This window comes from Vipera berus (assembly GCF_964194415.1).
Source record: "Vipera berus genome assembly, chromosome: 5".
Classification (NCBI taxonomy): Eukaryota; Metazoa; Chordata; class Lepidosauria; order Squamata; family Viperidae; genus Vipera; species Vipera berus.
In genome coordinates, this window is record NC_138207.1 from 50,032,359 (window position 1) to 50,133,656 (window position 101,298).

At 38.3% G+C, this 101,298-nt stretch overlaps 2 protein-coding genes across 2 annotated transcripts in view; one reads left to right on the forward strand and one right to left on the reverse strand.

The window, feature by feature from the left end:
- The window catches only part of ITPRIP (inositol 1,4,5-trisphosphate receptor interacting protein), a 19,608-nt gene extending 6,775 nt beyond the window's left edge, over positions 1–12,833 (reverse strand). The window contains exon 1 of the mRNA XM_081329920.1: positions 12,577–12,833. The gene's annotated coding sequence lies outside the window, so the exon portion shown is untranslated. The remainder of the gene's footprint in view (positions 1–12,576) is intronic.
- A 12,443-nt stretch (positions 12,834–25,276) lies between these two features.
- On the forward strand, positions 25,277–93,917 carry CFAP58 (cilia and flagella associated protein 58; the record flags this gene model as incomplete). Its single annotated transcript, XM_081328565.1, has 18 exons — positions 25,277–25,330; positions 27,013–27,294; positions 31,885–32,033; positions 32,889–33,045; positions 33,984–34,178; positions 36,873–37,010; positions 38,858–39,017; positions 40,135–40,217; positions 41,367–41,558; positions 47,645–47,806; positions 51,383–51,529; positions 57,752–57,892; positions 59,578–59,801; positions 62,287–62,398; positions 62,789–62,893; positions 90,224–90,343; positions 91,873–92,006; positions 93,797–93,917. 18 exons carry the CDS (start codon positions 25,277–25,279, stop codon positions 93,915–93,917), a joined length of 2,676 nt encoding a protein of 891 aa, XP_081184691.1.
- Positions 93,918–101,298: the final 7,381 nt, after the last annotated feature.

Here is a 101,298-nt window from a genome sequence, read left to right on the forward strand (position 1 = left end):
TATGTAAAGAACTAGATAAACCTGCTCTTGCAGATCCTGAGAAACAAAAAAAACAAACAAACCAGATTTACTTGTTATATCACTGGTATGCTGGATTTTCCTAGCGAAATGATAAATTGCAGAAGACTCGTAGACTATTACAAACTAAGCTACCAGAATTCTAGAGGCAGGGGCTTGCAAACTACATTTTAACAACAAGCAGATGGAATTGGAACAAAAAAAATGAATATTGCCTATTGCGATTATATGTATTAGATTTTTATATAATAGGTGGAAAAAAGGAAGTTTTACCAAGAATTTAGAGAGATAGAACACAATGATATAAATTTGGTATTCCAGAAAAGGTCCTGAAGGATGATGACCTTTTAACTGATCACTACCAAAAGCATACTGATCCAGGGTGAGGCATGTTAGTTGGTGGCTTAGAAAACAAGGACAAGAAATGTATGAAATGTCTGTGGATGTAGGTTGTGTGTAAATTTAAATAGGGAATATCACAAGTGAAAGATTATGTGTTCAAATTCAGCTGCTTGGAATGGTGCCTAAGTCTATCATCTGCCTAGCTAATACAGCATTTTAAGTTTTTTTGCATTACAAAAATATTTGGTTCCTTTATATATTTGTGTACTTTCTGAAACAAAATGCTTCACTCTGCAGTGTAGCAAGCTTGGCTTGGGATTATACTTTTAAATACAAGCAACAGCCAAGGCAGTTCAACAATTATGACTTGGGATTCAGTCTGGGGAGATTTAAGTTCAGATCTACTCTGTCACTATAATTTCACCAAAGGAACTGGCTAGTTGCTAATCTCATACCAGCCCACCTCATCTGAGGAAAATCAGATGAAGTACTGGTAAGTACAGAAACTTGAAATCCTGGGCAAATTATGGAATATAATTCACAAATATAAACAAGAATTAGGCCACCTTTGCTTTGAACATATAATAGTCCAAGAAAAAAAATACCTGTTCCTGGTTTGGGATAATTTTCATAAGAAACTCAGGAAAAATTAGAAACGCAATTTAAAGGAGGGGTCCCCAACTCTCGGTCTGTGGCATGCCAGAAACCGGGCTGTGTAAACAAGCAAAGCCCCATCCATGGGATGCAAGCAGCACACAAAACCACACCTCCTCCGGTCCACCGAAAAATCTCTCTCCAAGGAACTGGTCCCTGGTGCCCAAAAGATTGGGGCCCTCCAATTTATAGGGCAGATATCTCTTTCTCTCCACCCAATGTCAATGAGGATTTTAAAAATTAAGCTAGAAATTACAGTGTCAGTCTGCAATCTTTATCTGTTTACAAGAAATCTCCAGGATTTCCTTTTCTGGGCTGTTATTAAAAATAGAACAGTATGCAGTGTGCATGCATCGAGAAGCAAATATAACACTGCCAGTGCTATCCTCTCTGAGGCATTGTGATCTCAGACCTGAGCAAATAGATGTGGCTTGTGATTAGGAAGCACTGTGTCTAATTAATAAGATTATAAAATGATTTAAATGAAGATTAGAAGGCAAATTTTCACAGTAACTGAAATTATTTTGGGATACAGCTGTGAGAGACAACGAATATAAGCTAATATTTTGCAAGTGACTATCAACCTACATTCATTGAATCACACAGTATTATCCTGAACTAATTTTAACAAAACATAATTGTACATAATTAATATGTGAAAAACAATGAACATTTAAACAGGTCTAGCAGTGGCCCTTTACAAACATCCCATGAGGCGGATGTAACTTTTTGCCATAAATGGATGATGAATTTTGATGTGTACATGAAGGTGCTTATAGTTCTGGTAGCTTTGATGGGCAGTTCTGGTTTTGGATGTAGTTTTGGAAAATGGAGACTACCAAAGAGCAATACCCATAGCAATCCCAAGACGACTATTAATTAACCAAAGAACTTAGGAAAATGAATTGGTTGAAAAGATGTCTAGATTAAAGCTGGCAGAAAACCAAAAAGAATGTGACTGAGCACTGGTAAAAGCTTATCTTAGAGCCTACATACCGGTAATTCTGAGAAGTGCAATGAAGCATCACTTATTTCTCTACACTCTTGCATAGTAGTCTTTTCAATTACGTAGGCTCTTTGAGGGAAGAATGAGCAGAATAAGACCTTGAGGCTCACTGGGTGGTTTTGTAGATTTCATGATGGTTAGAGTTATTTACATTTGCTTTAGGACAGATGAAAGTTGTGCAGAATTCAATGTAGTGTGTCAGACGTGATCTTGAAATGCTATCTGGGATTCTGGACTGATAAAGTGGTCAAGGTTTTCTGGAACAGGGTTGTCTTTTCTGGAACATCATTTATAGCTTGGATATGAGGTGTTTCACGTTCCTTTGGGCACATAGATGGTGTAATGGACAGAAGAAATAACCCTGAGGTACAGGAAGAAGAGCTGAAAACCAGGCAACAACAGATAAAATATAACTGACTCTGGGATAGAAATGTAATTTGGGAAAGCATTTCAGACAAGACTCTTCTAGTCTTCAGGTAGGTAAAGAGAGGGAGAAGCACATTCAGACTGGCAAGATTCTATTAAAAGGTAAAGGTTCCCCCGCAAATGCGTGTTAGTCATTTCCAACTCTAGGGGCCGGTGCTCATCTCCGTTTCAAAGCCGAAGAGCCAGCGCTTGTCTGAGGACATCTCCGTGGTCATGTGGCCGGCATGACTAGACACCAAAGGCGCACGGAACGCTGTTACCTTCCCACCGTAGTGGTCCCTATTTTTCTACTTGCATTTTTATGTGCTTTCGAACTGCTAGGTTGGCAGAAGCTGGGATGAGTAACAGGCGCTCACTCTGTTACGTGGCACTCGGGATTCGACTGCCAAACTGCCAACCTTCTGATCGACAAGCTCAGCGTCCTAGCCCACTGAGCCACCGCATCCCTAAGATTCTATTACTATAACCTTATAATAAAAGTAGTGTTAAAGTGGGAGAAAGACAAATAGCTATTATGTTTTTCCAAATAGAATGAAATTTATGACCTTAAGAAATGCATGAAAGGTGCTAAATTTCATAGAAATGAGAGCAAGCTTTTTCAAATATCAGTTTTATGCATACTCTTGTCACAGCAGAATAAAATGAAATCTGTAGTATTTCGATTGCTCTATGTTCAACAAATTTCATATATGGAGAATAAAAGGCTTGTATAAAATGTAGGGATAGTTGAGTTAGGTGGTGTTGACTGTTGGAAGGGAGGGTAACAAGCTAAATAACAATTAGGTGGACAAAGGGAAAAATTAGGTACTTCTGTTTGCTCTCAAGAACAAGGCTGGGACTGGGATAAATAGTAGTGATCTGCTCACAAGGATCACTCTGATTTAAAGATACCGTATTTTCCGGCGTATAAGACGACTGGGCGTATAAGACGACCCCCAACTTTTGAGATGATTTTCATGGGTTAAAGTCTTATACGCCAGAAAATACGGGTAAGTAGGAAGTCAGGGCTGCTTCTCAATTAGGTGAAGGTTTATCAAGAGCTTTTGGCCTCAAGATCAGCTTTGCTCTTCCTTGTCTAAACCTCATCTCCTCTCGCGTTGGCGCCCCCTTCTACTTCAGCCACACGCGCTGGCTGTTTCGGCCAGGAGCGACGAGCATTGTGGCCCAACACTTCGGGAAGGCACCAGGTCTGAAAGAAGGCGGTTCTTTCCGTAGGTTAGTTAATGAACAGGGCGGCGGAGGGCGGTGGTGAAAGAAACGGGCTCAGCCCTGCACCGCAAGTTTGAGATTCCCTCAAAGAAAGCCCCGAGTTTCCAAGTAACTAGAAACCAGAAGGAGCGCTGCGTGGCACTGAGATCGAGAAGCCCATTTACCCTCCCCTGCATTTTGCTGTGCTTTTCTAAAGTTTTCCAAGAAAATGCAAACTCGGGGTTTTTCCTCCTTTCACTTGCATAGGTTATCGCTGGAATATACAGAAAGGGGAAAAAGAAATAAAGGGGAAAAACCCCGCACATATTATAATATTTATTTTTCAAAAGGCTGCCTTCTACTTCAGGGCGGAGGGGCGACCCCGGGTTGCTGAAGCCCCAGCGCCAGCTTTCTGCTGCGGTCTGCCTGTCGCAATTCCCGAGCTGCTCCTTCCCGGGCGGGTGTTGCTGTAGGTCTGGCCACGGCACCACGCCCTGAAGTCGAACTCCCAGGGTCGGGTGAAGCTCAGCTCCGCGCAAACATGTCAGGTCAGCCTCCGCCTGGCTTCCCGTGCTCCCTTGAGCTCTCGTGCTCGCCGAGCGCCGGGGGCTCGGCACGTGCTTGACTCCTGCTCCCTTCCAAAAAAAGGGGGGGTCTGCTGACCTAGGATGCCGGTAAGCTGGAGCCTCAGCCTCGGTTGGGCTGGTCGGTTTATTTATGAGAAGGCCGTCTTTCGCCATTCTCGAGCGCTGGATTTGTCCGTTTCCACTAATGTCTCTGCTCCCGAGGATTTACTATTTTCCGGCGTATAAGGCGACTGGGCGTATAAGACGACCCCCAACTTTTGAGAAGATTTTCATGCGTTAAAAAGTCGTCTTATACGCCGGAAAATATGGTATTAATAGCTTAAGAGTGCAGAACTCTTTCTTCATGGTATTTTATATATATGACAGAAGCTTTCCCCCCCTTTTTCAGTATGACTACAGCATTGTTTCCATTTGCAAGTGGAGTTTTGCAAATGCCCATATATGGAACAGAATGTATTTGCCACAGCATTCCATCTTGAGTACAGTATATGAAAATTGATTTCACAATCTTTTAACTTAGTCTGGAAGTCAGGCTTTAGCCAGATCCAGTGCACAAACTTAGCAGGATGAGAACAGCATTCGGAAACAAGCTACAGCTCAATTCTGCTGCAGGCAGAGAAAGCCATATGCCAAGAAAACAGCAAGACAAGCCTGTAGATACCTCCTTAGGCAATGTACCATTTTAACAAGAAGTGATGTGGTGTCTAAATGCTCCATCAGCATTCATCTCTGAAATTAAAGGTGTGGTTAATTTCCTTGTGTATAAGAAGTATGATGCATAATCCCCTTAATCTCAGTGATGACAAACACAATAAGCTTGTTTAATATTTGTTAAGTCTGCCTGTGCTTGCCAATTGGTGAGTAGCATTAGCTAGACTAAAGCATAATCAAATTATACTCCCAATTGTGGGGTGTGTTAGAAAGAGGGTGGCAGTAAGCACATGCTCTATAGTTCTTTATTTGGTTTCTGCTCTGCAGTGATTAAGCTGTTCAATTTTTATTCCGCTGCTAATTTTGAGATAGGAAAAGGCCTTGAGGATTTGTTTTGAGACCATAAGGGTCTATTTTAATTTTTTCTCCAAGCTTTTGTGTATTCCTAAGACATCTGTAAAGGGACAGTGGCTCAGTGGGTTAGGACGCTGAGCTTGTTGATCAGAAGGTCGGCAGTTTGGCGGGTCGAATCCCGAGTGCTGCGTAACAGAGTGAGCGCCTATTACTCGTCCCAGCTTCTGCCAACCTAGCAGTTCAAAAGCACATAAAAATGCAAGTAGAAAAATAGGGATCACTATGGTGGGAAGGTAACAGCATTGCGTGCGCCTTTGGCATCTAGTCATGCCAGCCACATGACCACGGAGACGTCCTTGGACAAATGCTGGTTCTTCGGCTTTGAAACGGAGATGAGCACCGGCCCCTAGAGTTGGAAACGACTAGCACGCATGTGCGGGGGAACCTTTACCTTTACCTTAAGACATCTGTTGCAATATCAAGAGAGAGGTAACATTTGCAGGAAGATCATAGACAGCAGGGCTGCAATTTGCCCATTAATGGTGCACAAAGAAGCAGTTTTTGCAACAACAGGGAGATCCTTGTAGGGATGTTGCTCCAGCTAGGACTGTAAACAGATTGCATAATTTTGGTTCCCTTTGAATGCTCTGGTGATATTGCAGGATCCAATCTTCTCTCTAGCCAAGTTCCCTGAAGATGGGCTCCAGCACAGTCCAAAAGCTTGGAAGAAAAAAAAAACCTCTGGTCCCAGGGACCAACTCACATTGGAACATGCAACATTATCCTGGGACATGTGTATTCACCTTCATTCTCTGCTGATAGGTTTTTTTTTAAAAAAAATCTGTGATGAATGTATGTTAAACTAAAGAAATCTTTATAGCAGAAACAAAACATTTCAAGATTCATGCATTGGCAGTTGATTTTAAATCAAGTATGATTTTAAACGATTAAAATTAGAGCGGACTGGAGACATTAAACTTAAGAGTGGAGATTGCTGTAATGAGTTGGTTGCTGGTATGCAACTGAACAGAAAACGTCTGGATTAAAAAAAAACTCGCAACATATAAAAATCTTGAGAATTACAAAACATTTAAACTTGTCAAGTCACAGACTTAACTGTACCAAAATAAAGGTTCTCACTGTCATAGGAGAGGAGAAGGAAGACTTTCAAACAAGTGTTTACATGAATAGGATTATAGCAGAGAGTGTAAAAATAGTATAAAAGGTAAAGGTAAAGGTTCCCCCACACATGCATGCCAGTTGTTTCCAACTCTAGGGGCCAATGCTCATCTCCGTTTCAAAGCTGAAGAGCCAGCGCTTGTCTGAGGACGTCTCCGTGGTCATGTGGCCGGCATGACTAGACGCCAAAGGCACATGGAACGCTGTTACCTTCCCACCGTAGTGGTCCCTATTTTTCTACTTGCATTTTTACGTGCTTTCGAACTGCTGGGTTGGCAGAAGCTGGGACGAGTAACAGGCGCTCACTCTGTTACGCGGCACTCGGGATTTGACCTGACAAACTGCTGACCTTCTGATCGACAAGCTCAGTGTCCTAACCCACTGAGCCACCACGTATAGTATAGGTAAGCATAATTTAATGTTTGATTGATATAGGACTGTGTGAACTGAAACAGAGGATAGGATTATTTTCATACAATCAAGATACAGCATTACTCTACATACAGAAAATGTGTTAATATTAAGGGTGAATGTTAATCACACATACCTATTTAATCCAGTTATGTGAATTATTTAAGAGAAATAAAAAATATTCACATGTTTTGTATAACCTTCCTGACATACTTTTTGTAAACCTCTCACATACAGCTTTCCTGAATAAATATACTGTAGTATATACTTAGAGGTCTGGGTTAAATTTCCTTACACTCTTTGTTATTATCTGATTTTTCTCAAATGCAAAAAAACGTATTTGGCATAGACCGTAAAGAAAATGATCTTGAGAGACACAGGCAAGAAACATTACATAAGCAAAGAGGTATTAAGAAGAGACTCAGGCATGATCTTCCCTTATTGTTTGGGATATAAGAAGGGTGGATAAAAGTTTGCAAGACTCAATTACTATACTGCGCTCCTTATGGCATCTGTTTCCTGATGTTGTCTACATCAAAGAGCTGACATTTGGTAAACAGGTTTCCCAGTTGTGTATGAAATGGTTGAGATGCCAATTATGAAATAACAAGAATCCATTTCTTTTAACACTGCAAAGTTAGGTGTTTTTTTTCTAGCAGATCAGCATGAAAAATATATTTGGCAGTGTGGTCACATACTGTACCATCCCGATACTATATATATGATCTGCTGTTAAAGGCTTAAAAAAATTGCCTGATGTTAAGTGTAACTTTAGCAGGCACTTCTGCCCACACGGCTAAGCTATAAAGGAAAGCAGGGAAGGAGTTTGCCACTTGCTTCCTCCTGAGTAATTGAGTAGTCGAGAATAGATTTCTAGAGAACAGTGCAGAAAACCTAGTAGGTTTTCTCCAGGAGTTGTGGGGAGGATACGGTAGGGATTCTGAAGGGAAAAAAAAGTTTCAAAGCTATACTTGTGCCCTTCAGAGCAGATAACCAATTTCATCCCAAGTATGTGTGCAATTGCATGTGTCTCCTTTTATAGCAAGACAAAAGTAAACTGTAGTTAGGAAACTAAAGAAGAACCAAAGCTTAGGCATGTCCTCTGTTGGAACACCCAAATTCTACCCAACAGATTCTTTTTTTCAATTATTTGAAAATACCTGGAATTTTGTTGACCTCCTGGTGGATGAAGTATGGAAAATTTCTGGAAACTTTACCTACCTTTGAAATTCATCAGAGATCTGGTGCAACAGGGCATTTTTGTGGTAGTTGCTGAAGGAGATGGCTTAGACCAGGGGTGGGGAACCTTGGCTCTTTTATGACTTGTGGACTTCAAGTCCCAGAATTCCTGAACCATGTTGGCTCAGGAATTCTGGGAGTTGCAAGTCCACAAATCATAAAAGAGCCAAGGTTCCCCACCCCTGGCTTAGACTGTTACAGCCACTTTAAAGCTGTAACAACTGTTGTACAGCATCTGTTTTTCACCAATGCTGGAGGTAGAATAAGAGCTATTTGTTGCTACAAGGAGATGCAGCATTTTTTTAAAAAAACTTTCCAGATAAAAAGTATGATAAATCATCTTCAATCTCAAAAACTCCCACTGAAATTATCCATTGAAGGGGTTTTTTTTTGTTTCAGACATATTTTGTTTTTCATCATCCTGAGCTTTTATTAAGATTTTGGGATCAATAGAACTGATGTTAAGTAAACAGAAATGAGAGATTTTTCTCCTTCTCCTCTCCCCTTTAAAGAAACTTGACTGTTGAAGAGTGGAAAAAGAGGCACTGAGTCAGATGTGTGACCAGCAGTTCCACAAAGTCCCCCCCCCATTAATTAAAATTGAATCTGGATGGGCAGTTCTATTTCTCTACAAGGAAGACATGTTTGCATACTGTCAGAAGGCAAGTAAAGGAAAAGTTGCATCAGCTCATCTCCATCTCTGATTAGGCACTACAGACAGCCTGAGGAGCGTAAAATGAAATATTCTAAAATGAGGCTTAGTTTCTAATCCCTGCTTTCTTCTCCTCATCTTTTTCCTTCAGGAACAGAATTTTAAGAATAGAAAGAAGGAATTTAGGACACTGACCACTCCCCCTACTCAGTGTAGACAAAAAAGACAGAGGACGGTATTGTACAGGTGTTGAAATAACAGTAGATACCTAGGCATTCCTGAAAGGAATTATGGCCTAATGGTGGACATAAGAAGGTTTCTGAACTCCATTACAATGAAGCTATTTGTACACAACAAAATAACTGCACATATATGCAGTCTTTTAAAAAATAGTCCAAAGTAGATGCAACAACTTTCTAATGTCATACGTTTCTTTTTTTTTCATTTTTGTTTGCAAGAATATCATGCTATCAAGTTTTTTTTTCTTCACCAACATAATAAATGAAACTCCTTTACATTTGCAGATGAAAGGGGAAGGGGTGACTTTCAATATTTCCTCCTTTTTCCAGCATCTGCCACCACTTCCAGTCACTTCCACAAATTTTGAAGCAGGCGTTTTAATTAATTTATTAAATTTATGCAGTATTATTTCTTCATCAAAATATAAGGATATTATGCAATATCATGATCTTTTTTTTAAAAACTTGGTAGCAAAGCATGTTGCCCTAAAGACCACTGATTGAGACTTTCTCTCAAGAAATTTGCACAAATATAATAAAAGGAACTTTCCATTTCTTGAGGGTTGCCAATTTCTTTATCTATCTTTTTTGTTTATTTCATTACTAAGCTCTGAATAGCTTAGTGACTCCCACTTTTTTTAAAATGTGGTACTAGAATTTGGCCATAGGTCTAAGGCAGGGGTAGGCAACCTCGGCTCTTTTATGACTCATGGACTTCAACTCCCAGAATTCCTGAGCCAACATGGTTCAGGAATTCTGGGACTTGAAGTCCACAAGTCATAAAAGAGCCAAGGTTCCCCACCCCTGGTCTAAGCCATCTCCTTCAGCAACTACCACAAAAATGCCCTGTTGACTCAGCATTTTCAGCATTGTCTTTCCAACATTTTTACAGTGACTGTAAAACTTACTCTAAAACTTATTCTTCAAGATCCACATATAAACTTGTCTATAGATTTCTTGATCCATAAAATCTATTGGATTACAATCTCTGTAAATCCTAACTTCCACAACCTGTTTGGGCTGGAGTATTATGAACCTGATGGATTGCAAATTTGGAGTCTTTTGGTGAAAAAGCTGTGTACTTACTATGTGTGTATTATTCCTAGACTGATACATGAAATTTGGTATCTATAATGCACTATAATCTATAATCTCTTAGATCAATATCACTGTTAAACCCAGTGCTTTTTTGTAAAAAAAAAAAAAAAAGGTGCCGGAACTCACACACGTCATACAACCCGCCTTGCCTACCCTACAAGGTTCCATCCAAAAAAGGTGCCGGAACTCAGTTCTGGGCGTTCTATGACAAAAAAAGCCCTGGTTAAACCAATGTGATTTCAAGGGAATTGTAAATAATCACAAATAAAAACAAGAATTCTGATTACTACATAAGAAGTGGTTCATGTGGTGATGATGCCAGGTTTAGAGATGGTGACACAGAGGACAGCTTTATTTTCAAAAGGATCTCAAAAAAGGAATTTAATAGCAATTTTGAATTCTGAACTATATTTACAGAATGAGATGGTTCCCAAATTATGGGTTAGCATTATTTAGTAGTTCATAAGGCTTAGCAAGGAACAGGCAATCTTTTCCATTTGACGATTACAGTTTTTTTAAAAAAATTAACTGGCTGTAGGGAGGGACATCCATGACAGGCTAACATCACTGGGAGGTTTGGGGAGAACTGGGGTTTATTAAACTTTTAAATAAGTGACCTGTGCCTTGCAGACCTTTGAGCCTGTTTCTACCCTTATTTTAATTGAGATAATTCACTTAAAAAAATCACAGTGCCAATGATATGCCATTTTTTTCCTGAAGTTGGCCATGTAGTCTCAGACTAGATGCTCCAAATTGGGTCTATGAGAGCACAGGGCTTATTGGCTGCTCAGTCTAAGCTTAGTTTATGTGGAAACCAACTCCATGTATCCTGCCATGGCTGTATCTAAGCAAGTATCTATTCTAGTGCTTTTCCCACAGTACCAGCCAAATGCTATGAAAAAGCCTGCAAGCAGAGTGTTTTGAAAGACGAACATCATGTCTAACTTTTCTTGTATTTTGGATCATAGTTTTCATAGCCTGTGATCACTGGCCATTCTGAGTGATGTATACATTATCCCAAGTTGCCTAATTCCATGTGACATTGAATGCAAGTTCCATGCAGCTTCCATAATTAAAACCATGGACTGACTTCATGAATTTGTTCAGCCCTGTTTAAAAGTACTGTACTCTGAGTTATAGAGGAGTAATAGACTTAGAATTATATTTGTTAATTCAATCTTAAATATGGCATATACTGCTAGGTAAGCATGCACAGTACTGCAGGATGTATTTTCAAGGACCAAAACTTTACAAAACATAAGTTACAGGCCAGGCACTTAAAACATATTTTTCCAACAATTGTTTAGATTACAACTCCTAGAATTTTCAGCTAACATGAAGAAAATCGGGTGTGAGATTTGGAAACGGTGTTATAAAATACAAGCTAGAAGAACAGAACACAACTGAGTTTGTAATGGGGAGAATGCTTCACACTCAATGTTGAAGTCCTGATTTAAAGTACATTTTTACTTATTTTTCTCTATTACTAAATTATACATTTTAACAATTTATCTAACCAAATACATAACATGTGGATGCAACACAACTGTCACAGTCATTTTCTCTTAGGGCACATAGCCAACTTAGATGGATTTCTGGAGTGGGGCTTTGTAGGATGTCTGGTGCCTATTTTACTATTTTTTAAAAGTCTGGGCAAAGGCCTTTTGCTTTTAAATTACAAACTAATCTAAACTGTCTCATGTTACAATTCCTTCCATGCTCTCTTCTCAGATGCAATCCTTATTGTTTCTTGAGGTCTTACTCCCAGGTGCTGGTAGAATTACAGCCTTGTGTTTTTATTAGGATTTATTTGTTTTTACTCTTAATGCTTGTTAATTTGCATGCTGCTGTAAACAAGCCTGGAATTATTTGGCTCAGGAGAAGAATAAAATAAATTGTGGACAATTTAGCAGTTTAATAACAGCAGCAAAAAAGCATCCAAAGCACTTGTGTGAATAGAAAGAGAAAACTGAAGAGCCTCGTGAGAGGTGAACATACTGGATAATCAGAACGTGGTCCATTAAAAAAAAAAGTTTTCGGTATCCATCAGCAAGTTGAAAAAGTCAAGTCCCTAGAAGGAGGAAAGTGCAGTGTGGGAAATCATTTTTTTGTTTTTTAAAAGTACCTCAATTTTTCATAAAAGTTTGAAGGGCCTTTCCTCTTCCGTTCCCTATTCTGTAACTCGTTCTCGCCGGTCCTTTCTTCGGACAACGGAAAAAAACCGGGGCAAATTTGAAACTTTTTTCCCCCCGACCTCATTTAGCTACGTTCGAGGGCTGCGAGCGGAAGGAAGGAAGGAAGGAAGGGAGGGAGGGAGGGCAGAAAAAAGCGTAAAAGTGACTCCTATGTTTAGCAGCGAAAAAGACTGCGGTGGGGGTGGGGATGCATACTCTTCATAAAGTAAACGCAACCAGCAGACTACTTTGCAGCTTGCATTTTAAGAGGCAAAGTAGATGTCCAAAAGGAAAGGAAAAACTAATATCTTAAATGAACAGTTATTTTCTGCGGCAGAGGAGTAAATGCTGTACTTACTGCGTCCCGCAACAAACGTTTTACTTGACTAAACAAGGACCAACAGAGGCCGCTTTATCTGCTTTTTCAAGCCAGGTTTCAGCCTTCGACTTTTCGTGCCGATTACGATCAAAACCTCTGTCTGAAAGCACTTCCTTCTTCTCCGAGCATCCTACACGCCTGTTGCTTTTAGCTACGGAGGTAGAGTTACTACGATTTTTTTTCTTCTAGTTTACTCATTTCCTGGAGATGAGCTTTTTTTTTTCTCTCCCTCCCAAAAACTCTCTCCACCCAACGGAGAAAAAAAGCGGCGCGTCCAACTTTCTGTAGAGTCCCAGGACCTTCTTAAGGTGGTAGTAGGCGGTGTCTTAAACACCACACCGACAATTGCCAGCTTTTTCAGACTTTACTTTTTTGCCGGCTGGAGTGCAGAGCAGAAAAGACTAGCGGATTCTTAGCAGACACTTTCCGAGTAGGAAAGGACGTGGGGATGGGCGGGGGAGGGAGCGAGCGGATGGTGGACGCCCTTAAATCCCGCCCGTTGTGCAACACGCGAGGAAGCAGCAAAGCAGCAACTTTCCGGAGTTTGCTCCTCGTGGGTTTTCTAGTTGTGGAAACTGTGTGTAACAAAACCTCCTCTGTGCAAACTTCCTTGTGCGATTGCCATGATTTTTCTCTCTTTAATATTTGGCCTTACAGTTGCCTGTTGATAAACCTGAGGATGCTAAGTTGGCTGCACATGTTCAAAATCCCTGGGGGAAGGGGGAGTCGAGAAAACAACAGAGCCCTGTGGATCAGCCCAATATTTTGTTCCCATGATAACTAATCAAATACATTGGGGCCAGGACTTTCTTGAGGAGCACATCTCCTCTAATTGTTGTGATAATATTGAGGAACTATGACCAATACTCATTTATAGCTTGATCCTCCAAGGCGTTATTTAGCTGCTTTAAAAGCTTGCCAAGTTGGCAATCAACCAAGGCTCTCGTCTAGAATAAAACAGTCTATTTCTCCTGTTTCCTGCCTTGCCTGAAGTCCCACAGGAATCTGTGCCCATGGGAGTATATGCAGCCAAGTGATTATGGTTTGATTAAATATCCGCTGTTAAAGTAATTCTGCTTAAAGATACTATGTGGCTCACCAACCTGGAATTCATATGGACTCACAAATTTTATGTCTTATTTATTTATTGGATATCTAGGCTGCCCACCTCCAGAGTGCTGGGCAGTTTAACTACTGCTAAGAAACAATACGATACTATACTACCATGTAATATTATACTATTATTACAATGCTGTCTATGTGTCTTGTCTGTCATCATCTTCTGGTGTTCCACAGACATAAAGCTTTGGATCTGAACTCTTACCCACTACCAACACCAACTGGAGAACTGCTGTAACACCATGACCCTCTTTTGGTTGCCAGTCCAGAAAAATACTATGATAAACAATATCAAAAAGCCACTGAGAGATCAAGGAAAGTCAAGAAGGTAGTATTACTTCCTTCCTGGCCATGCCATAGGCTATTGATAAGCATGAGCAAAACATTTCAATACTTTATACTGATGTGAATTCCAACTGAAAAGAGTCTGGGTAATACATTACTTCCAGGGCCTGTAACCGATCAGCTTCTCATCAACCTTCCTCAAAAATAGGAAGTTGGAGACTTGATGAAAATGATTTGGAATGGTTAGGTCCAGTGATAGCTTTTTGAAAAAGGGACACACTGCCATCTCCTTCAAGGCCAACAGAGCCACCCACATACTCAATGGAGCGGATATGACCATATAAAACAATATAAACCTCTTGGGCAGCCTTCACCACTCAATAGGGACATAGTCATGTCGGTGTTGACGGGAGGGCAGAGATCCGCCCCAAGGCCTCTCGTTTGTGGAGTCCCTCAGGGGTTGGTTCTCTCTCCCCTCCTGTTCAACATCTATATGAAGCCGCTGGGCGAGATCATTCGTGGTTTTGGGGTGGGGTATCATCAGTACGCTGATGATACCCAACATTTTTTCTCCACCCCGAACCAACCCAGTGATGCCCTCACCGTGATGTCCCGTTGCCTGGAGGCGGTCCGGGTTTGGATGGGGAGAAACAGGCTTCGTCTCAATCCTGCCAAGACTGAGTGGCTGTGCATACTGGCATCTCAGGTTGACCAAACTATTCCATCGTTAACAATGGGGGTGAGGTGTTACCCCCCGTTGATAGGGCTCGCAACTTGGGTGTCCTCCTGGATTCACGGCTCAGTTTTGATTACCATATAGGAGCCGTGACCAGGGGGGGCTTTTGCCCAGGTTCGCCTGGTGCGCCAGTTGCGACCCTATCTGGACTGAGATGCCCTACGCACAGTCACTCATGCGCTCGTGACCTCCCGCTTAGACTACTGCAACGCTGTCTACAGGGGGCTGCCCTTGAGGACCACTCGGAGGTTTCAGCTGGTGCAAAATGCAGCCGCGTGAGTTGTGATGGGGGTTTTCCGTTACTCCCATGTAACACCTCTGCTCCGCGAGCTGCATTGGCTTCCAGTTGCCCTCCGGGTGAGATTCAAGGTGCTGGTGATGACCTATAAAGCCCTAAATGGCTTGGGTCCGGGATATTTGAGGGAACACCTGCTGCCGGCATCAAGCTCCCTTCGTCCTGTGCGCTCCCACAGGGAGGGCCTTCTCAGGGTGCCGCCGGTCAAAGAATGCCGTTGGATGACACCCAGGGGGAGGGCCTTCTCTGTGGGGGCGCCTGCCCTTTGGAACCAGCTGCCCGTGGAGCTTAGGACTGCCCCCAACCTTCGATCATTTTGCCGAGACCTGAAGACCTGGCTCTTCGAGCTTTCCGGCCCAGGCTGAGTTTTAATTGGGGGTTTTAACTGGGGTTTTATATTTTTTTCCAGGGACTTAGTTTAATCTTTTTAAATTGCTCTTAATTTTTGTATTGATGTTTTATATACCCTGTAAACCACCCTGAGTCCTTCGGGAAAGGGCGGTATATAAATTCAATAAAATTCAAATTCAAATTCATGTGGCTGGGTTAGCAGTTCTGAAGATCTTGTGTACTTCCTTAGGACTGGCAGGATTACACTATTAGCCAACCAACCAAGCTTATGCTTTTGCCAATCTGAGTGAATCTGAGTAAATCTGAACAACTTTATCTACCAAACGTCTAGAACACGGGTGTCAAATTCACCACATCACATAACTTGTCATGACGTATCACGACTCTTTTTGCATTGCCAGCAATGGGGTGGGCGCAGTTTCAGTATGATGAAACCAGCCCGTGGGCTGGCAGTTTGACACCCCTGGCTAGAATATTTTCACCATGGCAGATTGTCCTACAATTCTCTCCAATAAGAAATAGGTGGCCTAAAAAGAGGCTGTTGGTTCTTCCATTTGGTTGGCAGTGTTTTCGTTACATAAGGATCCCTGTTCAGAATTTTGCAATGAGGAAAACAAGCAGTCAAAATGTATTGCCAAACACTCCTGTGTGTTCCCAACATATAAGTGTGCATAGTATATATGTATGTAGGTAAATGTTATCTGAATATAGCATATAAATCCTCTGAATCATGTTTTATAAATATATTTTTCAAAGTTCTATATTGAGAGCAATACATTTACATGTGAAATTGGTGAAATGTCTCATTTCTGAATGTATATTTGTATTGGTATTGAGGAAAGGGTTTATTTACAAACTAACTTCAAAGGCTTAGTTAATGGGTGTTGCATGTCAACAATTGATTTTCCATTATATACTACGTTTTAGCAAAGCTTTTTGATTTACTGAGGTATCCAAATTCAAAATACTATTTTTAGTAACAGAAGCATAGGAAGTTACAACATTTGGGTTGAGTGCAATATATGAGTGCATATGTGCGCAAAGCCTTGGATTAAAATATTCTACCTATTGTACAAGAACTGAGGGGATGTAGTGCATATAAATTCCTTCCTCCTATTTGACTGGCCCAAAGTCATCCAGTGAGTTTCTGTGGATCTGAGTCTCCCTGATAGCAAACAAACCACACAGGCCATTTTAAGTAGATCATTTTGAGCTGCAGTTTAAGAAGTGTGGTGGACTAGAAATATACATTGGATCATTCTGATTTGTAAAACTAATAACAGAATACAGTGGGATTACTGTGTTTTCTTTCAAAGCAACAGGTAGGTAACAGTGCACCTCTCCCATCCTGAACTGTAGTATGAGGGGAGGCAGAATGTTTATATAAAACCCAATTTCTATCCCTGAAAGAATGAAATACTTAGCTATTTAGAATTTACAATTATTTTTGGGCCGAGGCTTACTATTTGACCTTCCTTTGCACACTGCACTTTAGCTAAGGTTTATGAATGGCATATTAGGAAAATGAATGAAGCCAAACAAGAATGTTTTTATTTAATCTAAGTATAATTATAAGCAATTTTTTCAAACAGATCACACTGATTGTCATCTAATATTTTTCTTCTGCAAATAAAAAATTACAATTTTTGGAGAGATTGGTACGATTGGGGACTACATAAGAGCTCTGGTTTCAAGTTGTACATCACGTACGTAAACTTTTATTTACAATCAAAGATCAAACACCCATTTCCAAACACTGTAAAGTCCAGCAAGAGCTTGTCACATTCATGTTGAAAGATCTTGTGTTTTCAAGCAGCTACTCTGAAGTTGGCTATCCTGAGACTTTTGTGATACTTTACATCTGAAAGGTGCAGAATGATGGAAAGGAGCAGAATGATAAAAAAAATCTATTATTTGTCTGGGTGCAGTACAAGATTAATGTATTTTTATCAAATCTTGTAGAAAAGGAAGTATAATTAAAATATGTTCTCTCAGAACATAAAGAGGTTCTCTTGTCCAGGAAATTTTTTTAATTTACCTTGTATAGATGCAGATGGGAGAACATTATATCAAGCCACAAAGAGCCCTTTTAAAAATAATTGTAAATGAAGACTTCCAGGTAAGGACTGATGGTGGACTAGATGTGTCTGAAAGTAGTTCTGTGAGCAGAGAGAGTGTTTGGTGGAATGGTTCTGACAAAAATCTGTGAGAATCAGACATGATTGAGCAGCAGAAAAAAAAATACACAAATGTATTATACAATTGTGCGGTTACACAGTTTCATGTGCCTAAGGTCATAGATTTGAGTGGGTTTGCATTTAGCTGGCTCAATTAACTGTGCAATGGCATGGGTGGCCAATTGGCTTCCTAGAGTAGTGACATACTTTGGCATCATGAGCGAAACCATCTCAGATATTATTCTAGAAGAAAACTACAATACAAACATATATCTTTGTATCATAGTATCAAAGGCTAATATCTACGATCTAACTATCTTGCAGAAGTCTATTGACTTTGACGGCTTTATTATTTTTTTTACTGGCCTCCTCCATATGTGAGAGCTATGTCACCCTCCACAACACTGTACAATGGTGCTTGGGAAATAAGGCATGGAGACTTACTGCCATTTTCCCCTGCCCCAATCCTTCCCAGCTGTTCCAAGGATGGCAGTATCACCCTTCCCAGTCAAGGTTGATTGCCTAACCTATTTTTCCTCACTAGAAAGAGAGAAGGCAGTGAAGGTGGAACAAAGAAGGGAGCAACAGGGTAGTAGATACATGTGGTTTTTCATGTTCTCTCTTTGGCTACTGGAGAATACTAGTCAGAAGAAGACGGAGAAGCTGAGGATAATTACTAGTTGCATCATGAAAACGTTGCTTGTAGTGGCTGGGCTTTGGAAGAAGATCTCAACTATGTCAGTATGTTCATTTCCTTACCGTAAAAGCTCTGCTTGACTTCAACAATATTTATCCAGTTCCTAGGACTATCCATCTGAAACAAGTGACTCTGGGCAACAATAATAAAATACCCAGCCAAAACAAACAAACAAACAAACAATTGACAGCTGAGAACAAAACAACAACAAATCAACTATTGGTATGAATACAATCCAAATATTTCAATACTATTAATTTACAGGCTCCTTCAGCTTCAAGTCTAGGATCACAGCCAAATATATACAGTATATAACTCTATTTTAGAATTTCATACATAGTAAATTGCAAGAGCCTTGGTGGAGCAGTGGGCTAATGCCTCCTTAAGTAACACCAGCTGCCTGCAATTAGTGCAGGTTTGCATCCCACCAGGCTCAAGGTTGACTCAGCCTTCCATCCTTCCGAGGTAGGTAAAATGAGGACCCAGATTGTTGGGGGCAATTAAGCTGACTTTGTAATAATGCCGCTTGGGGTGTGTGTGAAAGCCCTAATAATCAGGCATATACATAGAATGAAGGCTACTGCTAAGCTTGTAAGCCGCCCTGAGTCTTCGGAGAAGGGCGGGATATAAATGGAATTAAAATAATTTTAAAAAATGAACACTTATTTATTCACTAAAGCTCAAGCTTCCCATCCCCTTTCACCAACTGTTGTCCTACAAAGAACCTTGGGGGCTTTTGCTGCCTGAACCTCTCTGATGCTGCTGAAAAGTTGACCAGTATTCCTTCCAGTTGGTCAGTGAAGATGTGCAAAAAGCTGTGCTCCTGTCAGTGACCACTAGTTGGCTTCCTGTATTTCTTCTTCAGAGAGTACAAGGACCACTGTGCTAGGCTTTCAAAGCCTTCCCAGATCCACTGGAGAGGATGGAGGAACAATGGCAGAGTCAGGGTGAAATTGTCCATCATGCAGATTCAGAGGAAATGCTACAATATTTTATAAATCCTCTTTGTTGTTTTGCCTTTGAACAAGCAGTTCAGTGGAAACAATTTGTGCTGTTGTTGAAGGCTCTTCCAAGACTGACTTTTTTCCTTATAATGAGACAACATTTATTTATGTTCACATTCTTTCCAAAGCTTTATCTCAAGCTTTTCCAAAATGTATTATATTTATTTGATTCCATCGTTGGGAGACCTGCACAAACCTTTCCCTTTCACTTCAGTGAAACAATTCTATTAAAAATAAAGTGGTATCTTTGCATAATCTAAAGGTATTTGTAAAGATGCATATAGATATGAGATTCCTGATGATGACTTCTACTTGTTGCCCTTTTAAATTACTTTTTTATGTTTCTGGTCCCACTGCACATACATAAATTATTACAGAAATTAAATTAGAAGAGTACCTTCAATAGGCAAAACTGGGAACTCTTCCTCTGAAAACACCCACAATCATGGTGTTACAATATGGTCTTGCCATCAGTTTGCAGCTTTGTGTATATGAAGGTGTACAGATTAAGCAAGCACCAAAATAATAAGATGGAGAACAATTTATATAAAGAAAGTCCTATGCACCTGAGATTTTAGTAAGAAAGAGTGAGGAATAAACAAGGTAAAGTTAAGCATAATTGCTGTCATTTAATGGCTACATAGTGCCACCTAGTGCATTTCTTTATTATAATATGGCTAACAAGGGAATAATTTTTTCCTACAAGTTATTTATATGTAGATGAAATTAGGGTGAAGTTTTAGTGTTTCATTGTTTATATCTGGGAAATGGCCAATGAAGCCTCTTACCTGGTAGTTCTTTCAATATTGCCAAATTATATATGTTATATGCTTAGCGTAAAACTTCTAGATGTATCATCTGAATTTTGTTGGCCACATTTGTGCTATAAAGTATTGTTAATATTTGGGATATTACTTATAATACAGTAACCATGTAGCAGTTTATTTCTTGAGGCTTCACAGCTTGCATAACGTTTCTACATGCTTCATTTTATGCTGGACATAAAGATTTACTTCATTTTCACACTCCTAGAGAGTTCCATTTTCTCAAAAAGGTTGTATTTTAGGCTTGAAGAGTGAAGAAATGTAGAAAAATAAATCTCATCATAAGCAATGATTGTACTATCTCTTTTATGTGCATATGTTTTTATTTTAATCTGAAGCAAGAATTCTTATTAACTGGGCAGCTCTCAGATTTATATGGTATAACTTCCAGAATTCCTAGTCAACATGGCCATGTTGGCTGCTAATTTGGGGAATGATACCCTCAGTTGTAACGTCTAGTGGGCAATGGATTTGAGAAGGCTGCTTCAGATTGATACTAATTTAGTATGATTTCCCTATATTTTCTTTTCAGATGAAGCAGGGTAAGATGTTGATTTCAGTACAGTCCTTGTGTCACCTACATAAAATCAGCAGAAGCTTGCACAAATTTATGACCATAGACTTGGTTTTTTATATAGCCATTATTTAAACCAACAAATTCATAAGTAGATGAGATAATAAATATTGCAAGAAACCTCTGCACAGAAGTAATCACCAAAAAAAGAAAAGCTCAAGTAAGTAGTTGGGAGTCTGCCTATAAATTGCACAAATACATACAAATAAAAAATGTTTCTTTTCATAGAAAAACTTTTGAGTCTTTTGGATTTCAGTGAAATTATTTCCACTGGATTTAGTTTTATAAAGTACAAAAGAGGTAAGAATAGTTTTAATAATTCTTTTAAAAATGAAAAATTAGAGAATATATGAAATAACCAGATTCTGGTGGTTATAACATTTATAATCCTAAGGTATACAATAGTTCACAAATGTTAATTAGAACCTGTTCCAGAAACCAGTTATCCTCTACTCTTAAATTTAAACTTTTTAAAATGGATCCCCCCCAAAGATTAAGGGTGATATTGGATCCTATGTTTTTTCTAATTTCCTGGCTCATGTCTTCTGCACACCCCATTCACTCCAAAATGTTTTCTTCCTTCCTCACAATTTTTCCTCCTTCATGGGAAATTTTTCACTAGACTTAATAAATCTATCTACTGCTTAGGATTCCTTGTCTGTCTCCCTTATCCTATTCTGAAACTTAATTTGCTCTTAAGATTTGGGGGGGGGGTTATCTTAATAAAATATGATGGGAAGAAAAAGACTCTTAAACCTATGTGAATATCATTTGCTATTTTCCCTTATTTAATGTTTGACATTTGGTCATTGCATCTTAAAGAGGAGGATATTGAGTTAGAAAAGATGCAAAAAAAGAGCAACCAAATCGATTAGAGCAGGGGTGTCAAACTCGATTTCATTGAGGGCCGCATCAGCATTGTGGTTGCCCTCAGGGGGCTGGGTGGGTGTGGCCTGGGTGGGTGTGGCCTACTGGGTGGGCGTGGCTAAAGTGCGTATGGCCTACTGGGTGGGCATGGCCAGCTCTACATCGTTCACATCAAGGGTGCCTAAGGGGGCCTGGGCAGGAGTGGGACAGATCTGAGGGTCTCTGGCAGGAGGAGGGTCTCTGGGCCAGGGCCAAGGCAGTGGGGGCCGTTCCCTGTTTCCAGGATGGCTTCGTGGGCCACATGAAACCACTTCGCGGGCCGGCTCCGGCTCCCGGGCGGAGGAATGAAGAACTACAAGAATGAAGAACTACAAGAAAAAAAACACAACAGCAGCAACTAAGGTCTTTATCTTGGATGGTAAAAAGAAGACATGACAGAAATGTGTAAACTCAGAGGTAAGATAAATAAAATGGATAGCATTCCCCCACCACCACCCCAGTGTTAAAACTCATGGACATCCCTTGAGACTAATTGCTAGGTAGGCCAAACAAGTTTGACAAAAATGAATGCTTTATTGCCATAGAAGTCATTAAACTAGCATTTTATTGTCAGTAATTGTGATAAGGGTAATCAGTTTGGAAAATCTTAAAATGGTAAATAAACGGCTTCGCGGAGAATCAGGATATTAAGGGCTGCTAATAATGAAAGCCTTTAACTACCTTCCGAATCGCAGGTAACCTTAAAACCTGGATGCGGGGGAGAATGGAAAACGGCTGTAACTCTCCAGCCCAGCCAGGCGGGTGAGCTGCCAAATGCACGTGGATCGCTTGCGACCCCGAACGCGGGAGCCCTTCTTATCCCAGATACATTCCGTACAAGCGTAAAGTTGTTTGGTTCTGGTCGATGTGAATCAGGTGCTTCGATTATGCACGGACATACGGTTGCCCACCCCATTTATAAGGGAGGAACTTGCAGGATCTGAGCCCTCTCTGCCTAGAACCCTTGGAATAAAAGCAACAATTCTTTCGATGCTGCGGCACCCTTTGCCTAACCACAGGATGTATTTTATTCGGTCATTTTCGTAAATGCCTCCCTTCCCCAATCCTAGGGGCAAGCACACCACATTATCAGAAGCAAACGCGAGTATGAAGCAGGAAATAAATAATAATAATAAAAAGCAGAATCTGAATGGGGATGGGTGCACGTGGCGTAACAGCCAGCTTCTCCCTCCCTGCTGAAGGAAAGCGGCCCAGCGCCACAGTCTCTTTCCCTCCTCCCACAAGCTCCAGCCGAGCGTAAACTAACCCTGACGTGTCCCACCAGGGGGCGCTAGAAGGAAAGGAGAGAGGGGAGGGGAGGTTGCTAAGAGACGGGAGCGCGGCCGCGTACACAGCTGCGGAGACCCAGCCGGGAGACAGGCTTTCCGCCCGCCTCGGCCGACGGACTCTCTCTTTCTCCCCCTCACGCGCCGGGGCTGTCTGTCGCCCCCTCCCTGCAGACATGGCTGAGGTGAGCTCCGGTCCAGGCAATGCAGCCTCCTCCATTTATTTCCCCACATCTTTCCTATCGGCAGAGTAAGACTCCCCCTTCCCCATGCTGTCGTTTATTAAATTACTTTCTGTCGCCTCCCCCAGATCTCGCCCTCTTTAAGAGAGCGGGAGCGACCCATCGAAGGCAATGAAGGGTAGCCTTGGATACCTCCCAGGTTGCCTTGTGCCGCTCAGCACATGGAAGAAAGATCAGTTTTCCTTTATCGGTTGCATCATCTTTACATCACATTGTGGATTCACTGACGTGTTTTTTTAGAAACTGGAAAATGTACAGCTAGTTCTCGACTTACAACGGTTCATTCAGCGACCGTTCAAAGTTATAACGGCACTGAAAAAAGTAATGTATGACCATTTTTCACAGTTACGACCTTTAAGGCATCTGCATGATCATGCGAGCAAAACTGAGATGTTTGACAACTGATAAATATTTAGGATGGTTGCAGTGTCCCAAGCTCATGTGATCCCCTTCTGCAACCTTCTGACAAGCAAAGTCAATGGGGAAGCCAGATTCACTTAACAACAGGGTTACTATCTTATCAACTGCAGCGATTCACTTAAAAATTGGGGCAAGAAAGGTTGTAAAATGGGGCAAAACTAACTTAACAAACGTCTCACTTAACAATAGAAATGTTGGGCTCAGTTGTGGTTGTAAATTGAGGACTACCTATATTCCCCCCCCACACACACACACTCAGCTGCTAATAATCCTTGATTGGGTCAAGCTTGCAATAGAGCTATGTAAATGAATGGAAAAGATAGTCATGACTAATTGGAGTCAATTGGGTTAAGATGGGAGCTACTGAAATGGAATAAATAAAGTTCTGTTTATTTTAATTTGCAAATTTATAACCCATTTCCTTAAAACAATCTTCCCAGAATTCAGGGATGGACAAGTCAAAGTCTGCACACTATTGTTCATGTACTGTAAATCACAAAAATGGATAATTTAACTATAATGGGATTATCTCATATATTAGGGATAGTATTTTTTTCTGTTAATTGTCCCAGAATAAGTATACTATTATTTTTGATCTGTGCATTATTGGTCCACACCCAGTTCTTCCTATTCTTTTTTCTTGACCAGTATCATATACTAGAAATCCTATTGATAAATTTCTCCAATAAAAGTTAATTCAACCTAGACTATAATTCCCACCAAGAGTGAGAATAAGATTCCCTGAGAATTTCTTTTGTAAGGCTTCTTCTTACTAGTGAATTAGAGTCCTACCAACTCTACAAAACAACACAGACATTAAACTTGCTGCCCCACTGGTCTGTATCTTGCCAAAGTGGTATCATCTGGGAAAGATATCTGGTTTTTTCTCTCTGGTTTTGTTACTTTTTTTTCAACATGTCACCAGCCAGATTTTACCAATCAAAGGACTGCAACAAATATAAGTTGTTTTTCGCTTTTATGCTTTCTCTACATTAGTCTAGTTTGTCTGCCCCTCGAACCATACCTTATTTGAGTATCTCCCAAATTAAAATGATGTAAAATAAAATGTTTGGAAAGGCTCCAAGGTAAAAATAGTTAAAGAGAAATAGTAGATAAACTTTGCCCCACTGTAGAACCAGGATGGTACTATATTAGAGTATGCCAAAATTGACTAGCTGGTGGGAAACATCTCACTTCTTGGAACAGTAATGGAAAGTGACAAATTAAAAAAATATATATAAATAAGCCACAGCTCAGAGTGATTCAGTGTCTCTTTATTCTTTTCAGAGTGCATTGATGTATAGAAGAATTGCTACATTTTAATATAAATATAATTTCAGAACTGTGTTAAGGTGGATTAATTCAAATTTGTTTATTCTTCTTCCACAAGTAAAATGGTGAAAAATCTGCTGATCTACTCTCTTCTTAAATATGAGATAAATTGGGGTTAGAAACAGATTTTAGCTACAAAAAACTCAGGAAAATGAATATTAATGGAGTGGGCAAGTGCTTGGGGGAAAAAAGGGTATTGCCAAAACTGGTTAGTAAATGGAAAATAGGAGTCATGTACAAGCACCTCTGTTTATGCTGCAGTTTAGATCATGTGCATTGCTAACCAAAACTATCACAGGTCAAGTAACCTCATTCTAAGATAATGAATGACAAAGCATTCTAAATTTTAGAAACCTTAGATTGTGGTTAGATAAAATTAAAAACATGTTTTTTATGAATACAACTAATATGACGTTAAGACTATTTTGGTCATGGTCTGCGGAGGAGATGAAATCATCCCACTGGGGCCAAAGGAAGAAAATAGGGTATTATCAGGAAATGGTTTTGTTGTGAAGTACAGGCATTAGTTACTCCTATTGATTTCATGCTTCATTCTTTTCTGAATGCCTCTTAATCATTGTTTTCCATTCTGTTTTCCATTTTATAACTTGTTATATTTCTAATCCTTCAGATGTTTATGAGTTCCATCAGCCTGGACCAGAATGGTCCAAAATATTTAGAGTGCACTAAACTGTTTGCTTTGATGGCCTTTGGTTATTTCCAAATTTCTATTTTCTCACTATAGTAATGCTTTTGCTGTATACATTTGTGACTCTTTTTTTAACCATGCCACACTTTTCTTTCATATATTATCCTTCCACATTGATTAGAATGCGAAATGTTTAAAACTAGTTTAGAGCAGTGGCATGTACACAGGGGAGCAAAATAATCAACAGTGCAGACACAAAATGGCCAGAGCTTTGATTATGCTGAAGACACCACCATATTTTCTTTTTTGATGCCCCCTGTGGATGTCATGCACCTATTTATGACTTTCTTTCTTATGTATTCAGTATACTAGATCTTCCTCATTCAGTTAATTACTTCACAGCTTCTCTCCTTTTTGTTCTTTATTATTATTGTTTCTTTTTCTTTGTACCTCCCCCCCCCCGTTTCCTAGTCTCTAGTTCAAAAGAAATCCCTGAATATTGTTTTAATCCATTGTATTTTTTCCTTCATTTCTCCATTCTTCCCCCCCCTTATTTTATATCCCCCCACTTCTTTCATCTGAGTTTGTGCTCTTTCTACAGGGATTGCTTTAGATGAACCCATTTCCTTTTGCTTTTTGCAGCAACTGTTCTATGTTATAAACTTTCCTTCTGCCACTCATTCAGCTTCAGTCTGTGCTTTTTGATACTCTGGGCTAACCTGGGGACTATAAATCATGTTTTATGGTCTGAATAACAGGGATTGGCATGAATTCAGTCTGGAAAAATAAAACAGAAGCAATTGTAGTACTTTGCTTAGCCCACAAAAACTTTACTTCGGCTTGATTTCCTTCATATTTCCCTGTCATCAAGTAGTATATCATAAACAAAATACCATTAAACTTCAAGCTTTAAGAATAAAAATAGTTTTATTGTGGGCTATACGTTCAGTACAGATACAAGGGTACAACATGAACAATTTTGTTCATATCTAAAATTATAAGAATGAAATAAGAGGGAAGAATGAAGAATTCATATAGGACATAGAGGAGAATGAGGTAATCATTAGGGTTAATTTGGCCTTATTTTAGAATGAACAAATTTACTAGAACTCTAAAGGGTGTTGTCAGAGCTGGAATATTATTTACATCTAGAGCAATGTATGTAGCCGTGCATTTACCTAACATTAACTGTTGAAGAAATAATTACTTAGTAAAAAAAGAAGCTTCATGAAATGTATGATTTTATATATACTAAGATGAATAGATATAAAAAGATTAAAAAGATATATGCCTACTGGGCATATATGGGATGTTTTGCTTAACTGTAGAACTTTATTATAAATGCTGAAATTATATTTCAAATATTTACTGAAAGGCAAATGTTTAAAACAAATTTTTAAAACATTATTAGAGCAGACTTTCCATAATCACAGAGGATACATAATTCCTAATATGTCACCATTCTAGGTCAACATATTTTTGGCTAGTATATAATGGTTTTGCTTTCCTCTTCTACAGGAAAGATATGATAAGCCTGTAATAGAAGAAAATGTCTTTGAAGCTTTGGAGAAAGACTTCCAAGAAGTCATCAGTGAACTTACAGGAGATCAAAGCCTGGAGAAATTTCGTGTGGAATATGAGAAGCTCCATGCAGTGCTGAAAAAGTCCTATGAGAATGAAAAGCGTCTCATGGCAAAATGCAGGGAACTGAATGCAGAGATTGTGGTGAATTCGGCTAAAGTGGCTACTGCTCTAAAGCTCTCTCAGGATGATCAGACAACAATAACATCACTGAAAAGGGTAAAATAATCTTAATTAACAAATAGAGCAATGTATCAAACAATAGAAGGGACGCGGTGGCTCAGTGGTTAGGACGCTGAGCTTGTCGATCAGAAGGTTGGCAGTTTAGCGGGTCGAATCCCGAGTGCCGCGTAGCAGAGTGAGCGCCTGTTACTCGTCCCAGCTTCTGCCAACCTAGCAGTTCGAAAGCACGTAAAAATGCAGGTAGAAAAATAGGGACCATTACGGTGGGAAGGTAACAGCGTTCCGTGTGCCTTTGGCATCTAGTCATGCCGGCCACATGACCACGGAGACGTCCTCGGACAAGTGCTGGCTCTTCGGCTTTGAAACGGAGATGAGCACAGCCCCCTAGAGTTGGAAACGACTAGCACGCATGTGCGGGGGAACCTTTACCTTTTATCAAACAATATATATTCTCTGGTGAGAACAAATTTGTAAAATGTATTTCTATGATTTTTGGTTCTCCTAAAATGATATCTAATAGTTTATATTGGAACTGAGATCCACCTTATTGATCTCAGCTTATGCATGTCGACTGAATATTTAATTCAGTTATATTATGTCTAAGAGAATATAGATATTAAAGCCAGAACAATAATTTGCGGTGCTGTACTATTGATTCCAAAGCACTATTAAAAATATATTTTGGTTCTGTTGTCTAAACTGTAATTCTGAAGGATTGTGATGGACCATTGCTTTTATATGTCTGAAATGGATGAACTTCCAGGAAAAAGTGAAACCAGAAAGCCCCAAAGGTTTTTTTTCCAAGAAGCAACTGGACTTTCTTGTCTTGTCTTTTTTTTTTAAAGACATTTCAGTTCTCATCCAAAAAGCTTCTTCAGCTCTCACTGGATGATGGGCTTTCGTACTTTCAAATAATACGGGAGTATGAATGGATTTCCAGAAAAATTGCAGATTACAAAGCCTGTGCCTTTGTTCAGCAGTGAAGGGACACAGAAAACATCTTGCAGAAAGCAAAGCTCCACAACACAGTCCTTTCAGCAGTTCCAAGAAGGCTCCACACCCATTTGCACTACTCAGATGACCCTGAGAACCCAGACAAATCCAACAACTATCTGAAAGAATGCAAATGATCACCTGTCTACAGGGAATATAAATCCTTCCATTCTCCACTATCCAGTCAGAGCTGAAGAAGCTTCTTGGATGAGAAGCGAAACGTCTTCAAAGAAAAACAAGAAAGTCCAGTTGCCTCTTGAAAAAGCACTTTTGCGACAATCATGACCTGGATGACATAGAATCTCCATAGACAAAATCAGAAAGCGTTTTCCACATTAGTTGTAACTTGAATATATTTCCCCAGATTTATTATTCCTTGCTAGCTTTGGCATTGATCCTTATAGGTCTATTAGCCTAATCTGATATGGAAAAAAAAAACTGCCTTGAAAGAACTTCATTGTAAATGCAGTTTCCTGAATTTGGCTTTAAGTCAGAATCAAAGGCAATCCTTTTGGTAAATTATCTGATGCCTGTGTGATCATAGGTAGTCTTTGTTGAATTTATTTATTTATTTTATTTTTATTTTAATTCCATTTATATCCCGCCCTTTTCCGAAGACTCAGGGCGGCTTACAAGCTTAGCAGTAGCCTTCATTCTATGTATATGCCTGCTTGTTAGGGCTTTCGCCCCCCCCCCCCCAAGCGGCATTATTACAAAGTCAGCTTAATTGCCCCCAACAATCTGGGTCCTCATTGTTGACAACATTTCAAAAAGCTTATTTATTTATCTACTAAACAAACAAAATTATATTAGTGCTGAGTGAGAGAGACTTATGTTCTGTAATATTCTGGCCATCACAGCTTTCCATGGTCAGGTAATGGCCTTCAGTGAGGAAGTGGGCAGGAGGTCACATGACTGTGGGACATTGCAATGATATGGGATTTGCCTGATAAAGACAACAGGGAATGTCACAATTCATGATGGAATTGCTGGTCCCAGATGCCACCATGAACCAAGGACTACCAGTAGTGCTGTGATAATTCTTCCAAGCATTTGGCCTGGGTACTGGATGAGCCTGCCTATAACATTTTGAAATTGATTGAGTGTGAGCTGGTCTTAGTCATGCCATGCTTTTTATATATTATGTTTCATCCTGTTGGTCTATGTTTTTGAATTGAATCCTATGTTAGTTGACCAGAGTTGTAACTGTAACCCAAACACATTGATTAAACAACTAACATGCAATGTTCAGAAGCAGGATATGCAAAAGTGCACAGGAGAATAAGCAGATAGGGAGTCACTCATACCTTGGCCATCTCCTGTTTGGATTATGGCAGTGCACTCCACATAAGGCTACCCTTGAAAAGTATACAGAAGCTTCAGCTGGTACAGAATATGGCTGTGTGGTCAATCTTGGCACCTAAGGAATGGCACATGTAACACCTTTACTGCATGAGCTGCATGGTGCCAGCTTGCTTCTGGGTCTAATTCAACTTGTTGATTATGATCTTTAAAGCCCTACATGGCATGGGGCCACGTTACCCACAGAACCATTTTCCTCTCATTACATCAGACCGTCCCACCTCATCATGACTCTTTGGCATATAGCCATAGGGCTGGTTAGCATCCTGAAAGCCCATGTTTTAATTAACTTTTAATATTAATTTTTAATCCACAGTTGCCTTTTTAAATTGTAGATTTCATATACATTTTTAAAAATTGTTTTTACTTGTAAACCACCTAGAGCAGTGATGACGAACCTTTTAGAGACAGAGTGCCCAAACTGCAACCCAAAAACCACTTATGTATCATCGGGTGCCAGGTGGGCGTGGCCCATTGGGTGGACGTGGCCCATTGGGTGGGCATGGCTGCGGTGGTAACGGCAGACTGGGTGGGACTAAAAAGTTCAGTCAATCAATTCCAACTTTGTGAGATCTTTTTTTCCCCGCAAGAAGTTGAAATTGATTGATTGATTGAACCTTTTTTTTTGCACACGGCGGTGGAGGCCTAAAGTAAAAAGATTTTGTAAAGCCCAGCTGAAGGCCTAGGACTGGGGCAACAGCACGCGTGCCCACAGAGAGGCCTCTGAGTGCCACCTGTGGCACGTGTGCCATAGGTTCACCACCACAGAACTAGAGTCACTCTGTGGGGGAGATGGATGGTTTTAAAAATTTGATAAATGAAATAAAAATACAGGTAAAATAAATATCAATTCACAGAATCCACTATAATACTGAGTTAAAGGTGATCAAGAATGGACACTTCAAGTAAGGATTTCACATTAAGAAAACTAAATGTTAAAGTAAAGATTTATGAAGTTCTGCTAGTTCACTGTTTATTGCATTTGCATTTGTGAAGATTTGTGTATTGTGTATTTGTGTATTGTGAAGATACTGTAAATATAGTAGTTCTTCCCAAACCCTCATCCCTCAGTATTTGCAGGTTCTAAGCAACTTTGGTGTGGCTTTGAATCATCAGGATTTCCTTTGATCTGTTTTTCATCTGCCCAAATTAGACAGCAACTGATTATTAAAACATTCATCTATTTAACCATTATCAGTTATTGACTACATCTTATCACTTCCTGGGGATGTTCAATGAATAAACCTCAGGAAAAAATAGATGTTATTTCACCATAGAATCATTAAAACAGATCTTGTGAACTGTTTTATTCTCTTATTTGGCCATGAAGTCAATTTATTTTTCTTTTAAAATGTTATTCTCAAACTCTTTTCCCTCAAGGTAGATTGTGAAATAGAGCTGTGAGGCATAGCAGGCAATGTAGCATAAGGCCATAAATACAGAATGACTTTGTTTTCACCTGTCTCTTAAACAGACCTAAAAAACAAAACAAAACAAAAAAATCCATGAGGAAGCAAGGTTTCTGCAATTTAGTGGTATATTGCTTCTGTGTTGTTGCTGGCATCCTTTGTTAGTCAAACCTACATGTAATTGCTGAGGTGTATTAAAATCTTAGGGATGTGGTGGCTCAGTGGTTTAGGACGCTGAGTTTGTCGATCAGAAGGTCGGCAGTTTGGCGGGTCGAATCCCGAGTGCCGTGTAACAGAGTGAGTGCCTGTTACTCGTCCCAGCTTCTGCCAACCTAGCAGTTCGAAAGCACGTAAAAATGCAAGTAGAAAAATAGGGACCACTACGGTGGGAAGGTAACAGTGTTCCATGTGCCTTTGGCGTCTAGTCATGCCGGCCACATGACCACAGAGATGTTCTTGGACAAGCGCTGGCTCTTCAGCTTTGAAATGGAAATGAGCCCCGCCCCCTAGAGTTGGAAACAACTAGCACGCATGTGCGGGGGAACCTTTACCTTTATTAAAATCTTTCCTAGAGTAGCCCAGAGTTTTTATACTGCATATTTAGCTATCTATCAAGCCATCTGTTTACATATCCCTAAAAGCTCTGTTCCAATGGATTTTAGGTAAAGCTCAGAGACTGACATAAATAAATTAAAAATAAAAAAGTTACAAAATTTCTTAGTGTGGAATGTTGAATAGTATCACTGCTACTATAACTATTATGGAATCTAAATATGAAATCATTTAAGGTGGAAGTTAAAGAATTGTTGTGATTTTCAAGTTAAATACTGTATGATATATAACTTTTACTGTTTAACAATAGGAGATTGAAAAGGCTTGGAAAATGGTGGATGCAGCATATGAGAAAGAACAGAAAGCAAAAGAAACCATCATGTCTCTTAAGGAGGAAATTATAAACTTAACTAAATTAGTAGAACAAGGATCTGGATTGTCACTGGGTCAAGAGCACAAGTAAGTTGGGTCTATGACAGATTCGAAAAGATTGTTATCCATGATGTCTTATTCTTATAGAGGCTATATGTATTAACTTATGCATATTATTATGTAAATACTGCCCTCATTTTAGATATGTGTATTCAAAACTATATTTCACAGCCTTAGAATGGATAATGGTTTGCAAGTAAACCTGTTTGTAAACTCTGCTATTTGAGACCATAAATAGGGGATGACATAAATAGATGATAATCAAAATTTTCCTCTATAAAGAAAAGTACAGTAGTGCATTACTGAGACTATACCCCTGACAGTAGAATTCAAATCAAAGCAATTGTGGTAAAAAGCAACACACAGCAACACACTAACTATCTTTGTTTCCTAACCTTGTGATATTGCTGCCATCACACAGTGCAGAAGAAACAACACAAATCTGTTCTGACTGTGGATAAATTCTTCACTGCCTCCTTTTTATGGTCAGTCAGGTTTATTCTGAGATTTCCTCCTTTCTGCTCAAGTGATCACTTCTCTTGCTTCATTGACCTTAGTTCCTCATGAAACCAAGGGACCAACATTATACTGTGTAAGGAAAGAAAGTAAATTGATCTAGTTATTATCATGTTCGATAAACAGGCCAAATTTTCAATAGTAGTGCCAAAAGGGGATATAGGAAAATTTTCAGATGCATTGAAGAAACCATTTAAAGTTATTCCTTGCACGGTCCTTGTGGATGTTTTTAGTAACTGTATCACATATGTAATTTAATTAACAATTGGAAGGGGTGATCAAAGTGGAATAATATACCAACGAATTTTGCTACCTAATTATTTTCTAAGAAGCTTCAGCTCAGATTAGAGATTTGTTTTCTTTCAGCTTGCGGGAGTTGTTAAAATTTAAAGAAGAAGTAACAAAAGAGAGAGACCAGCTTTTGGCAGAAGTTGTAAAGTTACGTGACAGTGTAGCTAATATGTCAGATCAACAGCAGGAGGCAGAAAAGACCAGACTGGAAGCAGAATCTACTATTTCTCAGGTTTGTGTAATTGTGTTTCTTTAACTAGATTGCTATTCTGTCTTTGCATTTTACCTTTATTAGCTGATAACTGTTGCTTCATTTCCTTTCTTTTTCTGGAAGCTCTGTGGGCGGATGTCAAGAACAGGGCAATGCTTTACTTTTTTTCTACCAACTCCCCCTCCCCCCCCAGATTTGCAGTAATCTGAGAAACCTTTTTTTTATTACATTTCAAATCTTCCTGTTTGAGTAGCTGCAATTCTTTAGTTTTCCATTCTGCCCCTATTACCTTTAATGATTTGTTTTGTTTCCTTCTAATTACCATTCTCCAACCTGAGATTTCTGGGTGAGGTACAGGGTAATTGTGAGTTGTGTTTTCATAATGTACACGATTTTTCTCACATTTCTCATATGTCTCAGTTTTTCTTTAGTCATTATCATGGGTTCTTTAGTTTCCTCGTGAAGTTTAATGCTCAGCTATTCAGTGTATTAGCTATCATATATATACTTTTCCGGTGGGGAATCTCCTTCACCCTGCTGTTACCACCCTTTTTAAAGAAGAACCGTGATTTAACAAAGAGAAGGTTGAAAAGCATACCTTGTTTCATGAATTCATTTGGATTCATTGGCCCCACCATGGTTGTTTAGAACAGTATGCCTTTCCTGAAGGAAGTTTGTGTGTCAACATTTCCAGTGAAGGCAGGACATTAGAAGTTCTGTCATGGTTGAAGCCATTAAGAAATCTTGTAAGTAAATATTTCTGAAAGGATCTGGGTCACAGTGGGTCACAATTTGTCTAATACATTATAAAATTCCAAACATATTTTTTTTACAAAAAAAATGAGTTTAGTTAAGGTATTTTTAACAGGTTACTGTAGCATTAAAACAATCCAGTATTAATATTTCCCCAACTACAGGAGAAAGTACTCTTAGAATTTTTGTGTTTGGTGCTGTTATAGCTCCATCAGGAAATCCAGATGCGTCAAAATGAGGCTTCACGGGAGACACGAAAGAAAGAAAAAATGGAAAGAGAACTGAAGCAACTTCAGAATGAATTAGAGTACAAAGTGGCTGATATCAAGACAATGCAGCAGGGTTTAAATAAAAGTAAGGAGGAGCTCCTGAAATGCGAACAGCAACTGAAGGAACAAAAGGTATTTTAAAAGATTCTCATTAACACACATTTTAAGTTCTTATACCGAGACCACATTTAAAACATAATCGTTTCTATCTTCAGAAAAACAATTGAATCGTGGATGAAAAGCATGGCAGAAATTTCAGTATTTCTATGTATGTTTGCCCAGGGTGGCTTTAGGATATGATAGTGGTGGGAAAAAAAATCAGTTGAAATGCTGCTACTTTTGTAAGCAGATAATATTGTCAGATCTCAAGGTGTTTTTTTAACATCTAGTGTTTTTTTTATCTCAGACTTAAAAGTATCTTCTGAAATTTGCTGATTTTTTTTCAGGCCATTTCCCCTGGTGCTGCAAAAACCTTATAGGGGCATTTTTAGTCAGCAGCAAAAGAACTTTGGTAATTGTAACATATTAATTCAGTAGAATGTTTCATTAAAATCAAGCAATTTAATAATAATAATAATAATAATAAAGTTGGAAGGGACCTTGGAGGTCATCTAGTCCAACCCCCTGCTCAGGCAGGAAACCCTAAACCAGGGGTGTCAAACTCAATTTCATTGAGGGCCGCATCAGCATTGTGGTTGCCCTCAGGGGGCCGGGTGGGTATGGCCTGGGTGGGCGTGGCCTACTGGGTGGGCGTGGCTAGAGTGCATATGGCCTACTGGGTGGGAATGGCCAGCTCTACATCGTTCGCGTCAAGGGTGCCTATGGGGGCCTGGGCAGGAGTGGGACAGATCTGGGGGTCTCTGGCAGAAGGAGGGTCTCTGGGCCAGGGCCAAGGCAGTGGGGGCCGTTCCCTCACTGTTTCCAGGATGGCTTCACGGGCCACATGAAACCACTTCGTGGGCCGGATCCAGCCCCCGGGCCTTGTGTTTGACATGTCTGCCCTAAACCCTGTCCAGTCTCTTCTTAAAAACTTCCAGTGTTGGAGCATTCACCGCTTTGGAGGCAGGTTGTTCTACTGGTTAATTGTTCTAACAGTCTGGAAGTTTCTCCTTAGTTCCAGGTTGCTTCTCTGCTTGATTAGTTTCCATCTGTTCCATCTGTTTATTTTGAAGAAAGGGAATCTGACTCATTGGAGAATGTTGTGCCTAATAAAATTAGTGCAAGGGTCTATTTAAAAATTCTGGGTGATACCAGTTAGTTTTGATACAATTGTTTTCAGGCATTGAATGATGCTACAGATACTCATCAACTCGCAACCATTCATTTAATGATGGCTAGGAGTTCCAGTGATACTGAAACAAGTGACTTATAAACTGCCCTCAAAATTATGACACCCCCCCCATGGTCACATGATCATGATTTAGGCATCTTTATAACAATTGCAGCATCCTGTGGTTATGGGATTACAATTTGCAATGTGCTCAGCTGGTATCCAACAAGCAAAATCAATGGGGGAAGCCAGATTCACTTAATGACTATGGTAAACATGGTCATAAAATAAAGTCCGTTCACCTGATGACTCCTGTAACAACTGCATTGCTTAGTGACTGAAATTCCAGTCCTAATTGTGGTCATAAGTCGAAGACTACCTATATATTCCCCACGTTACCATGCTGCTCTGCATCTAAAATGTACTGTGCATAGTCATTTTCAATTTAAAACAGTAATGCTTGATCATCCAAATTCTTTCCTCACAAAAATATAAGTTCTTAATTAAAGATATGCAAAGCAAAAAAACAAAACAAAACAACACCCTATACCAGATGCAAGGTGAATGTATCATTTTTATTTCACAAAATAGGTTATATTTGTTTTAAACAGGCTGGACTGTTTTTTTTTAAAAAAACTAATTATTCAGATTAGGAATTTTCATTTTTGTCTAGCAGAATGGAAAATTGCATCTTACACTTTCTAATGATTTACTGTGATTTTGTATTTTAATATACTTTGTTGATGTGCAAGCTTAGAGAATATGCATATCCAATTATATTCATAATCAAAGTTTCAGGGTAAAAATGCTATTTTTTTAGTAAAGTTGGATTAAAGTTGGGAGGAAAAACTAGGAATGTGAGTACCATAAAACAGAAAAATTGCTGAGTCAATGCCTGCTTAACTCTAGCATCCTGTGTTTCCCTATTACCTAACAAATTGCCTCTAAAAATCCCACAATAAAATATGAGAGCGGTAACTGTGTGAAAATGTTTCCCCCCACTTCAGGAACGAAGATTTGATCCAACAGGTACTGTTAAGCCATTTTGTCTAGTAAGGTACCATGGCCATATCGCTAATGATAATGTCTTTTTTAAACATTTGTGGCCATTATCATGTGTTAAAATTTCTGATTACCTGTGTCCTAATTGGGTCTGATGCAATTGTACCTGGATCTGTTTGCAATGATATTACTGAGCAAAAGACCTTTTTCATTAATATAAGATTGGCTAAAATTCATAGCTCCTTTTAAATACTGCTGATTAAAACCATTTGGCTATCCTGTTCATTTATAATAATTACAGAAAATGTACACTTTGTCTTACAGATGGGAAACTATCATTACAATATTTATCCTTCAACTAATTCTAGAAAAATAATTATACCCACAGTGTTACTTGTTAGAAGCTCTATCCCTGCTACAGCTGTCAAGCAATTATCACATATCTCATCTATTAGATTACTGTTATGGTGATAAGTGGCATGTAATAAGCAAACTGAGTTTACTGCAAAATCTGATTACAAAGAAATTAACTTCTTTATGCTGTAATCTTGCAGATTCTGAATGAAAGAGCCACAAAAGAACTAGAACAATCTACAGCAAGAAACACCAAGCTTCAGCTAGAGAATGAGCAACACAGTTTAGCCATTGAACAACTAATGCAGGAGAATCAGCAGAAAACCACTGAACTGAGGGTACGTTCAGGACATTATCCAGAATAATGCCAATTCTGAAATTACAATATAATCCATAACAGATTATTAGTATTTGCAATTAATATATTTCAATATTTCATCTTTGATTTTTGTTGAACTTCAAAGAATAGGTTTAGAAAAACAAGTGAGTGTGAGGAAAAGGGTTTCTTCTTTCTCTCCCCTGTAAGCTGCTCTTTACACAACAGAAATATGAATTCACAAATTAATATGTGTACTTTGACCCTGAATATAAGTATGTATAAGAATTGTTTGCATAACAGTGCATACTATTTTCTGTAACTTGCTCTTTAAATTACCGTCTCTTTTCTATTCTGTGTTGTTCTCTAACTGCTTTCTGGTTTTTATTTGATACTAATTTTTTTTGGGATTCGAAATGTTCATGTCTGAAAACCTTGGGCAATCTTTTTCCAAAGGGAAACTCATAATACTGCCATTCAACAGTACTATTTTATCTAATCCAGCCAGAAACATCTGCATACCAGCTCCTTTCCAGCTGATCTCATTTGTTTTTATATATTGAGGGGGAAAAACAAAAAAACCAAAATAACCTCTTGGTGGATTGGTTGGTGAGTGTACAGTGGGAAGGGATTAAATTGAAGAGGGACTCTGGAAGCCCCCAATTTTGCTTCATTATATATTATAATTCATGTTTGTTTTCCTGCTGGTAGATGTGCTTGGTGAAAAGGAAAGGGAAGCTAGGAAATCCATGAAAACTATCCCATAATAAATCAAAAAGGACAGCACTACTCTTCAGTTTCATTGCTGAGGTATAGTAGCTATGGAGGCAATACAAAGTATCATGACATACTTTCTGTTGACTCAGCGATGGAGAAAACATTGACACAGCCATGAGGAAGTACACTCAATTTGTGATCAACTAGCATTCTAAAATTTTTATAACAAGTACTGTTATCAAGTTAGTATTCATCATGCTTGTCTGTATATTCATTTTCTCTAAGCAAAGACTTTTGCCTTTGTTAAATTTGATTCTGTTATTTTCAGCCCACTTTCTAATTTATCAAGAATGTACTGTATTTGTATTTCATAGTCTAGGGCACTCACTGTTCAGTCCAGGAAAATGTGTTTAAGTTAAGGTACCGACAGCATGCCCAGGCCTAACCAAAGCATCTTGTCTCATTTGCTAATGTCCCTTAGTTGAAATACATTTTAAGGAGGTGCTGAAAGTCGAACGTGAGTGTATAGAGAGACCTATTCGGCTTTGGATTTAAATGCAGGAATATCCCTACTGATAACGTATTTAGGGGCCAATAGGATGGGGGGAAATGTAGATATTTAATTTGGCATATTATAAACTCATGCATTCAAAAAACATGCTGCTTCAATTTTTAGTGATTGGCAGTATGATCTTATGAATGCCTGCTTCAAAAATAGGTCCTAGGTTAAATGAGATATGTTACAAGGCAGATATTTAGGACTGCTTCGTGATTTCTTCCAGGCCTTTCTTTTACTGTAGTTATTTAACTTAGCAGAAAAAAAATGCTAGAGAAAGCTAAACAGAAAAAATAATGTCTAGCAGTTCTTTCCAGTTGCCCTTAGATATTGATGGATGTAGTGACAAATGTTTCCTGTGTCATGAGGTCAGTGAGTTCAGAGATTTGTTTCTTTATTTAAATAAGAAAAAAAAACTGTGAAAAGAAATTACGAGGGATGCAAGTTATGCCTTAGATATTTTTGGAAGCTTATTATAATATTGTGATTTAATATTATCAATTTTTTCATTTTCCCAATTCTACAGAGTAGCAAATGGATCTGATAAAATTTATATTAATTATTATCTCTATTTTTTTTTCACTTGTCTTTCCTAGACAAAAGAAGATGAAGTGTCTCAGATGCGTCAGGAGATAGGAAAGCTAACCAAAATGAGAGAAATAATGCAGCGAAAATTGCGTGTTGTAGAGGAGAACAAAACCCAGGCAGAATGTGAAAGAGACACCCTTAAAAATCAGATAGCTGGACTGGAAAAGGGTAAGAAGCAATGATCTAATTTTTGTGTGGTTCTGTTCCAGTTTCTCCTTTTTACGTATTGCCATCTAAACATATGATGATCTGATCTGGATTACTGCATTCAGACAAAATCAATCCTTCCCTCCAGCTTCTTAATATTTACTTGCTTCAAATCACTGTACACTGTCACTTTTTAAAGGAAACATCCATTGGCACCAATGCCATTTTTTAATAAAAAAAAATCACACAGTGTAATTATGGTTTATGTCTCTTGCCTGCAGACCCATTGAATGTGTTCATGTGAAGTCATCCCCAGAAAGAAAGAAATAGGTTCTGGGTGGAAGGATAACAGGCTTTGAACTGAATTTGCCCAACATGAAGTGGCTTTGTGGGCTTGATAACTCTAGGGAAGTTATAGTGCCCTGCTCAGAGTATGTATATATATATATATATATATATATATATATATATATATATATATATATATATATATATATATATATATATATATATATATATATATATATATATATATATATATATATATATATATATATGTATATATATATATATATATATATATATATAAAACAGCAAGCTAGCATAGACAATGATAGTCTGGGCAAAGATGGGCATGTTTTGATAAACTCAAGTAACACTGTTGCATTACTAATTGGCTTGTGAATGCGATTCAAGGTATTAACTGCCATGACCATACGTGGCTCTAGACTTGTTGTCTGAAGGCACACCTTGTGTATGCATCTCTCAACATATAAAGTAGGGTCAATTCCCCATTTTTACATGATAGGGCCCTGGTGGCCAGTATTCTTGGCGGGCATCCCAACTCTTTGGACTGAAGATTCCTTGTGGCAAAGAAATGATCACTTTCTGGAAAAAAAAATGAAGTGAAAAACTGGTGGTGAATGATGAGTTGAAAGAAATATCTTGGAAGTATGCAAGACATCCCAGCCTTGAACAAAGGCACTCTACAGTGCAACATTTTGTTATGTTTGTAAAAGGGAGAGAGGGGTAGTGAACATTGAAACAAGTCTGTTTTTTGTAAAAATGCAACAGTTCATTTAGTTATAATTTCTCCATACAATTTAAGTACAGAAATCATTTTTTTCTTGTACTTTAGAACTGGAAGCTGCAAAAAAGCAATCAGAAGTTGATAAGAAGGCTATAGATGAACTTGTGAGAGAAAGGGACATACTGAACAAGGTAAGTACATACTGTATGTCTGATTCTGCAGTTCACCTAAGTATCTGATCTTTAGTTACTTTATCTGTTTTTTAGCTGTTATGCTGTCAAACAAATATTAAGCTCTCATATATACATACACAGAATAAAACTGCATATGTTGCATAAATTCCTATGCTTTTGAAAGCATTAATGATAGTGTTTCATATAGATATGGAAATCATAGTGTCTATTTCACAGGAAACTGATGTTTATTTGCTGAAGTGTACTTGAGGAATTGATACAGGATTAAAAATCACCATGATAGTAGTTTAAAATGATAACAGTGTGAAAGATACCAGGAAGCCTAGCAATGGTTTTATAATTGAGGGATACTATATTTTAACGTAGCAGAAGATAATATTTTGATTGGGTTACTCCTTTTACCTGCTCCAGTTGGCAGGAACATGTAAATAACAGCTTTCTTAGTGCAAACTGCTTACTTTCATTTTTTTTCTGGCCTTGATCCAAGACAAGATATCAGTTCCACTTCACTCTTTCCTCCCCTTTTCTTTTTATACTTCCACTCCTCTTTACATTGATTAATTTATCTTTTTATCATTAGCAGAAGAAATCTCCCCCTCCCTTAGCAACAAGGTCCATCTATCTAGATATGATTTTTATCTCTCATCTAAAGATATTCTCCTTCACGCCACAACCTTTATTTTCTGACATGGATAAATTACGGTACATTCTGTTTCCAATAGAAAGGAATATCTGTAGCTCATGGTTCCACTGTGGATACATTGGGTAATTTTACCTAGTTAACTGATGTTACCTAGATGTTACCTGGATAACTGATTATGTTATTTAGTTGGATACTGAAACATCTGCAAGCAAGATGAGAGAACACTAAGGATTCCACATGGAATGATATTTTTTTCTGACTTATTTGGTTATCTCCTTGCACTTTTTTATAGTTTTAAAATTTACCACATGTTTACTAAATCTACAGTATCTTCAGGCTGTTTCAGATATACATGTGTTTTGTAAGAATAGATCTCCGGTATGAGAGTCAGTTTGCTATAGCAGTTAAAGGCATTGGTCTAGAAACCATACAATGCATAATTTGATTCTGAGTGTCTGGCATTATTAGGCTTTGCTGCATGGATTTTTGCATTTTCTTTTCAGAACTTACTGAAGGCTGCTAGCGTCACTCAAAAACAGATGAACCTTGTTAAGCTCCATGAACAATCCAAGAAAAACCTAGAAGAAGAAATTCAGAATTATAAAGATGAAGCTCAGAAACAGAGGAAGATTATATTTCAGCTGGAGAAAGAGAGAGATCGTTACATTAATGAAGCTGGTGATCTCACACAAAAGGTAGGAGAAAGCTTTTTGAAAGATACACTTAATTCTGCGATTCAATTTTAATTTGGAATTTAATGTGGATTTTATTTCATTTCAATGGTCGTTAGAATAAAAAGCTTTTAATAAGTAACTTATTTTGATATCTGTAGATAGAAATCTGAAAAAAGTGGGGTGGGGAAACCATAGATAAAGTAGCCTTTCTTAACTTGATGCCCTCCAAGTATATTGAAACCACAGGGCTGTGCTTGGTGGAGATTCTGAAATTGTAATGCCAGAGGATGGAAGTTTGGGAATGCACTCAATTGTCTTTATAGGATTTCATACACTTAGAAATTTGTAAGGTATAGGAATTACATTGACATTCTTCAATTACATCATCAGAACATTAATTCTAGAATGGGAGTAAATTAAAATTAATAAAAATAGAATAGAATAGAACAGAACAGAACAGGTCTTCTAGTCCAGCTCCCTGCTCAAGCAGGAGAGCCTATACCATTTCAGACAAGTGACTGTCTAGTCTCTTCTTAAAAAGAAAATTGGTATCTGCTTGTGACTTGAGGTGAAAACTATTGGAAGAGTAGAAAATTCTGAATATTTGAGTATTTCTAAGGAACAGGTATTCTGAGAAGGCTGCATGGAATTTTGTTAATTAGCAGACGTGTAGGAATGGAAAATTAAAAATGTGAGGTCCCAGGGTAACTAGTAAGTATTATGAAATCTATTCTCCTTCACACACAATTATTTAACAGGGTAAAGTAACTTTCTGCATGAATGGATTAGAGTGCCACCGAAATGCATATTAACAAAAACTTGGTTAGTCTTATTAATGCCAAGAATATTTTCGTAGCTTATTATGAAACCGTTTTCTCCCCCTTTTTTATGTCACTAAAAGCACAATTTCTCCACAGAAAAGTACCCTAGTACCATTCAAAAATAGTGATATTCTAAACATTTCTTAGTTTCTGGATAGTGCTCCTCTGTGCTGTTAGGACAAATAAGTTGTAAGAGTACATTTGGCTCTCCTTGTAGAAAACACGACCCTCCAATTCTTTCTTTATAACTCCTAAACCCTTTCTTTATAGCTTTTGTCATTTCATTTCCAGCCACCATGAAATTAATTCACTAAAAGGCTAGCCATGCCCTTTCAAATATCAGCTGCAAGACAACCAGCCTGTTTCAAAAGCTCTGCAATCGCTCACTCAGCCGATTATGCTTCATCCTCCACCCTCTTTTTCTCTGCTAACCAAGTATGGAAGGTTACCGATTACATGGCATGTAATTAAGGCCAGCTCCATAAGGGCTTGTTGTGTTACAGAAGATAAATTGATGAATAATAAAATGGATAGGAAAAGGAAGCTGAAAATATGTTTTCTTTATGGGGAAGAATAGTTAGGTGCTGATATTCTATCTCCTACTTATTGCTTAGCTGAATAGCTTCCTTTAGAACTACTTCTCCGCTAGGTAGAGAGAATGGATTTTGCAGGAAGGGAAGAGTTGCCAGATGGCAGGATAAGAGAAGAGTAGAAAGGTGGCTTATGATTTCATTGGTTGGTCAGTTTTGGATTTAGGAAAACATATGTGTGTTCTATTCAAAATATAGTGATACTAAGCTCACAATCATAACAATAGTCTAGGGCTAGGCAATCACTCTCCAAATATATGTATTGTGCGACCCAAAGTTATGTGATTTAAAGCAAGTATATCAATGGACGTTTTGACCGAACCATTTTTGCTGGAAAGAACCAGTAATCTTATCATTTGATTTTATGTTTCTCAAGTCGCATTTGCATTAGGCATAAAGTTCTACATGTTTAAATTAGCAGACTTAGTATTGAAGGGTTCTTGAATAGATTCAGCCTGAAAAAGAGACTAAAAGGACATAATATCAAAGCCTTTCTGAACCAGAGAATGTCCAATGAATACAACAAAAAACTGTTGTATTTGTTTCACTTTGTTTCTTTTTTTGGTATTTTTCCCATCAGCACACTAATTTGCTGTCAAATATAGTTTGAAATATAGGATTCTCTATATTCCCTAAAGTAAATCAGGTAGAGTTAAGAGAAACACTACCATGGATAATAACTTGTTCAGATTACTTGACTACAGAATGAATGTAATTTTGCTAATAAGAGATTATTTGAGAGACACAGGGACCACTTAAATATATACTTCCTTTTGAGGTAGCCAAAAAGAAGTCATCTTTTCCTGCTGACTTCAGTTTCAAAGAAATTAATCATTTAAATTTCCTTTGAAGGGGGATTATTTTAATACTGTGATTTGTGAATATTATATAATGTGCAAAATGATTACCAAGAGTTATTATGAAAGAAATAACTCTAACTATGGTTATTTTTCTTTTTTCACACACAATGGGTTTGTAATATGATGATAGCTGTTTTGACACAAAATGAGTCTGTTTTGAACCAAAATGAGACTGCAGATTAGTTACCAAAATAAAGGATATTTAATATGTAACTATTATAATGTACAGAAAAGAAGATATAGTTCCTTATTATCTTTTGTTGTTGTTAGCTGTGAAGTCATGTCCGACCCATCGCGACCCTATGGACAACGTTCCTCCAGGCCTTCCTGTCCTCTACCATCTGCTGGAGTCCATTTAAGCTCACACCTACTGCTTCAGTGACTCCATCCAGCCACCTCATTCTCTGTTGTCCCCTTCTTCTATTGCCCTCAATCTTTCCCAGCATTAGGCTTTTCTCCAGTGAGTCCTTCCTTCTCATTAGGCGGCCAAAGTATTTGAGTTTTAGCTTCAGGATCTGGCCTTCTAAAGAGCAGTCAGGGTTGATCTCCTCTAGGACTGACCGGTTTGATCGCCTTGCAGTCCAAGGGACTCGCAGGAGTCTTCTCCAGCACCACAGTTCAAAGGCCTCAATTCTTTGGCGCTCAGCCTTTTTTATGGTCCAGCTTTCACTGCCATACATTGCAACTGGGAAGACCATAGCCTTGACTATATGCACTTTTGTTGACAGGGTGGTGTCTCTGCTTTTTAGTGTGCTGTCTAGATTTGCCATGGCTTTCCTCCCCAGGAGCAAGCATCTTTTAATTTCTTGGCTACAGTCCCCATCTGCAGTGATGATGATGATGATTATCTAGATGGGACCATATGACAAACTGTTCAGATGTGAATAACAAGTATTACCTCAAAAGTGCTTAGTACAATATATTAACACACTATATATTGATCAGTTATTAACACACAATTAGATAGCATAAATTTAATTCTAGAATAGAATCAAATTGAATTTGGGCCATGGCAAATGCATTTGAAAAGTAGTAACTCATGCCAGATGCTATACTTATATAATTATATATCGGTTCAAAATAATTGAGATATTAATAAGTTTTTGCTCAAATATGCAGCCCTTTAGTTCTTGCTTAAATACCTAGTTAACCATACTTGCCTGTTGGAAATTAAGTTTACCAACCAAAGCAATCTGTTTGCTTGATAACAATAGTGTCTTTATTGTGATAATTTAGGAATATTGGTTAATAAGAGACTTCTTGGTTTAATTGTAGCTTGCAGTGAAAGGGGCTATTTTTGCAGGAAAAGCTACTTGATTATATCTTCCTTTGTTTTGAAACAGTTTTATGAATGTTATGGAATAAAATATTATCCCACTGCAGATATGACTTGTAACAAAACCTTACCATGAAGGAGAAATCACTCTACTAAAGCAAAGTGAGAAAATTTCTTCCAACCTATCCAATATCTCACACGCAGTGAAGATAGCTGCTGTTGGATCAAAAAAAAGAAGAGTTGAATATTGGAAGGGAAATACAAGTTTTCATGAAGTGGGTGAAAGTGACAAGAAGGTGACAAACAGCGGTGCATGTAACATAGATGTGTGTGTGCTCTCTATATAAGAAATAATTACATCTCTACAGAAATAGAACACAACAATGATGAAATCTGTAAACTTGAATGCATTTGGGTCAGACCAACCTATCAAAAATAGTGCCATAAAAAACAGAATAGAAACACAAGTTAAGATAGGCAAAAAAATGGTAAGTGAGCACCTGTCTAGCCTAGACAAGTTCAAATCACCAGGACCAGATGGATTATACCCCAAGGTTCTCAAGGAACTGGCAGATGTGATCTCAGAACCACTGAACTATATTTTTCAAAGATCCTGGAGCACTGGGGAACTACCAGAGGACTGGAAAAGAGCTGATGTAGTTCCCATCTTCAAAAAAGGAAAAAAAATGGATCCAGGAAATTACAGATCTATCAGCCTGACCTCAATACCTGGGAAGATTCTGGAAAAGATAATCAAACAATGAATCAGCGAGCACCTAGAAGCAAAGTCATTACAAAGTCATTACAAAGTCATTACAAAAGCCAACATGGGTTTGTCAAAAACAGATCATGCCAGACAAATCTTATTGCATTCTTTGACCAAGTGACAAAATTAGTGGATCAGAGGAATGCTGTGGATATAATTTACTTGGACTTCAGTAAGGCATTTGATAAAGTAGATCACAAACTACTACTTGATAAGATAGAAAAATGTGGGTTAGACAGCATCACCACCAGATGGATTTGTAGCTGGCTGACCGGCTGTACTCAGTGTGTGTTCCTCAAAGGAACCGCATCTACATGGAGGGAAGTGTGTAGTGGGGTGCCTGAGGGCTCTGTTCTGGGCCCAGTGCTCTTCAACATCTTTATCAACGATTTGGATGAGGGGATAGATGGGGAACTCATCAAATTTGCAGATGACACCAAGCTGGCAGGAATAGCCAACATTCCAGAAGACAGGCTTAAGATACAGGAGGATCTGGACAGACTTGAACACTGGGCACTATCTAATAAAATGAAATTCAGTGGTAAAAAAGTATGGTTCTACATTTAGGCAAGAAAAAAACAAATGTACAGGTATAGTATAGGGAGTACCTTGCTCAATAGTAGTAACTGTGAGAGGGATCTCGGAGTCCTAGTGGACAATCACTTAAATATGAGCCAGCAGTGTGTTGCAGCTGCCAAAAAAGCCAACACAGTGCTAGGCTGCATTAAGAGGGGGATAGAATCAAGATCACGTGAAGTATTAATATCACTTTACAATACCTTGGTAAGGCCACACTTGGAATACTTCATCCAGTTTTGGTCACCACGATGTAAAAAAGATGTTGAGACTCTGGAAAGAGTACAGAGAAGAGCAACAAAGATGATTAGAGATCTGGAGGCTAAAACATATAAGGAACGGTTGCTGCAATTGGGTATGTCTAGTTTAATGAAGAGAAGGACTAAGGGTGACATGATAGCAGTGTTGCAATATCTCAGGGGCTGCCACAAAGAAGAGGAAGGCAAGCTATTCTCCAAAGCGCCTGAAGGCTGGACAAGAAGCAACAGATGGAAACTAATCAAGGAGAGAAGCGACCTAGAACTAAGGAGAAACTTCCTGACTGTTAGAACAATTAACCAGTGGAACAACCTGCCTCCAGAGGTGGTGAATGCTCCAACACTGGAGGTTTTTAAGAAGAGACTGGACAGCCATTTGTCTGAAATGGTATAGGGTTTCCTGCCTGAGCAGGGGGTTGGACTAGATGACCTCCAAGGTCCTTTCCAATTTTACTATTATGATTATGATTAATTTAAATTTGTCCCTATTTAATTCAAACATAAATAAATAGAATTGTTGTGGTCATAGTTTTTCATTTCTAGGAAGCTGTTATATGCGTGTGTACTCTTTCTCACATAATGGTAAAGAGGACAACTCAAGACATTCCAACTGTTTTTACTACAACTAAAAAAGGGTGCAAACCATATTTCATAGACAAAAATACCTTTTAGAAAGGATGATTTTTAAGTTGGAAAATGATAAGGGAAGCATCCATTGTATTTGTCTCCCCCTTTAAAAGAATTCATCCTCAAGCTATATCTTCCTTATTGGACACAAAGGTGTTAAGATATTGAATATGAAATGTTGACACTGGGAATGGGCTACTCATTCACAGTCCATGCTACCTGATATTGTTGCTGTATTGATAATGTGATGGGAAGCCCTTGTAGAAATCAACTTTATCTGTCCATAGCATATTCTATATGGTGTTAATTTTATTATTTCTGATTTCTGTAATAGGTCCTTCATCACATGGAAGATATCAAACTACGGGAAATGCAGATTTTTGACTACAAAAAGAAGATAGCAGAGTCTGAAACAAAATTAAAACAGCAACAAAATCTCTATGAAGCTGTGAGATCAGACAGAAACCTCTACAGTAAAAATTTAATTGAAGCTCAGGTACCAAAAAGCATTTTTGTTGGCTTCTTTCTCCTAATTTTGGTTTGAGATCATATTCTTGAAAGAAGTTCAGTGCTAATGTGATATTTTCCACATTTTTGTTTTTCTTAATTATACTAAACATACTAAGTATCCCAGTGGTATTTATGAAAATAAGTTTTTGTCTAGATCAGGGGTCTTCAAACTTGGCCCTTTTATGACTTGTGGACTTCAACTCCCAGAATTCCTCAGCCAATGTGCCAGGCTGAGGAATTCTGGGAGTTGAAGTCCACAAGTCATAAAAGGGCCACGTTTGAAGACCCCTGGTCTAGATGCTATCAGAGGATAACCTTTTGCATATGTATTTAAAGACAAAAGGACAATGAGATCCACATTGAGACAGATTATGTGTAGTTCCAGGGGTACAGTAGTGTTACTGTTAAGTAGTCTTCCAAAACTGATCTGGAGATTTATAGCAGCAAATGAGAGGACTGTTTGCCAAATGTTTGGCATAGGTGAGCATTAGCTGATTTATTTTTTAGAAACTATATTCTGTCAAATACCTGACATTAATTTTATGCAGCTGTTCTTTTATGGAGTATTTTGAGTATGGACCCAAGGCTGCAATGTCTCCAGTTTTCATCAGAATTGTTCAACAGGTATTAATGCATATTAATCTAATGCATATTATCATGCTACACATTTTTTTAAAAATTGTCTTTACATAAAAAGAGTTTCTAATTTTATTATATGTAATATTTTTAGATATTGCATATCTGATTTCTCTGAGAGATTTGTTTTCACAAAGAAACAGGTTTTTTAATTCAGTCCAAAAACAGCCAAGAATTTAAGGGAATTTCTCTTCAAAAGCCTTACATTTATTTCATTAAAAGTTGACTGTCTTAATCAATGCTGGAAAATTTCTTACCATTCTATTCAAAAGTAAAACTACATCCATTTCTCATTTTCCTATATTACTTGGTGAGTTATTTTCTTATTCAAAAAGGAATGAGGGCCTTCCTGATAAGATGAAACTGCTGGTCTTACCTACCATTATCTGTTTTTGCTGAATGCGATGCTCTGAAAATGATACATGGTGTCTTTAAGTTTCTGAACCAAATTAGACATCATAGAAAAATAAAGATTAAATCTTAGGCAATTCAGCTAGCTGAAAATCATCTTTATCATTATAAAGCAAAAAAGTACATTTTTTTCCTCAGCTCTTATATTTTTCTACCTGTCATTGCTTCTCTTGGTTGATATTACAATAGAAGCCATGGAGGCAGCTATTTTTATGCAGCTATTGCAAGGAGTAAGAAAATAATTTAGAAAGAAAGTCAGCAACTGCCAAATATAACATAGAAGCCCTATTTAAATTAGAAGTAAGTTTCAGTTTTTATATTATTATTATTATTATTATTATTATTATTATTATTATTATTATTATTATTATTATTATTATTATTATTATTATTATTAATTAAATTTGTATACCGCCCTTCTCCCGAGGGACTCAGGGCAATGAACAGGGCACATATAAATAGAAAATACAAAAATTAAAAAAGAATTAAATAATCGCCCAGATAAAACAATAACAATATAAAACCCATTAAAAACCCTAACATCCCCCATCAGGCCAGGCCAGCTTGTTCAAATAAATGGGTCTTCAGACCGCGTCGGAAGGAGCGAAGGTCCGGTGCTGTCCGGAGCTCGACTGGCAGCTGGTTCCATAAAGCCGGAGCGCCCACAGAGAAGGTCCTCCCCCTGGGGGCCACCAGCCAACATTCTCTGACCGGAGGCACCCTGAGGAGGCCCTCTCTGTGGGAACGCACAGGGCGGAGGGAAGTTGACACCGGCAGCAGGTGGTTCCCGAGGTACTCCGGACCCATGCCATGTAGGGACTTAAAGACCATTACCAGAACTTGAATCTCACCCGGAAGACAACTGGTAACCAATGCAGCTCGCGGAGCAAAGGTGTAACATGGGAGTACTGGGAAACTCCCAAGACAACTCTCGCGGCCGCATTCTGTACCAGTTGGAGCCTCCGAGTGGTCTTCAAGGGAAGCCCCATGTAAAGAGCATTGCAGTAGTCCAGACGAGAGGTCACGAGCGCATGAGTGACCGTACACAGGGCATCCCGGTCCAGATAGGGCCGCAACTGGCGCACCAGGTGAACCTGGGCGAAAGCCCCCCTAGTCACGGCTACTATATGGTCTTCCAGAGTAAGCCGTGAATCTAGGAGGACTCCCACCATAGAAAGAGGTGGGATATTTTGAATCTCTCCTACCTGTGCAGAGTAATGGGATGTCAGTGTCCATTGGGGACAGAAGGAGTGGTGCTCACCTGTACTTTCTTGTGGTAATGAATTGGTCTGGTGTCAAAGCTGTTTGCCTTTGACCTTGATTCCCTCATGCCATACTTCCCAATTGCTATTGCAGGAACTTGCATCTGCCATATTTTCTTTAAATTAAAGCCTTGGGTACTGTATGGATTTTCACTGATACAGAGTTTTATAGATGATAGCGTTAAGAATCTACTCATTGTAAAATACCTGCAGCATTTCAGAAGATTGGTTATCATTTGTCATTCTTATGTAATAGTTATTTTACAAATGTTTCATTTTACTTAAAATGCCTTTTGAGTAATACTAAACTCATTTTATAAGGCTGAACACTTGACTTGTTGCTCTAAATTCATTTTAAAGAGAGGTTTCTTTGTAAATAATAGTGTCAGGACCCACCCCAAACCACGTCTTAGGAAGACAAAAACTCTTGGAGTCAGTTCTAGTCCAAAAGGAATCTTTACTAGGACATGCTTGGTTGTGGGAATACAGGACAGGACTGACTCCAAGAGTTTTTGCCTTCCTAAGACGTGGTTTGGGGTGGGTCCTGACAGTAGACAGGACTTAGTATTGTTTTACAAATTGAAATTTTATAAAGGGTACCTGGTTCAACCCCCCTTCCCTCAACCCCATTTGGTCAGCCCCCATCCTTCTACTTCGTGTCATCCCTTTCGTGGGAAAAAAGGAACTTCGAATCTTTATGGTTATTGCCTTCTTCCTCTCCAGACTTAAAAGAAACACAAGCCAGATAACTTCTTCCTCTCCCCCTCCCTTTTGATCCCCCTAGTTCAAAAGGTTTCCTTGGTCTTTGAAATAACCTAAGGCAGGCTGAATCCACATATGCTCCTCCTTCCTCGGGAGATGGCAGAATCCATAGGGGGGGGATAATGTTTTAAACATACATTTATGAATGTGATATAAATGGATTCTGACAAATAGCAAGTGAAAGCCCTAGTATCAATTTGCTTCAGCCAGCCACTTTTTAAATATTTTTTTTCCAAAGGTTATGGGAAAGGAAAAATTTCAAGCTGCAGTCTATACTTACTGGGGGAAAAACGATAGATAATACTTCAGTTTTTATCAGGTGCTACACAAACTAACACACGAGTTGCTTTTATCTGTTCCTCCTCTTTTTTCCATTGACTTAACTTGGTAAATAGGCAGAGATGTGGCTAGTATTAGAAAAATTGTATGTTCAGCTCCACCTGTATTTATACAAATATTACCAGTAATGAGCACTGGCTTTCTGTACTTAGGATGAAATCAATGAAATGAGAAAGAAGTTAAAGATCATGACACACCAGGTTGACCAGCTGAAAGAAGAGATTTCTGTCAAAGAGGCAGCCCTGGTGAAAGTGCATCTGGATCACCAGCGGATAGAAAAAGAAAAAGAAGCCTTAAAGGTAAAGTACTGTCAACAGAAAAAATACACCCGAGGTCCCTAGAAATAAAGGATCAGTTTAGGTGTTGTGGCCTCCTTGGAAGGATGTTTCTTGGATCACCTGCCCTACTGCCACTCTGTACCTGCACATGGTATGTCACCATGTCTCCTACTTTTGGTGGGCTAAAATTGCATTCATATTATAAGTATTATGAGAGCGGGGGGGGGGGAATATAAATGAATGGAGATTAGGAAATAGAAAGGACCGTAACGATTTGTTATCTTTTTTTCTTTCTGAACTTTTTTTTTTACTACATGCCTTCTTAGTAAGGGCTTTTCAGGTTTTCCATTTCTGATCTTTAATGGTAGATACAAATTTTGGGTGAAAAATCTGGCCCTCTGTAATATAAATTCATATGGCTGATTGAAGCATGATATAGCCCCATTCTTGCTAGTGTAATCCTAGGTCCTAAATTTACCAGAGAGTTAAGGGAATTGCCCATCAAGAAAAATGGCTAGTTACAAGATTGGTGAAACAATACATTGTACGGTAGTTATGTTCAAAGGAAAAAATGAAAGAGAACATGAATATAAAGCTATTATAGTAGGTGAGCCAATTGATACCTTATTTCCTAAACAGCAACTTAGTTAGTTGCAGAGAAATCTGGGAAGAAGAGACTCTAACTTAATTAGCTTCCTATAAATGAGTTCCAAGATAATGGTGATCTCAGATGAACCTTAATGATAACTTAATAGTGATCCCTAATCATTAAGCAAAGCTAATCAATAAGCAAAGCTGTGAATGCTCCAACACTGGAAGTTTTTAAGAAGAGACTGGACAGCCATTTGTCTGAAATGGTATAGGGTTTCCTGCCTGAGCAGGGGGTTGGACTAGATGACCTCCAAGGTCCCTCCCAACTTTTTATTATTATTATTATTATTATTATTATTATTGTTATTGTTATTGTTATTGTTATTGTTATTGTTATTGTTATTGTTATTGTTATTGTTATTATTATAGTTGTTGTTGTTGTTGTTGTTGTTGTTGTTATTATTATTATTATTATTATTATTATTATTATTATTATTATTATTATAAATGTACATTCCATGAATGCATTTTCATATTTGAGTTTTCTACCTCTCTCTTTAATATTGCCATTATTACAACATTCTCTAAGTGAAACTGGTTTGCTAGGGGGTGAACTGATGTAACATATCAAAGAACAGTATTGACAAATATATTTGCAAATAATATTTTTAGCTGAATATGGCTACCTTTTCTTGCTTGAGTTATTGGTCCAGCTAATCTAGATATTGGCTAATTTAACTGGCAGCAGACCTTTGGTAATGAATTGGTCTGGTGTCAAAGCTGTTTGCCTTTGACCTTGATTCCCTCATGCCATACTTCCTAATTGCTATTGCAGGAACTTGCATCTGCCATATTTTCTTTAAATTAAAGCCTTGGGTACTGTATGGATTTTGGCTACCTTTTCTTGCTTGAGTTATTGGTCCAGCTAATCTAGATATTGGCTAATTTAACTGGCAGCAGATCTTTGGAATCTGAAGAGGAAATTTTTCTAACACTGCCACCTCATCACTTTTTGGTGGCAGACAAGGGCATTCCTTAGGTTTTGGTCAATGTGGTCAAGATAGATAGTAGTAGGCGCCCCTTTATTATTTATTTATTAATTTATTAATTTTATTTATATACCGCCCTTCGCCCTTCTCTATCAATGTGCATTGATAGATATAAACAAGGAGTATAAGTTTCATATATGGTTGAGATTGTCATTTGGATGTCTCCCACAGATGCCCACACCTACAGATATAACAGGTTAGAGTTTCAATTCTTCCATTGACTATTCTATTTTTTTTAATGGGAATTGCTTGAGAGATTTTGATTGGTGAGATATATAGATCGATAGATATAGATATATAGATATAGATCTTTGGCTTATTCTCAACAACATGTATACACAATATGTACAGTGCTGAGCTGGATTCAGAAAAGTAAATCCCACAGAGTTCAGCAGAACCTGCTTCCTTATTTTATCAATTCAGTTCAGTTACTAATTACTATCTTGCTGTCGTATAGTGTCAATGTTGCTGGCAATTTATACACAATTCTTTATAAAGTAACCTTTTTTTGCATAAATTTCTGTATCTAATGCTTTCAAGACAGCTTGAGGAAATCATTGTTTAATTGTTACCCAAAGAGATTAATCTGAGAATAAAATGAATTCAGGGGTTAGAATCATGCAGTCAGACGATGCTAAATTCTGTGTCTTTCGCTAAAAGAAATCATTTTCTACTTTTCTTTTTTTATTTATTTGTTATTTTTATAAATAACTCAAGGTGGTGAACATATGCTATACACCTCCTCCTCCTCCTCCTCCTCCTCATTTCCCCACAACAAAAACCCTGTGAGGTGGGTTCAGCTCAGAAAGAGCAACTGGCCCCAAATCACCCAGCTGAGTTTCATGGCTAAGGTGGGATTGAATTCACGGTCTCCCGCTTTCTCATTTAAATGTATAGTTTTCCACTGCTTTTCAATAGCAGATTTCTTCCTGAGCAGCAGAAATGCCTTTGAATATCAAATAGTTTGAACAGTGGCAGGCTGATCTTGGAGCATATTTAGCAGAAAAGAAGATCAAGGAAATAAGAGTGCTGATTGAAGACAAGGCAAAACCAGGAAATAAAAAAAGTTTGGAATTGTGGATTTTGAAAAATTGATTATGTGCATTCACTTGACTTTGAGGTGACTTGTTTAATGTTGATAACTATTTACACTTGTCCTTTGAAAAGCTATATGGCACTACTAGTAATATATTAACTACAAGTAATATATATTAGAAATGAAATATTTTAATTACTAATTCCCTGTGAATGTTTGTGAGAGGTATTCCTGCTGTTCAGGAAGAAATTTGCTGTTGAAAAGCAGTGGAAAACTATACATTTGAATTAGAAAATGGGAAACTGTGAATTCGATCCTGCCTTAGCCATGAAACTCAGCTGGATGATTTTGGGCCAGTCACTCTCTGAGGTGAACCCACCTCACAGGGATGTTGTTGTGGGGAAATGAGAAGGTGTGTAGCATAAGTTCAGCACCTTGAGTTATTTATAAAAATAACAAAAAAAAAGAAAAGAGTAGAAAATTATTTCTTTCAGCAAAAGACACAGAATTTAGCATAGTCTGACTGCATGATTCTAATTCAGTCCAATTTTCTCCATTAAAGATTAAGAGAAACATTTTTAAGCACATTTTATTTTAAGACTTTTATTTTCAACAAAAAGGAAAAATCTCTTTTTTGACATTTTTTGGGGTTTGTTCTCTTTTTGTTCATTTACTGTTATGGGGTTTTCTGTCTTTATCAGCACCTTTACTGTTATTACAGGATATCAATAGAACTTTATAAAAAGGTAAAGAATGGATTCTCTACCTGCCTGAGAGTTGTTATATCAATGATGGAGAAGGCATTCAGAGCTTCGGGTTGCACAAAACCTGATAATGCAAGGCTGCGTTATCATTATGGAGTCATCTGCCAGCAATTTGATATTAGCTTGATTGCTGTTCTCTTTTACTGCTTTATCAGTAATAAAAATATCTGTGGTCTACCACCATTAGTGACTGGCTTGAAGGTGTGTACTTTGATGAGAACAGAATTTCTGCTGAATGCATTGTCAAATTAATATGTTTAGTTCTGCATTGATCGCAGGATTCGTGGAAATTTAAGAATAGCTGTTTACTGTGGCAAAATTGTATTGATAAGGGTTTAAGATTTTAATTTTTTGTATAATCAGCTTAAAATTCTGGAAAGGAATCAGGATATTTTTTATCATAAGCTTTGCATGTTATGTATTTGGAAGTTTTATGGCTGTATCTTCCCTTTCATAGATGTAGGAAGAATATTTCTTTGCCTGTAATAGCAGATGACATACTTTCATATGAGGAAATGATAATATTGCCTTGCAAGTATTCACTAAGGCAGGGGTGTCAAACTGCCAGCCCATGGGCTGGATGCATCACACAGAAGCTGCGCCCACCCCATTTCCGGCAATGGCAAAACTGTCCTGATATGTTGCGTGACGTGACGTGATGTCGCGAGTTTGACATGTCTGCACTAAGGGAAGATTTGCTGAATATAAGAAACAAGCCTATATTTTTTGTTGCTTTATATTTCTTAATACAGGTAGTCTTTGATGTTTCACCAAAATTGGGACTAGAATTTGCATTACTAAGTAAGATGGTTGTTAACTGAGTCATCCAATTTTAAGACTTTTTGCCACTGTTAAGTGAATCACTGTGGTTGTTAAGTGAATCACATGGTCGTTGAGCATTCTCCCATTAACTTTGCTTGTTGGAAGCCAGCTGAGGTCACAATAGGCGATCAATCACATGAACCTGGGATGCTGCAGCTGTCGTACATACATGCCTATTGTCAAGTAGCTTTGCTACTTTTGGAAGTGCATGTGACATTGCCAGGGCTTTTTTTCTCATAGAACGCTCAGAACGGAGTTCCGGCACCTTTTTTGGATGGAACCTTGTAGGGTAGGCCAGGCAGGTTGTATGACATGTGTGAGTTCCGGCACCTTTTTCTTTTACAAAAAAAGCACTGGACATTGCAATACACATTGAAAAGGGGTAAGGCTTGCCTTGTGATGCAATATCTCTGCTTTTATCGGGCTGATCCTTTTTGCCCCCATTGTGGCTGATTGGTTCACAGAAGTAGAGAATTAATTAACATCAGCGGGTCAGATGCCTGATACATCTAAACAGAATTTTAAATGTGTGTAAGGAGCACATTTTATTTTGTCTGTTGGTAATACTACTGAAATGTTTAGGTTGATCTTTGGAATATAGGTACAGCCTGACTTGTTGATGCTATTGCTCCTATTCACAGTTTTCTCTATTATAGAGCTAGACCAGCCTTTAGATTTACCAGAGAACAATGAAGGGGATAGGACAACATTGGTGTGCAAGTACAGGACCTCTCTGGACACATTAGATTGAGCACAAATTGAAGCTTACTTAAAAACATGCTCTGGAGCAGCAAAAATATTGTTGTAACTTCATCTACACATAATGAAGTGGTGTTGCTTTTCTATACTGTGTGGTATTTCTTTCATCAATATGTTTTATAGGAGAGCTGAAATAGTTGGTGGGTTGCTATACACAATTTGCATCATCCTTTGAGAATAAACTCAGTGAAATCTACCTTGACACAGACTCAAGTGCTAGGGCAGGCGACAGAAATGTAATCTCAGAAACTGATTATATTTTGGATTACCTTCTTTCACCTTGCAGATATCAAATTGTAAATTGAAGTCTGGTGTAAAGTAGGATATAAATTGAATTAATCTTTCCAGAACTGTCACATGGATGTGTCAGAATGACTGGGGAAATGAGGTCTATATTTAATACCACTTTTGTCCCCTCTGCATTATTAAATATTTCAGAATGAGACTAGCCCCCTGGTTAAGGGACATACTTTATGCCTCCTTCTCCTTGTGTTCAAACAGTAGTTGTAAGACCTCATGCTTCATCTGTATACTGCATGTCTTTAGTTGCTATGGTCTATATAACAACAAACTGTTTGTAACCTACATGCAACTCATTGAAGCAGATATAACTGAGTAGTAGTGTTCAAGTGCATTGTGATACTTGTATGTTCTCTATTGCTTTCTATTCAACATAGTGTATGAACTTGAAACATGACCTTAACTGCTGCCATAATTGTGAACTTTTTCTAAAAGAACTGACATCCTTCATTATTTAGAGAGCAAATAAAGTTTTATTATTATAGTTTCTGTCTGATTTATTGTTAGTTTAAAATAAATGTTAAATGGTTATAATTTTACAAATAACACTAGGCACTGCAGCATTTATTTTATTAATATTATATTAATTATAGTTTTCATTAGCAACAATTCTGGTTAGGTTTGAGTTGACTGGTTATTTCTGCATACGATAGATCATTGTATTTATCTGAATTTATTACATATTTACCTTAAATCACATATGTTTCTTCTCAGTAGGGCATGCAGTACAACATTTGTTCATTGTACATTTGTCTAATAAATGTCATTTGTTCTTGAGAAACAGCTAATTGAATCAAATAAAGCAGGAGAAGACAAGTAAGAGTATGAGACTGTGTCTTTAACAGTTTTAAATTTCCAGATTTATGAAGTGGAAAGATATTAAAAACACCATTTATTTTCCTCTTTCTTTTGTTTCTGTCAGGGTGAACTGCTTAAAATGAGACAACAGGCTGTGGAGACAAAGCATTTTATTGAAAAACAAGAGGAAGAAGAAAGAAAGCTCTTGAAAATTATTTCTGAAGCTGATTCAGAAAGATTAAGACAAAAGAAGGAATTAGATCAAGTAGGTTACAACAACAAAAAACGTTAATGTCCATGTAACCTAGGTGGAAAGTATTGCACTAACCCACTGAATGATATCTTTGGGAAGTAGAAATAACATACTAAGTCTAATTGAAGGTCTAGCCCGCTGAACACTTGGCAATACATTCCCAATAGTGTATTGATGATATGTAATATTTTGAAGTTTTACATTTTTGCCACTGAAGATGTTATTTATTTATTTATTTATTTTATTACATTTATATACCGCCCTTTCCCGGAGGACTCAGGGCGGTTTACAGGGTAATTAAAAACCAAAAATACAAAAGTTAAAAACCAAGTTTAAAAAAGATTAAATTTATCCCTGTATAAATAAAACCCCAATTAAAATAAATTAATCCTCAGCCTGGGCCAGAGAGCTCGAAGAGCCAGGTGTTCAGGCCCCGGCGGAATGAACGGAGGTCGGGGGCAGTCCTCAGCTCCACTGGCAGCTGGTTCCAAAGGGCAGGCGCCCCCACTGAGAAGGCCCTATCCCTGGGTGTTACCTGCCGGCAATCTCTTACCGGTGGCACCCTGAGAAGACCCTCCCTGTGGGAGCGCACTGGACGAAGGGAACTTGATGCCGGCAGCAGGTGTTCCCTCAGATATCCCGGACCCAAGCCATGTAGGGCTTTATAGGTCATCACCAGCACCTTGAATTTCACCCGGAGGGCAACCGGAAGCCAATGCAGCTCGCGGAGTAGAGGTGTTACGTGGGAGTATCGGGAGACCCCCATCACAACTCGCGCGGCCGCATTCTGCACCAGTTGAAGCCTCCGAGTGGTCCTCAAGGGCAGCCCCATGTAGAGAGCGTTGCAGTAGTCCAAACGGGAGGTCACGAGCGCATGAGTGACTGTGCGTAGGGCATCTCGGTCCAGATAGGGTCGCAACTGGCGCACCAGGCGAACCTGGGCAAAAGCCCCCCTGGTCACGGCTCCTATATGGTCTTCAAAATTGAGTCGTGAATCCAGGAGGACGCCCAAGTTGCGAGCCCTATCAACGGGGGGGGGTAACACCTCACCCCCCATCGTTAGAGATGGAATAGTCTGGTTGACCCGAGATGCCAATATGCACAGCCACTCAGTCTTGGTGGGATTGAGACAAAGCCTGTTTCTCCCCATCCAGACCTGGACCGCCTCCAGGCACCGGGACATCACGGCGAGGGCATCGCTGGGTTGGTTCGGGGTGGAAAGAAAAAGTTGGGTATCATCAGCGTACTGATGATACCCCACCCCGAAACCACAAATGATCTCACCCAGCGGCTTCATATAGATGTTGAACAGGAGGGGCGAGAGAACCGACTCCTGAGGAACTCCACAAATGAGAGGCCTCTGGGCGGATCTCTGCCCTCCCATCAACACTGACTGCGAGCGGCCCAGGAGATAGGAGGAGAACCACCGTAAAACGGTGCCTCCCACTCCCAACCCCCTGAGACGCCGCAGCAGGATACCATGGTCGATGGTATCAAAAGCCGCTGAGAGATCTAATAGGACCAGGACAGAGGAGCAACCCCTGTCCCTAGCCCTCCAGAGATCATTCACCAGCGCAACCAATGCCGTCTCCGTGCTGTATCTGGGTCTGAAACCCGATTGGTACGGGTCCAGATTTTTTTTTGAATTTTTTTTTTTATGAATAGTAAAATTGTGCCTTGGCTGGTATTATTTGCAGGTTATTAGTGAAAGGGACATTCTTGGGAGCCAGTTAGTTCGTCGCAATGATGAATTGGCTCTTCTGTATGAGAAGATAAAAATTCAGCAATCAATTCTCAACAAGGGAGAAACGCAGTATCGACAAAGAATAGAAGACATCCGATTACTCAAGTTGGAGATAAAAAAACTTCGGCGGGAGAAGGCAATACTTGGCAAGAGTGTGGCTAATGTGGAAGAACTAAGGTAGAAACAGTGTGTGTACTTACCTAGTGAGTCCAGGCATAATGCCAGGGATGGTTTCTTTTCGCACACAAGAGAGATTTGTATTGTCATATCAGCTATAGTATGTTAGAAAAGGATTTGCTTTCGGTGACTTCATGTAATATAAATTTAAAACAAATCAGTAGTGTACAGAGTATGGAAGATGAACTTTGTGGAGATATAAAGAATCTGCTGCTTAGGCAAAAGGGCTGAAATATTTTTTGAAAGTCCAGAACATCTGGATAATATTTGGAAGCAGCTCAAACACCTCTCTAATTCATTGAGATATAAGGAATATGAGGAGGTACAGTAAATCAGAGTTGAAAGTTATTATAGCCAACTCAAAAGTAGTTTTAACCTTCCTCCTAGATTTACTTACATTGTTGGTAGACCTAGCAAGGCTGACAACTAGTCAGGAAATAATGATTTAAGAGAAAATTTCTAATAGCAAACTAATTCCAGTTTCAAATATTACCTTTTGTTTACACTACTGGCAAATAAACTTGATAAACAGCAACAGGAAGGTGTAACAATTCAGAGAATTACTTGGTGGGTGCTCAGTCTACATGTATTAGAAAGGAACCATATTTATGAGTTTATTAGACAATTCATAGAAGATTTGATTTATTCTTCACAAATTATTATATTTTTTTCTGTTTTCCTCCTTGTTTAATTTAGAGGTGATATAATGGAAGGAATTGCTTAATTTTAACTGCACATAATGTTCATCTAACAGCAGAGTTTTAACAACGGGTTGAATTTATCTCGCTGCTCAGGATCTACAGGGAGGAAAGACTATACTGTGGTTGATACATATTTTGTTGCTTTGACCTTTCTAAAGCCGAATTACACTCTACTTCGTATAAAGCAACTCTGTTGAATTATTAACCTTAATTGTAAGCAAGATGTATTTTTTTAATTGGCTAGTAACTTGGAGATGATAACTAGAACTTATCATCTACGTAGTTCTAGTACTTTCTTACCCTGTAGCCAGTGTGTGACTTTCTGCCAGTCAAACTTTCTGAGCCTTAGGAAGGAGAGAATGATAAACCAATTCTGAAAAATATTTTGAAAAATGGGAAAACTTCATGGACTTGTCCATGTAATCCTAGAAATCAAGACTGATCTGAAGGCATGCATGCACGTGTGTGTGCGTGCACACACAGACACAGACACACAAAACACCTCCTCTCTACAGGCTAAGGTGAAAGGAATGAGTTTCCAGGCAAAAGGGAAAATCTGTAAGGAAAGCAAATGAACCTTTTGCTTCAGAAAGCCCATTCTAACCAGAGGAATTAGATATTTAATTACTATTAATTAAAGTAATTATGTCAAGTCTACAGTCTAATTTATCTGGACAGATCTAGAAAAATAAGTTCCATGTCATCCTTGAACCAAATTTCAGTCTCTGTACAAGAAAAAAAATTAATCTTTTTGTGATCTCTGAATTTTATCAGATTCCCATTTCTTGTTACATTTTATGTTTTCCTTTTTAATCAATAACTTTTTATAGATGGCAGAGCAATGGCATTTTGGGGTCTAACTGAAGCATTCCATATGCATTTTCTTGTGAATTTTCTGTTTACTACTGACCTAAATAAAGACAATTCTGTAATTACAATGCTGAATATATATGTATTTTACAATTTCTCATTTATAAGTATGGCTGTGGTTGTATTTTGTTTAAACAGTTGTTTTTTTAACCTGGGTGATTTTAGTCTGCTTCCAAAGAAAAATGGGCTGAAACTTCTAGTTACACACCTAGATAATTATGTGACCAGGAGGTAGCAGTGTTGAAATTGTTTCCATTGTAAGATTTAATTATCAAAAATGTAAGACAAATGGTGAGAGCCCTCTGTCCCACAGTAGCCAGGGTTAAAGGGAGAGTAAAGCAGGTAAAGTGCCTCCTAGAAGATAATTGGTGGTAATAAAAGCTACCAAGCCACTACGCAAAGTAGTAAGTGGGGCTAAGGAACATCGGGAAAGAAAGTTTGAGATCTACCCTATGAGCATAGCTATTTTACTACAAAATCCTAAGTAATATCTGCAGATTTCAATATGTTTTTTTGCTGTTTTGTATTTCATTTGTTTTTGAAATCAGAGTGCTGATATCCCATTGCTTAATTTAGAAAACTTATGTATATATAACAGAATAACACAGTTACAGAGTTGGAGGAGTTTTATAATACCATTATTATACCACTATTTTCAGATTCTCTACTTTTCTCTTGAGAGAAGATCTGAAAATAGCATAATAAAACTCATTTATAATAATTGGTGAAATTATTTTATTTCAGTAATTGAAACTTCTACAAGATATATCAAGATCAGTAAAAATATTTCAGAAAGCATGAGAGTCAACGCTGGTTGTACCAATGTCTTTTAGGAGAGGAGAGAGCTAAACATATTTTTAAATATGAGCTCATTAACTGAGTTCATGATACTTATATTGAATCTGTTTTTGAAGGCAGGAAGTTTATCATATGCAGAAGGAGTTATTGAAGGAACGGACACGCTGCAGAGCCTTGGAAGAAGAGCTGGAAAATCCAATGAATGTTCACAGATGGAGAAAATTGGAGGTATAATTAAATCCAAAATACCTATAAATTGATAACTGGTTAAAAAAAGAAGAAGAATATAAGACATTTGAAAAATGGATCTTCCAACACTCTATTCTGACTCTCGGTATTTTTCTGCTCAAGCTTTAAATATATTCCATGTGAAGACTTCACAATTGCTAATCTAAGAAGTAGAAATTTCATATGAACTATCACCAAGTATCTATACAAACTTGTTTTTTCTGCCCAATCTTTCTTATGACAAATCATAAATAACACAATTAAAGTTTCATTATTCTTAACAGGTTTTATTATATTGGTGTGGAAAGTATCTATCTACACCAACGCTATACTGTATGCAGAAAGTCATAGAAGTTACAACTAATCAAGGAAAATATTCCTCTTGTGTAGGCCAGTGACCCAAGTACTTATGAGTTGATACAGAAGATACATGCACTTCAGAAACGACTTATCAGCAAGACCGAAGAAGTTGTTGAAAAAGAATTACTTCTCCAGGTACGTTTGACATTGAATGCATCCAATATGCTCTTTTATATTGTGATATTGTATTCCAGATTATAAAAGGCATTTTTTTCAGTAAATGTACTAATGTTTTGTATAAGTTTGTATTATATATTAACTATACCCACACACTATAACTAATAGTCTTTTTTCAGTAATTTTATTGACAATTATATTAAACAAGTAAAACTAATATAATAACGTGTTCATCTCCAACAGATGAAGTCACTTTAACACTGTCTCTTAAAAGTCAACCAAATAGTTCTTCATTTCAAATCTCATCCAATTTTCTATAGGTCCATCTCTAAATTTTCAGCATATCTCAATAATCATCAGAAGTCCAGCAAGGGTTATAAAAATAACCATTCAGTATTTATATCTCCATTTTCATTTACAAAAATTCCCCTAATCCCTTTTTCAAATAGTAACAGTTCATGCCTTTGTAAACTGCTTAGAGCAGGAGGGTCAAACTGCTGGCCCGCGGGCTGGTTTTGTCATACCGAAGCCATGCCCACCCCATTGCCGGCAATGCAAAAAGAGTCACAATATGTTGTGACACATCACGTGATGTGGCGAGTTTGACACCCATGGCTTAGAGAGTGCTATAAAGCACTATGAAGCAGTATATACATCTAAGTGCTATTGCTAAATGCTATTCTCAGATAAACAAACAAAAAGCAATTAGTACAGTATCAGAAGAGTTAAGTGGATTGTTGACTTTATCCTGGTGTGAAATGTTTCTTGCTACAGTACTTTTATCATCATCATCATCATCATCATCTTGTAGTTCATTTGGAGGATTTGCTTTGGTGATTTGAATAGTTCTGTGGCTAATTTATTTAGGCTCCGAGTAAGAGATGAAGATTTAACATTATATGTCTTGCTATATCTCTATGATGGCTCACTATTACAGTTCTTTAGTGCATCTTTTTACTTTAATCTATAAAATGAAATTTGTTTCTTTCATCAGGAAGCCAGTGTTGATGGAATATAGTTTTGTCTCATACATTCCTTCTTAAATTCAAAAACTACCTGAATATATGTGTTAACAGACTATATTGTTGGTGAAATATTTCAGTAACTGTCTAACTAGATTTTTTTCTTTGTTTTATTAGACAAGGACTTAGGATGGTAAGGGAGAGTAATCTAAGGGTTTTTCTGTAATTACAACCAGTAAATGAACTGAATGCTTTTAAATGCATTACAGTACCAGAAATGAATAGAGAGGCATTTGCAATGTATGTTAAATCGTGCATAACCATTAAAACCATGGATGATTTCCAATGATTAAAAAGAGTTTTGATTTTAGGAACAAGAAATCTGGCGATCTCTGCCCTATACCGGCATTCTAAAAATCACATTCTGATTTTCAGAAATGTGTAACAGAATAGCAGAAAAAGATATGCCCTGCAAAATAGAACCGAGTGTAACATTTTAAAGGTATATAGGGGAACCTATTAAGATTCAGAAAGATAATTAAGAATTCTCTCAGGATTTCAAATCTGAGTACATATAGAGTGCTGAGAAATTGTCATTTCAGTTCAAATTCTCCATTTGGCTTTTCTTTATACTTTGTGAATCTTTCAGTTTTTGGACTTTAATAGGAATGTCTTATACATATATCCTAACAGCCCATTGAGTTTAATGGCACCCCAATGAATGAGTGGGGTGTCATTAAACTGCCATTTTGTATACTTTTTTTTATACTAGAAAGCCCCACTGAACTCAATGAGATTAAATTCTGAAACATTCATAATAATGCATTCTAGGAAACAACAGGGATATTATTAATGCATCCATAAATGTTTTTTCATTAAATGCAATTAGTGAATCCTAATTATTGTAAAAAAGAGTTTCTTTGATTATGTTTTTGAGTCAGTTTTTGACTCCTGTCAACTGCCTAAACTAGTCCCTGCAGTTTTCTTGGCAAAGTTTTTCAGAAGTGATTTGCCATTTCCTTCTTCCTGGGGCTAAGGGAGAGTGACTGGCAGAAGATTAACTGGCTTCATGCCTAAAGTAGGACTAGAACTTACTGTCTGCCAGTTTTTAGTTTGATGCCTTAACCACTACACCAAACTGGCTCTCCAAAAAGATCTACTACATGTAATCCCCTGTTTATGAATGGTTACATACTGAGACAGTGTTTGTAAATCTACTTTCTTTGCAAGTTCAACAGGTAAGCAATATTTTGCTGTGAGGCAGCCAGTCTGCAGCACCTGTCTGCAACTCCACCCTAAAGGGTCCCGGGGCAGGAGGGAGCAGGAGGGGTTTCATTTTGGGCTCATGAGGTGCAAGGGAAGCTGGGCCCTTCCTGCCTTCTCCCAACTTCTGGGTGTGGATAGGTTTGTTCATATTGGCAAAAGTTTGCAATTTGAAAGTTTGTTAATAGAATAATGTCTATATTTGCTTTTCAAAACCAACATCTGCATCTTCTCCTTTGTGGGACAGGCAATTTCCCAAACGTTCCTGTTATTTGGAAGGAGATTTTGATATAATTAAAAAATAAACTAACTCTCTCTGATCTGCAGAGTAATTACAGTAAAACAACAGAATAATAAAACACCCAACAGAGTAATTAAAGCATCCTGATTCTGGTAATTCTTAACATTCAGTGTGGGATTTGTGATTTGCAAGTTCTGAAATGTAGTCATTTTTTTCTACAGTTATGAAATAAAAAATGTAACAAAAATCTTATAGTCTAGAGACTCATTATGCCATTACATTGCTTATGAGTTTTTCATGAATGACAATCTCCTCAAACAACCAATTGAAGTAAAGGTTACTATTGCTTACATTGATGTTAATTGTTTGGAAATCTGATTACTGACAATTGTAGATTATATTGTTGAGTCCATTGGGATTCTACCCCTTAAATAATAAATAAAATATTCTTGTGGCAGTAGTTGCTGTTAAAATAGTACATAGAAACATGTTGTAACCCAGCCATTTCTGCCATAGTTTATAAATAATTTGATTAAAGCCCTTGTGCCTATAGATAACATATTACTGTCTTTAGCTATGATTCCAACTTGACTTTCTCTCTCAGGAATTGTACTGTGATTATAGGAAAAATATCCTTTTCTTTGATAATTTCTGTTATTCCCTAAAAGTTTTTGCTATGGGTAAAGGTGATATATGAAAATAAATGCTTCCCTATATACTTAAGTTGTAAATCGTATACATTTGCTATAGGAAAATCTGCCATTCCCCGAAATATGCACATTTTAATACATCTTTCATTGTGGCTGGGTCAGTTTAACTTACACACTCTCGGGTGCTTGGGTAAAAGTGAAATTATTTTACCAGCATGGTACCTTTATTTTTTTCAGAATACTTTAAAACAGAGACTGTCTGGCCCAAAAACAAGCATGACACATGGTGATTCTTCTAAGCTGAGTTCTTTATTGTTTCACACCTACTGTATAGACAAAATCTTGCCAGACTGAGCACTTTACTATCTGCATCTATAATATATTCTATGAACTATTAGGGAAGGGCTGTTTTCACTTTTTTTCTTTCACAACTAACATTTGGACTGAATTGCCTCTTACTCCACTGGAATGTACCCCTCCCTTCTGGGAATTCACCTCTTTATTATATTCTGTCACAGAGACTGCTACAACTTCATTAGAGGTTGTTCAAATATCTACTGTAGCTTTCTGAGCACTGGGAAATTCAGTGGATAAAGAATAAATATAATGATCTCATCCAGTACACTTTAGCATTTGGAGTATATGTTTTTATATAATGCTAAATAGATTTGATGTTATTCATAAGAATCATTATAATAGTAGCTAATTTGCTGCACACAACAATAAGATGTTGAAAGGAAAATATTTAAATATAAGTAATAAAACATAGCCTTAATCTTTATTCATTCAAGTCATCTCTGAATTTCTGTTTATAGCATATTTCATACCTACGTGCTGTAGCTCTGTTTACTTTGAGTAATTGCTATGAGCATGGATCTCCTGGAAGAACTGTTTGTCCCTCAGGAAAATGCTTTTAGCACAGGACAAAAGGTTGAGGAAGGACTTTGCAGCTTGCTTCTCTAGTGATTACTATGAAGAACAGAAGGATAGAAGAGCTACCTTTGTTTTTTATTTTCAGCAACTAAGCAATTAGTATAGTTTAATTTAATAAGTTCAGGGAGAGTTGAAAAATAAATTAAAACCTGTCTCTTTTTCCTTCTGCATAATCCTGTGATAACATACCCATCTTCCTTAATGGCAGACATATATATTTATAAAGCTTACACACAAAATAGACTAAAAAAAGTAACCGTTTTATACTTTTTATTTAATTGACTGCAATGCATTAGAGTGCTATGATGCATAATGGGGATTATTTAGTTTTTATTTAGTTCAATTTACATGCCACCTATCCTCTAGGGGCTCAAAATACCATTCATACCGCTAACTCCTCTGATTTTTCCCCATAGCAAGAAAGTTGGATAGATTGGGCTAAGAATGAGTAAGTATCCTAAAGTCAACCAGTAAGCTTCCATGATTGAAAGTAGACTAATCTAACAATTTTACTAGTAAAACACACTGTCTCTTTTGTGTGGAAGAAAAGCATTTACTCTGAACACTTTGAATTCTGGAAGTTGTAAATATTGTTGGAAAATGTAACAGTCACAATAAAGTAGTCTATAAGGTACTAAGGGCTCTAGGAAGCAATGGTATACTAGAAATATACATACAGGCACAGGGAGGCTAGGAACAATTTTCTTCTACTTCCTGTAACCACAGACTTCCTGTATGCCAATATGTATGTTTGATTTGACTCTGACTTTTCACTAAGTTTATTATGTTTATCTAATTTATCTTTTACCTAATAAAATATCCCTGATGATGTTCTGGAAAGCCTTGAAGACCTGGCAATTTATTCAGACCCTGGGTAAGATGGATGGAACTCCCCTATTTTTCTTTGTTGTTGGATTGGCATTTTGTGATTAATTTATATATATATATATATATTTGTCCTTTTTTGATTGACTAATTTTTGAGGATCTAAGGTCTCTTCCTCCATTGAGAAAACTGTCCATTTATTCCAATGACTTTACTTGTTTTCACATTTGCCATCCCATAACTGCTAACTTTATTAAAGTGGTGCTGCTCATGGGGAGATGCATGTTCCATGTATACTGGATACAAAGAAAGATAAAACATCAACAAATATATAGCATTAGAGTCAGGGTACAATTGGACCACAGCAATGCACAGTTTAAAACACCATTGTATCTATACCAACTCACAACAATTAATTTTGACAAGTTTATATACATTAGTACAGTTCAGTATTATACCATCAGCACAGCTGGAGGCAAAATTTCTTAGAATCTCATATACAGATGGTTTTGCCCTTGTAAAAATGGTAATACTGAAACACAAATTCATATTCTGTTATAGTGTACTATTTCTGTTGAGATATACAGTATGCAAAGGTACCTCCTGACATCTCTTCAATTTCTGAAGTGGATTGAAGGATTTTATATGAAATTTCTACTAGCAGATAAGGACTCCAAGTTAACTCCTGGCATTGCAAAGTTTGTTTTTGCAATTTGTAAAGCTTGTATATGGCTGAACAACAAAATAATGTGAGCATGGTTGTATATTTTTTTATCCTGTACACTTTCTTTTTGATGCTCTATCTTGTAGCTCTATTTTGTAAATTCTTTTAGTAAGTTTTATTTAGTCTGGCTGACCTGTAATGAAGAATTTGGTTTGATCAATAAGGTTGGATGAAAACTACATGTTGATAACTCTATAGAGGATAAAGACAATGTGAACTTCTGTAGGGAAGAGGGCAATAAAACATGGGGTCTATTTTCAGGTCTGGTGTCTTATTAAGGGTTCTTTATAGGCAGCCAAACTTTAGTTCTGACTGCCAATGCAGGGCTTTTCTGCCATCTTCTGCCTATATTTTGTTGTCCTCATGATACTCGTTTGATTAATATTTTATAGCAACTTTTTATCAACTTGTCAACTGTTGATACAGAAGGGCATGGAATTATTGCAGGAAAGACATGTAAAGGGTATATATAATTTGCAAAAAATAGCGGCTGCTGAATGGTGGCATGTAAAATATTACTACATGAGAACTAAACACAGGAAATCTATTGTTCTATTGTAATACATATCAACATATAAAAGCAGCTATAACTTACATTTTGGGAGAGTTTTGGTCATACTAATAGATGACCTGTGGTGGAGCCAGGATGGAGTTGTGCATCCATCCTTGTGCTCCTTGATTTCATAGCCACTTTTGATGCTATCAACCACAGTATCTTTCTGAGCTGACTCCTGAGCTGGTTCCAGTCAATGTTAATTGAGGAGGAGAGATCATTCTCATTCCTTTGTGCAATGCCCCAGAGTTTTACTCATTCTCCCCTTATATTTAACATCTACATAAAACTACTGGGTGAGGTCATCTGCCAGTTTGTGGTTCAGTATCTAAACATGCTATTCATACTCATTTATCTTTTGGATCCAGGCCAGCCAAGTGAGGCTGTCAGGTTTCTGGCCCTGCGCCAGGAGATGGTATAATTTAGATGTCTGAGTTAGTCTTACCAAGATCAAGTAGGTGTGGGTGTTTTGGCCACAGAGATCTTCTTTGTCTCCTATAGATCTAGGTATTCCATCTCTGACTTTAGATGGAATTGCAGTACCCCATTCAAGAGTGATGCACAATTTTGGGGTCCCCTTGAATGCATAGCTCCTGCACAAGAAGCAAGGGCAACTATGGCCAGGGATGCCTTTGCACAGCTGTATCAGTTGTGCCTTTCCTATTTGGGAACCTTCAGGCAGTCACTCATGCCGTGATAATCTCATAGCTTGACTACTGCAATGCAGTCTACATGAGGCTGCCCTTGAAGACCACCAGAATCTTCAGCTAGTCCATACTTGGCATGCCTATATAGCACTTCTGTTTCATGAGCTGTATTGGTATGCGATGTTGACATTGCATGAGGGGAAGAGATGTTGCCTAGGGAACGATCAGATGAGAGAGGGAAGAGCCCACAGTTGCTGAATAGTGAGCCTTCCCTAATTTATAAGGCTGTTAAAAGTGATGGCAGGAGATTTGTACCTTCAGACTTGCAAGATTCTGTTAATGTAGCCTTATAATAATATAAAATGAGCTCATCTGGCCATTTTTTCTATCTGGTTTATCTGGTAGGGTTGACATCTTCCAGATGTGATTCAAGATGCTGATTATTACCTATATATAACATAGAACCTGTTAGTTGAGGGACCAGTTATCTTTCCAGATCATTTCAAATGGCAGAGTTGGCACAATTAAACATATATTGTATCAGTACCTTGGAAGTGCATTTTGTCTGTAACAGTTCCTGCACTCTGGAATGAGGTTCTCCCTGAGATCTGGATGATGCCCACTGGTGACCTGAAGCGGTATGAAAACCTGGGCCTTCTATTACGCCTTTAGCAAGGTTGAGTGTAGGATGAATAAGTCTCCTGTGATTCTCTTTTCCATTCTATTCCAGTTACTGATTCACAGTATATTAAAATATTGGTGTGTGTGTGTGGGGGGGGGGAGGATGAAGTCACTAGTCTTTATGTCAGTACAGATCCCAATTTGCCACATACTATATTGTCAGGACCCACCCCAAACCACGTCTTAGGAAGACAAAAACTCTTGGAGTCAAATTGTTAGTCCAAAAGGAATCTTTACTATGACATGCTTGGTTGTAGGAAATGAGACAGGGCTTAATATTTCCACGATGTAAACCCTTATAAAGAGTTCCCGGTTTAACCCCCCCTTAATCCCCATTTGGTCAGTCCCCCATCCTTCCTCTCGTATCATCCATCTCGTGGGAAAAAGGAAGTTAGGACCCTTTTGTTTATTGCTGTCTTCCGTGACAAAACCCAGATGCTAGCCCTCCCTTTTGTTTCCCCAGTTCAAAAGGCTTCTCCTTTCCTTTGAAATTTATTTATTTATTTATTTATTTATTGATGGGATTTATATCCCGCCCTATCTCCTGAAGGACTCAGGGCGGCTCACAATAAAACATATAATAAGTGCATAAATCAAGATAAATGAAATTGAGAACATCAGTGCAATAAAAAATTAGAGAATTTAAAAATGAATTAAAAATACTAAATATAAATTAATTAAGATGCCTGTCAGTCTAGGTCAGCTTGGTGGAACAGGTGTGTTTTGAGGCCGCGGCGAAAGGATTGGAGGTTTTGGGCTATCCGAAGCTCAGGGGGAAGCTGATTCCATAGGGTTGGTGCTCCCACAGAGAAGGCCCTCCCCCTGGGGGTCGCCAGCCGACATTGCCTAGCTGACGGTACCCTGAGGAGGCCTTCTCTGTGTGAGCGTACTGGACGATGGGAATTTGTTCCCGGCAGCAGATGGTCCTGCAAGTATCCCGGACCTAAGCCATGTAGGGCTTTAAAGGTAAGTACCAGCACCTTAAATCTCACCCGGAGGGCAACTGGTAGCCAATGCAGCTCCCGCAGGAGGGGTGTAATATGGGAGTATCGGGAAGCTCCCATCACAACCCGCGCAGCTGCATTCTGCACCAGCTGAAGCCTCCGGGTGGTCTTTAAGGGCAGCCCCATGTAGAGAGCATTACAGTAATCAATACGGGAGGTAACGAGTGCGTGGGTGACTGTACGTAGGGCATCTCGGTCCAAAAAGGGGCGTAATTGGTATATAAGACGAATCTGGGCAAATGCCCCCCTAGCCACGGTTCCGATGTGATCTTCAAAACTGAGTCGTGAATCTAGGAGGACGCCCAGATTGCGTGCTTTATCAATGGGAGGTAACATCTCTCCTCCTATAGTCAGAGATGGAACCTCTTGGACTAAACGAGATGACGGTATGTACAGCCACTCAGTCTTGGCCGGGTTGAGTCGAAGCCTGTTTTCTCCCATCCAAATCTGTACCGCTTCCAGACAACGGGACATCACATCGAGGGCATCACTGGGTTGGTTCGGGGTGGAGATGAATAGCTGGGTATCATCAGCATATTGATGATATTTCACCCCGAAGCTACGGATGATCTCTCCCAGCGGCTTCATATAGATGTTGAACAGGAGGGGCGAGAGCACCGAACCCTGAGGCACTCCACAATTAAGAGGCCTAGGGCTTGACCTCTGCCCTCCTGCCAACACCGTCTGCGAACGGTCCGAGAGGTAGGAGGAGAACCAACGTAGAACGGTGCCTCCCACTCCCAGCCCCTCAAGACGACGCAGTAAGATACCATGGTCGATGGTATCAAAAGCCGCTGATAGATCTAATAGGACCAGGACAGAAGAATAACCTCTATCTCGGGCCCGCCAGAGATCATTCACCAGCGCGACCAATGCCGTCTCCGTGCTGTGCCCCGGTCTGAAACCCGATTGGTACGGATCTAGATATTCAGCTTCCTCCAGGTTCAAAGGGAGCTGTCGTGCCACCACGCTCTCAACGACCTTCGCAAGGAAGCGAAGGTTGGAGACAGGACGGAAGTTGTTTAAAACAGCTGGGTCCAGTGCCGGTTTCTTGAGGAGGGGCCTTACCACCGCCTCTTTCAAGGCAGCAGGGAAGTACCCTTCACTCAGTGAGGCATTGATAACTGCTAGGAGCCAGCCTCGTGTAACCTCCCGAGAAGCATAGACTAGCCAGGAGGGACACGGGTCCAACAAACATGTGGCGGCACTTAGTTTCCCCATGATCTTGTCCACTTCATCCGGAGTCACAGGATCGAACTCTTCCCAAATGTACTTGGCCAACTTCATCGTTTTCCTCTCGTTAGATACTGCCCAGTCAGAGTCCAGACCAGCCCGAATCTGAGCAATTTTGTCCACCAGATATTTACTAAATTCCTCAGCCCGTCCATGTAGGGGGTCCTCTCCCGTCTCTTGACTTAAAAGGGAGCGGACCACTCTAAATAGGGCGGCCGGGCGATTATCTGCGGACGCAATGAGGGTGGTGAAGTAGGCGTGCTTTGCCACCCTCATTGCCACAAGATAGGATCTAGAAAAGGATCTTAACTGTGTTCGGTCAGACTCGGACCGACTGGCTCTCCAAATGCTCTCTAGGCCCCTTCTCTGGCGCTTCATCTCCCGCAGGTCCTTGGAGAACCAAGGAGCGAGTCGGGACTTGCGCCGGGTCAGAGGCCGCAAAGGGACAACGCGGTCGAGCGCCTCCGAAGCAGCCTGTTGCCAGGCATTAACTAAGGACTCGACCGGGTTGTGGGAGAGGGAGGTGGGAATCGGTCCAAGCGCCATCTGGAATTTATCTGGGTCCATCAGGCGCCTGGGGCGGAACCACCTGGTCGGTTCCGCTTCCTGACATCGGGGGGTGACGTGACGGAGGCCCAACCGCAGGAGGTAGTGGTCTGTCCATGAAAGGGGTTGTGATGTTGGAGTAACCCCACCCATCCCATTTAGCCACTGCCCAGAGACAAAAATTAGATCCGGCATGTTTCCTCCCTCGTGAGTTGGGTCCTGAGTAATTTGAGTAAGGTCCATGGCCGTCATGGAGGCCATGAACTCTCGGGCCACTTCTGATGCACTGCCCAGGGAAGGTAGATTAAAATCTCCCAGTACCATAAGCTTTGGAAATTTGACCGCCAATCCTGAGATGGCGTCAGGTAGCTTGGGTAGAACCGTTGCTGTGCAGCTTGGAGAGAGGTATACCAGAAGTAGGCCCAACTGACCACCAGGACCCCACCTTAAGAGGAGGGATTCACATCCGTCTATCTGAGGGGCAGTGGCCTCCCGCGGATGGAGGGTCTCTCTGATAACGATCGCCACGCCACCTCCCCTACCCTGAGCTCGAGGTTGATGTAGCACACGGAAACCTGGGGGGGATAAATCAGTCAGAGGGACCCCTCCCTCTGGGCCCAGCCAGGTTTCCGTGATGCATGCCAGGTCTGCGCCTTCCTCCTCGATCAAGTCATGGATGAGGGGAGCTTTATTCACAACAGACCTGGCATTAAAATAGATCAGCCTGAGCTCAGGAGTCAGACCTCCCTCTTCCCCAGGGCAGCAAGCGGGAGCCAGAGGGTCAGAGCGCGCCACAGCAAGAAGATAGCGTGGGCGTGATCTCAGAATACGATATGACCCTCTGCTCCTCCATCTGCTGCCATTCCCAATTACTGTGGGGATCGGTATCCCTGTCCCATCCCCCTGGTTTACAAGACTCTCCATGGCCCTCATATTGCCGCGACCATTGGCCAACTTAGGCTGAGACAGGTCCGGTGGGATCTTCCCCTCGATTTGCTGGGCCTGACCCTCCCCCCTCCCTAACCCTTCAAAAAATTTTAAAAGAAAACCCAAGAGCCTCTTCTTGGCGCCATGCCACCTCTCGGGGTCCCAGGACCCGTCATTAAGGAAACGGCGGCGTAGGTCTGATGGCCATCTCTGAGAGAGTGGGGAAGCTCTCAGGGCAAGTAGCTCACTTCTGGTGTAAGCCATCAGAGGTGGAAATAGGAGTAAAGGACGAGCTGGTAGGAACAACTGCATATCAAGACCACAGAGCTGAAGTAGTGGCTCCTGAGAACATGGTCACCCTCTCACAGTGATCAGGATCTCAGGGGGTCACCATCCAGCTCCGGGTAGGTCGCAGGAGGAGAGAGAGTCCGGTGAATGCTAGCATAGTCTGTTGGTGGATAACTTCGTAGCTCCGGTGATGAGCGGTGGTAGTTCATCTATCTCCATGCCTAAGATGTCATCGCGACCGAGGGGCTGTAGTCAGTCTCCGGTGAAAAAATGAAGGAGGGATTATCTGGACTTAAAGTTATGATCCCGAGAGGATAACTGCTATCTCGGGGGCCTTTCGGCACATCCCACCTCCAAATAAAGCTTCAGGTGGTCCCTGGTGAATTCCGCCCTCCAGACCAGATATAGGAGGGTTTTAAATGGCGCTCTAGCCTACAGACGGTGGCCATCATCCCACAGATCTCTGTCGTGGGGGGGGAGCGCGAAGATCTTATAGATGGGCAGATGGGGGGCAGTAGCCACCAATTCTGGAGCCTCGCCGTCCAGGCTACCTTTGTAGGCAGCCCCAGGTCGTTACAGCTCCTCCGCAGGTGGCTGCAGGGCCGGACCGTTTGTCTATCGAAGGGAGATCGATCAGGTCGTTGTATGTCCGTTGCAGGCTTCCGCATGCCGCGCATCCAAGCAGGCCGCTTAACAGCTGATTTGGAGGCCGCCGCAAGATCCCACCGGCAGCTGCCGGCTAGTATATGCTCTCTGCCGGTCTGAACGAGCCAGAAAAGGCTGGAAACTGCGCGTTGCAGCCCGCCCATCACCGGCCGCTTTACAGGCTGCCGCGGGGTGCCGCCGGTTACTCGCATCCAAGCTGGCCGCTTAACAGCTGATTTGGGGACCGCCGCAAGATCCCATCGGCAGCTGCCGGCTGGTATATGCTCTTTGCTGGTTTGAGCGAGCCAGAAAAGGCTGCAAACTGCACGTTGCAGCCCGACCAACCTCGGCCGCTTTACAGGTTGCCGTAGGGTGCCGCCGGTTGCTTTCGGCCGTTGTAATTCGACCGTCAGCCTGATCGAGCCGTTCCGCTTGGCCCCTTCGAGTCCGGGAGCCTTGCCTCCTTGCCGCTTCGCCATCCCTTTCCAATACCGCCCCGTTGTTACTACTGGCGCTCATTACGGGCTCCACCAAAGCCTCGGAGGGTCCTGTCGCCCATCCGGGCTAGGGAACAGCAGCCCCCTGCAGGGCTCCATGCCAAACTCGCATCCTTTGATCTCCGCGATCAGCTGCGAGCGGCCATCTTCCAGGAGGCGTGGCAAAAAAAAAAAAAAAAAAAAAAAAAAAAAAAAAAATGCCTATTGCCGGTTCAATACACATCTATCCTCTTCTCTTCGGGAGATGGCAGAATCCATGGGATATGTTTGAAACATTCCATTTATGAATATGATATAAATGGATTCTGACATATATCATTATAGTTTTATGGCATTGTTGGTCATCCCAATAAATGTATGCTTCAAAACAAGCAATTGTAATTCTATTGAGGTTGTAGTAAAACAGAAATAAAATCTTAGTTCTGAAAACCTTATTGACAAATGTAGCAGGAGATGCTGCAGGAGAGATTAAGCATCAAATGACTCCCTGTTGTAAATCTGTTTCCAATTTGGACACTGATACAGGTCCCCTGCAGCCCCTGGGATCTGATCAATGGCAGAGTTACATGGCGGGTGTTTCTTCCTGCTTGAGGAAAAACACTTCAGAGCATCCTTCCCTCAAATTACATTATCAGACTTCAACACAGAGATAACGGCAACAGTGTTTAAATGAATAGTTCTATCTTTCCCGCATTCCACCCCAGTTTAACAGCAAATCTTGACACTGGAACAAGTAGCAATGCTTCTTTTGTTTCTGCCCAGTTCTTTCCCTTGTCAAAATAAACGTTGCCACTAGAGTGCAGCAGGACTCCACGCATTTACTTGAACAGAACTTATTCCCTGAGACAAATTCAGGATAAGATAATGGGCACTCGGAGCTCCATCCCTAAGGTTACTAAGAAAGGTATGATTTTTGCTATGTAGTAATTGGATTTTTTTCCTTTTCATCCTTTACCTAGAAAGGCAAAAGGGAAGCTCTTTGGGTAATGGTTGCTTTGAACAACGGTTATCTATCAGTAGGTTTCCATTAAATGGCAGTAATGTTTTTGACGCTATATGATATGAACAAGTAAAATCTTAGTCCATGAGCTTACCTGAAACCCCAGGATCCAGCCTAGTTAAGACAGAGAACTTGGCTTTGGTTCTTGCAGTTAATGTGTAAAGGAATAGTGTAAACCAAAACCCCCCCACTTCTTTTGTTGTAGCCCCTACTGAATCTGAGAGCATTTGTTTCCCTTATGGGGCATGTTTTCCTCATCTCTTCTGGGTCCTTGTTGTAAAAATACCCTGCCATCCCACTATGTTTACATGGTGTCCTTGTTCAGAAAAGCAAGCAACTGCATGAGTTCTTCCACTATCACTTTAATTGGTTTGTGAATATTCCTTATTGCCTGTGCTATAAAATACACTCCAGCAATGCTGAGTATGTCTAGATTGAAACCAGCCATCTATTCAGCTGGATTAACTTTAGTAGAATAGTAGATTGCTTCATCTTTGCCAATTCATTCAGTCTCTTTCCCAAGGCTCTCGCGGTGCATCAGTGCCACCATGATTCAGGTTAAATGTATGATAACCCAGAAATTACAGAGCATTATACTATTGAGCACTTTTGCTGACATGGCTCTTTATAGAAACTAAACATAATTTCAGCTATAAATCCTGGAAAATCATTAAGTAAGGGCTTTGTTATAGCAGGAACTGAATAGCTCATTTAGCAGCTGCCACTGTCATCAGACTTATAATAAATCCCACCTGGGTTCTGTCATCTACAAAATTTATTTATTTATTTTATTTTATTTTAATTCCATTTATATCCCGCCCTTCTCCGAAGACTCAGGGCGGCTTACAAGCTTAGCTTACAATCCTCTACCTGGGGCTGAATGGATAAGATTCTTGAATCAGAAATACTGCAAATGTGCTGGGCTTCCCCAACACTTTACAGGAGATGGTAGTGGTGATTTTTTTTCCCAACAAGGAAGTCACACGGATGCCATATGAGGAATATTCAGCCTCAGATGGGTCGACAGTCCTGCAAAGCTGCTGTTAACTGGAACACTTCATCCAATAGTACTTGGTTTTTCAGCAGCAGTGCTTCCATCTGCATAGTGAATGTGGCTAGAGATGAACATGTGCCAGAATCATCAACTGAAAATCTCAGATGAAGCATTAGCGCTGACACCATGTCTTGGGTCAGGAGGCTGTGGGGGCTGACAAGAGGAACAACAGGCTTCAGCTCAACTCTGGCAACACCGAGTGACTTTAGGTTTTTGGGACACTTGGATCTTGGGATCTACTTTATTTAGCTCTGGAATGGCATGGAGCTGCCCCGGATGATGCTGTGTGCCATCTGGGAGTTGTTCTGGATTAAAAACTACTGCTTGATAAACAAGGTAGCAATTGTGAAGGTCTTTGCACAACTTCAGGTTATATGCCAATTGTGCCCATTCCTGCATTGGGAGGTCTTATTTTAGTCATCTCCTGCATGGATTAGTGTAATGTAAATTGATCCACTGCTCAATATTCTATTTTTGACCAAATGTCTTCTATTTATTTATGTACTGTTCTGGGTTTCTCTGCCCTACTAAAGTTTTAACTGAATCCACACATCCTGATAAGTCATTGCCAAGTTAAGAAATGAATTGTAATTTACAAACCAGAATGGCTAGCATGCTTACTATGTTCTATAAGCCCTATAACATTTATTGGTAGCAATAATTGGAAAATGTAGAATTTTTCTTACTGGAACTTTCCTACATAATTTTCTCTGACTTTGGGCAGAGAGGCAGGAAAGCCCTGTAATCTCCCCGATCCCCCCACCACATTTTTAATGTAAGCTGTTTTTCTTTGTGCACCTACAGAATTGTAAAAATCTATACAACATTTATTTGTAAGCCTGCATTAAAAATGCATAGCTGCATATTGCATCTGTATTTACCAGCCTAATAAAAATAAATCTAAAATGGAATATGCTGCCCTACTTTTTTCAAAGCATGCAGCTTTACAGTACCTTGTGCTGACATTATAAAAACAAATGCATTAGAAATGACCACCTTTGTTACACAAAGGAACATTATGCACTAGAGTGAGACACTTGATCTAGTGTCATCAAGCAATAATTGAGTTTGGAAAGCACAACTACAGTGGTGCCTCAAAGCTCTAAAGAAACTTTGCTTATGTTTTTAATTTCTTGAATATCCCAGTATCGGGGGGTTTTTGGCCACCAAGGATGCATGGTTAGTACTAGAGGCACTCCACTTGCTTGTTTGGAACATACGCATGTGGGGTTTTTTTGTACACTATTATTAAATTACCCTAGTGAACAAATACAGTAACTAACACAATAATTTTGTAGGGATAATAAATTGAATTATATAGCTTTGTCTTTGTTCTAAAACTTAACCTGTCTCTAAGCTCTTTCCCTTTTAAAATTTGATCTTATTTCTAACTGACTAAAAGTCTGGTTTATTTAACTATATGTTCAGGTTGACACAGATGAAATCATAAAATCTTATGGATGCCTGTCATTGTAAAGACTTGTCAGGATCATAATGAAACTGGATACAGAAAAGGTTTAGCTAAAAGAAAATGCAAAAAGCAGTCTTCATTAAGAAGCAGATTGTGAAATCCTGGATATACTAAAAAGTCATATATAGATCAAATAGTTCAGAAGTTCTCAACCCTTGGGCCGCAGCCCACTACTGGGCCTTCAGCCATTCAGAACCGGGCTGTGGAAGTTGGGGTGATAAGCTTTGCATCCCTACTTGAGCAAGCTGCAGGTGAGTGCATGTACTCCATTTGCGTGAGCAATGAGCATGCATGCCTGCCATTCACCCAAATGGAGCTGCATGCGTGTAACGCTTGCCCGCCACTCACATGGAACCAACCCCTCTTCCCCCCCCTGCCACTCTGAAAGCCGGAAAGTTTGGGGAACTCTGCAATAGTATTTTTCTTTTTTAAAAATGTAGTACATGAAATACTATGGTAGTAAATTGTTTAGGCATAACAGAACTCTTGTACAATTAAAGTAAATATTACTGAGATTTCAATATGACAATGTAAATACCAAATTTATGAGTGGCAATTTCACCCAGAAGTTAGAATTTTACCTTCATGACTGAATTTTAATCTCAAACCCAAATATTTATTTGCCTATTCATTCAGTTTTATTATACTTGTATAGAAGAATGTATCCTTTAGTATTGGCTAAAATTCAATTTTTGTAGAAATCATATTTTTAATCAGTGTCAAATTATTACAATCAATATGCTTACAGGAAGTCCTAAACTTAGGAGCATTTGTTCAGCAATTTTGGAAGTTATGACAGTGCTAAATGAAGAGACTTACAACTGGTCTTTGTTGCAACACTCATGCAATTATTTGATCATGGCCTGGGAGCTTGGTATTTGCACTTACAGCCAGTTTGCCAAGCTCCCTGCAATCATGTGGTTGACATTTGGAATCTTCCTTGACAGCTTCCCCAGGAAGGCAGTGGCCAAATGTGCACCTCTGTGCACCTACCCCAACTTGGTGCTTCTTGTGCATCCCCTCTTACCCCTATACACCCTTCCTGACCTACACCAGATTCCTGTACAACCTTCCCAATCCATATAGCGCTTATTGCACACCACTACACACATCCCTGTGCATCCTTCCTGACCTGTGCCACACCCCTGTGCACTCTTCCCAATCTGTGCTGCATCCCGTGCCCACTCCCCAAACTGCACATCTCTCATAAATCCCTTCCCAACCCCCTGCTCCCCCACTTACCTGCTGGCTGGCCTGGGATTTCCAACTTCTTGATAGCTTCCCCACAGACTTCAATTGTGGAAAGCTGACAGAAAGTTGGGTCACCCACATGGGATCCAGTTAATAATGGGACCTCAGGGATTGGTGTTATTAATTGATGGCATGCTTTATTATTTAGCAACAGAAATCCCAGTCTCAATTATCATAAATAGAGGACTACTTGTATTGTGTCTTTAGTGTTCAGTATTAACCAGTTACTATCTCTGAATATTACACATTGTGTAAATGTCTGAAATTCTCACTTAATAAAGTACCGTATATACTTGAGTATAAGCCGACTCGAGTATAAGCCGAGACCCCCAATTTCACCCCCAAAAACTGGAAAAAGTTATTGACTCGAGTATAAGCCGATCCGCCGTTCTGCAAGCCTCCGCCGCCGGCGGAGGCTGGATCCGCGCTCTGCAAGCCTCTGCCGCCAGCAGAGGCTCGATCCGCCATTTTGCAAGCCTGAATACACAGGAATACCCTGTGTGGCCGCGGCTCTCGGGGAAGCCCTGGCTGTCCGCTTCCTCGCTCCACGCTGCCATTCGGGGCCCGCGCGTTCCCCGGGCAAATCGCGGCGCCCAGCAGGCGAGGAAACACGCCCGCTCCAGTCGCCCCCCCTTCCCTCAGGAGACGCGAAGCAAGTGACCGCCCGGAGCTTACCGAGGACTTGCACGCGGCCGAGGCTTCGGTGCTTCCAGGATCGCGCGCACCTCTCCCAAGCCGCCGCCGTCCAGAGACCTGCCGAAGTTTGGGGAGGTTTGGGGAGGTGCGCGCGCACCTCCCCAAACCTCCCCAAACGTCGGCAGGTCTCCGGACCTCTGCGCCCTGCCTGCCTGCTTCTTTCCGCAGCGGAAAGAAGCAGGCAGGCAGGGCGCGGAGGAACGGAGACCCAGCGACGTTTGGGGAGGTTTGGGGAGGCGCCCAAACCTCCCCAAACGTCGGCAGGTCTCCGTTCCTCCGCGCCCTGCCTGCCTGCTTCTTTCCGCAGCGGAAAGAAGCAGGCAGGCAGGGCGCGGAGGAACGGAGACCCGGCGACGTTTGGGGAGGCGCCCAAACCTCCCCAAACGTCGGCAGGTCTCCGTTCCTCCGCGCCCTGCCTGCCTGCTTCTTTCCGCTGCGGAAAGAAGCAGGCAGGCAGGGCGCGGAGGTCCGGAGACCTGCCGACGTTTGGGGAGGTTTGGGGAGGTGCGTGCGCACCTCCCCAAATCTCCCCAAACTTCGGCAGGTCTCCGGACGGCAGTGGCTTGGGAGAGGTGCGCGCGATCCCGGAAGCACCAAAGCCTCGGCCGCGCACAAGTCCTCGGTAAGTTTTTTTGTTGACTGGAGTATAAGCCGAAGTGGAATTTTTCAGCCCAAAAAGTGGGCTGAAAAATTCGGCTTATACTCAAGTATATACGGTATCTATATATTGGGATAGATCCTAGCTGAAACTTTATTAGAAGAACTGATAAATGTCATGCGACTCAGCAGATGACTTATTTTTTCTATTTTATTATTAGTGGCTTTGCAGTTAGGAAACATATGGATAGAAGCATATAGGTATTTTATTAATCAAAGATAATAGCTAATAAACATAGTTATCGTGTTAGTTCTAAATGCTCTATTATCTATGAGGGCTGTGTAGTAATTGTAAGAATAATAAAAGCAACAACAGCTCTAATTCTTGAACCCTTTTTCTTATGCCCTGATATAAAAAAAATAGAGATTTGCAGTATTTATTTTAGGAAGAAATACAAGTAGTTATTCGAGAAAAAGAGCTTGACTGAATGAGCTTCAGTAACATCTCACCCATTTCCTAGTTTCAACAGAAGAGAATATATGTAGCTCAGGTTGAACTGTGGAGTCTCTTTAAGCTCAGTTGTTGCATGCAGATGTTTCATTATCCAAGTAGATAACATTATTTGGGCCAGCACTGATGATGTTAACTAGCTGAGTAGTGAAATGTCTGCAAGCTAACAACGAAACTCATAGAGCACCAAAGACTCCACCATTTCCTAGTCACTCGTTACCTATTCTGAAGATTTAAATAGAGCACAGCATAACCATAGTACAGAAAGGTGACTGAAAATTGTCAGAAGAGAATAAGAAAGAGCAAGGAATACAAAGACTACTATTTATAGAAATACTTACAGAGAAGTATTCTGACCTAGTCTTATACATAAGCTGCATATTGTAAGATGGGTCCTCCAGTCCCTCAGTATGAAAACAGCTTGCATTTTATCCTGCTTGCTGTGAATGTTCTTTTATAAAATGGAATTAGTAAATATGACAAGGATCTTTTTCATATGTGACAGTTAAGAGCCTCATTTAATTGACCTGCTGAATTCATGAAGACCAAAATGGGATTGGAGGAGGAATCAGTGAAAATGTTGAGTATGCTATTTCCATTTCCATCTTTGCATATTTAGCACTAAGATGTAAAGAGGGATTCCAAGTACATTTGGAAATGAAGACGATTAAAAACCCCAGTGTCTTTTGGTATCTTCCTGAATTTTTAAAGATCTGAAGTGGAGATGGCCTACACAAAGATATTTGGAGCAGGATTTTGCATGGGCCTTTCCTCCTTTGGTGTGGTTAGTAAAATGCTTGAATAGAGTTTAAGATGCTGTAATTTGTTTAGTGTATTATTTTAATACCAGGCTTGGAAATATTGCATAAAGGATCTGCAGATTGCACTTACAATAGGAACATAGACTAAAAGGTTCAAGATGACCTAACTTTATTCCTTGTTCATTATATGTGTAGGAAACTATAGCCAGTTCAGCTCAAAGAAAGTTTAACATTTAAAATTTAAAAGAAGAGTTACTAATTGTGATAGAGTCTTGTTAACAATTTCAGAAAGACATACATGGATGACATCATTCTACCACTTCAGTTTTCCCTGTAAATATCCCCACAAAACAATTTAAAGGTTTGACTCTATTATTAATACCAATTGTTCTACCTCAGCCAGTATAATGGGGCAACTCTACAGGTGCATTGTGTTTTCCCAGCAAACCTAATTAACCACTTGTTTTAGAATGATTTTTCCTCAGAAAGTGGCAAGTCATTATAAGACAGCAGCAACAAGCTTAAGAGCTGTTTTCTGCACTATTGCATGAAATAGCTTTTATTTATTTGCTTGTTTTCTTTCTAAGTCATTCTTTCAACTAAAACAAGACAAGGGGAGCATTAAAATCTGTTTGGAAAGATGAGAAAATGCATAAGGATTCTGGTCCTTAAGCATTTATTATCCTAACAAATAGGTATAGGTTTGGCTAGGGACCACTACGGTGGGAAGGTACCAGCGTTCCGTGCGCCTTTGGCGTCTAGTCATGCCGGCCACATGACCACGGAGACGTCCTCGGACAAGCGCTGGCTCTTCGGCTTTGAAACGGAGATGAGCACCGGCCCCTAGAGTCGGAAACGACTAGCACACATGTGCAGGGGAACCTTTACCTTTATGCATGAGTTAGATTGGTTTCTTTCTTTTCTTATATGATTCAATTTTGGGGTTCTACTATTTTTATTACTTTTGTTTAAGTACAGTTATTCTGTATAATTTCTGTGCATTATGCTAATAGATTTGTGTGGACTTAGATCAACATTTGGGAATATTTTCCATGCTGACATGGTCAGAGCCCCAACTCAACTATTTAAATAATGGTAGCTTGTCAAAATCTCCTCAGTTTCTTTAATTTTCCATTGCTCTGCAATTTGCTGTTTTTCTCTTAGAAAAGAATTATATTTTTCCCTTTCCCCCTGCATAATTATATTTCTAGGAACCAGGAAAGAACAAGATAGATACACTGAATTTGCACAGGTCCATGCATGTCTGCATACAATACACTGCACTGCACTGCAATACAATGCAATACAATACAATGTTTTGTTAGATTAAGTTGTAAAATCAGTTTATGAGTAGATTGTCTAAGCATGTATCAATGCCTTGGCTAAAACAAAACATGTCATACATTTGATATTTAATTAAAAGATTACAGGGTCACAAAAAGAGAATTTTTATATTATATATTAATTATTATAAATATCCAATAATATAATAATTAAGCACATCTAACCCAGAAGACTTGTCCAATATATATGATGTATATAATAATAGCAGCAAAATCATCTATATTGTGTTATATCCCATATCCTTATTTACTAAACATAGTTTACTTCTTTTACAACTTATCTATTGATGCAAAGAGATATAAAAATAAATATCTAATGGTTCTCTAAGCAGCAAATGTATTTTGATAGTGCATCACATCTCATACATTCTTGTATTACTTCAACATGTAAATTTTAGGCTGCACTGGAAAAGCAGGACTCTGATTTTAAAACAGTTAGGCTTCCACAAGAGTCCTGGTATATTGCTTTCTGAGTTGAAATAGATTCATCTATAGTACTGCGGGACGCGGTGGCTCAGTGGGTTAGGACGCTGAGCTTGTCGATCGGAAGGTCGGCAGTTTGGCGGGTCGAATCCCGAGTGCCGCGTAGCAGAGTGAGCGCCTGTTACTCGTCCCAGCTTCTGCCCACCTAGCAGTTCGAAAGCACGTAAAAATGCAAGTAGAAAAATAGGGTGGGAAGGTAACAGCGTTCCGTGCGCCTTTGGCGTCTAGTCATGCCGGCCACATGACCACGGAGATGTCCTCGGACAAGCGCTGGCTCTTCGGCTATGAAACGGAGATGAGCACCGGCCCCTAGAGTCGGAAACGACTAGCACACATGTGCGGGGGAACCTTTACCTTTACCTTTTATAGTACTGCAGTAAATATTCTTACATTATAGTTAAAAGTTGTCATTGCTTGAGAATTGTTTTCTGATATGTGCCATTTTGCAGCTCAAAACATTTATTGCTGCTCAATCTACAAGAAAAAAATTGTGTTCATTTCAGAGAGTTCTTTTTCAGATTTAAGTGAAGAAGTATGTTTCTCTAGCACGGACCTGATTCAGTGCATACTGAAATTTACAATAATGCAAGTGTTAATTGATGAGAATTATATCCACATACCAAAAAGCTAATAATGCCTTTTAATTTAACTTTCATTAAATACATTATAGCAGTGGACATATATGTATATATATGTAGATACAGATATGTATGCATGTACATGTATGTGTACATATTCATGTACGCGTGTGTTCTATATCTTTGTGGGGTATATGCCAGTGAACAAATGAATGAAGAAGTATGGAGGGGAAAGATAATAAAAGTTTAAAATGCATGAAAAAACAAATCTGTTTAAAACAGAGGATTAGTGGAAAATAGGTAGAAATGGAATAGTTTACTACAGAGATGTTCTTGTTTCTTTTCTAGGCTTCAGCCTTTTTCTTAACTTACTTAAATGAGGTTTAGAGAAGTTTAAAAATTTTGGCTAGTGCCTGCCTATATAACTTATATAAATAATATTCACAATTCTTTTTAGAAAAATCACAGCAGATTGATTTTTTTTCTTAGGGTGCTTGAAATATTCTGTGGACCTGTTTTGTTAGATCATGAGAATATATTTCTGCATCTGACATTCAATTTATATTTTTTATTTCTCCTTTTTCAGGATGTAAACTAGCTACAAACTTCTCAACCCATTTTGCAAATACCTTTGTACAATTCTTTTTTTTTTAATCTCTGTTTATGTAGCATGTACTAAAATTATACATTGTTTTTATTGAGAACATTTTTTCAGTTTAGTTTTCCTAGACATCTGTAGGCCTCAATATATGAAAATAATATAATGTTTCTCTTTCCCTGTATGCTAAAACATTCAAGAATGCCTTTCTAGGGATTCTTTGAAAAAACCCCAATTAATTAAAAAGTATATATAATCCTCAACTTACACACACAATTGGAATTTCATTCTACATAGTCATAATTCTGAATTTACTCTCCTGAATAGGTATTTTTTGTTGGAAACTGGCAAAAAAAGCCATAAACAAAAAAAAGTCAATAAATTAGTCATATGTCTGTGGGATGCTGCAACTGGTCATAAATTCAAGCCGGTTGCCAAGCCACTGAAATTAAGTTACATAACTGTAGGGAGTTGGTGGTAGCATGACATTTTATGATGGCTGAAAGTATTTTAGAAGTTATAAAGCACCTTTTTCCAGGTTGTTATAACTTCAAGCAGTTGTTAAATGACTGGTCATAAGTTGAGGACTACCTGTATATCACCTAGTACTAAGAGTACTAGCAAGCATATCAAATTACCTGTTCTCTTTCCTTAACATTAATAATTATCAGCAAATTAACCTGTTCCTCTTCATTTTTCTCTTTCTCTAATCTTGGTAAAGGGAACCCTTCAGTCTATCCCAGCACAATTTTGCCTTTAAATTATTTATTATCCTTGCTGCTCTTTGAATCTTTTCTTACTTGACAATATTGTTCTTGAATCATTGTGTTGCAAAATGAGTATGGCGCTCAAAATAAGGCCTATTTTTATGCTTGAATTTTGAATGGAAACTTCTGTTAATCCAATTTTAAATAGTATTGAACTTTAATGCCACTTAATCATGTTGCTGATTTACTTTAAGACTTAAATTATCCTCGCCAATATTATTCCCTGATTCTTATTGTTATACATTTGTTCTTTGTGTGACACATTATATGTTTGTCCTTCTAGCTGCTGAATTTATTTAGATGATTTTGAATGTTTATTCTACCATCTGTCAGATCCAGTCTGTCCACTGTTCTTGTAAAACTGAAGTTTGTAAGACTGAAGAGACTGCAATTTGTTTGGGTGAAAATTGAAATACAACAAAATAAGTATAAAACATTTTGAAACAGATCATGCACTAATATTTCAACATATTGCACTAAAATGTACCTTTTACCAAATATATTAGTAGTCCACAAAAATGTCATATGTGTGTCCATAGTTCTTGACACCAATCATTTATGGTATATTTGTAAGACTTGGCAGGAGGGATTTTCTTTTTGTCACAGGCAATTAATTGTGGCTAATTTTCCAAAATGAATGTATTTGCATGGCGTAATGACATAGGAATGATGTGCCTCACAGATTTGAATTGGTGTAAGGCAGCGTGTGTTCTATCATTTACATTACTCTTCGCTTTCTGCTACTTTCTGTGTCCTAAAGGACGGGGGCATAACAATGGTAACACAAAGAAATTACAAGAAATAGGGTTTATTTTTGCCACTTTTGTTCCCTTTAGTAAATCAAGATTATATTTTTCTGAAATGTTTTGCATTTTAAATCAACTGAACAGTTATTCTCTGTAGAGTTCAATACACAGACCTATCCAAATAGTTCTTTTAGTCTCTCTTTTCTCCTTTATATATTGTGCAATCCATTCTCCCAGTTCTAATGATAATTTATTAAGCATTGGCTTTTAAACCCTCAGTACTTCTTTCCTAGCTACCTTTTAATATTTAGTAGACAACAGTATTAATAATGACTTAATTAATTTTTTCACTTTTCAATAAAAAACTTGAACACTTTTCCCTCTAAGTATATTTCCATGACTAAGTTGTAAATATACACACTAGAAACAAATCTGGTAACAAGCTAGCTATGTAGGTAGATAAAAGCATATAAGAATAAGTACATAGTTCCTTCAGTTAATGAGCGATCTAACTGCTGATAACTTCAGATGGCTTCTGGTTGCTGAGTGAGTAAAGCATTAACATAATTGAGGGGGCAAGGCTGATATATTGTCTAGCAATAGCACTTAGACTTATATACTGCTCCATTGTGCTTTACACCACTGTCTGAGTGGTTTACAACATCTGCACATTGCCCCCAACAATCTGGTTCCTCATTTTACCAATCTTGTAAGGATGGTATAGCCTGCAATATTGTATTCTAACCATTGCGCCACTATGGCTCCTGTGAATGACTGAAATGAATGGATAAATTAGAGTTACAACTTTTCTAACTTGTTGCAGTTTGGCTTGTAACAAACCTGTAACAGTACTGTGCAGGGATTAAAAGCAACAAGTTGATAAACAATCTTTTTCTCATCAGAATATAGAAACAATAAGAAACAATATTAGCAGAATAATTTAAAAAAACAGTCACCAAGGATGAACTCAGTAAGACAACAGACGGAAACCTCTCAATGGGTCATCTAACCTCCCATCCCCCAAGTAATTTCCTTTAGCCATTTTTCAAAGGAAGGATAGTCGCTTCTCTTCACCCCTTCCTGATCTCCCTGACTCCAAAATTCTTGAGTTTATGCTGTGGGTAAGTCCCACAAGGGCTCTTTTTCCTATTTATTCTTAAGGCTAATTTCAAAATCAATTTTTCACTATGTAGATATTTGTAAATGTTCACTGTTTGAAGACTGTTGCTTCTTTCACTTTCCTGCTTTGGTTAAAAAAAGGAAGTGTCCATGAAATTCTATTCTCCCAACTAGGCAACTCAACAGCTTAACAGATCAGCTAAAAATAGTGGACAGTATCTCTCTTATAAATTTCACCTTCTCAGGATGAGGAAAGAAAAAATTGCCACAGTCACATGGAAATTCCTATTGACTTACTTTCTAGTTCTAAGATTTTCTGCTTCTTCTTATAATTTTGTGAAGATGAGACGTGGCCAAAAGTTAAAGTCTTTAACCATCAGTCCTAGATTTGATTATATACATAAAAACTTTGTTTTTCAGCAGTCTATAATTAGTGCCACCAAAATGAAACAACAACAACAAAAAACATTTGGAATCTTGCATAAAGAATGAAAGTGACTCCTGCCAGAGCATGTCATATATGCCCATTACTTTAACATGTCATTATTGGAAATTTTTTACACCTACTGACCCCCCCCCAAAGATAATTTACCAATTGTAGGTGTTGGCATTGTTAGAGTTTATGTATGTTTGTGAATGTATGAACATTTTTGAAAGTGATACCTGAAACCGAACAGTGACAGGTGGACAAGATTTTACAATTATAATAAGAAGACATACTAAAGAAATATTGAGAGTTATAGGCCAAACCTAGCATCTACTCAATTACAAACTCAGAGAGTAAGTGGTCGATGCATGCATCATTGTGAATAAAGGCAGAAGGAAGTAACATAACATTAAAAAATGTTATTGATAAAGAGGAAGCAGAATGACAGAAAAAAAGAAACACATTAATAGAGTTTCTAGCTATACCCTAGTGTCTCTTATGGTCAGTAGGTGACGTCATGAAGAAACAATGACTGACACTTGCAATAACATACGGTAATACCCAAATGGCTCCAAATAGCCATTTCCCAATTTTAATCCTTATAGGTCAATGATTGATACTGAATTGTAAATATATATTGGCCAGGGGTGCATAGTACTGTCCTATGCATGTCATAAAATATGTAACTCCCTGTGGCAGACCTAGTGAGAAGAAGCTTTGTAAGCTGAGGACAAGCCCCTAGTCTACAACTTTTTTTTTTACAACCTAAGCAACTGAATTACTTATACATTTACTTTTATAAATTCCATCTATGTAAAACACTCGTTATAGTTCACATTAAGTCATTATAAGACAGCAACACTTTTCATATACAGAATAAATAAGATTTGATTGTGAACTAGAATATTAGCAAATGTAAATTACTTTTTTTTTTAAAAAAAATACACCATAACATATAAAGGTAATTTTATTGCGAACTTTAGATGACATTATTTTTCATATAGCACTGCACAACTTTTGCTGATAGTGGGATTGCATTATACATAGGTTATAATTTATAAAGTGTACTATATATTATAATGTACAGTATAAACTATACTAGATTATCCAATCCCATTTATAGCACTTAATTCAATAATTAATCTGTTGAATTTATATAACAATGATAAACTTCAGTTGTGAAAATGTTAAGTAAAACAAGCTTCCTTACTAACATGTTTACTCTTCGATTCTTGTTTTTCTTTTCTGATCCTGTCATATTTGCCCCTTTATTTTCTAAAATAGAACAGGTGTAATATTTTGCTTTATATTGAATTGTGTCTTCTAGGAGAAGGAGAAATTGTATGTGGAACTGAAACACATTTTAGCTCGTCAGCCTGGGCCCGAAGCAGCAGAACAATTACAGCTGTATCGGCACACTCTACGGGAGAAGACAAAACAGCTTAAAGTAAGAGACTAAACTCATTGCAAATAAGGCATAGCTGAATTTTCCTAGCCTTCTTGGATAAATAACGAAGCACAGATTTTTGTAATTTACAAAAACCCTTAGAGGTTGGGCTGAACATCTTAATTCATAGTGTACACTATGCCACAAGAATATTGATATTTTTCTATCTTTTTTGAATAGCAATATAAGAAATACCATGATAGTGTTCTGATCTTAGTAAAGATGTTTTGAGTTCAAATGAGAAGTTTTAAGTTGAAAAACAGAGTAATTTCAGTTTGGAACATTTTTGTTAACCAGACCTCCTGCCCAAAAAAGAGGCCCTTCCAGGATGTTGCAGAGCTTGGGCAAAGATGCATAAAATGTGATCTTTGATTTCAATATAAATAGGATTTACTTTGTTATACAGCAACATTTGTAATTGCTTCTTATTTTTCTTACAACATCCTTATCAAATTTTCCTGACCTTGAATACCTGGTTCAGGGGTTTTAGCCCAGGAGAAGCGTAATACTAAATATAAAAGATTCGGTCGACAATCAAGATAGTGACGTTGTTACCTTTATGTTTTGTTGGTAGGATTTTAGGAAATGTGTAGATGTAAATAGTAAATATTTCTAGATTGATTTTTGCTCTGATCCAAATTTTTCTTGCAGTCATTATTTCTTCAGTTTAACAAAAATCTATGAAACTATGGAAAATCATTTCTGGATAATATTAATAAATCACATTAAGGATAATTTTAAATAAAAATTGATGAAGTTTTACTTTGGTTTGTTAGACTTTTTTTATCCTACTTTTCATACAGGAGAAAAAGATAGGATTAACTCAATTAACTAAAAGCTTATGTGAAAATTTCCTAATTGTGTCAACAGTAGCATTTTGTGAAATGTTTATCACATTAAGATTTGAAAAATAATTTAATAAACCATTGCTATAAATGTGGATCCTTCTATGGAGACATTACTAGAATGTTATATGAGCTTCAATTCCTTTTTAAATAAACATAATTTTCTGATAAACCAGGCAAACTATTTCCCTTCTGTTCATAAGTAGCTTGCAGAAACTGGCTAAGGGACAAAACGGATTAGAGGTCCCATCCAAACTCTACTTTCTATGATTCTGTGTAAAACAAAAAAAAGTGATATTAAAACATTGCAAAAAAAGCAGAGGTTGACAATGAATAGTAGTGAGTTTATTAAGAAATTATCTCATATCTTAAGGCTTTTCTAAACAGGATGGCCAAAGCTAGGAGTAAGATGAGTATCTCTAGGGGAGTATTGTAATTTCATAGACTCGGGTAAGTATAAAAAGAACTCTCATTGTCTCTTTTGTAGACAGCATTTCCTGCATAAAGTCATGCTAAAAGATAAAATGGCTGAGACTCAACAATTTAATTGTGACCCTCCAGTGCAATCAAGATTCTCCTTGTTCCAAGGATGGATTTATCTCACTTTTTTAAAAAACTTAAAATAGCATAAAAGCAAATCCCTGATTTGGTACACTATGATAGGCTTTGTCTTGGCTTTTTAAGGTTTTATCCTCTGAACTGAATATGTATGAATCACAGAGTCAAGAATACAAATATGAAATTGAAAGACTTGCAAATGAACTTCTGAATATAAAGAAGAAATACCTCACTCAAAAACGCAAGGAGCAGGAAAACAAGTAAGAAGTATTAGTAATTGTAATCAAGACAATTGCAAGAATAGTATTTAATGAAAAATGACTAGCTGAACTCCAATAGTTAACAGCACTTTTCAAGTTACCTATGTGGGATAGGTGACACATATTCCCAGGATTAGATAATTGAGATTGGTCACAATTGGCATTTTCTGTTACTTTAAATGAAATGCCCCATCTCTCTCAAATTCTAATCCATTTATTTGTTTTATCATGCTCCAAATTATAATATCAATATATATCTATATTGATCAGAATGTACTTATATTTGGTCTTCTTAATTCGTTATGCATCTACAGTATTAACTTATGACACTACTAAGAAACTTTTTAGTCTTTTGTGTAGATTTGTAAATGCTGATTTTTCACCAAGTGAAAGTATTGCAAAAAGTAGACTATTCTTCCAAAATGTTCTCTGCTGAGAATATTTGTTTTCTACTTTACCAATTTAATGGAAACTAATAGTATAGGAGAAATATTACAATGTAGATATGATTGAAACCATACTACTGAACTTTGCTGAATGCAGCTAATGCACTTTGCAACTGTTGTGATAAACAAAACAGGTGGTTTTTAGAATGTGAATCAGCTCTTTTTTGTTTCTTCATCAAAATTAAAGAGGTGCAAAGAATGTTGGCTGGCGGGCAATCAGCGATTTGCCTTCTCTACCATTGCTGAGAATTAATTTTGTTGCATAATTTCATGGGTTTATAGTATTTCTTTTCAAATATTTTAATTGCACCAGTTTTCAGATAGATATAGCAAGATAAAGGAATAGCAATGTCTCCATTGTATAGCATTAATGCAACAACTGCCCTATGCAATTTAATTGACCACCTATAAAGATTGGCCTTGGACATGGATGTGTGTATATTACAAATGAGTAGTCCCTAAATTTATTTAAAGTTTATTTAAAATCATGATAAACATTTTGGCTCTTAGGACATGATATAAATATTATTGGAACATTATGAACTGCAGAAAGCAATATAGTTATTTTTTAACTTAGCTGTCTGTGTGTTGAATTTGGTTTTAGTCATACTTCTTTTATATTAAGGTCATATAATTTTTAATTGGTTTAATGAATTTCATGGAACATTCTGTAGCATTTTTGCAGTCATGCATGTCTGTGCACAAAAATTGGTTCCTTACATTGCTGTACTTAGTCCTCATTAAATGGCTGAATAAACATTCAAATTGTTTTTTTCTCTTTAGCCTGGTAAATTCAAGCAGTGTTTATTCATCCTATGGTACAAATTTTGAAGAACATAACAGTTTAGAGTTATAGTGATAGTCTTGGTTTTGTCTAAAAGAACACATGTAATTATTACAAAATGTGTATATTCAAACTACACACACACACAACACACACACACACACACACACACACACACACACACACACACACAGAGAGAGAGAGAGAGAGAGAGAGAGAGAGAGATCACATTTTGCCTTTGATGATCATTTGAAAAAAATACTTATTTTGAAGAGTGGTATTAAGATTAGAATTTCTGAATTACACATGTACAATTATTCAGCTTCTAATGAGAAACTATTTCAAGGGGTTAACAGTAGGAGAGTGATTCATTTCCAGTTTTTAATACATTTTAATCAGCAACTTAATTAGATTCAAACAGATGTCTAATTGTGGATGCTTAAAATGTTGATGCATTTCATCATCATATTTTAAATGATCTTCTGATATAATATTTGCCATTATGAATATCCATCTTATTTCTTTGTTTCCTTTCTCTTTTATTTTTCTTCATCTTCAAGGGAAAAGGAGAAAGCCTTGAGTAACATAGAACATGACTTCGCAGGACAAAGAGCCAGAGTTCCACGCTTCACGGGTGGTGGTTTCCCGCTTAGCAACCCACCTCCCAAAATTGTGGCATAACTATAGCATCATGACATAATGTCACATGTTGTGGCATCCCCTACAGTATTGCTTTTCATGGATAATATTATTGGTTTCCAAAGATCTCTGTGTTCTTTTCACAAAACTCCGGCACAGGCAAGTTCATGTGAATTGGCATCTATCCATAAGAATTCTACATCTTACTGTATTGATATCGGTAGAGTATGCTTTTTTTTAAAAAAAATTACAGTAACATAATCTTAGATTGCATTTTTAAAAATGCTTGATCTGGAAGTTAGTTCTCTTGAAGTCAATGGATTACAAAAAATACACTGAGGATTAAATGTAATATATACAGTTGTTTTAAAATTACACTGTTTCCGGCTACCTCGTCTTGAATTTATATCCTAAAAATCCCAGGAAATATATTTACATGATTAATATTTTAAGGAAATATAAAAAATAAATTTTATAAACTTCATACAACAGCATTAAGTTATGGCAATGTAGTCATGTGTAATATGCAATAACAAAATTTATTAGGGAGATGGGAATGTGAGAAAGCTTGAAGAAACGTTTAAAAATTGTTTAGGCATGAAACTATGTATGATTTTCAATACCTAAAGTTCTTTATTCATGAGATTTTATCATTCAGTAGCAAGTCACATGATAGAATCACTGTATGAGGTGCTGAAATACGGGTTAAAATAAACTGCTTTGAATATGGCTTTATGTTTCTTCTTGCCTTAGGGGTGGAAATTAGATCCAAAGAGAAATTATGATAAATACTTATTATTTCTTTTAGAAAACCATTCTTTTGGAAAGGTCATTGCTTTGGAAGAATACAGAATTAAATGTTAAAACTATTGTAGAGAATATTAACAAATTAATTTAATGTTAGGCATTAGATTAGTTAGGAATAATTCTAAAATAATAATGATTAACCCTCCCAAATTATGTATCTTACTTCTTGAAGAGTATTAGATAGCCTTGGGTATCTAAGGCTTTTGATAAATATAATTGCAACAATCTACTCAGTATATTTACTACAGTATAAACAAAAGACAAACCATGTAATTCTTGCATCCTGTTTCTAGGGATTAACAATTTCAGAAGAAAATATTCTCAATGCATAATTTATAATTTCTAGATTTAGTTCCATTAATCTGAATTGAAATCATTGGAATGCAGCTTTTCTTTTGAAGTGTCTAAATTGTATGCCTTTGGAATGAAGTTGCCCAATATTACATTCAAAATTTTGCTTTCAGGTATTTCTTGGAAGAAAGTAAATTAATATCTTTCCTTATGATCTTGGTGTGGATTACTGGTGGGGGACAAGGTAATAAAGGAGGTACACTATTCATCAACAATTTGTTGAGTTTGGTCAAGAATAAAAAACTGTAAAAATGAAATAAACTGCTAAAGTGAGTAGAACTTCATGTTGTCTAAACAGTTGTACAACAATAATAATCATATAAATGAAATAGCTCAAAATGTAGTGTATGTTGACATGTCCATCCTTCCTTTTTGCCTTGATGATTAAGTGGTAGTGCATTAGTTATTTTTCATCTCTTTATACTCTGCTGACAAATCTGCCATGAGAATTTTTCACTTTTTTAGTCATCATCTTATGAACCCCGAACTATTTTTTTTATTCATGTCTTACTGTATTTGACTTATTTTGATGATATTTTATCAGTAAATTGTAAAATGTGCTCTAATTTGGAAGAATAAGCTAAGATTTATGATTACATGATGAAAAAACTTGAACATTGGGCACTAACAAAATGAAACTCAGTGGTGAAAAAAGTAAGGTTCTACATTTAGGCAAGAAAAAACAAATGCACAGGTATAGTATAGGATAGGTGGTACCTTGCTCAATAGTAGTAACTGTGAGAGGAATCTCAGAGTCCTACAGGACAATCACTTAAATATGAGCCAGCAGTGTGCTGCAGCTGCCAAAAAAGCCAACACAGTGATAAAATCAAGATCACATGAAGTGTTAATACCACTTTACAATGCCTTTGTAAAGCCACACTTGGGAGACTACATCCAGTTTTGGTCACCACGATGTAAAAAAGATGTTGAGACTCAAGAAAGTACAGAGAAGAGCAACAAAGATGATTAGGGGACTGGAGGCTAAAACATATAAGGAACGGTTGCTGGAATTGGATAAGTCTAGTTTAATGAAGAGAAGGATTAGAGGTGACATGATAGCAGTGTTTTAATATCTCTGGAGTTGCGACAAAGAAGAGGGAGTCAAGCTATTTTCCAAAGCACCTGAAGGCAGGACAAGAAGCAACAGATGGAAACTAATTAAAGAGAGAAGCAACCTAGAACTAAGGAGAAATTTTCTGACAGAACAATTAAATCAGTGGAACAACCTGCCTTCAGAAGTGATGAATGCTCCAACACTGGAAGTTTTTAAGAAGAGACTGGACAACCATTTGTCTGAAATGGTATAGGAGTTCCTGCCTGAGCAGGGGGTTGGACTAGATGACCTCCAAGATCTCTTCCAACCTTATTATTATTGTTGTTGTTGTTTTGTTATCATTATTATTAATGTAAACTCTAATAATGATTAATAAAATTCACAAAATTCTTTATTGCTTGCTCCAATATACTAACAGAAACACTGGCATTTATCTCTCACCTTATAAAAATTTTATTCTTTTAAGTTTTGACATTTAGGAAAAAAAGTGGGATATTTAGTTAGAAATGGTACTTGGTTCTATTATTTAGTTATGGGAAGGGTACTAAAACCTTCATATTTAATCTTACCCCATAAGGAAACACACTTTTTAAAAAATATATTTGCTTAGCATTTTGACTTGGATATTACAGTTTTATTGTCACCTAATCCATCTGAAAGCAGTTTTTAAATCTTCTTGTTGAATGTGTTATTTCACTAATGTGGTCAATTAAAATGTCTAGGCAGATTTAAATTAAAGTATGCAAATTATAATCTAATTTCCTTTTGAAAGTAGATTTCAAAACATTCTGGAAGATTTCAACTAGCAAGTTTGTTACAACAGTTTTCTTAGATGGCAATTTGATAGTTATCTAATTGCATCATTTTGTCCCTGCCATGTTTGCTTTGAAGTTGGTTTACCTTTAAATGAGGTAAAATCAAGATAGTGATATATATGCACTGATCATCACTTGAAGAATTTTGTTTACTTGTTTTTTCTTCAGCAGCTGAGGTTTAATTTGTGGGATACCATTTAGAATTTGATTAATAGATCTGTAAAATGAAATGTTAGACTTGAGCTTTTTTCCTTTTAGAAATGTCCGACAAACACTTAACAGTGAATTCCTTATGAGTCCATTTCATTCAAATTAATCTGGCTTTTAGAAATACTAATTTCAAAGAAGACAGAAATCACAAGGTTGAAATGCCTGCCATGTAATTACTGCCAAGTAGCCTGAAAATTGTGGAACAATAATCTGATTAGAAGATATTGATGTCTCTGTAGCAACATAGTTGAAAAAAAAAGTGTTGTTTTCAGATTGGCATGTTTTTATTTTAAAAATAAAGTAGGTTTTAAACAGCCAACACTGGATTAATTCATATGACCTACATTTCTGCATATAATCCTATTAGTGGTGGAATCCATTAAAAAAAATCTTAGTCCCTTTCCTCTTAGGTTTTACCCCAAACTACTTTTTAATGTTTTGAAATTCTTAACCTTCTTTGTGCCCTTTGATTTATTTTGAAGCATTCTCTTTAATTGTCTTTAACTGACACTTAGAGAACTAAGTTTTCCTTAAATTGCAAAAGCATGCTTGGAGTGAAATTGGACTTTGGTTGCCCTTATGGTATACTAGCCAAAATGTATTAAAATTGACTATGAGTATTTCCTTTAAAACAGTTATCAAGGCATCTTCCTGCTTTGGTTATCAGGATGTGAAGTTGAGGTCTCAATAAAGATTGAAACAAATGTATGAAGGGACAAAAAAAATGATTGAATGGTTGAATGTAGCTGATGTGATCCTCAAAAAGAGGGAGGTTGGTTTGAAAAAATAAAAAGCAATATGTCAATTGGTATGAAACAAGCAAAGATGATTTGTAAGTGTAGAAAGGTATGCAAAGATAAAGTGAATGATGTTGGTGCATATTTGTTTTATTTAGAATACCTTCTCTTTTCTCTCCTGACCTTGATTTCTTAGGCTTACTACTTCATACTGTTTTTTTAATGTGACTTGCATAATGCTATTTTCCCTACAATTGGAATAACTTGGTGGGTGTATAAGTATGCTATATTCTTTCTTGTTTTTCTGTTCCTGAACTTGATAAAGAAATGAATTGCTTCCTGAGTTTACAAAAGGTAAGAAAAAAACCCAACCAGGAAGCCTTGACTTTTTTCAAATGCTTAAAAACATTAAATTTGCTTTAATTGCTCCTATCTACCAAGCTTTTAACAGTCAGGTTTTTAGCAAGCAAAGTGCATTTTCCTCTTAACTGCATTCTGATTTTAGCCATCATTTTTTTAGAAGATCAAATTAGGCTCATTTTAGAGACTGAGGCTGACACCTTTTTTCTTAAAGAACTTATGTTTTAAAACAATAAAAAATGAAGCAAGCAGTAATTAGTATTTAACAGAGTGGCCTTTTTGTTTTTAATTTTAAATTAAACTTGAAAAAAATTCTCAGTGTGTGTCTTCAAATCAGAATTGAGTCTTGCCGACTGCCTGGACAAGTCCCTGCAATTTCCTTGGCAAGATTTTTCAGAAGTGGTTTGCCATTGCCTGTTTCCTTGGGCTGAGAGAAAATGATTGGTCCAAAGTCACCCAGCTAGCTTTATGCCTAAGCAGGGACTAGAACCCACTACACCAAAGAAAACATTACAATTAACAAAAAAATTAACTATGATATTATATAAAAAATTAAGAACAATACAATAATATGGCTACAATCCTGTGAAAAAATAAGTGCACATTATGTAGTTTTTGATTTTTTAAACATATTTGGATATATCAATAGTTATCTTCGAACAGTATAAAGATAAAGGTGATGTAACTAAAAAAAATATAAAAATGTGACTTTGCAATTATTATTAACAAAAAATTAACATATATGCCATTTCCTTCCTCTTAACGTTTTAATCATCTGCATCTAATCTGCTGCGCTCGATTCTAATTTTAGGTATTTGAGATACTTTATAGGGATGTACAATACTTAGTTTTTCCGCACATGAAATTTGCACTTATGTGTATTTAAATTACATAATGGATTACAAAATCTAATCGTATAGGATATATGTTACATCCCTTTAGTATCAATATTACTGAAATGAAAATGTTTCTGTATGTTGTAATATTTTGAAAATGTCAGAAATTTCAGTGAAGGGCATCCTCCTTTGTCACATCATTGTATATTACTATTTTATATTAAAACACTACAGTTTAGAAATAGTTACCTAATCTATTTTACATATATAATAATAAGATTAAAAAAACCTTAAAAACAATATATCACAATAGTTTCTTCAGTAAAACAACAGTTGGCTTCTGTAAATGAGCCACTCAAGAGGAATTGTCCTCTTAGTTTTCATCCTACCCTGTCAAATAAGATGAAAATTCCCCTAATTTGCTCTGTAAGGTCAGGAATCCACAATAAGAAAAAAAGAGACTTTATTCTGTCCTCCAATGAGTTCTGAATTCAATTAATTCAACTTCTAGACTTTAACCTTTTTGAACCTCTAGTGGTCATTCTCCTACTCTCCCATGCATTTATATTGTTTTGAAATAATAATTAAAGATTGATGCAGAGATAAAATGAAGCAGATTTGAGAAACTGATATATATCAGAAATACACTAATCCTTACTAGTGTCAACTCTACAAATGTGCATGGCTGCAGCCTTTTTCCTTCTCATTCTAGGTTGCCACATAGAACGGAGGGAGGAAGGTTGCCAGGTTCTTCACTAGTCAAAATAATCTTTTGTCCCATGGGAACCAAGTTTATTGGCTACTCCTAAGACTAGAGACTGGGTGTTTCATAAAAAGCCCGCCAAATAATCATATTGGGGAACGTAGTTGCTTACATAGCTTTTGTGGGTGGGACATTTAACTTTGTATTAGGGAATTGTTGCTTGTGTATCTAGACTTGGTTTCACTTTTGACCATGCTGATACTTTGTAACATGTAATAAACATGTAATAAGTACATTCTTTGAGGAATTTGCAAGACTCGGACTTCTGTTTTATTTGTCTCTGTCTGTTGAAACCTTGACAACTAGATTAATTTCAGGGTTTCTAAGATGAAATTGGTGCTTTTGTTGTTGTTGTTAGTGGCGAAGTCGTGTCTGACCCATCGCAACCCCATGGACAACGTTCCTCCAGGCCTTCCTGTCCTCTACCATCTTCTGCAGTCCATTTAGGCTCATGCCTACTGCTTCAGTGACTCCATCCAGCCAGTCATTCTCTGTTGTCCCCTTCTTCTGTTGCCTTCAACCTTTCCCAGCATTAGGCTCTTCTCCAGTGAGTCCTTCCTTCTCATTAGGTGGCCAAAATATTTGAGTTTCATCTTCAGGATCTGGCCTTCTAAAGAGCAGTCAGGGTTGATCTCCTCTAGGACTGACCGGATTGATTGCCTTGCAGTCCACGGGACTCACAGGAGTCTTGAGAATTAGTACTACTATATGTAAATAAAATGAGAGATCAAGCTTAAGTAGGAAAGGTAAAGTTGAGGGAATTCTATTAACACAGTATGTGTTCTTAAAACCAAATGAAAAGTGATATTAATGTTTCGATCTCTTCTGCCTCAATATCCAATGTCTGAGTGGCATAAAGTTTTTCCCATTTTAATGAGAAAAATTATAAAGGCTTTTTATATTGCAGGTATGCAGCAGATTGTGTGCACCTATAGCTTGTTTTAATCAACTGGAAAAGCAGAAGGGATTGCACTCAAAAATGAAAACTGAACAAATAAGAAAGTTCTAAAATGGAACCAAAGTGATAATTAGGTAAAAAAGAGTGAGTTAGAAAGTAGCAGAATTTAAGCTTCAGCAGTAAAACAGTGTGACTTACATCCTGATTTGACTATGAATGGATAATGGAATCAATAAAATGATATACTGTACACACTCTAAAGTACATTAAAGACAATGCATTATATTCTACACTAGGACTTACGTACCTGTCAATCATATTTTTAGCGAGCCATGTTGGACTGTTAACCTATCAAAACTTGCCATTATAATATTTTTGTAATGCATAGTACAGAAGTCCCCTAACTTTTGGGCACCAGGGACTGGTTCTGTGAAGAAAGGTTATTCCACAGAGCGGAGAGTGTGTGGTTTTGTGTGCTGCCTGCATCCCACAGATGGGGCTTTACTTGTTTGTGCAGACCGGTTGCTGGCTTGCCATGGCCCAGTACCCTGGGATAGTATGTTAATAATTCAGTGTTCAGCAGATTCCA